The 144,179-nt window shown below is 39.2% G+C and overlaps 1 protein-coding gene and 2 non-coding genes across 5 annotated transcripts; 2 read left to right on the top strand and 1 right to left on the bottom strand.

Moving 5' to 3' along the window:
- The first annotated feature begins 41,019 nt into the window (after positions 1-41,019).
- LOC122121968 lies at positions 41,020-41,121 on the top strand. Its single transcript, XR_006150067.1, has one exon. It is a non-coding gene; the product is annotated as a U6 spliceosomal RNA (small nuclear RNA).
- Positions 41,122-42,625: 1,504 nt separating this feature from the next.
- Rb1cc1 (RB1 inducible coiled-coil 1) lies at positions 42,626-127,151 on the bottom strand. 3 transcript variants are annotated; one of them, XM_042696118.1, is made up of 24 exons: positions 126,756-127,151; positions 99,261-99,372; positions 97,639-97,764; positions 97,135-97,261; positions 96,470-96,640; positions 84,673-84,875; positions 81,021-81,447; positions 78,795-78,965; positions 76,876-77,060; positions 76,480-76,666; positions 76,318-76,399; positions 75,516-75,577; positions 74,515-74,618; positions 73,585-73,711; positions 71,592-73,492; positions 59,775-59,940; positions 57,862-57,970; positions 57,528-57,768; positions 57,113-57,167; positions 53,895-53,942; positions 49,584-49,642; positions 47,262-47,398; positions 45,914-45,984; positions 42,626-44,310 (listed from the first exon to the last, which is right to left on the bottom strand). In XM_042696118.1, exons 3-24 carry the CDS (start codon positions 97,707-97,709, stop codon positions 44,233-44,235), a joined length of 4,782 nt encoding a protein of 1,593 aa, XP_042552052.1. In that variant the 5' UTR covers positions 97,710-97,764; positions 99,261-99,372; positions 126,756-127,151; the 3' UTR covers positions 42,626-44,232. The 3 variants fall into 3 exon arrangements, with proteins under 3 accessions (XP_042552052.1, XP_042552054.1, XP_042552053.1); XM_042696120.1 differs by having other exon boundaries at positions 47,271-47,398; XM_042696119.1 differs by lacking the exon at positions 126,756-127,151 and having other exon boundaries at positions 99,260-99,272.
- Trnaa-ugc lies at positions 110,598-110,662 on the top strand. The gene has a single exon. It is a non-coding gene; the product is annotated as a tRNA-Ala (tRNA).
- Positions 127,152-144,179: the final 17,028 nt, after the last annotated feature.

Here is a 144,179-nt window from a genome sequence, read left to right as displayed (position 1 = left end):
CAGAGGTTCAGCCCAACAATAGCTCACCAGCTAACAGGGTAGTTGGTGTCATTCACACATGCTAGCCACTCTCTTCTTTGCAGCTGTCCATGGAGTAGTGAATATAAGGTCATTGCTATTTTACTCTACACGTAAAGAAACTAAATCATGGGGCATTAATTCAAGGTCAGAGCTGGTAAGTGGCAAAGATAGGATCTAGATTTGGCAATCTACTCTTAACTACATTAAGCAGCCTATTTGTTCCTCATTCTTCGTTTACTTATTCACTTAATATCATCATCCAAATCAAATCTAATTCTACCACCTCTGTGTATCTGGTGGTCTTTTTTTCTCTGACCTGTGGTAGGATGGTACTTGAGAGATTTTTTTATTCACTTGGCTTTCCTTGTCTACAGATAGCACATTTGCATCTCTATAAAATTAGCAATTAGCAAGTTAGCTTGGCTGTGAACATTTTAACATAACTGCTAAGATAATAAACAATTCCTACTTTTTAGCAAACAGTTATCTGTTAAGAGACAACAGCCATAAAAGCATCAACATTGCAAATGACCGGTGACCATCTAAAACTCTGTACTCTGCTAACATTCCTACAATATTCATGTAGACACTGTTGTCATGTGCACCTTTCCCATGACACCAAGGAACATCAAATTCCTTCTAATTAGCCTGGTACTGGTGGCTCATGCCATGAGCAAAAAAAGTCAAGTGAGAATACAAGGCCCTGAGTTTAAGCCCCGGTATAAGCATGCGCATGGGCATGTGCATGTGCACACACACCCACATGCTATGTCTTAAACATGTTAACTTTGTAATGGTCCACAAACTATATAAGATACATATAAGGTGGACATTCCATCAATATGTTCAGTAGTGGCAGTGTCACTTGAAATAACACAGAAGCAACTAGCCCTGGCTTGCAGACTCCTGCATCTGAGTCTGAGCTACCTGAGGTCTTTCCTCACGGCCACTACGAGCTGGACTCCATAGTGATGGATGACAGAGCCCTTTGGCTTTCCAGATCTTTCTTTCACAAAGGTAGCAGTGAATTTTGTACGTGGATTTAGTAAGACAAGCAAGAAGGAGGGGTTGAGCATAAAATTTCCCTAGGTAGAAAGGAAGGAGGCAGGCTGGAGATGTCACCGGACAGAAGTGAGGATTAGTGAAGCTTCCCTTTTAAATATAGGAACTCTTCACTTAGAATTCTTGACCTCGATCGCAGACTAAGAATTTCTGGACAAGTCACAATGGTAAGAAAACTCGGCAGAGCTTTATTAAGTAAACAAGCAAGGAAACAGACAGACAAAAAAGCAGACACACAGAAGGGCAGGGGCACACTCTAGCAGAGTGTGGGTGCTCTCATAGGGACACAAAGACACAGACACACACACAGACAAACTTTACAACTTGGGGTGGTGGGGGAGGGAGGAATTGAGGATGTGGGGAGGGAAGGGATGGTAGAGGAAAAACAAAGGAGGGAATAACAATGCTCAATAGGAAATGTACTCATTACCTTACTCATGTAACTGTAACCCCTCTATACAGTATCTCTACAATAAAAAAAAATTAAGAAAAAAAGAATTTACTCTTGAGCTCCTAATTGAAAAAAAGATAGGACTTCCTATCCTATTTGAGATGAACTCTATTCTGTGCCTCTGCTCTGCGTCTGTGCATGAGCTCAGTCTTTAGAGGCTCTATTCCGTGCCTCTGCTCTGTGTCTGTGCATGGGGCTCAGTCTTTAGAGGCTCTATTCCGTGCCTCTGCTCTGCGTCTGTGCATGAGCTCAGTCTTTAGAGGCTCTATTCTGTGCCTCTGCTCTGTGTCTGTGCATGAGCTCAGTCTTTAGAGGCTCTATTCCGTGCCTCTGCTCTGTGTCTGTGCATGGGGCTCAGTCTTTAGAGGCTCTATTCTATGCCTCTGCTCTGTGTCTGTGCATGGGGCTCAGTCTTTAGAGGCTCTATTCTGTGCCTCTGCTCTGCGTCTGTGCATGGGGCTCAGTCTTTAGAGGCACTCCCTCATGTTGCGCTCATACTGTCTTTCTGTGGCATTTGGTTTAAGGACTGGTTTGGCAAGTGGAGATTTTAGTGTATTTTTCACTTGTCTCATTGGCCAACATCAGTGAATATTCATTTTTGAAGGACAGTTCTAGGGAGGGAGACATTTTGGGGAGCAGAGGAAAACTGTTGATGCTTAGTCTTGGCAAAAATCAGTTATTTTGAGCTTCATAGGCAGTCATCACTCTATTACATCACTCTATTACATGGAGGCCCCCCTCCTCCCCTGCCAAGACTATAGGTTCCATCACCTCCTGTCCATCTCACCAGCACCCCAGGGCCTTCCAAAGTAGTTGACATACTTCCAAACCTCTAGAACCATTTACATTCCCAACAACCAGCCTTTCTACTGTGAACATCTAGAATAGAGGCTCCTTGATTGGAGCACTGAGTTGCAAAGAAACCCAGAAGGCCCACTATTGCTCTAGAAGGAAATCAGAGGTAGTCACTGCCAACTTTTTTTTTTGCCAGTCCTGGGGCTTGAACTCAGGGCCTAGGCACTGTCCTTGAGCCCCTTTTGCTCAAGCCTCATGCTCTACCACTTGAGTCACAGGACCACTTCCAGTTTTTTCTGTTTCTATGGTAATAAGGAATTGAATGCAGGGTTTATACATGCTAGGCAAGCACTGAAGGATTGACCCCCGTCCTATTGTCCCAGGCCCATACAGACACCAGGCAAAATCCCAGGTGTGTGAACTTGTTTGAAATGCAGGCAGGGCAAGCCACCTAAGCCCAGCTGTAAACATCCCCTTGTGGGCCCAACTGAAAGGCCCCCACCTTCCCTGACCTAGTGGCTTTTTCATTAACCTCTGCCTCCTTCCTCATTTTTTTAAGATAATTTTTTGGTATCTTTTAAAATAATTTGTCTTACCCATTGAGCTTAGTAGTTGCCCTGTACATTTACATGTATTTTTACTGTACTAAGTAGTAAGCTTATGTCATATTCCTTTGTGGATTTTTGACCATTTGTATTGGTTATTATATTCACCATATTCTTTACTCCATGTGGACAAATCTATACTTTTAGCAGTATTTAACACTATTTAATTCTAATGTTCTTTACTTTTTACTGTTGTCTTCAACATTATTTTCAGTTGCTTTTCATATATTATGAGGTATGAATGGAGCAAAGGTCCTTCCTTTTTTCCTTCCTTCCTTCCTTTCCATTTTTCCTTCTTTCCTTTCTGTTTTCCTTCCTTCTCTCTTTCCTTCTTCTCTTTCTGTGATGCTGAGTTGGCTTGGCTAAAGAGGCTCTTCCCTGTGGTGGCTTATGAAGGACTCAGTAGTTTCAGGCCTAAGTAATATATCACCCAGAGTAGATACAGCTACTGTTGGTCCAGTGGTCAATCTACTGGAGGATGCTTGTGTTGGAGTTAGTCCCTCCAGCTGGTGAGTAATGTGTTTGTTGGGAAAATAGTAAAGAAGCTGATTTTAAGAGTATAAAATAAACCATCTTCTTACCATACTGTTATGGACTCCTTTATGAACTCCTTCTAGGATATAAACTACATTTAATTGATTTAATTTGGAACTTTTTAAAAGAAAAATTCATAGGCTGGGAATGTGGCTTAGTGGTAGAGTGCTAGGCTTGATCAAAGAGGCTCAGGGACAGTGCTCAGGTCCCGAGTTCAAACCCCAGGATATATGAGAGACAGAGACAGAGACAGAGACAGAGACAGAGAGAAACAAAGCAGAGAGAGTGTGTGTGTGTTAGAGAGATTCATTATTGTGAAAAATGGAATGTAGTACTGGGGTTTAAGCGCAGGTCTCTTACTTATTAGGCATGTTCTCTACTATCTACACTCTCAAAGCTTTTTGCATTAGTTATTTTTAAAATAGAGTTTTATGTTTTTGTCTGGGATTGCCTAGATTATGATTTTATTTCTGCTTTCTGTATAGCTGGGGTGACAGTCATGTGCTACAGTGACACATTTCTGGGTTGAGATGGGAGTCTAGAAACTTTTTTCTCCAGGCTGGCCTAGAATTTTGAGCCGCTCAATCTCTGACTCTCAAGTAGCTGGGGTTACAGACATGAGTCACTATGCCAAGAATCTTTTGTAGTGTTGTTAGCCATCATAGTAATGCACACCCTTTTAAAGGTATCCAATTTTTTCTTTGAATTCCCATTTCGAACTGTATTCTTTTTTTTTCTTTTTCCAGGGCTGAGAACCGAACCCAGGGCCTTGCGTGCGCTGGGAGAGCACCCTTTCGCTGGGCTAAACCCCCAGCCCCACGAACTGTATTTATTCTGTGGGCCGTCAAAGACAAAGTGTTCTTTTGTCTGCAGCTAAACATGAAGAACTTCTTTGGAATAAAATAAAGGGCTTTCATTTGGGTATCTTTGCCAGCCATCGTTCTTTTCTGGAAATCCAAGCCGAAGGTGACAGGAAGACAGGACGATAAGTGCAAGATTAACAGTAAATGTGAACAACAAATTCAATAGGGCTATTGAACACCTTCAAGCAGTGGTCCAATTTGATGCTTAAAATGCTTAAATCATGGAGACAAAAGAGAAGGCGATGGCCCCACTGGAATGAGAAGATTCCATCTCTGTGTAGCGGAGCACTGAAGCCTGTGGTTCCAACTACAGAGCCTTCACTTATGCTCAGAACAGCTGAATGAGGCACAGATTTCATATCTAAGCTAAAGGGAGCTTTGTGTTGGCCAGTGTAGAAAATGGGAAGCTAAGAGCAGGAGAAGGGTTGAAGGCATTTTCTTTTGTTTTTAATAGTTTAATTGCTGTGAAATGAACAGAATTCTTGATCCTGACCTTTGGCTTATACTAACTCCTTTTAGCCTTCAGTGTCCTTATATGGAAAAACACAGAAAGGGGTTTTATGTCCACATGGGAAAAGATGGCAAACCTGGGTCTTGAGTCAGCTAGGTCCCTGACATGTTACAAAAGAGGTGGGTGGTCAAAATAATCCAGGAAAAAACTCTGGAAAACACTAATGTGAACAATGTACAAAGAAACGAAAGAGATTCATAAGTTTGTTGGGACTTTACTGAGTGGGAAGTATAGACAGAGATAAAGTTAAAGACATGGGAAAATACTTCATAATGGGTCTTGGTAAAGTAGAGATAGCATCAGAAAAATATTCAAGTATAAATTTACATAAATAGAAATTTATAATAAAGCAAAATAAAATTAGTCAGTATTAGGTAGAAGAATGATATCAAAATAACAATATTTGAAGTGTTTTAGGAAGCATCCCTTAGCCAGACACTGGTGGCTCATGCTTATAATCTTGGCTACTCAGAAGGCTGAGAGCTAAGGATTGTAGTTCTAAGCCAGTCTAGGCAGGAAAGTCCGTGAGGTTCTTCTCTGCAATTAATTACACACAAACAAAAGAAAAAACAGCTTAAAGTAGAACTGTGGCTTAAGTGGTAGAGTGCCCACCATGAGTAAAAAAGATAAGGGACAGTTTCCAGGCCTGAGTTCAAGCCCCAGTACTGGTATACATATATACATGAATTAATATATTTTCTACAAGAGATAGTTTCTGTGAGAGAAATAAGAATCAAGAGATGAAAAAAGGAGCTAAAGCAGGCAGATCTAAACAGAAAGCAAACAGGATATTAATTAAATACAAAACAATTTTTTGTCTTTTGTTGTTGTTGTTGGTCATGGGGCTTGAACTTGGGGCCTAAGCATTATCCCTGAACCATTTTGCTCAAGGCTAGAACTTTACCACTTTGAGCCACAGAGCCACTTCTGGTTCTTTGAACTTCCGGTTAATTGAAGATGAGAGTCTCATGGACTTTTCTGCCTGGGCTGACTTTGAACTGTAATCCTCAAATCTCAGCCTCCTGAGTAGCTAGTATTATAGGCATGAGCCGCCAGCTTCAGGCCCACATAAAAGTAAATTTTACAACTATAAGTATTACATAAAATCAATGAAATGCTGTGTAGAAGTAGTAAATATTACAAAGATGAAACAATTATGAATATAGATTCACCAAATAAAGTCTAAAACACACAGAGCTTTAGGCATAATTGTGATGTGAAATATGTAAAATATTTTTGTGAAATCCAATCTGTCAGTCTTTTATATTAATTGATTTTTATAATCTAACAAAGAATTTTTATCTTTTTCAAAGAAAAGGTGCCGTTTATGTTTTTTCCAAAAGTTTTCTGTTTCACTTTTAGTTATATGATCCTTTTCATATACATTTATATGTCTTTCAAGTAAACTTTGTATCCACAAATGTTCACTTACTTTCCATTTAATATGTTTTCATAATCATCCTTTCCCTGCTGGATTAAGCATTGCTTCCTAGTAAACCAGATGACCAGGTATATGTGGGGCTATTTATGGCCTTTGTTTTTCATCTTCCTTGTGAGCACAAACTAGGATTGGATTTGAAAGACCAGAAATGGTAATTTCCCAAGGGACTATTTTTAGGTTGCTTCATGAAATGTTTTGTCTTGGTAGAGTTCCTTTGATTCTTCTCTCTGACTTGCTTTTCATCCTTTTATAAGAATAAAAATGGCCACGATGGATGCACACCAGCCTGGGGAATGATTATGAACACTCCTAGTTTTTTTTTTTTGATGTGATAAAAATGTCCTCCCATTGATGTTGCTGGTGGCTGTATAGCTCTGTGACTACTCAGAACCACTGGCTGGTACATTTTAAATGGACAAATTGTGTGATATACAATTAATATCTCAATATATTAAGCTGATTTTTAAATTTTCTCTTAGGTTATTAATTTGGCAAAAACCTGTGCAGTGCTTGGTTCTAAAGGAAAACAGAAGCTATACACTCTTTGGCTGTGCTTTTTCATGAACTGACAAATAATGGGTCATATCAGTATGAAAACACAGGTCTCATGATGTCTTTAGGAAAACCAGCATGCATAAAACAATCCTAGAGAAGCTTTGGCTTCTGAAATCCTGAAGTCCATCTAAAGACAAAGACAAAGATGTTACACAAGGTGTGCCTCTTTACTCTGAAACTTAGGTGTTTCTTTTCTTCCTAGGTTTACCTTTGTATCCTCAAAACTGGCAACAAACTGGTAAGGAACATCTGAAAGAGTGACAGTTATTTGAACCATAGAGGTAAGGAAGGATTTGTTAAGAAAATAAACTCAGAAGATGAGTATGGTGAGGTACACTTGTAATCTCAGCATTTGGGAAACTCAGAAAGGAGAGTCCTGAGTTCCAGGCCATCCTGGGCTGTATAGCAAAACTGTATAGACTCATTAAAAACAAACAAAAACCCTAAAACAAAGTAAGATTAGAATAACTTAACACTGTTCAACAGAAGCCAGTTAGGAGATAATGGTTACTAAAGAAATTCTCAGTTTGGAATTTTTTATCATGACAGAGAAATTCAACTTTAGTGTTATAGTACCTGTACAATGTTTGTATTTATTATTTGTATTAAATGATTCATATTCATTGAAACAAATAAAATTTAGAATCCTTTCCCCTTTGGGGACTTGGGATCAGAGTATTTTGAATAGAAAATTAAAAACAAAAAAGAAATTCTTAGTTTGTCTTCACAGTTAATGGAAAGGACCAAAAAAGCATTATGTTTTCATCTGAGATCTTTCAAAAGATAATGTGCAATATAAACGATCTATTTCTTATTTTACTTGTTTTTGATACTAATCCAGTTAAGAAACATTTAAGGGGCATTTTTGTAATTGCCCTGAAAGGGCTCATTTTAATTTCAGAAGAGTTCATGAGTTTCTTTCAATTATAAAGAAAAAAATAAGTTTTCATTTATACCTTAATCCTCTGTGTAATGATTAGTTCTTTAAAATCTTTACTTCCTATAGTTACCGCATATATTTCATATGTCATTTTTCTTGAAAACTATAGAGAAATGAAACAGGGAGGACAATGGAAAGGGTGGTACTGTTCAAGATTCATTATACAAGCTGAGCACTAGTGACTGATGCCTGTAATCCTAGGTACTCTAAAGGTGAGATCTGAGCCTGAGCATAAAAGCCTGTAAGACTCCTATCTCCAATTAACCACCCCAAAAACCTGGAAGTGAAGCTGTGGCTTAAGAGTTCAAGTGCTAGCCTTGAGTGAAAAAGCCAAGCAAGAGTGTGTGGCTCTGAATTCAAGTCCTAGTACCAACACATTGAGAAAAACTTACACACCTAAATGGATATGATAAGATAAAACCACCTTGTACAACTATATGAAGATAATAAAAATAAAGAATAAGGAAACTATGGCAAAAAATGAAATTGAATTGTAAAAATAAAAAAGGTAATTCTTACTGGGCATCATTGGTTCATACCTATAGTACTAGCTACTCAGGAAGCTGTGATCTGAGAATTGCAGTTCAAAGCCAGCCTGGGCAGGAAAGTCCATGAAACTCTTATCTCCAATTAACCACACACACAAAAAAAAGAAAGTAGAATTAAGAGTTAAGTGGTAGTGCAAGCCTTGAGCAAAAAAAGCCCAGGAGGACTGGCAAAAAAAAAAAAAAAAACAGCTGGGAAGGTGGCTCAATGGTAGAGTGCTTGCCTCACATGCCTGAGGCCCTGGGTTCGATTCCTCAGCACCACATAAGCAGCAAAAAGAAGCCAGAAGTGGCACTGTGACTCAAGTGGTAGAGCGCTAGCCTTGAGGTGAAGAGCTGAGGGACAGCGCCCAGGCCCAGAGTTCAGACTGTACCCCCACCCAAAGAAAAAAAAAAAGGCCGAGTGCGGGTGACTTACACCTGTACTCCTAGCTACTCAGGAAGCTGAGATCTGAGGATTTCGGTTCAAAGCCAGCCTGGGCAAGGACAGTCTGTGAGACTCTTTATCTCCAATTAACCACCAGAAAAACAAAAGTAGTGGCTCAAGTGGTAGAGTGCTCACCTTGAGCTGAAGACAGCTCAAGCTCGCCTTGAGCTCTGGGACAGTGCCCAGGCCTAGAATTCAAGCCCCATGACCAACAACAACAAAAGATAATCTTTAATGAACAAGTTAAAATATAGATCAAAATAGTTAAAAATAACTGCAAATCTATTTAAAATACACAGTGTGGACCATATCACCATTAATTTTGAGATGGGAATTATTTATAAATGACTGCATTTTTGAAAGATGAATTCAACTTTTGCTTCCCAGTGACTCTGTGCACACTTGCATCAAAGATGCTACCTGTCACTATGGCTGTGAGCTGGGAATTGTTAGTAGAGTTTAGTGATGGGCTCACATTTTTTTTTTTTTTTTTTGTCAGTCATGGGGGGCTTGAACTCTGGGCCTGAGCTCTGTCCCTCAGCTCTTCAGCTCACGGCTAGTGCTCTACCACTTGAGCCACAGCACCACTTCTGGTTTTCTGGTGGTTTATTGGAGATAAGAGTTTCATGGCCTTTTCTGCCCAGGTTGGCTTTGAACTGAGATCCTCAGATCTCAGCCTCCTGAGTAGCTAGGATTACAGCCATGAGCCACTGGTACCCAGCTTTCATGGATGTACTCTTATGTGACACTGGTGCACTATTATTGCTTAATTAGAAGAGAAAGTGGAAGGCTGGGGATGTGGCTTAGAGGTAGAGTGCTTGCCTAGCATACATGAAGCCCTGGGTTCAATTCCTCAGTATCACATAAAAGAAAAGGCCAGAATGGTGCTGTGGCTCAAGTGGTAGAGTGCTAGCCTTGAGCAAAGAAGTTTAAGTGCCCAGGCCCTGAGTTCAAGCCCCCAGGTCTAGCAAGAGAGAGAGAGACAGAGACAGAGAGAGAGAGAAAAAGAGAGAGAGAGAGTGGTAGAGTGCTTGCCTTGAACTGAAGAGCTGAAGGATAACACCCAGGCCCAGAGTTCAAGCCCCACAACCAACCAAAAAAAAAAAAAATCACTGAAGATTGAGGCTTAAAGCCAGTCCAGGTAGAAAACTCTATGATACTCTTATCTCCAATAAACCAGCAAAAAGAGAGATGTAGAGTTGTAGCTTAAGGGGTCAAGTGCCAGCCTTGAGGGAAAAGCCCTTAGTTTAAGCCCCAGTACCAGCACACATACATATACACAAAATGTCTATAAGATTTTTAATACAGATATTTAGCATTATTTATAAAGCTTTATTTAAATCTTAAAAGGTAACAGTTATTTTAGAACTATATTAAGAAAAACAAGTGGCTTTCAAAAGAATAACTTGTTTTTTTCAGTTACTCCAACAGAGAGAACCTGGGTTAAATTGTCACTCAATTTACCCAGTGTTATGACTCTCAAGACTCTGACATCCAATGACATTCTTTTTCAGAATATTTCTATGTTAATGTAAGAAATACTGTTATTATAGGAGTTTAAAAAGGAATCACTAAGCCAGGCACCACTGGTTCATGCCTGTAATCCTAGCTACTCAGGAGGCTGAGATCTGAGGGTTGCAGTGTGAAGTCACCTTGGGCAGAAATCTTCATGAAACTCTTTTTTTCTTTTTTCTGTCGGTCATGGGGCTTGAACTCTGGGCCTGGGCACTGTCCCTCAGCTCTTCAGCTCAAGGCTAGTGCTCTACACTTGAGCCACATTGCCACTTCTGGTTTTCTGAGTGGTTTATTGGAGATAAGAGTCTCACAGCCTTTCCTGCCTAGGCTGGCTTTGAACTGTGATCCTCAGATCTCAGTCTCCTGAGTAGCTAAGATTACAGGCGTGAACCACACACCCGTCCAGCTTTCATGAGATTTTTAAAAAAAAATTTTTAGGTGACCTAGTAGCTGCTTCGCTCTTCACCTTCCCTCTCCTCCCCTACCCATAGCCCAAAGCTAATCCTCATCCCCCAAGTCTCCAAGTTCAATGCCTTTCAGCAATGTCCAAGACATTCATGAGATTCTTATCTCCAATAAACTACTCAGAAAAAGCCAGAAGTGGTGCTGTGGTTCAAGTGATAGAGCTCTAGCCTTGAGCACAAAGAGGTTCAGGGACAGCATCCAAGCCCTAAGTTCAAGCCCCAGGACTGGCAAAGAAACAAAATCACTATCCCAACCCAAACTGTGACAACATGATGCTGAGAGGACATTATGACGTGACAGAGGGGACTATCACATGTTACGGGTGTCACGGTGCCACTGAAGGCACTACAGCCTCAGAGACGGCACTGTGACACAAGTAAAGGCACTGTAATTGACTGAGAATTATGGCATCATCAGTGAGAATATTATGAAAATACTGATGGTATTATGATCTCCATAAGGACACTCTCACAGAAATGGGGACATTGTGACATGAAGGAGAATAGCATGAGTGATGTCACTATGACACAGGTGACAGCACTTGGAAATGAGTGAGGGATTATTTGAGAGTGGGCACTATGATATGATAAGAGAACTATGACATATGTGTGGCAACGATGACATTAATGAAGGCGCTACAATATAAAGGAGGGCACTATGACATCAGTGCAGGCACTATAACATGAGTGGGGAGGGGCTCGAACGCTAGTGATGACAGTATAACATGAGTAAGGTCACTATGACATGAGTTAGATCAGTATGACATAGGTCAGAGTATCATGACATATGTGAGGGCATTATGCGATCATTAAGGACATTATGACATTACAGAGCAGTGTGTCATGAGAGAGTACTTTGCCCCAAGTAGGGGCAATCGTAACATGATTAAAGATATTATTACAACAGTAAAGACATGATGGCATGAGTAAGGTACTGTGAAATAAGTGAAGGTATTATGACATAAGCGAGTGCACTATTTTGTCAGTAAGGGCCTTCTTACAGTAATGAAGGCATTATGAGGTGAGTGGGGTTGTATGGCATTACTAAGGTTATTATGACATGTTGCAGTGTATTATGGCAGGAGCGAAGGCACTATGACATCGGTGGGGGCACTGTGACGTGGGTGAGGGTGCAATGATATGGATGATATGAGCGAAGACCTGTGATATCAGTGAAGGCTCTGTGGGAACAATGAAGGCACTATGATATAAGGGAAGACAGTGATGGCACATTGACATACAGGAAAGAGCTATGACTTGAGTAAAATATTATGACATGAGTGAGGACTTTATGACAAGGGCACGATCACTGGGGGCACTGTGACATGTGAAGGCATTATGATGTGACATTGGCATTATGATAAAAGTGAGGCCACTATGAGTAGAGGGCATTAATAGATGCGTGCGGTCATTACGAAATAGACAAGGATACTACAAAATTAGTGAATGTGTTGTACATGAGTGAGGATACTCCAATATTAGAGTACTATGACAAGGGGCAGGCCACTACGATATGAGTGAGGCCATTATATCTGTATGGAAACCATGGTTAGTGAGGACATTATGACATGGAGGAGGAAATGTGAATGAGGGGAATATGACATCAGTAAAGGTACTACGAAATGAGTGAGGTTAGTAGGACATCAATGAGAGAATTATGATGTTAGTGAGGAAACAATGATATTAGGGAGGGTACTATGTTATATTTTAGGACATTATGACATCATCGAGGGAATTATGCAAGGAATAAGGGCATTCTGACATTATTGAGGGAGGGTACTATGGCATGACTCGGGGTCCTGTAGCTTGAGTAAGGGGGTTATGATATCTGCGGGGGTGCTGTTATGACTGTGGGCACTAGGACATAGGTGTGGGTACTATGACATAATTCAGGGCACTATGACATAGAGGAAAGGACATATGACATCAGTGATTGAGTACAGGCATTAATAAATAGAGTAAGGGCACTCTGACAATAGTGAGGAGCAAGAACATTTTGACATGGGTGAGGGCACTATAATTTGAGTAAGAACTTTATGACATCAATGAGGACATTACAGAACTGATGTCACTGTGACTTGAGTATTACAAGAGGTTATTATTACATGAATGAGGGTATTAAGATGTACAGTTGGGCAATATGACATTAGTGAAAGAATTTATGTCTGGGGTGAGGGAACCATGACATGAGGTCACTAATACATGAATGTGGTCACTGTGACACCGATGAAGGTATCGCATCAGTAAAAACACTATGACATGAGTGTGAGCACTATCAGAGTGAGGGTATCATGATATGAATATGAGGCCGTTATGATATTGTGAGAGCATTATGACATGAGTTGAAACACTATGACATCAGTGGCAGCTCTCAGATCAGTGTGTGATCATATTAGTTAGGATATGAGTAAGGGAGCTCTGATATCAGTGCAGAAACTAAGACATGTATCAGGGCTCAATGACATGAGTTAGGGTATATAATCTGTGTATTATGTGACAGGTACTATGAAACAGTGATATGAGTGTAGACACTATGACATGAATAAGGACACTATAATACCAGCGAAGGTACTATGACATCAGTGAGGGCACTGTGACATCAGTGCAGGCACTATGACATCAGTGAGGACAGTATGACCTAAGTGGGAACATTGTGGACATCACTGGAAGCATTATGATGTGAGTTAGAGAGGGCAGTATGACATGAATGATAGCACTAGGAAATGAGTGAGAGCATGATGACATGTGTGAACGCATTACAAGATGAGCAAAGACATTCCCACACCGATGTGGGGATTATGATATAATTGTGGGGATTATGGCATGAATGAGGAAACATCACCTGGGTGAGGGCAGCATGACATCAGGGAGAACCGAGGTATTAGTGAGAGCATTATGATCTCAGTGAGGACTCTGCGACCTGAGTGTGGGTACAATGACATGACATTTTATTGTGGACATTATGAAATGAGTGAGGACAGGATGACAACTGTGAATGCATTAGGACACGAGTCAAGAAACTATGTCATGAGAGGTCACTGTGATATCAGAAGGGCACTATTATGCCATAATATCATAATGAAGGCATTATGAAAAGTCATAAGGACATTATAACATGAGCAAAAGCATTATAAGCTCAGTGAGGGCATTGCAATATGACTAAAAGAATTATGTTATCATTGAAAGCATAATGAAATCAGTGTGGCCACGGATATGTGTGAAGACTTCATGACTTTACTGCAGACTTTATAACATGATTGAAAGTGACATAATATGAATAAGGCATTAGTACTTGAGGGAATTAGGACCTCAGTGAGGTCATCATGATGTGTCTAAGAGAATTTTGACATCTATGAGAGCATTATGACATCAGTTAGGGCACTCAGCCATGTGTAAGAGCATTGTGACAATAGTGATAACACTATGACATCAATGAAAGCTGATATCAGTGAGGACAATAGGACATGAGTAAGGACAAGAGGACTTCAGAGTGAGTACTCTAACATGAGAGACGACATGATGACAAGGGACCACTCTATGATATCAATGGTAGCAGAATGACATCAGATAAGGCACTATGATATCAGAGAGGGCACAAAGTCATGCCTGAGAGCAGTGGATATATGTGTGAGGGCTTTATAATGACAGTGCAGGTGTTCTGAAATTAAGTAAGGTACTATGACCTCAGTTATGGTGCTCTGATATTAATTGGGGCATTATGACAAGACATAGAGCCTTCTGACATGAGGGTGTTATGATGTGATTTAGAGAATCATGATATCAGGGAGGGCCTTAGGTCATTATTGAAGGCATGATGACATGAGTGTGGGCATTTTGACATTAGTGAGGGCCCTATGAACATGTGTCAGGGCACTGTGGCTTCAGTGACAACTACATTGATAATTGTAAAAAGCTTTCAGTGAGAACATTGACATCAATGAGGCACAATGACATGAGTGAAAGGTAATTAGAATGGTGCATCCTGACCTCAGTTAGGGCACCACTACATTGTTTGCTCCATGACATGAGTGAGGACATTATGGCATGACCAAACACAGTATGATATCAATGAAGACAGTATGACAGGAGTGGGAGAGCCCGAAAGGCTTAGAGTTTGGACTGCCTTCTCCCAACATACTCTCAGAACACAGTGTTTCCTGGAAAGGCCAGTCAGTCCTGGCTTAATGGGAATTCAGATTTCTATCCTGGGTGTGGGCTAACTACTCTAAGCCATGTGGGAGCCTGAGGGTAGACTTAGATTGAATCAAATTGTAGGCTATTTACTATTTAGCTGTCCTTCCCAGAATAAGAAAGTCACCTACCATTTGTATACAAAATATTGTCATGTGTTGAAGTTTGTACCTTACTTCCTTGCACAAAACTAATAAAAACTTCAGTTAATGGAATCTTGGGATCTGTTGCTGGCAGAAGGCTATAGTCCCATGGTACCCCAAACCTCAGTTCCACAGTCTGGTCTCTATTACTGCCTTGCTCCCAGTCATGGCGGGTTAAGGGGCACCTGATAGTCATAATATATTCACAGGAGTGAATATATATATTATGAATATATTCATAGGAATGATAATATATTCACTCCTGTGAATATATTATGACATGAGATGACTCCATGACATCATTGAAGCAGAAAGACATCAGTGACAACACTACAATGTCACTCAGGAAATTATGACATGAGGGAGGTCATCATAAGAGGAGGAAGGGATTATGACATCAGTAGGGCACAATGACATCAGTTAAGGCATTGTGACATTAGTGAAGCCATTATGACTTCAGTAAAGGCAATATGGCATGGCTAACAGCATTATGACATCAATGAAGGTAGTATGCATGTGTGAAAGCAATATGATATGGGTGATAGGAGCAATATTATGACATAAGTGAGGGCAGTATGAATTCAGTGAGGTTATTATGGAAACACGACATATGAAATCACTGTGGGTGCTATGATATGGGTGATGGTTTCTTGACATCACTGCAGTAACATGAGTGACAGCATTATGACTTCAGTGGGACACTATGACATGTGAAGGTACTATCACATGAATGATAACCCTATGACATCAATGAAGTCAGAATGACCTCAGTGATAACAGGTGACATCAATGAAGAAAAGATGATGACTTTAGTGTGAGTACTAGGAAATGAGGACATTATGACATGTGCAACCACACAATGATATCAGTGATAAAAAAAATGATTTCGATGAAGATACTATGACATCAGTGAGGGTATTATGACCTCCATGACAGCAGTATGACAACTCACCAATTAACTCAAATCCAATATACTAAATAGCTATCTGATATTTTACAAGTGAGCCAAAAATGTATTTTGGGAGAAAGACTGCCTCATCAATAAATAGTGAATATTCAATATGCAGAAGACTGAAAGTGGATGGCTGTCACCTTGTACTAATATCAACTCAAAATGGACCAAAGACCTCAACACCAGACTTGAAAATTTATTTTTTGCCAGTCCTGGGGCTTGAACTCAGGTCCTGGGCACTGCCCCTGGGCTTCTTTTGCTCAAAGCAAGCACTCTTCCACGAAGCCACATTCCCAGGCCCAGACTTGAAGCCTTTAAATATAGGAGTAGTAGAATTTATTGGCACAGACAGGAAATTTCTAGTAGAGTCTTAGGGGTTCAGCAAGTTAAAGGGAATTATCAAATGGGATTACATTAAACTAAAAAGTTCCTGCACATCTAAAGGACATAAGTTGCTAAGCTAAAAAGATAGCCTAAAGAGTGGAAGAAAATCTTAACAGCTATACATCTGACAAGGGCCTAATATCCAGAATATATAAGGAACTCAAGAAATTAAATTCCCCCCAAATCAGTAACCCAACTAATAGATGGGCAAATGAGCAAGAGACTTCTCAGAAGAAGAATTGCCAATTAATGTGTGATGAAAATTCTCAGCATTGGGGCTGGGAAGGTGGCTCAGTGGTACAGTGCTTGCCTTGCATGCATGAGGCCCTGGGTTCAATTCCTCAGCACCACATAAGCAAAAAAAAGAAACAAAGCCAAAAGTGGCGCTGTGGCTCAAGTGGTAGAGCGCTAGCCTTGAGCTGAAGAGCTGAGGGACAGCGCCCAGGCCCAGAGTTCAGGCCCCACAACCGGACCCAAAAACAAAACAAAAAAAGAAAATTCTCAGCATTCCTGGCTAAAAAGGAAATGCAAATCAAAGCAACTCTGAGGTTCCATCCCACCCCAATAAGTTTGGCCATCATCGAGCATACAAACAATAACAAATGCTGGCAGCGATGTGGAGAAAAGGGAACCCTATCTCACTGTTGCTGGGAATGTAAACTAGGGCAACCACTTTGGAAGGCAATTTCAAGATTCCTCGTGAAACTAAACATGGAGCCTCCCTATGATGCATTGATAGCACACTTGGACACCTACCCAGATTCCTACAGGTCAGGATACAATAAAGATAGTTGCACATCCAGGTTCATTGCTGTAGTATTCATGATAGCCAGATTACAGAAACAGCCCATATGTCCTACAACAGATGAGTGGATTAAGAAAATGTGGAGCCAGGCACCAGTGGCTCACACCTGTAATCCTAGCTACTCAGTAGGCTGAGATCTGAGGATTGCGGTACAAAGCCAGCCTAGGCAGGAAAGTCCATGAAACTCCAATAAACCACTCAGAAAACTGGAAGTGGCGCTGTAGCTCAAGTAGTAGAGTGCTAGCCTTGAGCTGAAGTGCTGAGGGACAGTGCTCAGGCCCAGAGTTCAAGCCCCACGACTGATCAAAAAAAAAGAAAAGAAAAGAAAAAGAAAATGTGGTACATATATACAAGGGGATTTTATTTTTTAGAAAGAATATTATGCCATTTTCAGGAAAATGGATAGACATAGAAAAATTATGTTAAGTAATTCTGGCTCAGAGAAACAAATGGTACACATTTTTTCTCATATGTGGAAGTTAGATCTAAAATACAAACAGGGCTGGGAATGCCTGCCTAACATACATGAAGCCCTGAGTTCGATTTCTCAGTACCACATAAACAGAAAAAGCTGAAAATGGCATTGTGGTTCAAGTGGTAGAGTGCTAGTTTTGAGCACAGAGAGACTCAGGACAATGCCCAGGCCCTGAGTTCAAGCCAGGACTGACAAAAGAATACAAACACACATGATGATAGGTTTTATGCATATAGACACAAACTGAGTAAAGTATGATATACTTAGGAGTCCAAAGGCATAACTCCTCTAAAGAACTAATGAACTGTTTATCAAAGTAAATGCCATGAAGGGGACATATTTGGGCTGCCATGAAGAGGTACACCCAATGGAGGAAGGAATGATGAAAAATGTAGTTGTTGGGGCTGGGAAGATGGCTCAGTGGTAGAGCGCTTGCCTTGCATGCCTGAGGCCCTGAGTTCGATTCCTCAGCACCACATAAGCAAAAAGAAAAAAGCTGGAAGTGGTGCTGTGGCTAAAGTAGTAGAGCGCTAGCATTGAGCTGAAGTGCTGAGGAACAGCGCCCAGGCCCAGAATTCAGGCCCCATGACTGGACTCCCCCCCCCAAAAAAAAGAAAAAAAGAAAAATGTAGTTGTTATATTTAATGTACATTATGTAAAAATGAAATAAGTAATGAGGGTAGAGATGGGGGAATGGGGAAAAACGTTGCTATGATCAACATGCATCATACTCATAACGTGACTTATGTAATTGTAACCTCTTTGTACAGCTACTTAAAAAATTAAAAAAGTTTTGTTATGTACATTATGATGTTCATGAAGAAGTTGTGATGTGGGTGAAGGCGTTCTGACAGTGAGGAAAGTGTTATGATGTTCATGAAGATGTTATTAAGTGATCATATTAGGACACGAGTGAGAGAGAGCATGATGATGTAGTTGAAGTCTATGACATTAGTAAGGGTGTTATGATGTGAGGGTATCATGATGTGAGGATATGATAATGTAAATAAAGGCCTTGACATGTGAGTTGTTAGGATGTGAGTGCCTTGTGATATGAGGCTATTTTTTCTTATATTTTCATTAGCATCAATTAATTGTACAAAGAGGTCTCATTCTGATATATCCACATATACCCAAAGTGTACCTTGATCAGACTGGATCACTCTCTCTCTCTCTCTCTCATCCTCTCCTCTGCATTTTCTTTTCTTTTCTTTTTTTTAATTTTATTTTATTTTATTTGAGAACATACTGTACAGAGGGGTTACAATTACATGGGCAGGATAATGCACACATTTCTTACCAAGCATTGCAGCCTCCTCCTTTGTTTACCCTTCACCTCCCTTCCCAGCCTCCCCCCTCCCCCCCACCTAATCCTTCCCTCCCTCCGCCCCACCGACATTGTAAAGCTCGTTTATGACATGACATTTTGTACTTCTCATTGTTCCAACAGGTCCACCTGAATCCTTAAACGACTTGTTTGTCCCCATCTCCTCCACAAGTTATACTGACATCAAATATAGTGAAAGCGGGGGTTACACTGTGGGGGAGGGACATACAAAGCCACAAAGAAATAATCTTATGAATTCGTTAGAAACACATGCATGAAAGAAACAAAAACATTAAAATACATATTTGAGGGTTCGTTTTCCTAACATCACATTATCTGACTTTTTCCGCTTGACTCATACCTATACTAGATATTGCAAATAAGGGAAACCATGGGACCTATGTTTCTTTGGGCCTGGCTTACTTCACTTAATATAATTTTTTCCAAGCCTTTCCATTTCCTAACAAATGGGGCAATGTCATTCTTTCTGATGGAGACATAGAATTCCATTGTGTATATATACCACATTTTCTTGATCCATTCATCTACTGAGGGGCATCTGGGTTGGTTCCATATCTTAGCTATGGTAAATAATGCTGCTATAAACATAGTTGTGCTGGTAGCTTTAGTGTGGTCTTGTTTGTAAACATTTGGGTAATTGCCCAAAAGTGGGATTGCTGGGTCATAGGGGAGTTCTATGTGAAGTCTTTTGAGGAACCTCCATACTGCTTTCCAAAGTGGTTGAACAAGTTTACATTCTCACCAACAATGCAGTAAGGTTCCTTTCTGTCCACATCCCCTCCAGCATCTATTGTTGTTAGAGTTCTTGATTTTTGCCGTTCTAACTGGAGTGAGGTGATATCTCAATGTTGTTTTGATTTGCATTTCTTTTATGGCTAGGGATGTTGAACATTTCTTCATGTGTCTATTCTATTGGCCATCCTTCTTCTTCAGAGAAGTTTCTCTTTAAGTCTTTCGCCCACTTATTTATTGGGCAGTTGTTTCTTTGAGGATTTGTTGTTGGGGGGTTTAATTTTTTGAGTTCCAAGTATATTTTGGATATGAGACCCTTGTCCGTTGTATGGCTAGTAAAGATCTTCTCCCAATCCGTGGGCTTTCTATTGATCTTGCTAGCTATGTCATTTGCCCTGCAGAAGCTCTGCAACTTTATGCAATCCCATTTGTCCAACCTTTCTTTGATTTGTTGTGCTTCCGGGTCTCTATTCAGAAAATTTCGGCCTGAGCCAAGGAGACCTAGGGTTTCTCCTATTCCATCCTGTAATGTTTTCAGAGTGTCTGCTTTGACTTCAAGGTCTTTGATCCATTTGGAGTTGATTCTGGTGCAGGGTGATATATAAGGATCTAGCTTTAGTTTTCTACATGTAGTTAATCAATTTTGCCAGCACCATTTACTGAAGAGGCTGTCTTTCTTCCGTTGTATTGTTTTAGCTCCCTTATTGAAGATTAGATGGCTATAGGTCTGTAGGTTCATTTCTGGGTTTTCAATTCTATTCCATTGGTCCTGAGGTCTGTTCTTATGCCAATACCAAGCTGTTTTGATTACTATGGCTTTATAGTAGAGTTTGAAATTTGGTATTGATATTCCTCCAGCAGTGTTCTTTCTGTTGAGGAGCGTTTTTGCTATTCGGGGTCTTTTATTGTTCCATATGAATTTTTGGATTGTCTCTTCTATTTCCTTGAAGAATGAGGGTGGAATTTTGATAGGTATTGCACTGAATTTGTAGATAGCCTTGGGAAGTATTGCCATTTTTACGATGTTAATCTTTCCAATCCAGGAGCATGGGAGGCTTTGCCATTTTTTAAGTTCTGTGTTGATTTCCTTTTTCAAGATTTTAAAGTTTTCATCATAGAGGTACTTCACTTCTTTAGTTAAGTTAATTCCTAGGTATTTTATTTTTTGTGGGGCTATTACAAATGGAGTTGCTTTCCTAATTTCAGCCACACTTTTCTCATTGTTGGCATACAGAAAAGCCATTGATTTTTGGGGGTTAATTTTATAACCTGCTACTTTGCCAAAGTTTTGAATCAGCTTGAGTAATTTGGGAGTGGAGTCTATGGGATTCTTTAAGTACAAGATCATGTCATCTGCAAAGAGGGAGAGTTTTATTTCTTCTTTCCCTATTTGGATCCCCTTTATGTCTGCATCTTGTCTTATTGCTGTAGCTAGGCATTCTAATACTAGATTGAAGAGAAGTGGAGAGAGTGGGCATCCTTGTCTTGTTCCTGAGTTAAGAGGAAATGGCTTTAGTTTTTCACCATTGAGTATAATGCTGGCTGTAGGTTTGTCATATACAGCCTTTATTGTATTGAGGAATGTTCCATGGATTCCTAATTTTTCCAAAACCTTCATCATAAAGGGGTGTTGGATCTTGTCGAATGCTTTTTCTGCGTCTATTGAGATAACCATGTGGTTCTTATTCTTGCTTCTGTTGATGTGATGAATAATATTAATTGATTTGCGTATATTGAACCAGCTTTGCATCCCTGAAATGAATCCTGTTTGATCGTGGTGTATGATTTTTTTTTGATGAATTGTTGAAGTCGATTGGCCAAAATTTTGTTGAGAAGTTTTGCATCAATGTTCATCAACGAAATGGGTCTATAGTTCTCTTTCTTTGATGAGTCCCTGCCTGGTTTTGGGATGAGGGTTATGATGGCTTCATAGAATGTGTTCGGTAGTGAGCTTTCTCTTTCAATTTCATTGAAGAGTTGGAGGAGAATTGGTGTGAGCTCTGCTTTGAAGGCCTTGTAAAATTCCGCTGTAAAACCATCTGGTCCTGGACTTTTCTTAGCTGGGAGGTCTCTTATTGCTGTTTCTATTTCAATGCTTGATATGGGCCTATTAAGATAGTTTAACTCATCTTGGTTTAGTTTTGGCATGTCAGTATTTGCTAGGAAGAGGTCCATTTCTGTCAAGTTCTCAAACTTATTAGCATAAAGTTTTGAGAAATATTCCCTTATAATGTTCTGAATCTTGGTTGTTTCCGTGGTGATACTTCCATTCTCATCTCTGAGTTTGTTAATTTGGGTGTGTTCTCTTCTTTTTCTGATAAGATTAGCTAAGGGTCTGTCAATTTTGTTAAGTTTTTCGAAGAACCAACTCTTTGTTTTGTTGATTCTTTCTATAGTTTTTTTGGATTCTAATTCATTTAATTCTGATTTAATTTTGATTATTTCTTTCCGTCTACTGGATTGGGGCTTATCTTGCTGCTCTTTTTCAAGGAGGTTTAGATGTGTCATTAAATTGTTAGTTTCAGATCTCTCCAATTTGTTGATGTAGGAGCTCAGAGCTATAAACTTGCCTCTGAGTACTGCCTTTGCTGTGTCCCAGAGGAGCTGGTAATTTGTGTGTTCATTTTCATTGAATAGCATGAACATTTGAATTTCCTTTCTAATCTCTTCCATGACCCACTCATGATTCAGCAGTGTGTTGTTCAGCCTCCATGTGATACCGGACTTTCTTTGGTGGCTTTTGGTGTTGAGTTCTAATTTTATTCCCTTGTGGTCAGAGAGAATGCAAGGTATAACTTCAATGTTTCTGAATTTAGACAAGTTTGCTTTGTGGCCTAAAATGTGGTCTATTTTAGAAAACGTTCCATGTGCTGCTGAGAAAAACGTGTATTCTGGTGCTGCTGGGTGAAATGTTCAGTAGATGTCTGTTAAGTCTAGTTGATCTATGCAGCTGTTTAGATCTGCGGTTTCTCTGTTGAGTTTTTGCCGAGTTGATCTATCTAGTGGGGAGAGTGGTGTGTTAAAATCCCCAACAATTAATGTCTTTGGATCTATATGGGATTTGAGGGAAAGTAGTGTTTCTTTGATAAATTTGGGTGCTCCATTGTTTGGCGAATAGATATTTAGAATTGTAATATCCTCCTGAAGGAGAGATCCTTTAACTAGTATGTAGCGACCTTCTTTATCTCTTCTCACGAATTTTAATTTGAAGTCTATTTTATCCGATATTAGGATTGCAACTCCTGCCTGTTTATGGGGGCCGTTTGCTTGGTAGATTTTGTTCCAGCCTTTAACATTGAAAATGTGTTTGTTTTTACGGGCAAGATGTGACTCTTGCAGGCAGCAGATAGAAGGGTCTTGTTTTTTAATCCAACTAGACAGTCTATGTTGCTTAATTGGAGAGTTCAGTCCGTTAACATTAAGAGATAGGACTGAGAGGTATTTGGGAGTTCCTGCCATGTTATCCACCTTCTTGGGGGCTGCAAAAACTGGGTTCTTACTATGGTTCTTGGCTTCTCAGTTTGGGTGCAGTTTCTTGTCCTTTATTGCGGTCTTGTTTGTTTTCTATGTGTAGGACATCTTTAAGAATCTTTTGTAGGGCTGGTTTTGTGGAGATGTATTGTTTCAATTTTTCTTTGCTATGGAAGGTTTTTATTTGGCCTTCAGTTATAAAGGAGAGTTTAGCTGGGTACAGTATTCTTGGTTGATAGTTGTTTGTTTTTAGGGCATGGCATACATCATTCCAGGCTCTTCTTGCTTTGATTGTCTCTGCTGAGAAATCTGAGGTGATTCTAATTGGTTTCCCTTTATAGGTGATTAACCTTTTCTCCTTGACAGCTTTAAGGATCTTTTCCTTGGTCTGAGTTGATCCTGTGTGGATTATAATGTGGCGGTGGGATGTCCTATTCTGGTCTGGTCTATTTGGGGTTCTAAAGGCTTCTTGTATCTGAATAGGCCTATCTTTTTGCATGTTTGGGAAGTTCTCTGCTAGGATCCTGTTAAACAAATTTCCTAGACCATTAACTTCTGTTTCTAGGTGCTCCTCTACACCCATTATCCTTAGATTAGGCCTTCTGATGGTGTCTTCCAGGTGTTGGATAGATCTATCATATTTCTTGGACTTGTCTTGGATGGTTGTATGTTCTTTCTCTATAATATCTAGGCTGTCTTCAATCCCTGAGATTCAATCTTCTGCATGGTCTAACCTGCTGTCAAGACTCTCTACTTTGTTTTTTATCTCTTTTCTTTCTAATTGGTCGGCTTTGATGGCTTCAAGTTCTTTGTTGAAGCTCTGTTTTAGGTCTTGTATGAGTTTCTTTACTTCCTTAATTTGGTGTTCAGTGTTTGTTCTCAAATCACTTAGTTGATTGGTTATGGTTTCTTTGGACCCCCATTCCTTCTGTTGGGTTTCATTCAGCATTCCCTTTGTGGTCTCCCTGACTTCCTTCAGCTCTTTGTTAATGGGTTCCATGAATGCCTTTAGTGATCTTTGTGTGTTCTCTATCTGGTCTCTCAATTCCTGTATTACTCTTTGATTAGCTTCCTCCCGTTGGTGGGATTCCTGCAGTTCTCTTTCCTGCCGTTTGTGGGATTCCTGCAGTTCTCTTTGAGTGTTCTCAGCCTGCTCACGCCATTCCTCCCTTTCTCTTTGAGTAATCTCAAATTGTTCACACAAATCCTGTATCAGTTTTTGAGTAGCTTCCTCACGCTTATGATATTCCTGTATAAACTTCTGGGATGCCTCCTCTCTCTCCCTATCACGCTCATACAGAGTCCTTTGTAAGTTGTCAAACTTCTCATTTATCATGTTTGCCAGTAGTGTTTGTAGAGCTATTTGGGAACTCTCCTCTGGATTATTCATTATCTGTTCTGACCCCTGATTATCAAGATTGGGAATTGAGATACCCGAATTTGCCATTTTTCTTGTGTTTTTCTGGCTTACTCTGCCCATTTGAGATGAAGATAGCACCAGTTTTGTGCTAGAACACTATCTTAAGGCAACCATCAACCAAAGTTTGCATTTGTACAGTCAATAGTCTACAGATACAATCTAGTTCAACAGATACATCTATTCAACATCAAACAACTATATGTTAATGGGCTTCGAACCGCAGAGAAGAATTTGGAAAACCAGAAATTATTAGGGTTAGGGGGAGATGTGGGTAAAAAATAGGGATAGATTGGTGTGGGTAGGCACAGGGAGAGTTAACTATGTCCTATGTCCTAATCACAATGCACGAAATAGGTTGGGTAGGATGCAAGCAGAGAGAGAGAGGAAAAGAAGAAAGGGAAAGGAGAATGAAAAGAGACCAGAAAAAAAAATAGAAACATAAAAATTAATGTTTATTATAGAGATTAAAAGACCATCTATTTAGAGAGGAATGTGAATATATTGAGAGATGGGGAGGGACATAGAGGAGATATGAAAAACTTAAAAAAATGCTTAAAATATTATATAGGTATACAGAGGTAGTACTGCTATTAAGGAATTTAAGTCTCAGAGGGTTTGAATTGAGTAATAAATTTGTGGATTAAGTGTGTACACAATGGGGGATAGGGTCTACTAGTTAACTACGGGTTTATCTGAGGATGTGCAGGACAAGAGTTAAGTCACATAAAGAAGAACAAAAGAGAGGAAAAGGTGAAACGGATAGGAAAGGGAGAAGAAAAGATCAGAAGTTCAGTAGAGCTAGACAAAAAACAAAAAGATAATTAAGAAAGAAAGAAAAAGAGAAAGAAGACAAGAAAAGAAAGGAAAACGCACATTCACGTTTTCCTAAGATAAAAATTGTAAGAGGAGAAAAAAAAAAGTTACTGGAAAACAATTATTTTTTCAAAAGAGGCAAAAATTAAAGATTAATAAAAGTTTTAGAAAAGGAAAAAAAATTTATATATATATATAATGTACCAAAAAAAAGAAAAAAAGAAAAAAAAAAGAGGAAGAAAAAAAAAAAAAGTTCTTTGATTTTTTTTTTTTTTTTTTTTTGGGGGGAGGGGTGGGAAGAATCCTGTATCTCCCTTTTGTCTGTAACCAGAGTCTTGTTGGAGTCTCTGGTCAGCTTGAGGTCCTGTGGCTTGATTGGTTTCTTAAGTCAATTTGTTCAAACAGGCAGAAAAATGCTCTGCTTTACCCAAGATTTTGAGATCCCCCTCCCAGGTTAGTTTACTGGGAGGGTGATCTGCTTTGAGAATCACAAAAGAGGGGGATGCAGTGATGAGGCTAGGTTCTGGGTAGAGTTGAGGCCTTTCAACAAACAGTAGCTTTTCCCTGGGGCTATTTTGTGAAAGAACTCACAGAGCCTAGCCTGGAGCCATTCTCAGGGTTTCTGTTTTTCAATAGATTGTGGAGGCTGCTAGAGGGAGGGGCAGCCTCTGGCTCTGGTTACCCAGTGAGGAGAGCCACTCCAATGGCTGGCGCCCGAGCTGGGTGACTTTTCCCTGGATGGAACTGAGTCTGTGAGGTCACTTCGCCGTTAAGTTCTTGTGACCTGCTAAGTGACTCATTTTATTCCAAGGCCTGAGCTGGAGCTAGCAGCTCCTCCGAGCTTTGTCTGTATCCAAGATGGAGATCACCGGTGGTGCTGGGGGGGGGAGGGATGGCCTTCCCTCCTCTGCTCCCTGAGAAGGAGTGAGGATGTCGGGCTTCTACTCACGCCGGGTCTTGGATCCTGGGTCGTCTCTGGTCTGCAAACTGCAGGATGAAGATGTCCGCTCCTTGTCGGTTCTTGCTAGTGTTGAGTAGAATCTGCTCGTCCGCTGTGTCTGGTTTCTTCGTCTCGGACTCTCCTCTGCATTTTCATACACACATTCATTGTAGCACTATTCATGATAGCCACACTATAGGAATACCTGAAATTCCCCAAACTGATCTATGGATCAAAAAAATATGATACATATACACAGTGAATTACTACTCAACCATAAGGAATAATGCAATTATGTTTGTTCATTCATCTGTTAGTTTGCAGTAAAATGTATGGATCTGGTGATCATCACACTAGGTTAAGTAACCCATATTCAGAAAAACAAAGTAAGGCCATTAATTTTAAGAGCATTATGAGGTGAGACATGAGGGCATTAGAATATGAGTGAGGGTGTTATGATATGCATGAGGCTATTATGATCTAAGTGAAAGCATTGCATTGTCAGTGCTTTATGATGTGAGGGCATTGCAAAATGAGGGCATTAGCCTTTAGTGATGGCATTATGATGTGTGCAAGGGTGTTATGATGTCAAGGCACAAGACATGAATGTGGGTGTTGTGATGTGAGTACCTTAGGAAGTGAGGACATTATGACATGAAGCTTTTATGATGAGAATGATATTGATGAGTGGGTGAAATTATCCAAGTGAAGTTTTTTATGTGTTTTGATGTGAGTAAATATTATGATTAGAGGAGTTATCATGTGACTTATGATGGTAGGATGTGAGGGTGTTATGTGTGAGGCTGACACATTGTGGAGGGCATCAGGATGTGAAGACGTGATATAAGTGCATGTGCTATGAGTAAACACTTGATCTTATCATTTGAGTTGAGGGCACTGTGACTGATATTAGTATATGAGTGGGGCATTATGACATGAGGGAGTTATGATGTGAGGGTTAATTTGTATATGAAAATATGATTCTAGAGTTTTATGATGTGGAGGCATCATGATTTTTTTTTTTTTTTTGGTCGGTCGTGGGGCTTGGGCGATGTCCTTGCGCTCTTCAGCTCAAGGGGAGCTCTCTACCATTTGAGCCACAGTGCCACTTCTGGTTTTCTAGAAGTGGTTTATTGGAGACAAGTCTCACGGACTTTCCTGCCCAAGCTGGCTTTGAACCGCGATCCTCAGATCTCAGCCTCCTGAATAGCTAGGATTACATGTGTGAGCCACTGGCACCCGGCTAGGCATCATGATTTGAGTGAGGGTATTAGAATGGGAATAAGGATCTTACAATGTGAATGAAGACATTATGATGTAAGTAAAGGTTTTATAATGTGAGGGCCTTAAGGCCTGATGTGGGCATGAGAATTGTGATGTTAAGGCAGTGTGGTATGGTTTAGGGCTCTGTGTGAGGGAGAGAATTATAATGTGAGGATGTAAGTCAGGGTTTTATAATGTGACACCAAGCACTGGTGTTAAGATGTGAGTCCAAGCTGGACCTTGGTGGCTGATGCTTGTAATCCTAGGATCATGATTCAAAGTCAGCCTGGGAAGGAAAGTCCATGAGACTTATCTCCAACTAGCTACCACAGCCCAAAGTGAAGGTTGGCTTAAGTGGTAGGGCGCGAGCCATGAGCACAAAAGCTCAGAGACAGCACTCAGGCCCTGAGTTCACCTAGAACTGGCATCCCCCACAAAAAAGGTGAAGATATTAGTATTTGTGACAGGTTATGGCCTGAGTAAGGGTGTTAGGATTTGAATGACGTAAGTAACAGTGCTAAGACAAGTGTTACAAAGGATGGCACTATGACTTGAGGACTTGATGTGAACTTTATGAGTGTTATGATTTGTGTGAAGGAGTTACAAAAACACTAGGATGCAAAGAAGAGTGTTATATTAAAGCACCAATACAAATGAGGTTATGTAAGCCACTATCACATGTCATGGTGTGAGTGCAGGTGATACGATGTAGCAATGACTTAAGTGGAAGTCTTGATATGAGTTTGGGCATCATGATGTAAAGATATGTCAATGAGACATCATGATACAAGTGAAAATATGATTTGATTATAGGTGTTATTATGTGAGGGCAATAGGACATTAGTGAAGCCTTTGAGAGCATTATAACGTGAGAGGTTATGATATAAAAGAAGGCTTTATGATGTAAGGGCACTATGACCCAAGTAATGACTTTATGTGAATGTAGTTTTTAAGCGATATGATTACAATGTGGTGAAGTGTTACAATGTGAAGGTACTATGTTGTAAGTGAAGATGTTTTGATGTGAGGGTGTTATGCAATTGAGGGTGTTATTATAAGGCATTGTGTTTGAAGATTTTATGTGTGTATGCCTTTACTGAGGCTTGAACTCAGGACCTCTCATCCTTGTCTGAAGGCTGGCACTCTACCAGCTGAGCCATACCTCCACTTCTGGCTTTTTGCTGGTTAACTGGAGATCTCATGGATTTTTTTGCCCTAACCTGGTTTTGAACCATGATTTTCAGATCTCAGTTTTCTGAGTAACTAGGATTACAGGTGTCAGCCATTAGCAACAAACAGAAATTTTTGTGTACTGGTCTTGGCACTTAAATTCAAGGCCTTGTGCTCTCAGTTGGCTTTTTACACTTAGTTAGCTGGAGATCTTCCACTTAAGCCACACTTCTGGTTCTTAAAGGGTATTGTGTTATGAGGGTGTTATCTTAACTGAGGATATTTTGATGTGACAGCATTATGATATGAGAGAAGATGCTAGGTAAAGGTGTCCTGATGTGCAGGAATTATGATGCAAAAATGTTGATGTGAGAACATTTTGAGCTTAATAAACAGATGAGAGTCAAATGATCCAATGAATAGTTTTAGGACATTTAATGTTAAAATGTTATACTATATGCACCTGACAGAAAAGGTGTTATGCTCCAGTAAGATTCTGTTGTAACAAATACCCAGAACACACGACACTACCTGCTGAAGGCTGGAATACTGAGTTAACTCAGTACAAGTTGAGAAATTTAAGAAAATTCTATTGGAAGCTAGAAAGATGGAGACCTACATCTCATAGTAGCAAAAACAGTTAGGCAAACTAACCACCTTATGATTCTGGCTCAGGAAATTGCCAGGCTGTTCTAACCTGTCAGACTGTGAGAATGAGTAGACAAAGATAAAGAAAGGGGAAGTTCAGGAGCTGTTGAGTTGGATCCAGTTTTTCAAACTTCACATTTTCACAGTAACAAAGTTTCAGGCTATGATCAATGGCTGACATTTGTTAAGACTTCACTCTTAAAATAAAAATAAAAAATAAAAATAAATAAAAATAAAAGCTCAAAAAAAAAAAAAGACTTCACTCAAGTCAGCACAGAGTAGACTCTGCTCAGCTAGTCACTTCTAAATATTTTTACCATGTTTTCCCAGAGCACTCTAGCATTCTAGAGATGTCTGTTAATTATGATTTAGCTAATATCGTAATGGTGACAAAAATCTTTTGATCATAAACAAGGATGCCCTCTTTCAGCACATCTACTGGGCATGTAAAGAAATTTTAGCCAGAGAAACTTAAAAAAAACATTAAAATTGGAAAGTAAGTAGTAGAACCCTATATTATCTACCTTTCTCCTCAGCGTGTTAAGAAAATAATTCTATTTCTCATCAGAAAGAACAACATAACTTTTAAGAACTTGATCAAGGTACAAAAATATGCATGCTGAAAACCATAAAAAATGTTGAAAAATTAAGACATAGATGGAAAAATGTACTTGTACTAAATTAGAATATTAAGATAGCAATATTCCCAAGTGTGCCAGATTCAATATAATCATTATCAAAATCCCAATGGCCTTTTTTTTTTTCTAAAATGGAAAAAACAACCTTAAAATTTATATGGTACCTGACAGGACACTTAAAAACAATCATGGAAAAGATGGAAGATAGAAGACTAACATTTATAGATTTTAAAGTTTAGTAGCTGGGTGTCAGTGTAAATCCTACTCAGGAGACTGAAGCTTGGAATGGGGTATCACAATTCAAAGGCAGTCTGGACAGAAAATGCTGAGACTCTTCTTTAAAATAATCAATAATAGGTAGATCTGGAGGCATAGCTCAAGTGGAAGAGTGCTAGCAGAGCAACAGGCAGACCAAGTATAAGACTCTTGAGTTCAAATCTCAGTTTAACCAAAAAAGTAGGTTCAGTAGAGGACTAGCCCAGATGATTTCTAAGATTCCATTGTCTCAAAATGACAGTTCTACAATCAATATTTATTTATAAGTTAAAAGCACAATTAAAATAGTTATAAAGTTTAAAAGTCATAAAGTTAGAATATATAAAGTCAAAATATAGTTCACAGATTATTACTTTTGATATGAGAGAACAAAAAAGGGTTATATTTGACATTTAAGGAACACTTGATACATGAATAAAAAGGCCTTGAGAAATAAAAAAGGATATGAGACCTTTGAGAACAATGTGACTTCAGAGATCTGAAAAAAATTATTAGATTATAAGAAGTGTGAGCTAAATCAGCACTCTTGGAAATTAAAACTCTAACTGCCAACATGAAAAATTCATTAAGGGGTTTAAAAAGGAGCAGTGGGGACACACTACCCTAAAGTAGCAATGAGAGAGAAACTAGAAGTTAGTTTAAAGGCAATTTAAAAGCCTTAACATCCAAGATGAACTGGGATAAAGAAAACAAGAAATTTTACAAACTTCCTTAATGCTTTAGAATATGTACTACCACATTGAGGGGACAATGAATGCTTACAAAGAGGAGGAACATTATCATGCCATTTTTTCATCTCAGGACTAAAAAGAAGTTCCTAGAAATTTCTAGTATCAGCCGGGTGTCAGTGGCTCACACCTGTAATCCTAGCTACTCAGGAGGCTGAGATCTGAGGATTGCAGTTCAAAGACAGCCCGGGCATGAAAGTCCATGAGACTCTTACCTCCAATTAACCACCAGAAAAAAACAGAAGTGGCGTTGTGCTCAAGTGGTAGAGCACTCTCCTTGAGCTGAAGAGCTCAGGGACAGCTACCAGGCCCAGAGTTCAAGCCCCACAACTGACCAAAAAAAAGAAAACTGACCCCTAGTATCTAGGGGTAGGGTAGAAAGCATAGTCTACAAGAACACAACTGAAGTGTTCTCAGATTTTGAAAGATATAATGGAGCAATGGCTGCATCTATTTCATCTACTTAAACTATGCATCAATCTGAAGCACATTCTGACAATTCCTTTTACTGACTCTTTCCTAAGAGATTAGTGCATCAAAAGCTCTAGAAAGAGGTGAAAGCCCACAAAAAGTGACTTTCTAACAAAAATATAGAGAAAAGTGTCCTAGAATATGAACTAGTCTTGAAGAGTAATTAGATGTTTGTAGCAGACCTCATGATTATAAAATGAAATTCTGTGAAGTGTCTTTATAGAATAAAATATGAAGCATCGGAAGAGTATAACTCTAAAAATTAATTGCAAAATAATAGCACAAAACGGAAAAAGAAAAAACATTTTCAATATAAATTTACAGTTGTTTTAAGAAAGATAATGCACTGGGTGCTAGTGGCTCATGCCTGTAATCCTAGCTAGTCAGGAGGCTGAGATATGAAGATCACAGTTCAAAGCAGGAAAGGCTGTGAAACTGTTATCTCCAATAAACCAGCAGAAAACCAGAAGTGGTGTGGTGGCCCAAGTGGTAGAGTGCTAGCCTTGAGCTGAGGAGTTGAGAGACAGTGCTCAGGCCTAGAATTCAAGTACCATAACTGACCAAAAAAAGAAAAAAGAAAATGCCATGTTAGTTGGTTTAGCAGAGAAAAGTTATCATATGTAAATACTAGTGAACTGGAAAATAATGTTATACACAAAAGATGAGAATGAAGATAATGGAAGAACTCTATTTTCATTTAAGAAAATAGGCAAAAAATGTATATTAAATTGACTTGTCAAGACATACTGGTACATCCAATGATGGCTCATACTTGTAATCATAGATACTTGGAGGCTGACAAAGAGGAGGATCTTGGTTCCAGGACAGCCCAGGCAAAAAAGATCGCTTCAGAAAAGATTCCTTCTTGGGCTGGAAAGGTGGCTCAGTGGTAGAGTGCTTGCCTTGCATGCCTGAGGCCCTGGGTTCGATTCCTCAGCACCATATAAGCAAAAAGAAAAAAGCTGGAACTGGAGCTGTGGCTCAAGTGGTAAAGTGCTAGCTTTGAGCTGAAGAGCTGAGGGACAGCACCCAGGCCCGGAGTTCAGGCCCCACGACCAGACCTCCCCCCCCCCAAAAAAAAAAGAAAAGAAAAGATTCCTTCTCAACCTATAAGTAGGCATGGTGATACATAACTAACATGGGCAGAAAAGTTTGAGATCCTGTATCAATCAGAGCAGATGGCCATGATAGTGCATGTCTGTTATTTAGCTATGAAGAGAAGGCAAAATTCGGCAGATCTTAGTCCAGGTTCATGCATGGAACCAGGACCAGTACCAAATAACCAGTGTTTAAAAAAAAAAAAAAAGAATGAGTCTGGAGGAAGACTACAGAGGAGAAGCTGGAGGCTAAACAAGCTCTCACATAGAAAGTAGTTTCAGTGTTCCAGTGAACAGTCCTAGGGTAGAAAATCACACCAAGTGTTCCATCACAGTACAGAGTTTGGCCAGAGAGGAAAAATCTAGGCAGCTTGGTCAAGAAGACAAATCTGAGCACTTGCCAGTGTCTGCCATGCTGGCAGCAGCAGCAGCGACTGCTGCTGTAGCTGCCATATCAACACAGAGAAAGCTGGGACAAAGGCACCAGAGCAGTGTGCGAGCGGATTCTACTCACCACAAGCAAGAACTGACAAGGAGCAGAAATCTTCATCCTGTTGATCACAGACCATGGACAGCCCAGAAACCAAGAGGCTAGTGTGAGGACCCCCAAGACATCCTCACTCCTTCTCAAGGAGCAGTGGTGGGAAGGTAGTCCCTCCCCCACCACCAGAGAACTCCATCTTTGATACTGACAAAGGCCTGGCTGGAGCAGCTAGCTCTAACTCAGGCCTTGGAAGAAAACAAAAGAAGCCATTCAACAGGTTACAGGAATCTGACTGACCTGCTGGGCTCAGCTCTACCCAGGGGAAAGTAGCCCTCCCCAGGCAGGGGCATCTCCTCCTCCTGAGGAGTGACTTTCTTCACTGGGTAAACAGGGCCAGAGACTGCCTCTTCCCACTGCAGCCTAGACAGCATGCCCAGCAGCAGAAGGGGTAAAAGACAAAAGGTGAAACTCAGTAAACATAAATCTTGAGAATGGCTCCAGGCTGGGATCTGTGAATGTCTCAGGAACTAGCCCCTCAAGGAAAAGCTAGTGATTGCTGATAGGCCTCAACCCTACCCAGACTCTAGCCTCATCATAGCAACTCCAAGCCAGAGGAAACAGCCATCTCCCTCTTTTGTGATACTCAGAGTGGATCTCCCTCCCACTGAAGTAGCCTGAGAGGAGGATCACAAGTACTGGGTAAGGCAGAGGTTTTTTCTGGCTGCTTAAACAAACTGACTTAAGAAACCAATCAAGCCACAGGAAAGCCAAACACCACAAGGAAACCAGAGACTCCACCAAGAGACTGGTTACAGACACAGGAGAGATACCAGATGTCCCTCCCCCCCTCCAAAAAGAATCAAAGAACTCTTTTTCCTAATCTTTTTAATTAAAATGTTTTTCTATTATTTTTTTCATAATTTTTATTTTAGGGGTGTGTGTGTGTGTGTGTGTGTGTGTGTGTGTGTGTGTGTGTGTGTGTGTTAATCTCTGCTCATCCCCAGACATATACCCATTGTCAACTATTAGAACTTATCCTTCATTGTGGACGTACTTAATTCAGAAATCAATTATTCAATTCACAATCTCTTAGGCTTAACTTCTTTAATAGTAGTATTATTTCTTTATACCAATGTAATTTTTAAGTATTCCATTAATTTTTTTCCCTTTTATCTCTCTGCTCCTCTCATTCTATCCTTTCTTTCTATCAGTATTCTTTATACTTACATAATTTTTAAGTTTTATTTTATAAATTTAAATTTTTTTTACATTATTTATTTTGGTTGGTTGTGAGGATTGAACTCTGGGCTTTGGCACTGTCCTTGCACTCTTCAGCTCAATGTCAATGCTCTACCGCTTGAGCCACAGCTCTACTTCCGGTTTTCTAGTGGTTTATGGGAGATAGGAGTCTCAAGGACTTTCCTGCTGGGGCTGGCTTTGAACTGTGATCCTCAGATCTCAGCGTCCTGAGTAGCTAGGATTACAGGTGTGAGCCACTGGTTCTATCCATTTCCTTTCTGAGATTAGGACTTGGTTAAATTCTCTTTCCTTTTACCTTTCCACATGGCTCTAATCCTATTTTTCCCCACAATTCTCCCTTAACCTATTAATTTCTGGTCTGCTGAATCCCTCTTTGATGTTCTAGCCCACATAATCCATAGTTGTTTGATGTGGAATAGATTCTATCTGTTGAATTAATTGTATCTGCAGCAATTTTGACTGTGCAACCAAAGGACTCTGGTTGATGCTTGCCTTAAAACAGTGTTCTAGCACAAAATTAGTGTTACTTTCATACCAAATGGGCAGAACAAGCCGGAGAAACACAAGAAAAAAAATGGCAAGTCCAGGTATCTCAACTCCCACTCATGATAATCAGGTGACAGAACAGTTAATGAATAATCCAGAGGAGAGTTCTCAAAAAGCTCTACAAACACTACTGGTAAACAGGGTGAATGAAAAGATTGAAAGCCTGCAAAGGACTCCATGTGAGTGTGATAGGGAGCAAGGTGAGGCTAAACAAAGATTAATACAGGAACTTCCCAAGCATGAAGAGGCTAACCAAAAATTAATACAGGAATCTCATGAGCGTGAGGAAGCTAATAAAAGATTAATACAGGAATTGCGTGAGCAGGCTGAGAACAGTCAAAGAGTAATACAGGAATTGCATGAGTGTGAGGAAGCTAATCAAAGAGTAATACAGGAATTGTATGAGCGGGATGAGAAAAGACAAAGATTAATAGAGGCATTCATGGAATCCATGAACAGACAGCTGAAAGAATGCAGGGAGACTACAAAGGAATTGCTGAATGGAGCCCATCAGAAGGAAAGGGAGTTCAATGAAACCATAACCAATCAGCTAAAGGATTTGAGAATAAACACTGAACACCAAATTAAGGAATTAAAGAAGTCCATACAAGATCTAAAACAAAGCTCCAACAAAGAATTCAAAGCCATCAAAACTGACCAATTAGAAGGAAAGGAATAAAAAACAAAGTAGAAAGTCTAGACAGTAGGTTAGACCATGCAGAAGATCGAATATCTGAGATTGAAGACAGTCTAGATATTATAGAGAAAGAACATAGAACTATCCAAGACAAATCCAAGAAATATGATAGATCTATTCAACATTTGGAAGACACCATCAGAAGGCCTAATCTTAGGATAATGGGTGGAGAGGAGCTCTTAGAGACAGAAGTTAATGGTCTAGGAAATTGATTTAACAGGATCCTAGCAGAGAATTTCCCAAACATGCAAAAAGATAGGCCTATTCAGATACAAGAAGCTTTTAAAACCCCAGATAGACCAAACTAGAACAGGACATCCACTGTCACATTATAATACACACAGGATCAATTCAGACTAAGAAAAGGATCCTTAAAGTTGTCCAGAAGAAAAGATCAATCACCTATAAAGGGAAACCAATTAGAATAACCTCACATTTCTCAGCAGAGAAAATTAAAGCCAGAAGAGCCTGGAATGATGTATGCCACGTGCTAAACACTAACAACTATCAACCAAGAATACTATACCCACCTAAACTCTCCTTCATAATGGAAGGTCAAATAAAAACCTTCCATAGCAAAGAAAAGCTGAAACAATATATCTCAACCAAACCAGCCCTACAAAAGATACTTAAAGATGTCCTACACATAGAAAACCAACAAGAAAACAATAAAGGCCAAGAAACCACTCTGAAACAGAACTCTTTCTATGAAGCCATCGTAACCCTCATCCCCAAACTAGGCAGGGACCCATCAAAGAAAGAACTATAGTCCCATTTCTTTGATGAACATTGACACAAAACTTCTCAACAAAATTTTGGCCAATCAACTTCAACAATTCATCAAAAAAAAATCATACACCACAAACAAGATTCATTTCAGAGATGCAAAGCTAGTTCAACATATGCAAATCAATTACTATAGTTCATGACATCAACCTGGCACTGGTGGCTAACCCCTATAATCCTAGCTACTCAGAAGGCTGAGATCTAAGGATCGCAGTTCAAAGCCAGCCCAGACAGGAAAGTCTGTGAGACTCTTATCTCCAATAAACCACTCAGAAAACCAGAATGGCACAGTGGCTCAAGTGGTAGAGCCTAGCCTTGAGCTACAGAGCTGAGGGACAGTGTTCAGGCCCAGAGGTGAAGCCCTATGACTGACCAAAAAAAAAAAAAAAAAAATCATCACATCAACAAGAGCAATGATAAGAACCTCATGGTTATCTCAATAGATGCAGAAAAAGCATTTGACAAGATCCAACTCCCCTTTATGATGAAGGCTCTGGAAAAACTAGGAATCCATGAAACATTCCTCAATACAATAAAGGCTGTATATGACAAACCTACAGCCAGCACTATACCTAATGGTGAAAAACTAAAACCATTTCCTCTAAACTCAGGAATGAAACAAGGATGTCTACTCTCTCCACTTCTTTTTGATCTAGTATTAGAATGCCTAACTACAGCAATAAGATACAAACATAAAGGGGATACAGACAGGGAATTATGAAGTAAAACTCCCTCTTTGCAGATGACATGATCTTGTATTTAAAGAATCCCACGGACTCCACTCCCAAATTACTAGAGCTGATTTGAAACTTTGGCAAAGTAGCAGGGTATAAAATTAACCCTCAAAAATCAATGGCTTTTCTGTATGCCAACAATGAGAAGAGTGCTGCTGAAATCAGGAAAGCAACTCAATCCCTTTTGTAATAGCCCCACAAAAAATAAAATACCTAGGAATTAACTAAAGAAGGACCTCTATGATGAAAACTTTAAAAACCTGAAAAAGGAAATCAAAGTAGAACTTAGTGGAAAAATCTCCCATGCTCCTGGACTGGAAGGATCAACATCGTGAAAATGGCAATACTTCCCAAGGCTATCTACAAATTCAATGCGATGCCTATCAATATTCCAACCTCATTCTTCAATGAAATAGAAGCGATCCAAAAATTCATATGGAACAATAAAAGACCCCAAATAGCAAAAACAATCCTTAACAGAACAGTGCTGGAGGAATATCAATACCAAATTTCAAACTCTACTACAAAGCCATAGTAATTAAAACAGCTTGCTACTGGCACAAAAACAGACCTGAGGCCCAATGGAACAGAATTAAAAACTCAGAAATGAACCCACAGACCTATAGCACCCAATCTTTGATGAGGGAGCTAAAAAAAAAATAGCATGGAAGAAAGACAGCCTCTTCAGTAAATAGTGCTGGCAAAATTGGTTAATCACCTGTAGAAAACTAAAGCTAGATCCTAATATATCACCCTGCACCAGAATCCACTCTGAATGGATCAAAGACCTCAGAGTCAAAGCAGATACTCTGAAAACATTACAGGATGGAATAGGAGAAATCTTAAGGCTCCTTGGCACAGGCTGAACTTTTTTTTTTTGTATCTTTTTTTTTTTTATTGTAAAGATACTATACAGAGGGTTACAGTTACATGAGTGAGGTAATGAGTACACTTCCTCTTGAACATTGTTATCCCCTCCATTGTTTTCCCCCTACCATCCACTCCCTCCCTCCCTCCCTTCCCCAAGGTTTTTTTTTTTTTTGATTGTGATTGAGTGATTACATAATTTCTGGAATTTCACAGTATTGTGGAATAATGATGCTCATTTAAAGTCACAAGTTCATTCTAACTTTCCTGGAGCAAATTGTCTATCACAGTCCGTAATATATAACGGTGTTCACATGTTATATACCATATATGTGATCAGCAGCATGGGGATACTTAGTAGTGGTTCAACCAGATGAGTGGGAGTTCTTTGTTTCTGAAGTCCTGTTAGTTTTGTCATATCGCCTAACATTTTGGATTTAGCATCCACTTATCAGGGAGACCATGTACCGTTTGTCTCTTCGTCCTTGGCTTACCTCGCTCAACATGATTCCTTCTAGCTCCATCCATTTCCCTGCAAATGCCATTATTTTGTCATTTCTAATGGCTGCATAATATTCCATTGTGTATAGATACAATTTTTGGATCCATTCATCTGTGGTGGGACATCTGGGTTGTTTCCATATCCTAGCTATTGTGAACAGTGCTGCAATAAACATGGAGGTGCACGTGTCCTTGTATATTGGTTCCTGTTGTTCAGGGTAGATGCCTAGAAGTGGTATGACTGGGTCGTAAGGGAGGTCAATCTTTAGCTTTCTAAGGACCCTCCAGACTACTTTCCACAGTGGTTGTATAAGTGTACATTCCCACCAGCAGTGTAATAGGGTTCCTCTTTCTCCACATCCCCTCCAGCATTTGTCATTGGCTGATTTGTGGATGTGGGACATTCTGACTGGGGTAAGGTGGTATCTCAGGGTTGTCTTTATTTGCATTTCCTTCACCACCAGGGATGATGAACATTTCCTCATGTGTTTCTTTGCCATTTTTATTTCTTCATTTGAGAAGTCCCTCTTTAGCTCCCTTGCCCATTTAGTAATTGGTTTGTTAGGTTTGGGAGGGAGTTCCCTGTATATACAGGATGTTAACCCCTTGTCTGATATATTGCTGGTAAATATTTATTCCCAATTAGTTGGTTGTCTTTCTAGCTTAGTTGCAATAGATTTAGCTGTGCAGAAGCTTTTTATTTTAAGGTAGTCCCATTTGTCGAGTCTCTCTCCAACTTGTTGTGACCCTGGGACTCTGTTCAGGAATGAACTTTTCTTAATAAAGACCCAGAAACACAACAAATCAAAGAAAGGTTGGACAAATGGGATTGCATGAAGCCACAGAGCTTCTGCATGGCAAAGGACATAACTAGCAAGATCAATAGAAAGCCCATGGATTGGGAGATCTTCATTAGCCATACAACAGATAAGGATCTCATATCTAAAATATACCTGGAACTCAAAAAATTAAATCCCCCAACAACAAATCCTCAAACAACTGCCCAATAAATAAGTGGGCTAAAGACTTAAAAGAGAAACTTCTCTGAAAAGGAAAGAAGGCTGGCCAATAGACACATGAAGAAATGCTCAACCTCCCTAGCCATAAAAAAAAGCAAATCAAAACAACATTGAGATACCACCTCAACCCCAGTTAGAATGGCTATAATCAAGAACTCTAATAACAACACTTGCTGGAGGGGATGTGGCCAGAAGGGAACCCTACCGTATTGTTGGTGGGAGTGTAAACTTGTTCAACCACTTTGGAAACTAGTATGGAGTTTCCTCAAAAGACTCCACATAGAGCTCCCCTATGACCCAGCAATCCCACTTTTAGGCATTTACCCGAATAATCACAAACAAGACCATACGAAAGATACCAGCACAACTATGTTTATTGCAGCATTATTTACTATAGCTAAGATATGGAACCAACTTAGATGTCCCTCAGTAGATGAATGGATCGAGAAAATGTGGTATATATATATACACACAATGGGATTCTATGCCTCCATCAGAAAAAATGACATCGCCCCATTTGTTAGGAAATGGAAAGACTTGGAAAAGATTGTATTAAGCAAGCCAGGCCCAAAGAAACATAGGTTCCGTGGTTTCCCTTATTTGCAGTAACTAGTGTATATCTGGGACAAGTAGTAAAGGTCAAAAGCTATGTACATATGACCAGATAAGACGATGTTACGTGAAATGAAGCCCATAGGGACACAAGTGTTTTTCTTTCTTGATATTGTTTCTAAGTATTTATAATGTACCATGTGATGTTTTTGTTGCTTTGTATGTTCCTCACCCAGGGTATAACCCCTGTTTTCATTGTATTTGATGTTGGTGACCTGTATCTTTTATATACAATTCTCTAATTTGGGGAGGGGAAGTGAAAAAAGAAAATGTTTAAATAGGGATAAAGGTTAACCTTTATCCCTATTAATGTACAAGACATTATGTTGGAAACAAACTTTACAATTTAGGCTGGGGTGGGGATGGAAGGTGGGAGGGAATGTAGTTGTGGAAGTGGGAGGGAAGGGATGGTAGAGGAAAAACAGAGGAGGCAACAATGCTTGATAGGAAACATACTCATTACCTTGCTCATGTAACTGTAACTCCCCCATACAGTTTTACAATAAAAAAAAGTATTTTAAAAAGAGCTAGAGATGTAGCTCAACAGCACAGTATCTGCCTAGCAAGCTATAAGACCTAAATTCAGAATCCCAATACTTAAAAAATAAAGTATAGCTATATAATTTAGCTATAGCTATATAATTTAGCTTACTACATAAAAATGGCTAAAACAATTACTTTTTGATGGTAAACTATGAAATAGGACATGGATTCTGTAAGTTACTTTTGAAAGACTTGTACCTGATTATTTTAATAAAAATGTTTATAATTTTTACATTAACTTTAGTGTATGAAATCTTTGCCTATGTAAACCAATGTGTGCTTGCTTTAGCAACACATATACTAAAATTGGAATGAAAGAGGTTAGCATGGCCTCTGCGCAAGGATGACAAATTTGTGAAATGTTCTATACACTTTTTTGGTATCCTGTGTCTTGTATATATGATTATCTGACTTAGGGAAGAATGAGACAAAAGACAATGGGTAAACCAATGCATCAACAATATAAGGCACTATGTTGGAAATGAACTTTACAATATGGGGGGAGAGGGGAGTGGGAGAAAATGGAGGGGGTAACAATGTTCCATAAGAAATGTACTCATTACCTTACTTATGTAACTGTGACCACTCTGTACATCACTCTTACAATAAAATTTTTAAAAATCAATTGTATAAATCATGTCTGCTTAAAGCTCACTTGGAATGAAATGTAATTTAAATTTCCTATTAAATAGCTAACTTTGGCCAGTGGGCTCATGCCTGTACTCCTTGCTATTCAGGAGGTTGAGACCTGTTCGAAGCCAGCCTGGGCAGGAAAAGTCCATGAGACTATCTCCAATAAACTACCCCTTAGAGCTAGAGCACTAGCACTGAGCACAAAGAGATTCAGGGACAGTGCCTGGGCCCAAGCCCCATGACAGGCAAGCAAACAAACAAACAAAACTACCTCTTTCCTCACCTCTTTTGTGAGACAAGTAGACAAGGTCTCCCAGGCTCACTTTAACTTCTCTAGTTGGCCCATTTCAGGGGATAACAAATGTGTACAATGGTGCTTAGCTTCCTACAAAGCTACATTTCTGGAACCTCTTCTAGCTGACATGCTGAGTGCTTATTTGTACATGCCAGATATATTTCAAACCACTTAAAATTTGAGATCTCAGGGGCTGGGAAGGTGGCTCAGTGGTAGAGTGCCTTGCATGCATGAGGCCCTGGGTTCGATTCCTCAGCACCACATAAGCAAAAAAGGAAAAAAACCGGAAGTGGCAATGTGGCTCAAGTGGCAGAGCGCTAGCCTTGAGCTGAAGAGCTGAGGGACAGCACCCAGGCCCAGCGGTTCAGGCCCCACGACCGGACCCAAAAAAAATTTTTTTTTAGATCTCAAACAACAACCAAAACAAAAAACCCAAGAACCCAAAAACCTGTAATCTTGGCTGGGAATGTGGCTTAGTGGTAGAATGCTTGCCTAGCATGAATAAAACCCTGCGGTCAATTTCTCAGTACCATATAAACAGAAAAATCTGAAAGTGGCCCGTGTATCAAAAGCAGCAAAAGCAGCTCAGTTTCAGTTACCAGGCCTTAGTTCAAGCCCCAGGACTGGCCAAAAAAACAAAAAACAAAACAACAACAACAAATTGTAATTCTCAGATTGTGTAAAAATAACCCCACTGAGGATGTACTACCTACTATTATGTTGTGTTATGAGACAATATAGAATTCATCTAAAGTTAGGACATTAACTATAAGCCAGGCATTTTGGTACCAAAACTTACAGTGCATTTCTTTAATTACTGAAAGTTACAAACCCAATTGATAGGAATTTAGATTTCCATATGACATTTCCTATTCTTTCAGACTAATAAAAATCACTTCAGCTGTTTTGTTTGCTTATGAAAAATACAGGTGACCATTGGCATGATAAGATAAATATAAAGCAACAGATGTCCATTATTAAAGATCATTAAGTTGTTAATGAGATGGTGGACTTGATAACACATACTATCACACTCAATGATTCCACAGCACAATGATCATAACACATACTATCACACTCAATGATTCCACAGCACAATGATCACATATAATGTGAACCCACCAATTATGACAGTCTGCTTAACAGATCCATTTAAACCCAGGCAAATCTACTTAACAAAACCACAATATTCAAAATCATTTTCTATACTGGTATTCTTTGCATAAAGATGTCATGGAAGGATTCATTAGAAACATATGAAATCATTTATTCCTTTATTCATTAATCAAATTCAGTAATCTATACACTATGATGTTTATTCCATTTTTATAGTATTAGATATACATATTTAAAAAAATATTCAACTTATTTATGAAGAAATTAAATATTTTTTGAAAAATCATTGTTACTGTTCTCCAGCAACAAATCTGAAACAACTCTTATATGACCTCACTTAAATACCCTTGCTCAATGACAAATTCTCTAAAGGCCTATTTTACATAACGCTATTCTACATAACACTGTTTTTACTCCATTACATAGAATATAAACAACATTTTTGTAATAAACATGGTTCTCTCTGATATGATACAGAACAATTTTTTCACACTTCGCAGCAATCACTCAAATATATTAAAAATGTATCCTTTAAAAGGCACACACATTTACAGGTTCAAATCTTTATTGTTTTTAAAATTGTACAGGTCTTTTACAATACAATATTTTGTTATTTAAATGGTTAATGTACAGTGAGTATCTTTTTCTGAAACTCAACCATGAATTGAGATTTTACCAGTATGATTATTCTAAATAGAGTCATAAAGATGTGGAAAAGGTTTGAGTCTTGCATGTGAAAACATCAGTGGCACAGACTCTTCCCTATAGAACCCAGGTGGCCTATTTGTTCAAAGTGCTTTTGAAGACTGCTGATCATTTATGGCTGATCTTAAAGTCAGTCAGTCAAAAAATTATAGGTGTTTTTTCCCTTCATAACATCAAAAGGGCATTTAAAGAAATGAAAGAATTTGCTTTAGCAATCTATTGAGGCAAACTTAAATTATGATTATCGGCATGCAGTAACACTCTAACTATTTTTGAAGAATTTATACATTTAATAAAGAACGTATTGAAGAGTGCAAGTATTCTGATACTGATTTTCACAAAAGGACAAATGCTGGTAATAGGTAACATTTACATCTAAAGTTCAAGCTAATGAATATTTAACAGGCAATGAATATGGCTAACCATGAGCCACAATGCACAGGGTCTGCCCTTTGAGAAAATGAAATAATTTGGTCCGCATTTCTAGAGTTATCTGGGTAAAAGTAAAACAAACCAAAAAAAAAAAAAAAAAAAAAAAAAACCAAAGCCATTTTAATTCAGCCAAGGGTTTTGATGAATTTATTGTTCCTAATAATAGCCAGTTAAAAAGTAAGTGTTGTACACCAATGAAGTATACTATGTTGATTTCATATAAAAAGATGGACTGTTTTTGAAGTGATTCATGAGCACTGGAGGACAAATCAGAAAATGAAATAAAATGTAGTAACTTCTTCCAGATGCTATACTTTCTTATTCCATGACACAGCTTTCACTCTGTAAAATTTTGTCCCTAAAGGAACTTTAAATCTGTTTTGTGCCTAAGAGGGAGAGAAAAAAGGGAAAGAGTTGAAAGATCAAACCAAAGTAAGTTCTCATCTACCACAAACTGCTAAAGAATTGGGGGATGGGAGGGAAAAAGTGAGTCTACATAAGACATACTTCTATTTTTTTTTTTTTTTTTGGGGGGGGGGGTCCAGTCGTGGGGCCTGAACCACTGGGCCTGGGCGCTGTCCCTCAGCTCTTCAGCTCAAGGCTAGCGTTCTACCACTTGAGCCACAGCGCCACTTCCGGCTTTTTTTCTTTTTGCTTATGTGGTGCTGAGGAATTGAACCCAGGGCCTCAGGCATGCAAGGCAAGTGCTCTACCACTGAGCCATCTTCCCAACCCCAAGACATACTTCTAATTAAATAAGATTATACTGAGTTATTAACACTGGTAGAAGTCAAAAGTTTGTATCTACTTGTAAAGAGTATACTAAAGTGAGCCATCTATCACTGAATTAAGAAACTGAAAAGCATTCAGTTTAAATTCTATTAGTGTTTTATAACCTTGAGGCCCAAAATTAGTCAGGAAGGAAAAAGTTTCACCAATTTTATAGCGTGGATAATGCTAACATTATAATCTGATCCACTTTTTTTTTTTTTTTTTTTTTCGGGTCCGGTCGTGGGGCCTGAACTCTGGGCCTGGGCACTGTCCCTCAGCTCTTCAGCTCAAGGCTAGTGCTCTACCACTTGAGTCACAGCGCCACTTCAGGCTTTTTTTCTTTTTGCTTATGTGGTGCTGAGAATCGAACCCAGGGCCTCATGCATACAAGGCAAGTGTTCTACCACTGAGCCACCTTCCCAGCCCAATCTGATCCACTTTTAAGCCACCAAATACCTTACACCATTTTATTTCATTTTATTTCAATAAAGGTGGAATATAAAAATAAGTAAATATCAATCCTATGTTTAAATATAATTCACTGCTGCTTCTAGTTATGGAGGGATGTTTTCTGCACACTAGTAACATTAGTAATTAGTAATAGCCATAAAAGAAAAATATTACTGTAACTTTTTTTTTTTTTTTGCCAGTCCTGGGGCTCAAACTCAGGGTCTGGGCACTGTCCCTGAGCTTCTTTTTGCTCAAGGCTAGCACTCTACCACTTGAGCCATAGCTCCACTTCTGGATTTTTCTGTGTATGTGGTACTGAGGAATCCAACCCAGGGCTTCATGTATGCGAGGAAGCACTCTACCACTAAGCTATATTCATAGCTCTCTTTGAATTCCTTTTGATGAGACTCCCTTGAGAATGCTCTTTTTCCTCTTGCCCTTCCTCATCCCTACTGAGGATCCCACTTTTGATTTTAGATATATATGGCCCCAGCTTCTGCTTATGTGGTGCTGAGGAATTGAACCCAGGGCCTCATGCATGCGAAGCAAGCACTCTACCGCTGAGCCACCTTCCCAGCCCTACAGTAACGTTCTTTATAGGTTGACAGACTGCTGCTTATGTACCTTTACAATCTAAAGGCAAATAATATGAACGTATATAAAACTGGTGGTTTAAACTTTTTTACTTCAAAGTCAAACTCAAGTGGGCTAAAGTGACCTGACAATTTCTATAATTTGTAGGCTTAAATTACAGGGTATATTTTTTACCTTTTTAGCTTGACAATATTCCTTTTCCATTACTTTTCCAAGTACCCAAGGTCTTCTAGATGTACCTGAAGCTAAGAAATCAAATTGTTAGTTTCCTTTATAATTACTCAGGAAAACAGAACTGTCAGATTTAAAACACTCAAAGGTTCGATAAAAGCTTATTAATTTATGTAAGAAAACTGAATTCAGGTTGTTTTTGAACAAATATGTACATATGATTTTTTACTCATTTACTAAGTATGCATATATCAGGAAATTCTAGGTTAACTCAACAATGCCACCTACTGGAAGAACTTTCACATTTCTAAAAGTAGCAAATCACTTCAGGATAGGCAGCTCATACCTGCAGCCACAGTGCCTGTCATGGACGTGTGAACAGGTATGTATTAAATAAACAAGTAATAATTGTTAAAAATCAAATTTAGTGTAGAAGGAGAGTTCTTATATAAGGAAGATTAAAATGAGTTATCAGCTTAATAAAACTAAACTAAGAGATAAATATGTACTGTCTTTAGTTTCTTTCAAACAGCTATGTGGATTTATCTGTAAAATGTGGCATATCTAGAGAATGCAAATAGGGAAAACGTTAATAAGTAAAATCGTGGTTAACTATTAATTTTAACTTGGTATATTTCTTTCCACAACCATTCGCAAATAAAATGTTTGAAGAACTGAGCAGTAGAGTAGTGCTATACAGTATGTAGAGCATTTGTATGCATTGCCTAGCTAGAATGTGCCAGTGGTCCTGAATTCCATCCCAACACCACACACTGAGATATACAAATTTAAATAAGCCAGGTGGGTAGAAACGAGTGGAAAAGGGGGAGAAATCAAGTTCCTTGACCTATTTTTTTTTTTTAGGAAATTAAGTTATAAATGTATATTCTCATTTTTCCTAGTTACCTAAGACTATTGTACCACAAACACACGATTAACAATTCACTACCAAAGGCCTTAATAGAGCACTCATGACACAAGTCCAATCCAAGACAGAAACACTGGATAATGAGACAGAAAAGACAGCTTTGGGGTGGGGGTGGGGGGTAATTTCTTCATAAACAAATGAATATGAGCTTAAATAAGATGAGCATTCTGGCAATATAACTTTAATTATTAATACATGGGATGTTTGGATCCTATAATAGTCCGGCCAAGTGATCCATTACATATATCAACACAGTTAATTTTGAATTGTCAATAAAATTCAAGAACACCTGCATGTGGCTTTTATTTTTAAAAAATAGTTTAAGAAGAGCTCCCATCTAATGGCTTGATTTTTATGTAATGGTGAAGGAGAATATAGTTCCTCCAATTATGTTAATATTTTAGTCCTGGATTTGACACTTACCTCCCTCACCTGGTTTGAGATCGAGAGCGGGCAGAGACTCTGAATGCAGAAAATACAAAGTAGGGCTAACAGTAAACAAAACATAATTGTCGTGGCGCTCGTCTAGGATAATGAGCACCAAATCTCCCACCTGAAAACTAAGAAAAGGAAAGCAATGTTACTGATGTACAGTTACTATCATCACCCTGTCCGGAAACACATACATCCGGAAACACATACATCCAACTAGCCCTCTGTTTCTTTGGACTTTGTGTCCACTGGATTCAACTGAACATGGATAAATACCATCTGTACTGAGTATATGTGGACTTTTCTTATCCTTATCCTATAAATAGTATGACAAAATTACAACATATTTATATTTTATATTATAGGCAATCTACAGATAATTGAACCTACAGATAATTGAATTGTATTCAGGAGGATGTGAGTGATATACAAACAATACGTGACATTAAGGGATGAGTATATATGGATTTTGCTATTTGCATGCAGTACTGGAACCAATTTCCAAGGACACTCCAAGGGATAACTATACTCCAAAAAGCTTTACAATATTATGGTAATATTTGACCTGACATATACATAATGGTCTTTTTATCTTCTGCCCAACTCCAATTCATCATATTCATGTCTTCAAAACATAAAGACAGGTTTCACTGTATACTGTAGGCTGGCCTGAAACTATCAATGTATAATTAATTAATTAATTTAGTACCAGTTCTTAGGCTCAAATTCAAGGCCTGGGTATTGTCCCTGAGCTTTTTTTACTCAAGGCTAGTGCTCTACCACTTGAATCACAACTCCACATCTAGTTTTTTATGGGAGGGGTGGGAGGAGGTGCTTATTTGGAGGTAAGAGTCTCACAAACTTTCCTACCCAGGCTGGCTTCCTGCAGATCTCAGTCTCTGGAGTACCTAGGTTCAAAAGTATGAGCCACTAGTGCCTGGCTTGCTTAGATGAGTGTAGAAAAAGAACAAACAAACAAAAAAACCCCACCCACTCATTATATTTCAACCTTTCTCAGAAAGATTTTTTTTTTTTTTTTTTTTGGCCAGATTCTCAGCCTCCTGAGTAGCTAGTATTGTAAGTGTGAGCCATCAGCCTGCCTCCACATTTCTTATCTTTAAGGATGATCATTTAATTCACTCCCTCAGATAAATCGTCAGCTAGTGGTCTTTTATTCATTAATTGATTATTCTACAAATACTTGTTGCCACAACCATGCTGCAAGTACTGTTTTGGCTAAACACCTATAGCAAAACCACAAAGGTGGGAATGAGGCTCTTTGAGGCAATGATTTTTATGGCTCATTTCTCTGTAATCTTCAGAAGATCATAAATTAATTACCCATTGATTTGACATGTGGTTGGAAAAGAGAAGATACAATACTGTTCTTTCAAATCACCCAGAGAAGATAAAACTTTAAAACAGAGATCTTAAAAACATTTAGTTCAGGGGCTGGGAAGGTGGCTCAGTGGTAGAGCGCTTGCCTTGTATGCATGAGGTCCTGGGTTCCATTCCTCAGCACCACATAAGCAAAAAGAAAAAAAGCCTGAAGTGGTGCTGGGCTCAAGTGGTAGAGCGCTAGCCTTGAGCTGAAGAGCTGAGGGACAGTGCCCAGGCCCAGAGTTCAGGCCCCACGACCGGACCCCAAAAAAAAAAAAAAAAATTTAGTTCAGTAATTTTGGCCTTGGCACTGGTTCTGTCAGCTATAAAAGAGCCTATTATCTGTTGAGTTACTAGTAATGTTTTTCTTCATTCCATAGATCCTTTATTACCATAGGGTAACCTGGAACAAATTATTCCCTTGATAAATTTCTAAGCTTATTATAAACCTGTATCATGTCAACAAACTAAAAAGTAAAAATCAAGAAATACCATCTTGGAAGTGGCACTGTGGCTCAAGCAGTAGAGTGCTTGCCTTGCGCTGAATAGCTAAGGGACAGCACCCAGGCTCAGAGTTCAAGCCCCACGACCGACCAAAAAAAAAAAAAAAAAAGAAACACCATCTTAAAATCAAGACTCTAACTTAAAATGGACTAAGAAGAGAAATAGGAATTTAAGAGGTGACATTAGCTGAAATGTTTGTTAGAACCTAAAAAGCTTGAAGGACATTTGTAAAAATGATAAAGCTAAAACAAGGATTTGGAATGTAAGCCGAACCGTTCCAGGATAGCAATTTAGAATAACCAAGGTTTGCAATATATTTTTATTACCACTAAGTACAAAGTACTCAGCTGCCTGAACAATTTCTGAGACTAAAAACACATTTTCTGGAACTATTCAAGTATCCACAGAATAAAAGAGATAGATACTTACTCTCTAATAGCTATCTTTTCAGAATGCCTTGAAGATACTGAAGACATGCTCTGAGACATCTAGGACAAAAAAAGAACACGGTGTGAACCTCATAAACAATATTATGTGCACTTTGTACAATCATTTCTTCGGTGTCACACATCCAAGTCTCTGTTCCAAACTAACAAAAGTCCACAGTTCTGTATTATATATGTTCACTAGCATAATTATTTTAACAACTAGTTCGGGTAAAGAAATTTATGTACTTTTTTGTAGAATTTCTTTGGATTAAATTGATGTTATAACCACATTTTATTTACGTTATCAAAAAAAAAAAAAAAAAAACGATAAATAGCCAGGCAACAGTGGCTCACTGGGTAACATCTGTAATCCAAGCTACTCAGGAGGCTAGAGCGGAGAACTGTGGTTTAAAACCAGCAGGGAGTGAAGTCTGTAAGAATCTTTTCTCCAATAAACTACTCATAAAAAGCCAAAAGTGGCACTGTGGCTCAAGTGGTAAAGGTAGCCTTGAGTACAAAGATGCTCAGGGAGACAGATAGCCTTTTCAGTAAATGGTGCTGGGAAAATGGTGCTGTAGAAAACTAACGCTAGATCCTAATATATCACCACCCTGCACCAGAATCCACTCCAAATGGATCAAAGACCTTGTTTTCAGACACCCTGAAAACATTACAGGATGGAATAGGAGAAACCCTAGGGCTCCTTGGCACAGTCCCAAGTTTTCTTAATAGAGACTCAGAAACACAACAGATCAAAGAAAGGTTGGACACATGGGATTACATGAAGCTGCAGAGCTTCTGCATGGCAAAGGACATAGCTAGCAAGATCAATAGAAAGCCCACAGATTGGGAGAAGGTGTTCACTAGCCACACAACAGATAAGGGTCTCATATCTAAAATATACTTGGGACTCAAAAAATTAAATTCCCCAACAACAAATCCTCAAACAAACAACTGCCCGATAAGTAAGTGGGCTAAAGACTTACAGAAAAACTTTTCTGAAGAGTAAATAAGAATGGCCAATAGACACATGAAGAAATGTTCAACCTCTCTAGCCATAAAAAAAATGCAAATCAAACCAACACTGAGATTCCACCTCACCCCAGTTAGAATGGCTATAATCAAGAACTCTAATAACAACAGATGCTGGAGGGGATGTGGACAGAAGGGAACCCTACTGCATTGTTGGTGGGAGTGTAAACTTGTTCAACCACTTTGGAAAGCAGTATAGAGATTCCTCGAAAGACTTTACAGAGCTCCCCTATGATCCAGCAATCCCACTTTTGGGCATTTACCCAAATGATCACAAACAAGACCATACTAAAGCTACTAGCACACCTATGTTTACTGCAGCATTATTTACCATAGCTAAGATATGGAACCAACCCAGATGCCCCTCAGTGATGAATGGATCAAGAAAATGTGCTATACATATACAATGAAATTCTATGCCTCCATCAGGAAGATGGAGCTCTATTCGTTAGGAAACAGAAAGATGAAAAAAATTATATTAAGTAAGCCAGGTCCAAGGAAACAAGTTCCATGGTTTTCCTTATTTGCAGTAACTAGTATATGTCTGGGACAAGTAGAAAAGGTCAAAAGCTATGTACACATGACCAGATAAGATGATGTTAAGTGAAATGAAGCCCAAGGTAGGGACACAAGTGTTTTTTTTTTTCTTTCTTTCTTTCTTGCTATTGTTTCTAACATATCTAAAATGTTCCATGTGATTTTTTTGTTGCTTTGTATGTTCCTCCCCCAGGGGAAAACCCCTATTTTCACTGTATTTGATGTCAGTATAATTTAGGGAGGGGAAGTGAAAAAACAAAATGTTTAAATAGGGATACAGGTTGACCCATTGTAACAATGAGATGTACAAGACACTATGTTGAAAAACGAACTTTACAATTTAGGTGGGGGGACAAAGTGGGGGCGAGAGAGTGTAGTTGTGGAGGTGGGAGGTAAGAGATGGTAGGGGAAAAATAAAGGAGGGGACAACAATGCTTGATAGGAAATGTACTCATTACCTTGCTCGTGTAACTGTAACCGGTCTGTACAGAATTTTCACAACAAAAAACTTATTAAAAAAGAAAAGATGCTCAGGGATAATGCCCAGGCCATGAGTTCAAGTTCCAGGACTCGCAGGAAAAAAAAGACAAAAAAATGGTTTCTTTTGGGAACACTAAAAAATCAAATATCTTAATATACTTAAAAATATCTTCATGGACCTTAAGCCAGGCATGGTAACACACATCAGAAATCCTACCTACTTGTGAGGCTGACATTAGAATGATGACTGTGAGGTTGCTCAAAGGCAAAAACTTAGCAAGACCCTATCTCATCAAATAAGCAAGGCATGACCTTGAGAGTCTATAATTCCAGTTGTGTAGGAGGCATAAATAGGAAGAAAATGGTCTCAGGCAAAAAGTAATAGCCTGTTTTAAAAAATGATCTAAGTCAAAAAGGAGATTGAGAATGACTTCTCTCATCTTAAAGGAACTTTCTTTGATGCCTCAGTTTATTAAAACATCAACATAAGCATTCGTTGTGTGTCAGTCCTAGAGCTTGAACTCAGGGCCTGGGAATTATCGCTGAGCTTCCTTTTGCTCAAGGCTAGCACTCTACACTTGAGCCACAGCACCATTTCTGCTTTTTCTGTGTATGTGGTACTGAGTAATGGAACCCAGGGCTTCATGCATGCTACACAAGCACTCTACCACTAAGCCACATTCCCAGCCCTAACCATTCTTTCTTGGTGACCAACAGAATAGTATTAAGGTTTTCAATCTACCTGTTATATCTTTTTCTGACACCTGGAGTGAGTTCATTCATAGGGCCACAATAGGTAGCAAGGGCCACCTTACCTAAGCAAAGTAGACCTAACACAGAGCTGCACAAACTAAGGACTTCTCTGTGTTTATACAACTAATTTTGTTCCTTTTCTCTTTTTTTATGGGGAGAAAGAGGTTTGAGACATGTCTATGTAGTCCAAGCAGGCCTTGAATTCATGGTTATCTTACCTCGCCTGAGGGACAGTATTATAGCCATGCTGTTATAAATATGCTTTCCAAAGACCATGGAGTCACAATGATAGACATAAAAATAATAAAGAATTGTCTCAGCGATGCAAAATTTACTTCTGCAGATATGGGTACCATCAGCCCCAAAATCTGGCAAACACAGAACAGGAAGGCTGTTCCCCAATTTAACTTTAATGCAGCAGACCCTATCCCTCTGTTCAGATTTGTAAGCTCAGGTTCTCATTCTGCTCATGATTGGCTTGTTTGAATAAAATATTGACATAAAGTGACTGAAATAAAATTAACAGTATGCCAAAAATCTCAAACTGAACTATTTTAGCTTTTTCTGGAATAATAGGTATGTCTTTATTCCATCTTGAAAAAAAACCAATTTAAGACAAAACCTTACATTTAAAATTTCCTTCCTGGTGTTTGGGAATGTGGCTCAGAGATAGAGTGCTTGCCTTGCATGCATGAAGCCTGGGTTCGATTCCTCAGCACCACATAAGCTCAAAAAGCTGGAAGTGGTGCTGTGGCTCAGGGTGTAGAGCACTAGCCTTGAGCTGAAGAGCTGAGGGCCAGTGCCCAGGCCGAGTTCAGGCCCCACTACGGACCAAAAAAAAAGTGTATATTGAAGGCTAGGAATGAGGCTTAGTGTTAGAGTACTTGCCTAGCATACATGAAGTCCTGGGTTCGATTCCTCAGTACCACATACACAGTAAAAGCTAGAAGTGGTGCTGTGGCTCAAGTGGCAGAGTGCCAGCCTTGAGCAAAAGCAGCTGCTCAGGGACATTGTCTAGGCCCTGAATTCAAGTCCCAGGACTGACAAAAAATAAAAAGTATATTCAATCCAAATCAGAAGACCACAAAGGGTCTTTTTCTTTCAGATATCACTTAAGGAGAAGACAAGACTTATGAGATTTATGAGAGGATATGATATATTGAATATGTACACCTTTAAGTGAACATGTGTCTTCAAACAGCTTATGAAGGGTAACTCTAATTTGAACTTAGTTTGATTTAAATTCAACACTAAGATTGCAAACCCTAATTATGGACTCCCAAGCCAGTTTTCTTAAGAATCAAACATTATATAAGCATGAACCTAAAGTCACACATGACAACTCTGACATAACTTCACTTTTGAGAATCAATACTAGTAAGTGAACAATATGGCTTAACAAGCAACACTAGAATTCCACAGCACACATCCTTCAGATGGTAGATTTCTATAATGAAATAAAATGTAAATAATTATAAAATGTTAACTACTGCCCAAAAAAACAACTTACCAGTCTTTGGTTTAACCGCTTATTTTCTTCTTCTTTCAACTGTAATGTCTATAGGTAGAAAAAAAAAAAAGAGACCTGTAGTTTACCCTTGTACCTACACAAATAAATCTAAACAGAATAACTGTTCATCAACATAATGTACAGTTCTGAAATAACATGTTAATGAGATTATTTTTTACTTGCTTCCAAGTGCTTTAGCTATTACTTTCATGAAAATGAGAACAATTTTAGATATATATATCTAAGTTAATGGTTGTTACATTTTACTATGCACTGCCTGTTAAATTTGTAAATAAGCATTAAATATGTGAGCTCTATCCCAACTGACTTACCTAGTAGATCTCATGTAAAAGAAGGAATGTACATTTACAAAACATGTCACAGGTGATTCCGAGGGAGTAATCACTTAACTTTTTAATAACCAAAGAACAGTTGCCATACTTGTAGAATTTTGACTTTGGAATTTTTTTTCAGGTCATGTGTACTGTCCCTGAGTTTTTGTGCTCAAGGGCAGTGTGCTTAATCACTTGAGCCACAGCTTCCTGTACAGCATTTTTGGTGATTAATTGGAGACAAGAGTCTCACAGGCTTCCTGTGTAAGCAAGCTTTGAAATAGGATCTTCAGCTCTCAACCTCCTGAGTAGCTAGGATTGATTACAAGTGTAAGCTACTGGTACCTAACTTGACTTTGGATTTTTAAATCATAAGCTTTTAAAGCATAAAGATGCTGCTGAAATCTCAGTAGGCTAAGAGATGAAACTGGTTATTGAGGAGCTAGCGAATTCAATGGCTTTAGCCATGCTAGACAAGTGCTCTACCACTGAATTTTATGACTAGCCCTTCAAACTGGATACTGAATAAAGATTTGTCAAATGTATACAACTTTGTACCAACTGGAAGGAGGCTCATTATTGCAAAAATTTTCTCCACTCATTTCAATATTCTTTTTTAAAAGTTTTATTTTTATTGTAAAGATGATGTACAGAGGGGTTATAGTCACACGAGGTAATGAAAACATTTGTTTTTCAACAGTGTTACCCCTGCCTCCTTTTCTCCCATTATCCCTCCCCTACAAGTTGTAAAGCTCATTTCCAACATACTGTTTAGTAAGTATTGCTGTTGATTGGTTCACCTTTATCCCACTGTTCCCGTGATTTCCCTTCCCTAAATCAGATAAAACTAATATACTTATATACAAGACCAACGGTACCAAAATCAGAAAGTGACTATGGGGAATAAACCAAGAGGAGAAAAAATTTAAAACAAAGGAAATAACTGCAAGCAGTACACTTAAAAAAAAAAGAGAGAGAAACGGAGCTGGGAAGGTGGCTCAGTGGTAGAGCGCTTGCCTTGCATGCATGAGGCCCTGGGTTCCATTCCTCAGTACCACAGAAGCAAAAAGAAAAAAAGCCAGAGGTGGCACTGTGGCTCAAGTGGTAGAGCGCTAGCCTTGAGCTGAAGAGCTGAGGGACAGCGTTCAGGCCCCATGACTGGACCCCCCTCCCTCCCCAAAAAAGAGAGTTTCCATATCGTGGGAATTATTTCCACTAGCATAATTTTAAATGGTCATATGTATATAGCTATTGAATATTGTGAACCTCTGCTAGGACTATTCTAGGCATACACCAATGAGAAATGAGGAAAACATGGAGCCTATGTTTCTTTGGATATGGCTTACTTCACTAAATATGATGTTTTCCAAGTCTTTGAATTTCCTTATGAATGGGGCAATGCCATTCTTTCTGAAGGAAGCATAGATTTCCATTATATACACACACACACACACACACACACACACACACACACACACACACACACACAGAGAGAGAGAGAGAGAGAGAGAAAGAGCGAGAGCGAGTGTACTTTCTTGATCCATTCATCTACTGAGGGTCATCTGGGTCAATTCCATATCTTAGCTATAGTAAATAATGCTGCAATGAACATAGTTGTGCTGGTAGCTATTGTGTGGACTTATCTGTGGTGATTTGGGTAAATATGCAGAGATTTCTGGGACATAGGGGAGCTCTATGTTTAGTCTTTTGAGGAATCTCCATACTGCTTTTCATAGTGGTTGAACAACTTTACATTCCCACAGTGTTCAATTACTCTTTATCACAAACATATCTTGTTTCTTCTTCAACTTGTCTTATATTTTTGCTCACTTCTAACATATAATTTGTTTTTAAAATAAACATGCAGGGGCTGGGAATGTGGCTCAGTGGTAGAGTGCTTGCCTTGCATGCCTGAGGCCCTGGGTTCGATTCCTCAGCACCACATAAACAAAAAAGCCGGAAGTGACACTGTGGCTCAAGTGGTAGAGAGCTAGCCTTGAGCTGAAGAGCTGAGAGACAGAGCCCAGGTCCAGACTTAGGCCCCACGACTGGACCCCCCCCCCAAAAAAAATTAAAATTAAAAAATTAAAAAAATATGCAAAAAAAGGAACAAAACCTCAACGAAAATGTGTAAAAATTCTTATTATTTATTTTTCTGAACTATCATTAACTAAAACCATTATTTCATAAAAATTTATTCATTTTCTACTTTATGAGTGTACACCAGGGGCTTTAACACAGGGCCTCTCTCTATCTTAATTTTTTCACTCAAGCCTGACATTTTAACAGTTGAGCCACACTCTCCACTTCTTCATCCATTATGCACTGGTTAATTGAATAGTAGAGTCTTGAAATTTTCTGGGTCCCTTTGAACCTTGATCTGTCTCACCCTCCAGAATAGATAAGATTACAGGTGTTAGCTACCAATGTCTAACAAACAAAATGTTTTCTCTTATTTAGATGCCAATCATTGGAAAGTTATTTTAAGCCTAATACTACTGCCAGCTGTTAAAGTCATAAGAATTGAACTCAAAACATTATAAAAATAAATTTACCATAACAAAGATGTAAATCAGGCTGAAAGGTGGCTCAGTGGTAGAGTGCTTGCCTTGCATGCCTGAGGCCCTGGGTTCGATTCCTCAGCACCACATAAGCAAAAAAAGAAAAAAGCCAGAAGTGGTGCTGTGGCTCAAGTGGTAGAGCGCTAGCCTTGAGCTGAAGAGCTGAGGGACAGTGCCCAGGCCCAGTGTTCAGGCCCCATGACCGGACCAAAAAAAAAAAAAAAAATGTAACTCACAGATGCAAATAGTCTATTATATATTACCAGAATAAGGCTCATTTAAATACTTTCCCAAAGTGAAAATATTAAGAAGAGAATTTACTTACTCGTTCTAACAGCATTATTCTCTGCTTTTCTTCAGATAGCATATGGAGATTTTCTCTAAAAGAAAATTATTTTTATTAAAGTTTCAGTCTTTTAAAATTCTAAAATATATGCAAATTATATGTTGATATAGATATGCATCTATATATATAGATACATATCTATATCCTTTTTGAGGGTGGGAGTCAGTTGTGAGCTTTATAAAACCTTTTGGTTTTGAATTGCTTTTCTTCTTTATAGTATTTTGCTCTAACTGCCTCTTTTATATGTAGGATGTCCCTTTCTTCCCAAGGTTCTGTTTTGATTGAATGATACACTATATATAAGCTCTCGATAATGAGTCATGTAAGGAGCATCCTTTCTTGAGAATTCTTTAACTTGGAGAACTGTTCTGATGGTCTAAACATAGATACTTACTGCACAGACATCATGCTTGTCTCCATTGCTGAATCCACTCTTCCTTCCTCTGCTGTTTCCATGGCTTGTCTTTCTGTTTCACCTGGGAGTTCAGGTGCACAAGCTCCATAAAGCTCTGGGGCAGTAGTTATATGTGGAAGAGGGATAAAACTGCTACTACGTAACTTACTGACTTCTTCTTCAAGCTTCTTCTTTTCCTCAAGCAACCGAGCTCTATCTTCAGAAAGAGATTCTATCAAATCTAAAGGACACCACATTGAAATAGACATTACTTACTGAAAAGTGTTTTTACATTTATAAAAGAGATTAAAAACCTTATCAAAATAGTACTGACCTTTATCTCTCTCTTGTTGCTGCATTGTACTTTTCAATTTATCACTAAGATCATTGATTATATTTTCTTTCCTCATTTTCTCCCTTGTTAAAACAGTGTTGAAATTGGTCTGAAACAAAGAGTAACTAAATTATCTGAATACAATTAACAGCTAGTTCTAAGAATAAACTTACAATTCTGTTGTACATTTCTGCATGGAGAAACAGTGTGATTCAAAATATTATACACTCAAAAAAGGTTGTATTTTCTTGATTTTGATTTACTATCTTAAAAACAAATACTACTTCCAGATTATCAACCATATATTATCAAAGAAAAAACATTAGCAAATGATTTTGAAATTTCCGGGAAAATATAGCAATAAACAATCCAAACACAATTGTTACACACTTGTTCTTTTCCTGCCTCTAAAAACTTTTGTTCTTAAGCCTAGATTACTACAATAACAGGAATTAACTCTGTTTTGTTTCTAGACACTATATTTCTATTAGTTACAGGTTTACTCTCCGACTTACAAACTTTCTTCCTATAAAGCTCATATATCTAACTCCCAGCAGAGATATCATTAGATTCAGAGATATCAATCAGAAATTTTAACTACACAAAGCTGTTTTCATAGAGACTGAATTGTTAAAAATGTCACTGAATCTTCTTGAAGCGTAAAATAATCAACGAATGGTGAAATGATCAAAATGGTCACTTGAACATGATTTCTTTCTATCTGCCTAGCGTTTCTTTTCTTTTTGGATACTGGTATTATGGCTTGAACTTAAGATCTGGGCACTGACCCTTGCTTTTTCACTCTAGTCTACAACAGTTTTACTTCTGGGTTCTTGGTGGTTAATTGGAGATAAGTTTCATGGCTTTCTTGCCTAAGGCTGGCATCAAATCTCCATCCTGTCTCCTGAGTAGTTAGGATCACAGGTGTAAGCCACTTGTGCCAGGCTTCTGGCTGTTTGAATCCCAAAAGTTCACTGATTCTTGGACCAATGAATAACAGCAATAATGCTAGCAGCAACAGGATAGTTTAAGAATAAAATAATTGCTTTGACATAAAAATTTCAATTCATTAAATGTTAAGTATACTTTAGCTAATGGGCATACAGAAAGAACCTTCAAAAGAGAGCTATAATTTATAACTTGCTTTGTACTAAATTGTTTCTGTATTATTTATACAGAAAAATTTAAAGTATTTGTCAAGGCACTCTTTTTTTTTTTTGCCAGTCCTGGAATTGAAATAAGGGTCTGGACACTGTTCCTGAGCTTCTTTTGTTCAAGGCTAACATTCTACCAGTTGAGCCACAGTGCCGCTTTCAGCTTCTTCTGTTTATGTGGTACTGAGGAATTGAACCCAGGGCTTCATGCATGCTAGGCAAGCACTCTACCACTGAGCCACATTTCTAGCCCCATCAAGGCACATTTTTAATCATTTGGTTCTTTTCATGATGTTTGCTGTTTATATAATGAGATGAATTTTTTGACATGCTTATCACAATTGATAAGTATATTAGAAAGACTAGGTTGTTTCTAGTAATTTCATTATATAACAATTAACAGAGGTTTTAAAACTACAAAGACCTTAATTAGATAGCTATCAGTTTAAAACTCGGTGTTAGTCTGGCTCATTTTGGAAATTAAAAACTATTATTTGTGCTTACAAAAGAGCACACAAGGAGAAAGCAAGAAAAAGAGATTAATTAATGTAGAATAAATCATGTAATGAATTGTCATTTCTTCATTAACTGACAAGTCTTGCTCAAGAGTTACTGTCCTTGGTTAACACTTTTGTGGCTGTCATTTTTTAATACATAACTTTATTATGAATACATATTAACAGAATCAGGGAAATCAAGAAATCTTCATCAGATTTCTTCATTTGTATTAACCTTTCTCAAGTAAGGATAGGGTCATACCTGTTGCTCAGCAATCAAAGATGTTCGAACATTTTGCATTTCTTCATTCTTCCTTTTTTCTTGCTCTTCAAGTTGTTCTAGAAACTTAGCTTTTTCTTCCTGAAGTTTTTCTTGAAGCTCGGCAACTAAACTTGAAGAATCTTCTCTGGTGGATTCAATGGTAGGACTTAAAACCAGAATATCATATTAATTTAATAATTATAGATGCAATTACAAATGCACCAAGTATTACATTTAGGCTATTTGTCTTTCATTAACCTAATATAGTGAGAAAGCTGTTTGTACTTGAACCCTTTTGCCTTTTATCACTTGAGGAAAAGTTTAGTAACAATGATATACTGGTTGACTGTATCAGGTAAACTTACCACAAAATGCTACTTTTATTGATATGTATAACAATCAGTATACCTCTCCATTAGCTTTAAATTTCAGTTTTGCTATCCCTGTAAGCAGTTTTACATGACTGGTGAAAAAACAAAAATATCCAAAGATTTCTTATGCTAAAAGGTCTTAATTTTCATAAAATAGATTTCAGCTAATTTTGCCAGGTAATAAATATGAAGCTAAAAAGGAACCTAACACTTCACATTATAAAAATTTACATATTTCTAAACTAGTATTCCTTGTCAAAAACTTGTCTCATTTCTTAAAGATTGATTGCTCACCTGCATTAAATATGAGAAGACAAGAGAAGAACAAATAAAAAAGAAGAAACACCAAGCAATGCTTATTTTTACTTTTTGTACACACTAATTATTAATCTTATTTACTTTCAATCTTTAGCCAATTCTGAAAATAAATCTATGCAGTAAGTTTGAAAAGTGAATAAATCCCTTTAAAAGTATTAAAACACACTGCCAAAAGAGGATGTAGTGTGGCTAAAATTTTTCAGTCTACCTTCATTACCAAGTAGCTTATATTTTTAATATGCATTTACTTGATTTTTAAATACTTTAATGTTTTTAGAATCAGCATGCACTTCAATGTTAAGTTAAAATGTTTGCCCTTCTCCTATGTAATTGCCTAATTACATGACAAGGATGTATAATACTAACAAGTGATAATCATTCATTAGTCAAATTTCTAAAATTACAGCCAAAATCTACTAATTTCACCAGGTGCCAGTGGCTCACTACTGTAATCCTAGCTACTTGGGAAGCTGAGATCTGAGGATCATTCCAAGTCAGCCTGGACAAGAAAGCACAGGAGACACTTATTTCCAATTAACCATCAAAAAGCCCAAAACAGAGCTGTGGCACAAGCCCTAGAGTACTTGTTTTGAGCAATAAAGCTTACGGACAGCAAATAGGTCCTGAGTGTAAGCCCCAGAACTCGCTCAAAAACAAAAAAGCAACAATAAACAAAACAAACTCCTAATTAAAGCATGATGATGAGACAAATCTTCCTTGAAGGAGATAAACAGCTTTTAAGAGCCAAGTCTGAGATTTTTTCGTAATTACAGGATGGGTGGGAGTCAGACTCCCTCTTCTGTAACAAAATTAATCTAAAAGTTAAGGCAAATTGTTTTCAAACTTTCATGTGTAGTGTTGGGAGAGAGGGAATGTATAAGTGAAACACAACAGCAGGTATAAAAATCTGACAGAGTGGGCTGGGAATGTGGCTTAGTGGTAGAGTGATTGTCTAGCAGGCATGAAGCCCTGGGTTTGATTCCTCAGTACCACATAGACAGAACAAGCTGGAAGTGGCACTGTGACTTTGGAAGTGGCACTGTGACTTAAGTGGTAGAGTGCTAGCCTTGAGCACAGAGAGGCTCAAGGACAAAGCCCAAGACCTGAATTCAAGCCCCAGGACCAGCCAAAATAATAATAAATAAATAATAAAATCTTACAGGCTGCAGAAATGAAAGTGTTAACAAAGAGACTTAACAAAGGGCATGCTATTATCATTTAAACGTGCAGAGTAAAACTAGATACAGTCAAGGATTAAACTATCAATTACCCAAAAAACAAAAAAAAAATCAATTACAGCTGTGTCTTTGTGAAGAATGATCTCTACAATTCAAAGTAAATGACCTACCATGATTCAGATAAACATGAATGCCAGATTCAGATAAACAAAGAATTATTGGAATGACATAGGAAATGCAGGGCAAGACAGATCTTGAATAGCTAACAGTAATAGCAAGCTTAACTATAAACACAATGTAAAGTCAATGAAGTTTAATCTAGACAGTGACAAAGTACAAATTTAGGCTTGTTTTAAAAAGCCTATCGTGAAAACGAATACCATTAGGAAATCAGAACATAGTATAGTAAACAAGGCTGAAGGAGTTTATATTAATGAGAACAAAATAGTAATTTAAGGAGTAAACAGTAATTTAAGTAGTGAATGAGTATAAGGATGGAATGTAGGGGGTGGAAGTACCTATAATTTCTAAGTATCTTGCCTCTTCAGATTGCCTGGTAGATAATATTGCTGGATTAATGTGCTGAAAAGACAGCTGACATGGGCTAGGAAGGTGGCCCGGTGGTAGAACGCTTGCCTTGCATGCCTGAGGCCCTGGATTCGATTCCTCAGCACCACATAAACAAAAAGAAAAAAGCCGGAAGCGGCGCTATGGCTCAAGTGGTAGAGTGCTAGCCTTGAGCTGAAGAGCTGAGGGACGGCACTCAGGCCCAGAGTTCAGGCCCCATGACCGGACCCCCTCCCCCCCAAAAAAGACAGCTGAGAGATGGTTCCAGAAGCATAAATGCATACAGACACAATTGTCACTTTGAAGACTTAAGATAGTACTATCATTATGGCAGTATCATTAAGAAAATAAAAGAAGCCGGGCACTGATGGCTCAGGCTTATAAGCCTAGCTCCTGAGGAGGCTGAGATCTGAGGATCACAGTTCAAAGCCAGCCTAGGCAGGAAAGTCTGTGACACTTTTATCTCCAATAAACTACCTGTAAACCAGAAGTAGTGCTGTGGCACAAATGGTAGAGCTCTTGTCTTGAGCTGAAGAGCTGAGGAACAGTGCCTAGGCCCAGAGTTCAAGCCCCACAACCATGAGAGGAGAGGAGAGAGGAAAGGGGACAGGGGCGAGGGGAGAGAAGAGAGAGGATAGAGGAGAGGAGAGAAGAGGGGAGGGGAGGGGAGGGGAGGGGAGGGGAGGGGAGGGGAGGGGAGGGGAGGGGAGAGGATGCCAAGTATATAACCTGTTCTATTTTAAATAACCATAGACTTGAAATGACCCTAACATCATGAGGATTAACCTTAGTGATGAGGCCATAACAGTTGAAATAGGTTTTATTTTTCTAATACCACTGCTTGGCTCTGTAAAAATGCAAGGAGCTGTATATAATTTGTGGGTAAGGAAGGATAGGCAGAAAAGATTACACAGTATATTATACAATCCAATTAAAATTTTAACCCAAAAAAACCACCACAAAAATCTAAGAAAAAAATTATCTATGAAAATTGTGCTGTTCTTATAGTCAACCAAAACTCATATAAAACTATCTTTGCACACATGAATAGCACAGACTTTGAAATCAGAGTTCAAGTAAGCAGATACATTTACTACGTCAGAATCTGTTAATATCACAATCTAAAACTTGACAGTGAGTAGGATACTCCCTCATCTCACTAAGAAAGTAGTTCCACCAAAAATTTCTCACACTGGGCACTGGTGGCTCATATAATTCTAGCTACTCAAGAGGCTGAGATCTGAGGATTGAGGTTCAAAGCCAGCCTAGGCAGGAAAGTCAGTGAGACTCTTATCTCCAATTAACCACTGGAAAACCAAAAGTGGCTCTGTAGCTCAAATGGCAGAACTCTCTTGAGCTGAAGAGCTCAGGGAGAGCACCCAGGAACAGAGTTCAATCCTCATGACCAACAACAACAACAAAAAAATCTTTCATTTCATGGAAATTCCTCGAAAAAATCTAAAAATAGATATGCTTTATGACATTAGTGTATATATTTCTAAAAAAATGTAACTTACTATGCAAAAAAGGTGTACTATGCAATAAAGAAAAGATGCAATGATTATTGCACTTTATTCAGGAGGACCAAATAATCAGCAGAGGTGCCTTAGCAACCAATAAGTGGATAAACTATGGCATGAGTGTACCAAGAATATTACTCAAGAAAAAGAGAAATCACATTATTTATAGGAAAATGGACAGAACTAGAGATCATCACATTAAGCAAGATAAGCTAAACATAAAAGTGAAATATGTTTCACTCATATATGGAAGCTAGACCTAAAAGACATGAGTATGTACATATATGTATATTATATATAATATATATGGTATATAATGTACATCATATACTGTATATAAATATATACATATAAAAGGTTGGTGGAAAAAGAAGCAATAGTGAGGGTATTTCTTAAAATATAATATATGAGCATTTGAATTACATGATGAAAACATTGGTGCAAAAAAAGAAAAAAGAAAGGAATGACAGGAAAGTAGGAGAGCGTCTGTTGAGGAGCACCAAGGCACTAGAAGGAGTGGGAGGGCTGTGGGAAACAGAGCCTGTACAGGTGGTTTTGGGAGAAAGACTGGGGTTGATCAGGATATACTAATAAGCATGCATGGAAATGTCACAATGAAACCGTGCTTGTACAACTAGTGTATGCTAATTTTAAAACTCGGAGATTAAAAGGAGATTGAAATTTTTAAAATATCCTCACCCATAGTCATCAAAAGACACAACATTACTTGCTAAAAGCAAGGCAATGAACTGTATAGTAGGCAGACTTCACTGAACCTGAGTATACCAACTTTATGCACATTTACACTCATTTGTCTGCACACAGGTATGTAAGACATCACTTCACCCTATGTAAACAATGTAAACAATGTAAACTATATAAAAATATAAACTACTATATAAACAATTGATTTAGCAGTTCTTGATTTTTTTACCTTTCCTTAATCCCAAACAGAATGATTAGCCATCTTCAATTTCTTTTTTCAAACCCTTTTCCCATTTTCCTGTGTGCATTTCCTTTCTGACTGAGGATTTTTGACACTACAGATAAGAGTTAATAGTCTTTTATTTACATCTTGCAAATGTACCTCCATGTTTGTTGTGCACTCCATGTTAATTCTGGCATAAGAGTAATCAATCAAGTTTCGAAACATTGACAAAAGTAGACTGTCCTTAAATCAATTTCATTTCAAAGGTTTCTTCTGCATGGCAGAGAATCTGAGCTTATCCAAAATCCCCTTTTCAGGAATGTCGTGGTTCAAATTATCCAGTGAGAAATACACATACATAATATGGAATGGTCTAGTATTATCCACAGATGGTTGTTGCTAGATGTGTGAGCAATGTGACATTCATGGCATTTCCAAATAAGCTACCTGCTTGAGGAGAAAACTGGCATATGAAATTAAAGAGCCACTGTGCAGAAGTGGCTCATCCCTGGAATCCTAACTACTCAGAAGGCTTAGTAAGATCTGAGGATGACAGTTCAAAGGCAGCCAGGGCAGGAAAGTCTTTGAGACTCTTGTCTCCAAATAAGCTGCAAAAAAAGCTGAAAGGGGAGGTATAGCTTGTTAAAATAAATCCATTAACTCTAGTATCTATTTCAGATTAAATCTAAATCCAAAAGGAAATATTAAGTCAAAAGAATCATATTCTGTACCCAGATCCAAGATCTGAACCAGTAATCAACCACATTGTCAAAGAATCTATGGCCTCCAGAAGTCTGAAAGACTATGATGCATTGCTTCATCTTGAACACTTGGTGGCCTACTAGGGTAGCATTTTTATTATTTGAATATTAAGAATCCACTGAGTCTCTCCATTAAGACCTGTTAGAAATGTCCAAAATCAGTACTGGAACAGCTTATACTACAGGTAAGTTCTCTTACTCATGGAATGAGAACTGTTAGGGCAGAAAAGGAAAGGTGAAATTTCCCATCTCATTACACAGATTTTTAATATATGCTTAATCTACAAATATGTCCTATATAGAAGACAGAGATTAGCAATCAATTATCATAAAATCAGGGGCTATCTAACAACCATTGGTGATTCATCTTCTTGATGGATCAAATCAGTAAGGCCTTTACTATTTGACATGTAGTTATTAGCCTGGTGACATTCCTTCCCCACCCCAATTCCTATTAGTTGAAAGCAGGAGTTGAAAATTTCTGTTGCAAATGAGTAGCAATATGTATCTAATGATCTCCATTGAAACTATTCAACTCTTGACAAAGAGGGTTACAGGCAACATATAAATGAATGAGGATGGCAGTTGTTCTATTAAAGTTGTAACACAGCTTGCCTTGTCTGTAGAATATGAATTTCAAATTCCTCCAAGAAATACATGAAATTAGCACAAACCTTTAATATACTATGTATTTTCCTATACATATTTAGTTTCAAAATCTTTATAATTAATTAAAATTAGGCATAGTAAAATGACAATAAAACAGAACACTTAAATATACTCAAGTTATATGTGATCTCTGAAAATATCCTAATTTACTATACTCACCCTTCTTGTGATGATGAGAGATGATAATGTCTACATGTTGAGATGAAGAGAGGTAAATGTGGTAGCCTCTTTTACATAGCAACAGGCTACCACTGACCTACATCAGAAGGATGATCAAAGCATAATGGTGCTGGCTGACTACTGGTAAATGAAACCATATATAAGGGCTAGTTAAAGGGGGACATGGGAGAGTAATGATACTCCATTGTATTCATAAAATTTAAGTGATAGATCTCACAAACTCAGTTTGTTAATCTTTGATTCAGATTACAGGCAAGTTTGCTTTTATCTACATTGATAGCAGTGCATTTTTACTGTCAGAATTAATTGAGATATTAACTCTCCAGTCCTAATAAAAACTGGTTGGTTGGATTTTGTTTTAAGAGAAAACCTGGCTCAAGTGGCACTGTGGCTCAAAGTAGTAGAGCACTACTACTACAAAATAGTAGAGCCTTGAGCAAATGAGCTCAGGGATAGCGCCCAGACTTGGAGTTCAAGCTCCATAACTGAGGAAGGAAGGAAGGGAGGGAGGGAGGGAGGGAGGGAGGGAGGGAGGGAGGGAGGGAGGGAGGGAGGAAGAGAAAGAAAGAGAAAAAGAGTGACAGAAAGAGGGAGATAAAGAGAGGAGACAGAAAGGAGAGGGAGGGAGGGAGAGAGAGAGAGAGGGAGGGAGGCAGGGACGCAGGCAGGCAGGCAAGAAAGAAAGGATTAAGTTAGAAATGCAACCCCAATGACCAATAAATAAGCATTTATTTTGGAGCCAATTCCACCTCATTTGGACATACCATCCTGAGCCAAAAAGTTGGAAGTCTGTGTAGGGCTGAGTAAAACTGTTCTCTGATAGATCTATACTGATACACATGCTGTTTTTACCAAGTGGGTCATCTTTTCTAGCAGATGCTTAGTGTCTGTAGCAGAAATGGACGGTGCATGGAACCTGTGACAGGTTCTAATTTAGGGTAATCACAATTAAGACCCTTAGGAATCTGGGGTAGAAAACTATTAGCCTTTTGCAAAATAGCTTTGGCTCAATACCTGGTCCCTATATAGAGAGTGAAATATTGATAATGCCCCCATAAGATACTGAGAAAAGTAGCTTCCTGTTATAAAACTAAATCCTGTATAACCTATTAAATCACAGTGAAATGTGTGCATACAATAGTTTCATCAAGTGGCATATATAGCATTGAGCTCAAACACTAAAGGTACAAGGAAGGTACAACAGCTTCAGTTTCCTGCTGCACAGTCTCTTTCCTGCAGAACTGGCATGCACACTGTGTAGAAAAAAACCTGGCAAGGCTGGAACCTAGTGATTCTACACAATATGCTAACATTCTTCAAAAGCATAGGTGAAGCATCAGAGCCACGCTAATGGAACCTAGAAGAATGTTAGTGAAATCTTCACATTGGCAATATATCACACAGTGCACTTCAAAAGAAATAATGGTGGCCAGGTCCCAGTGACTCACACCTATATTACTCACAAGGCTTAGATATAATGATTGCAGTTCAAAGCCATCTTGGGAAGTAAAGTCCTGTGACACTCTTATCTCTAATTTAACCACCAAAAAGCCAGAAGTGGAACTGTGATTCAAATGGCACTAGCTTTGAGCAGAAAAGCAAAGAGACAAGCGCCCTAACTTCAAGCCCTAGGACTGGCACGAAAGAGAGAGAGAGAGAGAGAGAGAGAGAGAGAGAGAAATGGCAAAGTGTAAACAGCTACAATGACCCATGTAATGGCTTATGGAGACTGCATAAACAGTGTTGCCCAGCTGGTGAAGGAGTTGAAAGTTTGTAATAAATGTGTGTAATTTTAAGTTATAGATCTTAAAACAGGAATGGAATGAGGACCCTGAGAATATTAAAGTCCTCTTGAGATTTTGTGTCTACCTGTAAGGAACCTGATTTCAAGCAACAAGTTCAATTCTTTGATGGATATCAATAATTTTTCTCTGTGTTCCAGTTTTACGTTTCCCTGGCAGCACAAGTAAGGTCAGAAGTGGGCTTAGTAACATGGACTTCTACACAACAAGCCCGAGCACCTCCTGGTGCTTCAGTGTTCCCGAAAGAGTCCAGCAGGCATCTGATGGCAGGCTGATGACACTAGATCACAACCATCATGAAAGGAATACCAATCTGTCTTCACAAGATTAGATGTTCTCCAAATAGTCAAGCCTTCCATGCTTACAGTATTTCTGACAAAACCATTATTTCTTTTAAAAACACTGTAGTCACTAAAATAACTTCTTTTTTTTTTTTTTGGTCGGTCATGGGGCTTGAACTCTGGGCTTGGGCGCTGTCCCTGAGCTCTTCAGCTCAAGGCGAGCGCTCTACCACTTGAGATACAGCGCCACTTAGTGGTTTATTGGAGATAGGAGTCTCGCGGTCTTTCCTGCCCGGGCTGGCTTTGAACCGCGATCCTCAGATCTCAGGCTCCTGAGTAGCTAGGATTACAGGCGTGAGCCACCAGCGCCCGGCTATCACTAAAATCACTTCTAAACAAGGATACTTAGTGAACACTGGGTAGCCATGACCTCAGGATCATGTAAGTCACTGGTCTTGCTATATGAAACAGTTCTGATAAAAAGGTTGACCAATCAATGCGTGATATTTTATATGGCCAAGGTAATATCTAAATGTAATATGGGCTCTGAACCAGAAACCACACATTATGTGATAATTCTCCAATAGTCAGGATACATTGGGAAAAAACAGAACTGATAACTGAAATATTACTCCAAGAAGTATAAGTAAAAATTAACAAGTTGGGATAGTACTGATTTAGAGAAGTAATTTTATTCCATAAAAATCAATTCTACAATAAAAAAAAAAACACACCCAATGTCTCCCTAACTTAAAGGAACCGTTATTCTGCCACTGGGACAATAAGGGCTCCTTGATATTAAACCAAGAATCTATCATTAAAGCTGCTATGTATAGATGTTCCACTGAGAAATAGGTTGCTTCTATACAATAAGTGTAGACAGGAATGCCAATGAAATCCAGGGGTTTTTGGGGGGCAACACTTTATAATTATATTACTATGTCTGATGATGAAAAATACAATGAAAAACTACAGCAACTGTATTAAAGGAAGTATCACAAGTGGTGCTCTCTTTAGAAACACATTTGAGGGGCTGGGAAGGTGGCTCAGTGGTAGAGTGCTTGCCTTGCATACATGAGGCTCTGGGTTTGATTCTTCAGCACCACATAAGCAGAAAAAGCAGGAAGTGGCGCTGTGGCTCAAGTAGTACAGCGCTAGCCTTGAGCTGAAGAGCTGAGAGACAGTGCCCAGGCCCAGAGTTCACGCCCCATGACCGAACAAAAACAAACAAACAAACAACAACAACAACAACAAAAACCCCACCACATTTGATCAGGAAAAGAACTAAAATCAGTTGAAACAATTGCTATGCCAGTGGTATAAGGCTGGCTACACAAATTAACATTAGTACTTAAGCCTACATGTATCATTTTTTTTTAGCCTCTCTCCAAGTACCTAAGTTATAAAATACGGTATAGTAATGGTAGTTACCCCTTATTTCAGCTATTAACCTCTCCAAGAAATTATGATAGCAGAAAGGAAAGTGAAAATCAACTATTTACCTTTGGAGAGCTAGAGTGACCTGAGTTGGGAGAACATAAGTTGCATCACATCAAACAAATAGGATATTGAAGTGTCTTTATTAAAATTTCAATATGGGAAAAAAGACTGCTGAGTTTAAAATATAGTTTACAGTGTTGGACAGTCTGCTTTCACCTCAGCATTGCCCTTACGCTTTCACACTTCAATGCAAATATGCTACATTGCCCAGAATCCTTTGTTCATTTTCAAGTTTAACAATGAAAAGTACACCTGCAAGGTTTGGAAGGTAGAAGAGAAGCACAGGCTGATCCTCCCAAGCTGCTTGGAGCCAAATGCAGTTTCACAGGAGCTTCTTGGAAAGCCAACTGAGAGCTACCTATTTTATGCTGCAGGTTAAACCAGAACATTGCTGCTTTGAAGAGATTCTTGAATGTTGCAGCAGCGTGCCCGGGAGACAGAAAACATTCGGCTTCCATAAGTGCTTCAGTGTCTGTCTTCCTGATAGATCACTTTTAGATGAACAGACTCTCTGGCTAAATATTAGTTGGATTTTCTAGGTGCTCTAGGCTCCCATGTTGGCATCTGTTCTTGTTGGATCTGTATTACCCAGTTGTAGCAAGAAGCTCTGTAAGTCAATCTGGAGAGAACTGACTCTGGCCCTCAATATCTGATCAAATTCACTCTCTCTTCTCTTGGGTATCACTTCAGCATACTTTCAGCAAGAATCTATAAATGGGGCAATTTGGCTACAATTCCCTTTATCTTAGTATTCATTCCCTAACCTCCTCCCTTTTTCCTGAAGTAAACTTCTAATAGTCCATGTTATGAACAGATTGAGACCAGTTCTATACAGTTGTCTCTTTTTTTCCTATTGCAATAGTTCTCACCCTTTTAACTACCATTCAGTTATGGTTCTTTGATATGCTTTTCTTAGCAATGACTTTAGGGACCATTGTTCGCTCAGGTTTGTAAACATGCATTCAAGTACATTCTACTAAATTGTGCCCTTTAGAATACAGATTAGGAGGGGAGAGTATAGTAAATAAACGTTCACTTTTACAAATAATGATACAATTAATTGATGCCAATTATATGCTGTAAACTATTTATTGGGTCACAAAATCTCATGACAAATTTTAAAAAGCATAAGCACTAAAAACTATCCTCTGTGACCAAATAACATGACACATATTTTTTTAAACAACAAAAACCCCACAAACTACTACCACAAGAGCACACCTGGATTTTAAAAACTCTCTAACCACACAAAAAATTAATGAAATTATACTATCAGGAAATAACAAAAACACCCTGTATGGTCCCCATTTATGATTTAGTGGTTCCTAAACAATGTTCAGGTTTTAATACATACATACATACTAATAATAAAACCAAATACTTTAGTAAAAACTGTGAAAAAATGGATTGAAAGAGCTTAAAAAGATCCTCAAAACATTTCAAAATTTCAAAACAGCATTGTTTAAATATCTAAAAATATTCATTTTTAAAGCCCCTAAACGATTTACAGTCTCTTACTTTTAAGAAATAATGACAAGTGGCCGAGTGCCAGCTAAGCAAATGCGAGTTCAAATCCCAGTACCACCAAAAAAAGAAAAAATTGAAAATATTACTAAAAAGTAAAACTTTTTATTTATAAAAAATATTCCAATTAGCAGTTCCCCTAAAGAATAGAGGTACTGTGATTATTCACACATTTGAATCATCAGTATTTAATTTTGCATTACAGACTAAATTCTTACCTTTTTGCTATTTGATTCTCAAGATGTTTAATTTTTTCTAATAATTCTTTCTCCACAACTTCTCTCTCCAATTTAAATTCTTTCAGTGCAGTCTGAATAGCTTCATCTTTTTCACAATTAAGCTTTTGGATTAACTGTTCTTTGTCTTGTTCATGGCTTGTGAGCAATGTCTCTTTGTCTTTCTCAAGGCTCTGGATAACAGCTTTGTATTTTTCTTCTTGTTGGGTGAATTTTTCATCTTTTTGTTTTTCAAGAATGCTCAATTCTGAGTTCAATTTAATCTGTAATTCAACTATTTGTTCTTTTAAGTTTTTTTCTATTTCAAATGCTTGGTTATGCAAAGATGTTACTTTGTCTAATTCAGTTTTAAGTAGATTAGATTCTTCTTCATGTCTACTAATTAACTCTGAAATGCACTGATCTTTTTCAATAGTCATTAAAGCTCTTAGCTCTGCTAGACCCACCTGATAATTTTCATTATTATCTTGAATTTTTTGGTTTAGTTTATTTATTTCTATTCTCAAAGCCTCTGTTTCTTGTTCAAGAAGTGATTTTAAAGTCTCTTTCTGCTGTGTTTTGCTTTCCTCCAACAAAATTTTTATTTCATCAGTTTCTGCTTCCTTCAATGCAAGTTCAACCTCTAACTTGCATCTCATGTCTGACAAATCAGAAACCTTGAGTTTCAACTCCTGTAGTTGTTGCTCTTTTTCATGCACAGTTGTGGCATGAAACTCTTGTATTTGATCGATTCTTTCTTGATTTTCCTGTTTCAATTTTTCCAAGGAAACTTGGTGGTCTGTCATAACTTTCTCAAACTCTTGTGTGTGCCTGACATGCAGTGTGTCCTCCAATTCCTTTAGGTGGCTTTGCTCTAAGCACTGAAGTTCTGCCCTCAATAATTCTATTTTCTCATCATTTTCAGCATGGAGCTTTTTCAAGTCTTCTAACACTATCTCTTGTGAGTGTTTCAGTTCTTTAATTTCACAATCTTGAGTGTGCATAATATTTTCCATCTCCAACAGTTTCTGATCCTTCTCATTCTGCATACAAATGACAGCTTCTTTTTCATGCTTAATCAGAGCAAATTCATTATCTTTATTTTGTAATACCTCCTCAAGGCATATTAAGTCTCCTTTCAGTTTTTTAATTTTCTTTTCATTTTCTTCGCTCTCCTTTACTAGTGCTTCAAGTTTCCCTTCATATTCACTTTTTAGAGTCTGTAGTTCTTTTTGATGCTTTTCTTTTAGTGTTATTTCCAAGGAGCATTTTACTTTGTCAATAATGTTTTTTATTTCAATTGCTGTACATTTTAAAGAATTTGAGAAGTCACACTGCTCTTTTTGTACAAATGTTCTGAAGTGGCAAAGATCTTCCTTGATAGTCTGTATAGTGAAGTTAGATTCTTGGGCAACGACTCTACATTTTTCCAATTGTACATTCAGAGAAGAATGATCTGCAAAGTCCTCTGTACCACATGTATTTGTATCCTGCATTCGTCTACTATCTATTGCATTGATGACTGATGAATAAAGTGATTCCACCATCATTTCTGGACTCTGTGGATCACTTATAGGATTAGGAGATGATAAGTTTTCTTCTATCACAAACTCATTCACAGCAGACATAAAATCTGACTCAGGACTCTCTGCTAATGAATCCAAGTCTAAAGAAGCCTGGTGAATAGTTTGTTCTATGTTTGGATGGGGGATAGTTTCAAAATCAAATGTATGTGCATCAATGCTATCTGGAGATAATTCTTCTAAGGGGCATACTGCAGGACATAAGGGATCCTGAACAGTGAGTGGAGGAGGAGTTCTTGGTGAGGTAGTAGTTGTAATTCCTGTTGCACTTTCTATCCTTGGGGAAGAAGCCGATTGTGGGGATGACTGACTGACAGACACCTAGAAGACAGAGGAAAAAGGCTTAAAGAGCTATACCAATAAAACACCATACACTAATGAAGTAAATTGTCTGGAAAAAAAACTTCGTTTGCCTTTTGTTCATTCAGCAGATCTGTAATGGTCTGTGACATTTCATCTAAACTTTGTGCTGCTTTTACCAAATTGTGTAGGGCAAGTACATGCTGGTGAAGAGGTTCAAAGTCACAAAGTAAAGGAATCCTGGAAAAAAAAAACCACAAAAGTAAATTAATTTCTGGTTTCGTAAGCAGAAGATAGACAACTATAAATTATTCATTACATCGAAAATAATCATAGCATAAGCAGTCCTTTCTAATCATTATCAGGAAAACTTGAAGAAGTCCCAGTCATAATCAGTAAGGTGTTAAGAAAGATGTTTTCCATCAGTATGCCACATCACAGTAACTGTTAGTAAAGAGTTCAGGGTGCTGATGGCTCAAGCCTGTAATCCTAGCTACTCAGGAGGCTGAGATCTGAGGGTCAGGGCTCAAAGCCAGCCTGGACAGTAAACACTGTAAGATTCTTATTTCCAATAAACCACTAGAAAATCGGAAGTGGCCCTGTGGCTCAAGCACTAGCCTTGAGCTGAAGAGCACAGGGACAGTGCCCAAGCCCAGAGTTCAAGCCCCACAATGGGGGGTGGGGGCGGGAAGGGCAACCCTGGGCAGGAAAGTCTGTGAGACACTTATCTCCAATTAACCACCAGAAAACAGGAAGTGGTGGTGTGGCTCAAGTGGTAGAACTCTGGCTTTAAGCTGAAGAGCTCACAGAAAGGGCCAGGTCCAGAGTTTAAGCCCACGATCACCAAAAATAAAGAATAAATAGCATTATCATTTTCTGAATGTCAACATTACCCAAAAACTTCCCAAACCAGTCACATCACAAGAGCCAGGCCATTGTAAAATATTTGTCAATCCTCGTAACTCTTAATACTAGTGCTACTTTCTATACAATGAAAAAATTAAAATTTTATAAATGAAGTTAAAAATACTAAGGGCATTTACCTGAGGAATGGCTGAACTTCTGAAGGACAAAATGATTGCAGAAACTGTAAATCTTTTAACGAAATATCCGGAAGTTCACAATCAAACTTTCTAGGCTTCTGAGTCTGTATAGAGCAAAAAATATATAAAAGACTTATTTATTATATATAGTTAAATACAAAGAACGGGAAAAATGTGTCAAATTATCTAATCATGATTACAAGAGAAAATAACTAGGAAATAAAATTTTAAAAAGACATTTAACAGACTGGAATGAGTTTTTGGTGGCCAATTAACATGCTTGGTCCTCCCTGTTTTATAGTAAAGAAAGTCATCAAAATATTTCCTCTCAATTGATTTAAAAAAAAAATGTAATCAGATAAAGCTAGTTTATAAATACATTAAACTCATTTTCCACTATTTAATTCCAATGAAGACTTATTGAAGAGTCATCCCATTCTGATTTGCCAAGCCAGTAAGGTACAGGAGACAAAATGGTATAGAAGAGGTAAAGCTTGGGAAGAAAGAATGAAGAAAGAGAAGATGGAAAGTAGGTGGGCAAAAAAGGTCAACTAATCCTACCAATCTTAATAGAACATACAATAGGAGCTATTAATATAAAATTGTGATTGAAAAAATTAGAAATACATCTTAAAACTCATTCCTGCTAACTTCTGAAGTCAAAAAACATCTCTCCACTGATTTAATAAAGTTGCAAGTAATTCTGTTTCTGCTATGTGCCTCTACTTTTTTTTTTTTTTTGGCCAATCCTGGGGCTTAACTCAGGGCATGAGCACTGTCCCTGAGCTTCTTTTGCTCAAGGCTAGCACTCTACCACTTGAGCCATAGCACCACTTTAAGCTTTTCCTAAACAGGAAAAGTTTATATGGTACAGAGGAATCATACCGAGGGCTTCATGCATGCTAGGCAAGCACTCTACCACTAAGCCGCATTCCCCACCTATGCCTCTACTTCTAAAAAAAAAAATTATACAAATTTAGCCACAGATAGAATATACATACACAAAAGGAAGGGGGCCAGGAGTCCAGTCCCCTAAACAGACGGTTTCTTAAAAAAGACTTCCCTGTGTAAAGAAATTAACAACAGTTATTTTAGAACTTGAAAATAAACAATTTTCTCAGGGTTGACAAACTACTACAAAACACAACACATTCCATAATTAAAACTGAACATCTCTACAGGTTTTAAAACAAATGTTTCTCTAAATTTCAATGCTAGTTACTATCGCATACATATAGTGCAATTCTGTAAGTAATTCACATTTATGCAATAAAAATTGTTTCATTAAAAATTGTGAACAAGCCGGGTGCTAGTGGCTCACGCCTGTAATCCTAGCTACTCAAGAGGCTGAGATCTGAGGATCGCAGTTCAAAGCCAGCCCGGGCAGGAGAGACCTTGAGACTCCTATCTCCAATAAACCACCAGAAAACCGGAAGTGGCGCTGTAGCTCAAGTGGTAGAGCGCTCGCCTTGAGCTGAAGAGCTGAGGGTCAGCACCTAGGCCCAGAGTTCAATCCCCGCAAAGGACCAAAAAAAAATTGTAAACAAAGTCTGGTGTTGGTGGCTCACACATGTAATCCTATTCAGAAGGATTCGTTGTTAAGGATCATGGTTCAAAGTCAATCCAGGCAGGTACACAAAGCTTTTATTTCAGTTAACCACTTAAAAAGTAGACTGTACCTCAAAGTGGTAGAGTTCTAGCCATGAGTAAAAAAAGCCCAGGGGCAGCACCCATACCTCAAGTTCAAGCCCCACAACAAATAAATAGATAAATAATGAATAGATATTACTGGAAAAGACTTACTAAATAATTTCCCAAAGGATTCCCTTTTGGACTTTTCAGCTTCATACAACTGCTTTCCATCTTTAACTAAAGCACCAGCCCACTAAGAGCAGAAAAGTGTATATTAATAGCAATACAAATCATTAATGTACATAGTGAGTTAAAACAATTCATACTGCATACCTCTCTGTAGTGTTTAATGAACATTTTTCTCCTTACAACTTCAACAACAGCTAGGCAATACATTTGAGGAACTGTACTAAGAGCTTCAACAATTTTGACTCTTTCTAACAGTTCTATTACAAGGCGGAGCAATGCTTGCAATTTCTCTCCATCCTGATCAGCATGAAGCATCACAAAGCAACACCACCTACAGAACAAAATTCATTATTTTCAGCAGACTCAAAAGTTTGTGAAAAATAATTTATTAGTTAAGCTATGGAAAGTAAGATGTAAAAGTTCTATGGCTTTTTACCCCCAGGTAATCAAAATTTTAATACTGTAGTAGGGAAAAAATAATACTACTGAAAAATAAGCAGTAACTATAAAGATCCTAAATTATATGACAGGATCACTTACTTTAGTCTGACATGCAGATTATTTGCTAGTTCTTGTTTGGCAGTGGTACACTTCTGTTTAATGTCCAACAATTTTCTATGATTCTGCAACATAATCATCAACTGATTTGCATGACTCAGGCACAAATCAGGTAATACAGATGCATCCTTCAAATTTTCAGCTCTCATCTGATTAGCTAAAAATCCCTTCAGAAAAAAATTTTAACATGTAATTGTCTTTCATGAATGACATGGACATATAGTTATGAGAAAATTATTGGTTAAATGAATTATTCTACTTTCAAATAAGATTTTTAAATTCCCCTTATAACTAAACATGTAGCTCAGTGGTAGAGCACTTATCTATCATGATTCCTAACAATGCCAAACAAACAAACAAAAAAATTCCTTGAACCCACAATAGCGAAGTTATGAAAACAACACAGAAGACCTACAATAGATTAGTGGGTACAAAAAAATGTGGAACCTATACACAATGGAATTTTACACAGCCAATAGAAAGAATATTATGTCAATCAATTGCAGGGAAATGATAGACCTAGAAGAATTAAGTGAGGTAAGCCTAGCTCAGAGACACAAATGGCATGTGTTTTCTCTCATATTCAGAGGCTAAAATACACAGGGACAAGATAAATTATACTGAACTCTAAGCATTCAAAGAACCAAAAGAGGATACTTTAGAGGGGGGGAATACAAATGTGAAATGCCGCCTCTGTCCCTCTGTCCCTCTAACAATATAAAATTAACATTTATCAAAATGAGTTTCAGAAGCCTGGCACTGGTGGCTCGTAAGTGTAATCCTATCTACTCAGGAGACTGAGATCTTAGAATCACAGTTCAAAGCTAGCCTGGGCAGGAAAGTCCCTGAGACTCTCTCTCTCTCTCTTTTTTTTTGTCAGTCATGGGGCTTGAACTCTGGGCTTGAGTGCTATCCCTCAGCTCTTCAGCTCAAGGTGAGTGCACTACCGCTTGAGCCACTGTGCCACTTCTGCTTTTCTGGTGGTTTATTGGAGATAAGAGTCTCACAGACTTTCCTGCCCAGGCTGGCTTTGAACTGTGATGCTCAGATCTCAGCTTCCTGAGTAGCTAGGACTACAGGTGTAAGCCACCAGCACCTGGACCTGAGACTCTTATCTCCAATTAAACACCAGAAAATTAGAAGTTGCACTGTGCCTCAAGTGGTAGAGCGCTAGCCTTAAGCTGAAGAGCTGAGGGACAGTGCCAAGACCCAGGGTTCAAACACTACAACCAATTAAAAAAAAAAAAAATTGAACAACAACAAAAAAATCAGGTGTATGACAAGCCAGGGAAAGTATATTACAATAAAGAGAAAATTGTTCTTCTCACTATTTACTGGTGTTCCTAATCAAATACTGGTCTACATATGTAAAGAAAGATGCATCAACCCAAATAACCACAAAAAGAAATATAGTTATTTACATAAACATGTTTAATTCACTCCATTTAAGGTTAGAAGGATTCCCAGTAAACACATTCATGATTTATATTTCAACGTTTATCTAAAATATTCTAAGCTCACTATACCTCATCAAATTCAACCAGGAAGAACAAGTATTTTGGGGCTGGGAAGTTGGCTCAGTGGCAGAGTGCTTGCCTCGCATGCATGAGGCCCAAGGTTTGATTCCTCAGTACCACATAAACAGAAAAAAGCCAGAAGTGGTGCTGTAGCTTAAGTGGTAGGGCACTAGCCTTGAGCTGAAGGGCTGAGGGACAGACAGCATCCAGGCCCAGAGTTCAGCCCCCACAACTAACCCCCCCCCAAAAAAAAAGAGAGAGAGAAAAGAACAAGTATTTATTCATTAAAACATGGAACATAACAAATGGACATAGTAAATTCAGTACTTATAAAGGCAAATACAAGTATTTAAAGTTTTATTGAAAGAGATCAGAAATAGGTACCTGAGCAAGCTCTTTCTGTTCATTCACCAGCCGGCCACAGCTAGCAATCATCTGGTCTAAGGCATACAGTCGATCTTCAAGCCCTTTAATAGCTTTCATACTCTGATTATCAAGTTTGACAATAGTTTGACGGCATTCCTTTATAAAAGGTTGAATAATCTTTGGATCAAGCTAAACGACAAGCAAATACATATAAACAAAAATTTCAGGAAAGAGTTTAAGTTATATTTCATATTATTTTGATATGAAAACTCAGATACAGAAGTGATAAAGACCTAAAAGAAAAATACATGAGGGCTGGGAAGGTGGCTCAGTGGTAAAGTGGTTGCCTTGCATGCATAAGGCCCTGGGTTCGATTCCTCAGCACCACATATGCAAAAAGAAAAAAGCCGGAAGTGGCGCTGTGGCTCAAGTGGTAGAGCGCTAGCCTTGAGCTGAAGAACTGAAGGACAGCGCCCAGGCCCAGAGTTCAGGCCCCAGGACTGGACCCCCCCCCCAAAAAAAAAAAGAAAAAAAGAAAAGAAAAATACATGAAATACCTAAGTTATACTTTAAAGGAAAAATCAAGAGTATGGTAAATATGCTAATAAAGAAAACACTAGAGAATTGCACAAAATTTAAGAATATACATTGGGTGCTGGTGGCTCACAGTTCAAAACCAGCTCATCACCAGACACTGGTGGCTCACACCTGTAATCCTAGCTACTCAGAAGGCTAAGGTCTAAGGATCCTGGTTCAAAGCCAACCCCGGCAGGAGAGACTGTGAGACTCCTATCTCCAATAAACCACCAGAAAACCGGAAGTGGCTCAAGTGGTAGAGTGCTCGCCTTGAACTGAAGAGCTGAGGGACAGCACCCAGGCCTAGAGTTCAAGCCCCACGACCGACCAAAAAAAAAAAAAATACTTAGTTGAAACAGTTTAGCTAACTTTTGTTTTCAATAGGTATAATTGGTTTTAAATATTCATCATGAAACCAAAAGAGGATTATTTTTTTTTCCTTCCTCCTGTCATATAAAAGCAAAGTAAGGGCTGGGAAGGTGGCTCAGTGGTAGAGCACTTGCCTTGCATGCATGAGGCCCTGGGTTCAATTCCTCAGTACCACATAAGCAGAAAAAAAAAAGCCGCAAGTGGCTCAAGTGGTAGAGCGCTAGCCTTGAGCTGAAGTGCTGAGGGACAGCACCCAGGCCCAGAGTTCAGGCCCCACAACTGGAACACCCCTCCCCGCCAAAAAAAAATAAGCAAAATAAAACCAATGATTTTTGCTAGATTTTCACTTTAAATATGAAAACTCAAAGCCAATTTCATGTTTGGAGTGAAGGTGTCTGAACTCAGGGCCACTTGCTTGCTTAGTAGCAGGAACTCTTCCTACCACTTGAGCCATACCACAGTTATGCTGGTCTCACTGATACAGCTGATTATCCAGAACCAGAAATGGAATATTTAGGTTATTCAAGTGGTAATATTAGCCTACCTTTCACCAATTTGGCAATAATATTTCTCTAATATATTCCATGCCCTTCCAACCATCTTAGTACAATGAAATACCTTCCCTTTTTTGGATGTCATCAGTAAGTAGATACTAAAAAGAAACTTTTATCTTGCCCATGTAAGTGTAACCCCTCTGTATAGTATTTTCACAATTAAAAAAATAAATAAAAAGAAACATATTTTTAAAGATTTTACATCTGTGTCTTATAAACTTAAATCAAGTATGTGCTTTTTCTAGCTATTCTAGACAATGAGTTTGCTTTCTCTAAATAATGATTAAAGAATAATGAATTAAATTAAAAAAAAAAGAATAATGAATTAAAGATAAACCTCTTATCTATCACTCAATAAAAGTCAAACTATTTTAGCCATTATATTCTGACAAGAGAAATCTTCAAGATATTAATATTACATAGCATTAAAACATATACCGTCATCAATTTCCTTTCTGACTTCATTTTGTACCTACTTATGGAGCTGATTTAATTATAAAATTGAATAAGATCAAAGTGCCTTACCTTTTAAATGATACGGAGTATTTAAAAGTACTTCACTGCAATTTACTACGTAAATCCTCATTGCAATAAAAATTAGGCTTATATCTCAAATAATCTTCAATAATTTTCGTTACTGAATTGGGTTAATAGTTAAATAAATCTAATTGAACCTATAAAGTCCCAATGCAAAGAACAGTTTTCATTAAATAAATGCTAGCATTAATATATTAGTATTACTTACCCTGCTCATGGAATCAAAGCATTTCCTAACCAAAGATTCTACATCATTAGGTCTATCTTGAACATTTATCCAATCTAACAAAGAAACATTAAAAAAGGGCAAATCACTGTCTTTAGCAGCTACTGAAGGTTCATCTTGCTGGATCGTACTTTGACAAGATTCCTTAATTTCTCTATCACTTTCAGCATCTGTGGCATCTGAAGCTACATGTTCCAATGACTTGTGAAATGAGGTTAACAAGGATGTGTTAGTTGTTCTAGGCATATCAGGAGAGAGCACCAATTCAGCAGATCTTTTCATCTCAGCCTTTTCTGAGCCTTCATGTTCATTTAAAGAATCCAGTCTTCCCAAACATTCCCTGTAACTATGTCTGGTTAGACACTCCAACAGTGGAATCTTGGCCATTACTGAAACTGCAGTTCCTAAACTTAAAATATAAAAGATCTGTCAGTAAAACAGTAAGACCTCTCTGGTCATCTTTGAATGAACTCTCATTATTACACACACAAACCTTAGCACATTTATTATCATACTTAAACCAATTCATGAGCTAGCTGCTAAGTGGACAGGTTATCACTACCAAATTGAAACACTCATTAGTAATAAGCTAGCTATTTTATGCCAGACTAGGATAATATGCATTAATCAAACATTTGCAGGATGGAATTGTGCGCTTAGTGGTAAAGGACTTGCCAACCATGCATGAAGCCCTAGGATTCCTCAGTACCATATAAACAGAAAAAGCTGAAGTGGTGCTATGGCTCAAGTGGTAGAGTGATAAACTTGAGTAAAATCAGTTCAAAGGACAGTGCCCAAGCTAGGCCCTAAGTTCAAGCCCCAAGACTAGCAAAAACCAAACAAGCCAGCAACAACAACAACAACAGCAAAAAAAAAAAAAACCACTGCAGAAAAAACCCTTTAGTGGGGGCTGGAAGGTGGCTCAATGGTAGAGCGCTTGCCTTGCATGCATGAGGCTCTGGGTTCGATTCCCCAGCACCACATAAGCAAAAAGAAAAAAGCCGGAAGTGGTGCTGTGGCTCCAGTGGTAGAGCGCTAGCCTTGAGCTGAAGAGCTGAGGGACAGCGCCCAGGCCTGGAGTTCAGGCCCACAACTGACCAAAAATACCTTTCTCGTGCGTGCGTGCGTGCGTGCGTGCGTGCGTGTGTGTGTGTGTGTGTGTATAGAGAGGTAGAGAGAGAGAGAGAGTGTCCTAGTGCTTAAACCCCTCGGTAACATACCTGAGCTTTTGTGCTTAAGGATAACGTGCTCTATCACTTGAGCTACAGCTCTACTTCCAGCTTTTTTGGTAGTTATTAACAGTCTCATATTTACAATAAAAAAAAAAAAAGAGTCTCATAGACCTTTCTGAACACACTGGCTTCAAACCACAATCCTTAGTGCTTGGCCTCTGAGGAGACAGAATTACAGGTATAAGCCCCTAGCACCCAGCTTATAAAATATTTTATCAAAATAAATTCAAGCTGGGTACCAGGGGCTCATGCCTGCAATCCTAGGTACTCAGAAGGGTAATACTTCAGGATTCTGGTTCGAAACCAGCCTGGGCAGGAAAGTCTATAAGACTTTCATATCAAATTAACCACTAAAGAACCAGAAGTGGAGGTGTGGTTTAAGTGTCAGGGTTAGACTTGAGCAAGAAAGTTCAGGGACAGCACTTAGTCCCTAAATTTTGTGCCTCAGAATGGGCACAAAAATACAGAAAAATTCAAATTTAGCCAAGCACTAATGGCTCACGCCTGTAATCCGAGCTACTCAGGAGGCTCAGATGTAAGAATCAAGGTTCAAAGCCAGCACGGGCAAGAAAGTCCATGAGATTCTTATCTCCAATAAACCACTCAGAAAACCAGAAGTGGTGCTATGGCTCAAGTGGTAGAGTGCTAGCCTTGAGCTGAAGAGCTGAGGGACAGTGTCCAGGCCCAGAGTTCAAGCCCCACGAACAACCGGGGGGGAAAAAAAGTAAGAAAAAAAGAAAAATTCACATTTATAAACATTTACCATAGTAGTCACTCAGATAAGATTTTTTTTCTAAGTTTTTCATAAGCTATACCAATTATTGTTTAGGATTTCATGCTTGGTACCATTTAAACTACAACAGATCCCCAAAATTAGTGATTATTATGTTAAGGTAATTCTTAGATTCATTACATCTCAAACATAGTTTTAAAAAAAGACATAGTAGGACTTTTATGAAATCATACATAAAACAGTACAAATTAGCATAATTAGTAACTACAAAAAACCACTACTTGAAAAGGTTATTATAATAAACTTAAAAAGATCCTTCTAGTCTTAATTATTCATTATCTTTCCTCTCAATGTCTTTCATTGACACCTTAAGGCCAAAATCTATCTAAATAGTTACATGACAAAGGAGAGAAAATTCAAAGGGAGGGAGGAACAAAATGAAGAGAAGGAGAGGGAGAGGGAAGTGGAGAGAGAGGTACTGAGGGAAGGAGTATAGTTCAGAGGTTCAGTGCTTGCCTAGTAGCATGCATGAAATCCCAGGTTTGACCTTTAGCAGTACAAATAATAACAAGAATACCAAAAATGGAAAAATTTTAATAAAACCTAGGGAAGGATATTATTGCTGTGTTTTTACATTACAATCCTTTTTTCTACAAATGTGACATTACATTTACTACTATATAATAAATCCTGAGCTTGAAAAACAGCTCTGCTAATAGTGTCTGCCTAGCAATCCATAAGGCTTTCTGTTCAAACCTTAATACCACAAAAACAAACAAACAAACAAAAACCAAAACAAAAAGCTACCATAAGGGAAAGCTAAAGTCATTCCATTTTCTTTACTAGATTGACAATATTTTAAAAATCACTTTCTTTTGGGAAGTGGGGAAGAAGGAAAGAGAGAAAGATATATAGGGTAAGACTGATTGGAATATACTGTAAACCTATATGCGAATGTAAAAATGAAGTGCCATTCTGTGTAACTAATGTAAGCTAATAAAAAAAATTACATCTTTTTTTGCTTGCTGTCTGATAATTTTGCCACTCTGATTAGATGTCTTATTTTTATGTTTACCTTTTCTATATTAAGTGAGAAACAAAAAGTTTTATAAATGAGTTCAGGGCTAGGTAGATAGCTTAGTGATCCAGTATTTTGCCTAGCAATGTACAAGACTCTGAGTTTGATCCTCTAAAAGTACAATGAATATTGTTCATAAAATAACTCAAATATAGGAATATAGACATAATATATGTTAAAATGAAGCTATAAATTATAAATGAAGCGTATAAATTATAAATGTACAAACATGTATTTTTTTTTTGTCATTCCTGGGGCTTGAACTCAGGCCCTGGGCACTGTCCCTGAGCTTCTTTTGCTCAAGGCTAGCACTCTACCACTTGAGCCACAATGGTACTTCTGACTTTCTGTGTACATGGTACTGAGGAACTGAACCCAGGGTTTCAAGCATGCTAGGCAAGCACCCTACCACTAAGCCACATTTCTAGCCCAACAATCATGTACTTTTAATAACTACAACCAATAAAGCATGATCCTAAGACTCAAAAAAGGTGACTTAAGCAAATATATAATCTCTAAGAAACTAACATTTAAGGATATAAGGACCAAAACTATTTCAAACAAAGATTATCCATTTAATGAGAAACATACTGAGTAAGTTTTAGCTTGATGTCTTCTATGGATTGCAAATAATCTGAATAAATACTTTCAAACTTGAAAAGTAGCTTCTGGTATGAATTTGAGCAGTCTTCCAGATTGGCCATGATTGCTGCCCAGCCTTGATGTTGAAGATGTTCATCATGGACAAGACCTTCACAAAAAGAACAAAGTTTCTTGGCAACTTCATACATTTCCTATATTGAAAAAAGAAAAACAAACAAAAGCAATGGCTTTTATGCACATGTGCATAAGTATACATAAAATCTATTGTCAGCATGAATTCTAAGCACATTTTAAATAAAGTGTTGCTTTTGGTATTTTTGCAGTACTGGAGAGCAATGCATGCTAATCAAGCAAGCACTCTACTCCTAAGTTATAGCTCAGTAAGAGTTTCATTTTTATTGTTAAAAAAAGCCTAAAGATAGCCAGTGTCAGTGGCTCACACATAAATCCTGATTACTCATGAGGCTGAGATCTGAGGATCACAATTGGACGCCATCCCAGGAAAGAAAGCCTGTGAGACTATAATCTCCAATTAAGCACAAAATAAAATGTCAAAGTAGAGTTGTTCTTGTGCTAGAGTGCTAGCCTTGAGCACTAAAACACCAGGATAGCACCCAAGCCCTTAGTTCAAGCCCCATGACCAACTTAAAAAAAAAAAGAAAAGCCTAAAATATAAATATAACAGATTTAAACACTGATAAGTCCGAACAGGTATCTTATGGAAAGATCAATAGAAGGATACTAGCTGTTACTTGTGGAAAACAGTAGATGATGTCAATAATTTGAATAATAACTATTATATGCTGTACTAAAGGCTACCATCCTACACAGAAATACCTTAAGGTAGACATAGTTATTAAAAACAATCTTACACACACGTGCGCACACACACACACACACACACACACACACAATCTTTAGAGATGGGCTTCAGTGAATCACACCTGTAATGCCAGCACAAGGAAGGCGAAGACAAGAGGATTCTGAGTCAGAAGATAGCCTAAGACCCTGTCTCACAAAAAACAATGAACACCAGAGCAACAAAAACGTATTTTAACAAGAGGTGACCCCATGTAATTGTAACCCCTCTGTACAGTATTTTTACAATAAAAATTAAAATTAAAAAAATAAAAATCAAGAGGTGAAAACTAAGAACTTAAAACATTATCAATTATTAAAACATATTATCCCAGAAACTATGAATTCCTAGAAACTATCAAATTCTTGAAAATATTTTATGTAAACTGCAATATCTTCAGAAGAGATGTTTGAAATTCACTCCAAAGAATAAAGTATTTATGAAGCATAAACTATTAGAAAGCAATGTAGACACTATTTGAAAACACATACATGAAAAAAGAAACAATAGATAAGGCTGATGAGGTACATTGTATGCTTGTATGGAAATACCTTAAAATCCCCTAATATAATTAATGTACGCTAATTTTTAAAAAAATTAAATATTCAAATGACAGGAAATTTAAATGGTAATATTATTAACTAACTTGAGATTTTCAACTCCATTCTATGACAAGTAAGAATTAAACCACTGACAAATTTGCTTATTAAAGGGAAGTTACTAAGATTGTTACAGAGTTTCTAACATTACAATAATCCTTCTTTAAACCAGGGCAGGGAGAGAGAAGATCTAGCCTGTTTTGGCCACAAACTCAAGAATCTCCTTGAGTGCTAAGATTGCAGACCTGTGCCACCAAATGCAGTCTAACTTCAATATTACAGCATCTCCCTCCGCTAAAAGCACAACAGGCCCCAAACAATCAAGAGGTTTCAAAAGAAAAACTCTATCCTAAATAAGAATACTAGGTGAGCAGGACAAGATGGTAGTAGACATATTCTTATAAGTCTTCCATGCAAAAACCCACATAAAATTTCCCTTGACTATTTAGCCCATTTTACATCATTTGTCTCCCAAAACAAGCCCAATTCTTCTTTCCAGAGCAGCAACGCTGTACCTGAAATTTTCATGCTACCAAAACTTTACCAAAATATAATTATAGATAATGCAAAGGTTCAGAACATGTACTTTTCATTTAAAAAAGCAAAAATTAGGCCAGGTGAACAGTGGCCTGTAACCATAGCTATTTATGATGCTGAGATCTGAGGGTCACAATTGGAAGCCAGCCCAGGCAGCAAAGTCCAGGAGACTATTTTCCAATAAACCACAAAAAAGCCACAGTGGAGGTGTGACTCAAGTGACAGAATGATAATAGCCTTGAGCTTTTAAAGCCACTCAGCCCTGAATTTGAGGCCCAGGTCTGGTTAAAATAAAAAAAGAATGAGTATACATATGTATAAATGTACAAGTCAACAGTTTTCCTATATATAAAGTTAAAAACACAAGAATGGGCTGGGAATGCAGCTTAGTGGTAGAGTGCTTGCCTAGCACGCATGAAGCCCTAGGTTCAATACCTCAGTACCACATAAACAGAAAAGGCTGGAAATGGTCCTGTGACTCAAGTGCTAGAGTGCTAAGCAGCTCACACATGTAATCCTTCTTATTCAAGAAGCTGAGATCTGAGGATTCAAACAATAAAAAGCTGGAAGTGGAGGTGTGGTTCAAGTGGGAAAAGCCAGCCTGAAGCAGCAAAGGCCTAGCAAGAGCTGGAGACCCTGAGTTCAAGTCCCTGTACCAGTACATTAAACAAACAAACAAAAATAACAGCTTCAATTTAAAAAAGTAATTTCAGATGGAGGAGAATGATAGAAGATGTAACACTGATCAAACTGCATTAACCTGACTTCTAGAATTGGAACTCCTTTGTTATTAACAAAATTTGGTTAATGACAAAATTTTGAAAACTTAAAAAAATGAAGTGTCATACTTTTAAATGGAAAATAAATGTAGAGAACCTAAAATGTCAAAATACCATGAAATGAAGATAAATTGTTTTAACAGTACAACAAACACTGAAGTGGCAAAACAGTTTGCTACTGAAGACACAAATATGATACTATATACATACTGAAATTTACTACAGGATATGTTAGTATTTTGGGTAGAAAAAAGATACATTATTTAATAAGTGGTTATCAATTAAGTGGTAAATATAAGATTATGGCAAGCTGAATAAAAATAGAGGTATCAAAATTTAAGTTATATAAAAACTATAACAACAGTGCATAAATGAAGGGGGACATTTTTGATTTTTAAGAAGTCTAAGTTTGAGATAAAACATAAGGAGGGAAAAAATGGGTTAATGAGCTGCAGGGGTGGGGGTGGGGGTGGGGGGACCTGGTGGCTTACACCTGTAATCCCAGCTACACAGGAAACTGAGATCTGGGAATTGACTAGAAAACAGGTCCGGCAGAAGCCTGTGAGACTCATCTCCAAGAAAACACCAAAAAGTTGGAAGTAGAGATGTGCCTCAAGTGGTAAAGAGCTAGCTTTGAGTAAAAAAGCTAAGAGACAGTGACTAGGAGATGAATGCAAACCCTAGAACTACCGCAAAAAAGAGGCAGGGGAGGAGGGAGCTGCATGTACTAGAATATTTGAATCATTTTAATAGGTCCTTAGTTCAATCTTTGGCACCACAAGAAAAGAAGTTTGAGAAATAGAAAATAAAAAATATATTCCCACATGAACAAAACACAACACAAATGGAAATGGTCAAGGAAATTGATGAATACAGGGTCTTAGCTTCCTCTGGAATATGAAATTTCTACAAATCAGACAGGGAAAATGCAGAACATTTTTAATAAAAGAAAACTAAGAATAGGAAAAGACAGACTGACAACAACTAGAAATATAATGTGAATAAGCCTCTGAGAAGATATCAAGCAAAAATAAATTACAATAAACTATCACTGAGTTTGTTAGTATCCTCTGTGGGAGAGTAGGAAGACAAATATTTATTCATTGCATGTGGGAAGTATATGATGATAGAACTATTTGTAGAGGGCAACTCAGAATTAACTACCTTTTATATCATTTGGTATAATGATTCCTCTTTTGGAATTTATCGTAAGTATGCTTAAAACAAATAAAACATACTAGAAATGAAACAGTGGTACTCAAGAAAATGAACTACACAACTTGAGGGTGGGGATGTGAGAAAAGACTGGGAGAGCCCAAGGGATGGGGCAACACTGTCTAAAGGGAATGTGCCTAGCCAGGTGGCTGGTGGCTCATGCCTGTAATCCTAGCTCTCAGGAGGCTGAGGTCTTAGGATTGTGGTTCAAAGCAAGGCACTGCAGAAAATTCCCTGAGATTCTTATCTACAATTAAACACCAGAAAACCAGAAGCTGCACTGTGTCAAGTGGTTCACGTTGAGCTGAAATGCTCAGGGACAGACAGTACCCAGGGCCAGAGTTCAACAACAACAAAAAAGAAATGTACCTAACTTATCTGACTTATGTAAACGCAACCCTTTTGTACATCACTTTTATAATAACAATAAATATAAATACATTTTTAAATAGCAAAAAAAAAAAAAAAACCACTAGAAGGTTCTTGTATAAAACAAAGTAGAGGGCTGGGAAGGTGGCTCAGTGGTAGAGTGTTTGCCTTGCATGCCTGAGGCCCTGAGTTCGATTCCTCAGCACCATATAAGCAGAAAAAAAAAAAGCCGGAAGTGGCACTGTGGTTCAAGGTAGAGCGCTAGCCTTGAGCTGAAGAGCTGAGGGACAGCACCCAGGCCCAGAGTTAAGGCCCGCGACTGGACCCAATAAACAAAAACAAAAACGAAGTAGAAATAACCTCAAGCCTCTGTATAAATTAATAATACAAAAAAGAGAGGGGAAAGAGGAGGGAAAGGGAGCTGGAGGCATGGATCAAATGAGACATAAAACTAATCAAGAGACTGAGTTCCAGCCCTGGTTAGAGAGTAGGGAAGTTTCCAAATATAGATAACTTTATAGGTATAAAAGTGTAAAAGACAAGGCAGCTATAGGAAATAACAAACTAGATACACTATATATTCTACTTTCTTTACAGTGACTATTCCATGCATGGCTTCAGGATAAGTTAAGACCCCAGAAAGCAATACTAATGGACATTAAATACTAATTGGACATTAAATTTGGGATTTCTATTAATCACAGAACATCATTAGTCAAGTAGAGAAGTATGAAATGATACAATATTCTCAATATATATAACCAAGGATTATATAAGTGTATATAAAACAGTTAGAAAATGATTAATCCAAATGATAAGTTGAGAAACCTGACAATAAGCTCACAAAAAGGATATCCAACAGGTGGAAAAAAAAAAAAAGAAAAAAAAAAAAAGGATATCCAAAGGATTCATATATTAAAAAAAATTCTCATGCTCAGTAACCTAGAAATGAACTAGTGGCTCAGTGGTAGAGTGCTTGCTTTGCATGCATGAGGCCCTGGGTTCGATTCCTCAGCACCACATATGCAGAAAAAGCCAGAAGTGGGGTTGAGGCTCAAGTGGTAGAGCACTAGCCTTCAGCTGAAGAGCTAAGGGACAGTGCCCAGGCCCAGAGTTCAGGCCCCGGGACCAACACACATACAAAAAAAGAAATGAACTAGACTAAAATAATAGATCACTCCCTACATATCCAGCAGAATAGCTAAAATTAAAAGTATCAAATAAACCAATTATCAGTGAGTCTGTTGAGCAAGTAGAAAACACATTGTTGATGGAAGTAGAATTAAATACAACCACATTAAAACTACAACAAAAACAGAAGCAGGGGCTGGAAAGTTGGCTCAGTGGTAGAGCGCTTGCCTTGCATGCCTGAGGCCCTGGGTTCGATTCCTCAGCACCATATATAGCAAAAAGAAAAAAGCCGGAAGTGGTGCTGTGGCTCAAGTGGTAGAGCGCTAGCCTTGAACTGAAGAGCTGAGGGACAGTGCCCAGACCCAGAGTTCAGGCCCCATGACTGGACCAAAAAAAAAAAAAAAAACAGAAGCAGAAGGCAAAGTTAAAACTGAGGCACAAGCCTGGCTTTTTCCCTTGTCACCTTGAACTACCAGATGTCAGGATATTTCTTTATTATTTCTTAGAATTTGCAATGTCACTTCTTACAAAGTATCATGTTATCCACATTATAGTATATAGTGTTTCCCTGGAGCATGAATTCATTAGACAATTGATATTTTCATCATTTTGGGGTACAAGAAATTTTGCAGGCAGACAGATGGCTCTTTTAAAATTCTGTCATCTCAAAACTTTAGGGCTGGATGCAGTTGCTCAAACCTCTAATGCTAGCTAGCTGGGCAGCAGAGACTCCAGAACCGTGGTTTCAGGACTGATGGGGAAGAAAAGTTCAAGAGACTCCATCTCAACCAACCATGGGCACAACAGTGTATAACTGTTAAGCCAGCTATTTATGGGCTCATTTGAAAAAGCAAAAATAGAAGAAATACAGCCAAGGACTGCCTGGGCATAAATCAAGACCCTACCTTGAAAATAATGTAAATGGGGGCTAGAAGAATAACTCAAGTCATAGATCACTGGCCTAGCATGTCCAAGGCCCTAAATTCAATCCCTAGGACTTCAAAAAAAATACCAAAACTACCAACAAAAAGGCACTTTAAGATTGTTTTTAAGGTTTATTAAATGCATTTTTAGGAAGTTATTTACCTTCCATGTTGTTTGATTAACAGGACTTTCACAAATTACTCTCATAAACTCAAGCACTGAGTATCAGTTTTTAGTCCTCATCCTAAGGCCCAGACTAAATTATGAGAAAAGATTTAAGATGATAATGTCAGCAACAGGAGGAACTCAACAGTTTTTGGCTAGAGCCTTAAAATAAGTTCGTTATCTAGGATTATGATATCAGCAACAGGATCAATTTATGGGTTAAGTCACTACCTTCTATTTGACCAACAAGGATAAAATACTTAACACATAGGAAAGAAAACATCTTCTGAAAGTGTGCCCATGATTGGTAGACAATTACCAAATTTTGGCCCATCACAAGAAAGTCAAACAAAAGCCTACTGCTTCCTCAGTTAAGCTAAGGTGCCCGATCACCTCTTGCATCCATGTTAATACCCTCTTCTGCTCACAACGAAGAACATCTTTTTCATCCTGTTCCAATTAAGTAATGTGATCTCATTTCCATTATTTGAATGCATAGATCCCATCATATACATAAAACAAAGTCCTAAGGATTTTACTAATCAAAACCAGCGTTTATTAAGTTACGTTTTTATTTAATATAAATACTATTAATTCACTGGTTTCTAGGACATTTTTTACGTAGATAATGCAAATGAAAGCTTACTACTATTAAAAGACTTAGAATTAATAATATTAAAGGTAAATGGCAATTCAAGAATCTGGGTGTGGTGACCCCCAACAGGTAATCCATCTCTACAGAGGGGAACAAAGGAATACAGCAAATTTGAAGCTAGCTACTCTGTTAAGACCCTGTCTCAGAAAAGTTTCCTATTGGGCTGGGAATGTGGCTTAGTGGTAAAGTAATTGCCTAGCATGCATGAAGCCCTAAGTTCAATTCCTCAGTACTGCATAAACAGAAAAGGCCAGAAGTGGCATTGAAGTGGCATTGTAGTTCAAGTGGTAGAGTTTTAGCCTTGAGCAAAAGAAGCCCAAGGACCTTGAGTTCAAGCCCCAGGACTGGCCAAAAAAATAAAAGTTTGATATGGAGGTCAGTCTGGAATGTATATGAGAAACCATCAAAAACAGTAAGAAGCGGGGGCTGGAAAGGCTCAGTGGTAGAGCGCTTGCCTTGCATGCCTGAGGCCCTGGGTTCGATTCCTCAGCACCACATAAGCAAAAATAAAAAATCCAGAAGTGGTGCTGTAGCTCAAGTGGTAGAGCACTAGCCTTCAGCTGAAGAGCTGAGGGACAGTGCCCAGGCCCAGAGTTCAGGCCCCATGACTGGACCCCCCAAAACAACAACAAAACAAAACAAAACAGTAAGAAGCAAACAACAAAAAAAGACCAAATAAACTGAACAGCAGATAATCTGTGGAGGTAAGTGTCAGTGTATAATATATATAGTAGGAAAAATATTCATTCCTTCTCCGGGAACTAAACACAGAAAAGGGGAGAAGATTATGTCTACAGTAATGTGAGAACTATATCAACCAAAACCTTTTTAGGGCTGGGCACCAGTGGCTCACACCTGTAATCCTAGCTATTCCGGAGACTGAGATCTGGGGAATGCTGGTTCTTCAGTACCACATAAATAGAAAAGGCCACAAGTGGCACTGTGACTCAACTGTAGAGTGCTAGCCTTGAGCAAAAAAGCTCAGGGATAGCACCCAGACTCTTGAGTTCAAACCTTATAAGAGGCTTAAAAAAAAAAAAAAAGAGGGCTAGGAATATGGCTGAGTGGTAGAGTATTTGCCTAGCATGCATGAAGCCCTGAGTTTGATTCCTCAATACCACATAAACAGAAAAAGGCAGCTCTGTGGCTCAAGTGGTAGAGTGCTAGCCTTGAGTAAACAAGCAGGCAAGCAAGCAAGCAAGCAAGCAAGCCTTTGTAATTATTTGTATTATTATCCTTTCCCAAAATGCAGTAATGGTTTTAAGTATGGGCCTGAAATTTAAAAGATAGATATATTAAGAAAAATAATATTTTTCTCATTTGAACCCTATTGGTACAACTACATAGAGATATTTCTTTTAAAAATAAAAATGTTTTTTTCCTGTGAAGTTTAACTGGGGGGAGGGGATGGATGGAGAGAGACAGAAGGGACAAGTTTGATGAAACTGTTTTGTATATACCTTTGGAAATGTCTCAATAACCCCCATCCTGTACAGAAAATCTTTTTAAAAATAGGTTTAGGCCATGCACTGGTGGCTCATGCCTGTAATCCTAGCTACTCAAGAACATAAGATCTTAAAATCATGGCTCAAAGGCACAGGAAGGCTCAAGACTCAGGCCTTGAGTTCAAGGCCCGCCCACCCCACCCGGGGGTGGGGGGGGGGGGGAGGGGGGGGGAAGAAGAGGAGGCCTAGTCTTCAAAAACAAATGTTTGACCATAAAAGAAATGCAAATCAAAACATTAAGATTCCACCTCACCCCAGTTAGAATGGCTAAAATCAAGAAATCTAGTAATGACAGATGCTAGAGGAGATGTGGTCAAAAAAGAAACCCTACTGCACTGTTGGTGGGAGTGTAATCAACCACTGTGGAAAGCAGTATGGTGGCTCCTAAAGACTCCACATAGAGCTCTCCTATGATCCCACAATCCTACTTCTGGGCATTTACCCAAATGACCACAAACAAGGCCATACTAAAGGACAAGCACAACTATCTTATCACAGCACTATTCACCATAGCTAAGATATAGAACCAACTCACATGGCCCCTCAGTAGATGAATGGATCAAGAACATGTGGTAAATACATACAATGGAATTCTATGCTTCCATCAGAAAGAATGACAGTGCCTATTTTGAAATGGAATAACTTCGAAAAAATCATATTAAGTGAAGCAATCAGACTCAAAGAAATATAAGACTCATGGTTTCCCTCATTTGCAACAATCAGTATATGTCTAGGACAATTTTATCAGATGAGAAAAACCCAAAAAGTATGTACATAGACCACATAAGATGAAGTTAAGTGAAATGAACCCCAAGATATGGACATGAGGTCTTTCTTTGTTGTGTTGTTTTTAAATCTACTATGTAATTTTATTTTGTTTTCTTTGTATGATCTTCCCTCTATGGTATATCCCTTGTTGTGTCTGTACTTGTTTTTGGTACCCTGCATCTTGTATATACATTTGTTTGATTTGGATAGGCAGAATTTATAAACTGAAAATGGCCATACTGCCAAAAATGATATACAAATTCAATGCAATTCTCATAAAAATCCCAAAGACATACTTTACTAAAATAGAGAAAACAATACAAAAACTCGTATGGAACAACAAAAGATCTAGAACAGCCAAAGTAATTCTAGGCAAAAGAAAAAACACAGGAGGGATCACGAATCCAGATTTCAAGCTCTACTATAGAGCCATAATAACAAAGACAGCTTGGTATTGGCACAAAAACAGAAACAAAGACCAATGGAACAGATTAGAAGATCCAGAAATAAAATCCCATACCTATAGTCAGCTGATATTTGACAAAGGAGCCAAAGACATACAGTTGAAGAAGTATATAGCCTCTTCAACTGTTGGTATTAGGAAAACTGGGTGGCCGCATGCAGAAAACTAAAAGTGGACCCCAGCCTGTCACCATGCACTAACATCAACTCAAAATAGATTAAAGACCTTAACATCAAACCTGAAACTCTGAAACTACTGCAGTACAGAGTAAGAGAGACACTTGAACTTATAGGCACAGGCAGGAACTTCCTGAACACAATCCCAGGGTCACAAAAAATTGGAGAGAGACTCCACAAATGAGACTACCTTAAAATAAAAAGTTTCTGCACAGCTAAAGAAATAGCCGCCCAATTAGAAAGACAGCCAACTAGTTGGGAAAACATATTTACTGGCAATATATCAGACAAAGGTCTAATATCTATTATATACAGGAAACTCAAAAAACTAATCTCTCCCAAATCTAACAACCCAATCATTAAATGGGCAAGGGAACTAAAGAGAGACTTCTCAGAGGAGATAAAAATGGCAAAGAAACACATGAGGAAATGTTCTTCATCTCTGGCCATAAAGGAAATGCAAATAAAAATAAGAGATCCTACCTTATCCCATTCAGAATGACCCATATCCTAAATTCAGCCAATGACAAATGCGCATTTGGTGTGGATGTGGAGAAAGTGTACATTCCTGCCAGCAGGAATGCACACTAGCAGGAATGTACACTAATACAACCACTTTGGAAAACAGTCTGGAGATGCCTCAGAAAGTTAAATACAGACCTCCCCTATGACCCAGCCATACCACTCCTGGGCATCTACCCTGAGCAACAGGAACCAGGATACAATGACACATGCACCTCCAAGTTCATTGCAGCACTGTTCACAATAGCCAAATATGGAAACAACCCAGATGCCCCACTGCACATGAATGGATCCAAAAATTGTGGTACCTATATACAATACAATATTATATAGTCATTAGAAAAGACAAAATAATGGCATTCACACAAGGAAATGGATGGAGCTGGAACATTTTGAGGGAGGTAAGCCAAGATCAGAGAGATAACCGGCACATGGTCTCCCTGATATGTGGATGTTAAATCCAAAATGCAAGGAGATATGACAAAGTAAACAGGATACGAGAAACAAAGTATCTCCACTCAATTTGTTTGTATTATTTCTAAATGACTCCATGTTCTTGACCAGATATCTGGTATAAATATGTGCACATCTGAGGGAAGCTAGAAGGAGGGTACACAATCAGAGGGAAATGGGAAAATATACATCAGAAGGGCCCATCAGCTGCACTGGACATTGATGAAAATGAACTAAGCAACTCAAGGGCAGTGATGGGAGGGAGGGAATGAGAGGGATAGAGGGAAACTGCTAACACTAAGCAAAAAGAAAGCAATTTACATATCTCCTAATGACAATTTGCCTGTTAAGATTAAAATGTGTTTGTGACCTTTACCTAAGTATCACTATCTCATAGTACTGTGTAATTTGTGAAATTTATGTAATCACTTAATCTCAATTTAAAAAAAAAATGGTTTAACTTGAACATAATTGTGCTTTGTAGAAAATCATATTCTCACTGGGCACCAGTGGCTCATACCTGTAATCCTAACTACTCAGGAGGCTCAGATCTGAAGATTTTTTTTTTACATGTTTCATATGTAATTTTTAGATTATTGTGTTATTTAGACTTGAATCCTTTCTAGAAGAGTTAATTAGTAAATTAAGGAAAGTTTCTATCTTACCACTGCAAGTTGTGTTCTTGAAGCAACAGTGTGAAAAACTGCAGGCATCATAAGAGACTCTTCAACTTTTATTTCCATGTCATTTTCTGTTGAAAACGTAGTTTTAGGAATAGCAGGTGCACGTTCACATAAGATCATTTCTTTGTTAAAAAGAAAAATTGGATTTGTGTCCTATATAAAAAAATGCAGAATATAAATACAAATGTTACAAATACTGAACATGCACATTTCCCTCAATATATGAAGTAGATTAAGGTAACTTTTGAATATGTACATTGCCCTCAATACATGAAACAGATAAAAATAACTTTTGAATACTTACTCCCAGCTCCCTCTTTAAGGTAACTTTTGAATACTTACTCCCAGCTCCCTCTTTAAGGTAAAGTGGAAAATAGGGTTAAAAAAAAAAGTATGCCCACTGGGCACCAGTGGCTCATGCCTATAATTCTAGCTACTCAGGAGGCTGAGAGCTGAGGATCATGCCAGCCCAGCCAGGAACATCCATGAGACTGCTATCTCCAATAAACCACCAGAAAACCAGAAGTGGCCCTGTGGCTCAAGTGCTAGAGTACTCGCCTTGAGCTGAAGAGCTCAGGGACAGCACCCAGGCCCAGAGTTCAAGGACCACAACTGCCAAAAAAAAAAAGTAGGCTTTTGATACTTACTGTCCCAGCGCTGTAGGTACATACTCTTCGATCTGCAGCCATGCACTCTCCTCCATTGACCACCAGCACCTGGTGCTGAATAGCAATCTTGTATTTGCTTTGAATAGCATACTTAAGGTCTGCCACACTTTTCATGAATTAAAAAAAAAAAAAAACTTGTTTGCAATTGCCACTGATTAGAAAGAGGTACTTTGTATATTCATGCATTCATTCATTTTTGCCTTCCTCTAAAAGTTAAAAACTAAGTATAGGTAGGCATTGGTTAAATATTTGAAATCCCTGAAAAGTTAGAAGATGGTTAGACATATGAAACTCATAATCATTTTCCCATTAACAGGCTGAAGACTTTAATCAAATAAGCAAATAAAAACAAATGACCAAAAAGCAGAATGGATATGTATGTTGAGATAAAAGATTTAAAATTTGCCATAGTTTTTTCAAATTTCTTTAACTCTTCCCATATACACAGATCTAAAAAGTGAAAGTAAATGGAATACAACTCACGTCTGCACTGTAAGTTCAGTATCAAATGTCAGAGTTGTTCCAGTGTTGACCAAAAACACATATAACTTCATGATGGTTTCTCTGGATTCTGTGAGTTTATACCTCACCCTCTGCTCAGATACAGTTCTTAAATGAAACATGAGAAGTAGTCAGTATTGCAAACAAGTTCAAAAAGGGTCATTAAGGCATAGCAGGCTGGGCATCAATGGCTCATGCCTGTAATCCTAGCAAATCAAGAGGCTGATAACTGAGGATTGTGGTTCAAAGCCAGCCTAGGCAGGAAAGACAAAGACTCTTTTCTCCAATAAACCACCAGAAAACCTAATGGTGCTGTGGCTCAAGTGGTAGAATACCCTTGAGCTGAAGAGCTGAGGGACAGGGCCCAGGCCCAGAGTTCAAGCTTCATGACCGGCAAAAAAAAAAAAAAACAGGTAAATAACAACAGGTTCCAATGTTTAAGATAATTAGCCAGGAAATTTTGTAAACTTTTTTTGGTTTTTTTGGGTTTTTTTTGGGGTCCGGTCATAGGGCCTGAACTCTGGGCCTGGGCGCTGTCCCTCAGCTCTTCAGCTTAAGGCTAGCGCTCTACCACTTGAGCCACAGCGCCACTGCCGGCTTTTTTCTTTTCTCTGCTTATGTGGTGCTAAGGAATCGAACCCAGGGCCTCATGCATGCAAGGCAAGAGCTCTACCACTGAGCCACCTTCCCAGCCCCAAATTTTGTAAACTTTATGCTAAAAAAGTAAATAGTAATGAGATAAGTAAAAGGGGAAAAACTTGAAAAAAGTGTTTGTTTTCAGGCAGGTGTTTGCCTAGCATAAGTGAGGCTGGATTCCATATTCAGCATCCACCAATTAAATAAATAAGTATTTTCTTATTCCTAAAAGCACCCCCCCAAAAAAAACTAAAAACAGATTCGTGCTAAACAGCAAATAAGTCATCACTTTCAAATTGTGTGAAATAATTAATGGCAATTCCTTCCATTCAGGGTCCTCTCTTAACCTGTGTTCCTACCTCCACATGGAGCTAGAATTCTTTGCAAGAATCGCTGAAACTTGGGGCTGGGAAGGTTGCTCAGTGGTAGAGCGCTTGCCTTGCATGCCTGAGTCCCTGGGTTTGATTACTCAGCACCACATAAGCAAAAAGAAAAAAGCCGGAAGTGGCGCTGTGGCTCAAGTGGTAGAGCGCTAGCCTTGAGCTGAAAAGCTAAGGGACAGCGCCCAGGCCCGGAGTACAGGCCCCACGACTGGACCCAAAAAAAAAAAAAAAAAGAATCGCTGAAACTTGTGCCTTCAAAAAGCAACCTCTAGTCCTAATAGAAATATTACTTTATTTAAATAGATAAAAGTGGACAAGTCTAGAGCTGAAAACATTTTAAATTCTTTAATTTAAACGTTTATAAAACTACACTTCAGCTATAAAAGACATGGGAACATTTAAAAAGAATGAATTTAAAGGTTTAGAATTTTTAACCAATACATAAAAATGACAGAGACAAATGAAAATTATAACACCAATCTGAGAAACTGCTACTTATGTTTCCTTATGTTCTTTCCATATGACTATTAGAGAATAAGTTAACAGAAGGAAAGGACAAAAGAGGAAGGTTGAACTGTGACTTACCGTCAGGCACTATGAAAAAGCACTACCACTTTTCTTAAAAGACTAAAACTGGCTTATGTTTGCTGTGCTTGATATTGGCAACTGGATGGCATTATTGGTTAAACTCAGAGAACTAGAAAAGAAAAATTTCTGAATTATTATACAAAGAAATAATAACATATGCAGTAACAGTACAGTCATTTTCATTATCTTTCCCCATTTTTGGTCATTGGTACCAGGATTTGGGCTTAGTGCCTTGCTCTTGCTCAGATGATACTATCCCTGGTACTTAAGCCATCTTCCAGCACAGATTTTTGCTATTTTGAAGATGGAGTCTTGGAGACTTTTCTGTCTGAGCTGGCTTCAAGCCTCAATCATCCAAATCTTAGCTTTTTCAGTACCTAGGATTAAAGGCATGAGAAACTGCCTCTGGGTGCCAAGCCATTTTCTCTTTTTCCCTCTAAAATTATCATCTTTAAATGATGACTATCAATGTGAAGATTAAAAGGTGTTTGCGACCTTAAAAATTAAAATTATCATCTCTAAGAATAGTTTTTCCTTTTCCTACCTGCACATACACTCACAGCACTCAGGCCTACTGTACTAAAAGACCAAAGGGCTGTTTCTAAGTCCTTAAAATGTAACTTTTGGTGATACAACAATCTGTAATCCCAACAGTCAGGAGGCTGAGGCAGAAGGATAGCAAGTTCCAGGCCAACCTGAACTATAGCCCAGGGTATAAAGTCAGACCATCTGGGGGGTGTCCTGGCCTCATTAACTATATAATCTTTGACAAGTTATTCATTGATTTTAGTTTACTCTCCTAATAAACAGGAATAAAAACTGTACCTTATATGTGATACCAGATATCTGTACTATCTCTACTTAAATGTGAAATGTGCTTACCACTTCTACCCACAGTATACTTAAGGCTGGAAATGTATCTAATCAATAAAATACAGCAAAAGTGATGGGATGTTATATGATTGTTATTCAGTATTATATAACTTCCATCTTGACAGCTGATTCCGTCCTTGCCTATATTTGACAAGTAAGTAGCCACCTCAAGTTATACTTAATAAGAAATTTAAGATGGTCCCTAACCAAATCCAGTAAGATAAAAAAAAAAAAAAACTCATTACTGATGAAGTATTATTATCCCACATCTTGTGGCAACTCCTAAACAATTACATGCTCGCTATCTACCCCAAGATTTTCCAACATCATCTCCATGAATTTATGGCTCTAGCTCACCCAACTCCAACCCACTCACCTCAAGCATTACCATTTACAAGGGATGCAACAGAACCTCCATAGTGTGGCCCAAAATAAACAGCTCTCTATTCATCTAACAAAAACTAAAATATTTCCTGTTATGTTACAGTACCAAGTCTATAAATAGATGACAGAATAGATTAAAGTGATAAACAAGCAGGAAAAAAACTACACAGCTAATTTTTTACTAAGAAGTAAAAAAAACTTTTCATACAGTGTGAAAAAAGCCTCTTCAACCAAAGTGCTGAGAAACTGGCCATCTCTCAGACAAAGACTGAAAGAACTGTAACTTAGGCTGGGAAGGTGGCTCAGTGGTAGAGTGCTTGCCTTACACGCATGAGGCCTTAGGTTTGATTCTTCAGCACCACATAAGGAGAAAAAGCCAGAAGTGGCGCTGTGGCTCAAGTGGTAGAGCACTAGCCTTGAGCTGAAGAACTGGGGGACAGCGCCCAAGCCAAGAGTTCAGGCACCACCACTGACAACAAACAAACAAAACTATTCCATTTGGATCAAAATCTCAAAGATCTGAAAGTTTAAATGTACTATAGCACAACATACAAAAACTTTTAAGATATACACACAGGTATTATTTTTCTGAATAATTCTCCAAATGCTCAGAGGGTGGGAGCAAGAATTGACAAATGAGACTACATCAAATAGAACAGACATCAAGAACATGCCAGACACATTTCTCTTGGTGGTAACCTCACTACCTTTTCTTCTCTAAGGCCACTTAGTGGAGAATAACCAGGAAAATCAGTCCAATCTTTTCCTTCCTGATATTGATGCAGTGACACGTTCTTAGACTATGTATTAGTTCATCTTATTCAGTCCATTTGCATAATGTCAGTGTCTTAATATTCAGTGTTCATCAAAGTGTGTTCTAGATATTATACTATTTCTCAAGGGAAGTAGGGATATTTTTTATTTTAACCATATAAAATAAAAAGGTATACTTTGTCTTGGGAAAAAAAGGCTCTCTGCATCTTGTATATACACTTCTACTAATTTGGGGAAGGGAAGTTAAAAAAAACAAAATGCTTAAATAAGGATACAGGTTGACCCATTGTAACACTGAGATGTACAAAACACTATTGAAAATGAACTTTACAACCTTGGGGGGGTGGTAGGGATGGTAGGGGGAAAACAAAGGAGGAGGCAACAATGCTCAATAGGAAATGTAACTTGCTTATGTAACTGTAACTCCTCTGAACATTTTCACAATAAAAAACATACAAAAGGGCTGGGAAGGTGGCTCAGTGGTAGAGCGCTTGCCTTGCAATGCATGAGGCCCTGGGTTCGATTCCCCAGCACCACATAAGCAAAAAGAAAAAAGCCTGAAATGGCGCTGTGGCTCAAGTGGTAGAGCGCTAGCCTTGAGCTGAAGAGCTGAGGGACAGCACCCAGGCCCAGAGTTCAGACCCCACAACCGGACCCAAAAAAAAACATACAAAAAATAAGGTTATACACAGCAAAAACAGAAACAAAAAACAAAAGAACCAAGAGACAACTCAAAGAATGGGAGAAAATCACTGCAAGCATTCAACAGATAAAGAACTAATATACAGAATGTGAAAAGAACTTGCTCCAGGAAAAAGTAACAATCCAATTAATAAATAGGCAAGTGAACCAGACATGTTCTCACAAGAAATACAAATGGCTGACATATGTTCAACATTCTTAGTCATAAAGGAAATGAAAATAAAAACTACACTAAGGTTTCATTTCACCCTGGTCAGACTAGCAATGTCAGACATCAAGAATACAACAACAGGGCTGGGAAGGTGGCTCACTGTGCTTGCCTTGCATGTATGAGGCCCTAGGTTCGATTACTCAGCACTACATAAGCAGACACACACACACAGACACACACACACAGAAAACACAAATGCTTAAAGGGGAGGGGAACATCATATAATATTGGTGAGAATGTAAACTAGCATAACCATTGCAGAAATCAGTATGCAGATTCCTCATTGCAGAAATCAGTATGCAGATTCCTCAAAGACTAAAACTAGACATTCCTTATAACTCTCCACACCACTATTAGGCATATATCTGAGGAGAGTAAAGCAATATACCAGAAAGATACCTGCAAAACTGTGTTTATTGCTTCACTGTTCACAATAGCCAAAGGATGGAAATGACTGGAGGTGTTCAACACCAAATGAGCAGATAAAGAAAATGTGGGGATAGGAATGTGGCTTAATGGTAGAGTGACAGCCTAGCATGTATGATGCACTGGATTCAATTCCTCAGTACCACATAAACAGAAAAGGCCAGATGTGTTGCTGTGGCTCAAGTGGTAGAATGCTAGTCTGGAGCAAAATAAACTCAGGGGCAGTGCCCATGCCCTTAGTTCAAGCCCCAGGACTGACAAAAAAAAAAGAAGGGGTGTGGGGGGAGATGGGAAGGGGAAACAAAGGAGGAAGCAACAATGCTTGATAAGAAATGTACTCATTACCTTGCCCATGTAATTGTAACCCCTCTGTATGATATTTTCACAATAAAAAGAAAAAAAAAAGGGAGGGGGCAGCTGGGAAGTTAGCTCAAGTGCTTGCATAGCATGTATGAAGCCCCGGGCTCAATTCCTCAGCACCACATAAACAGAAAAATCCCAAGGTGTTACTGTGGCTCAAGTGGTAGAATGCTAGCCTTGTGCAAAAGAAGCTCAGGGACAGTGAAAAGGCCAAAAAAAAAAAGAGAGAGAGAAAAGAAAAGGTATATATGATAATGGCTTGACCTATTATATTTTCCTATATCTTAAATGTTATCATTTCTGTAATTTAAAAATATTCCTTTTAGAAAAATGAATGTATGTAAAAAACTATGTATACAGTTAAACATACACTGTGGCATATTACACAGCAATAAAGAAAAAAATGAAATCACATCATTTACAGGTAAATGAATGTAATTTTAGACCATTACACTAAGCAAGACAAGCTAAATCAAAAAATGAAATATTATGTCTTCAACTATATAAGGAAGCTACACCTAAAAGGTATAAATATCCAGACATACACACATATACATTCATATGCCTAACTACATATATGGAGAAACACAGAAAATGAAACTATAGACTACTTAGGAGATGGGAATGGGTGACTGGAAAAACAATAGTGAATAATTTTAAATTACATTTTGAAAGAAAATAAATATAATCAAGATAAAATACAAACAGGAAATGTTGAAATACTTTTGGGAGGGACAGTGAGACTGACTGGACATTTTATAAACATATATGGAAATATAACAAGAAAATCACCTCTATGTAATTAATGTAAACTACATTTTTAATAAATGATAAACAGCTGACAGAACTGTGAATTACAAAAATGTGTTCCTAAGTTAACAATAAGCAAGGTCCTCTAATAACTCCTATAAGCCAGGCCATCACATGAAAGAGAAGACATTAAAAGGTTAAAAGATGGGGGAGTTTATGCCATAGCAATATTAAGTCTACTATATAATTACTTTCCCTATACTACAAATTTTCATATCACGTGTCATAATCACTGTTAGTGGATAAAAAAGCATCCCAACTTGTGAATTTAATGTAATTTGTTTGCTTATTAACTCCCAGGCTTTAATCTCACAAGTATACATTTATTTAATGTGTTTGGGAGTTTTTTTCTTTCTTTTGTGGTACTGAGGTCTGAACTTGGCTTGCGCCTACTAGGCAAGTGCTCTACCATTAAAGCCACACCCCAATGCTTTTTTGCTTTAGTTATTTCCCAGAAAAAGTCTTACATTTTTTTTTTTTTTGAAGCATCAACTTTGGACCACAATCCTCCTACCTATACCTCCCAAATAACTGGAATCCCACAAGCACGTGTTACCATGTCTAGCTTTTGATTGAGATAGGGTCTGTCTTTTAGTCTGAGCTCGATTCAAACCACAATTCTCTCAATCCCATTTACTACTAAGATTATAGAAATGCATAGTCACTCTTGGCTTGAACCTGGATTGTTTTTCCTAAGAGAATCTCCGAAGTACAAACTGCTAGGCCAATATTCCTATTTTGGGGGTCTTTCCATGCAGTCATGCAAGCATGCTGGCTTTGAATTCCAGATCCTCCTGCTTCAATACCTTAGTATGGGAGGGTGCAATCATGCAACATCATACCTCCCTCAAAACATTCAAACATTTTAAAATAAGTATACTACAAAATTGTTTCTTTGTAAGTCCTTAGGCAATATACCATGTCAGCAAGAACACCATACTTATGTAAGTGTAATGTTTTTACTTGCCAGTAGTATTTCACTATTTTGTATTTATAGGTCAACTTTACTTACTAATGAGTTTGATTTTCATTCATAGATTGCCTATTAATGCCTCAGGCACTATGCTACAAATTGTAACAGTGAATAAAATAAATAGCCCAATCACTATATTCAAAAAAGAAAGAAAAGAGCTGGGTGCTGGTGGCTCACACCTGTAATCCTAGCTACTAGAGCTGTTGAGATCTGAGATCAACATTCAAAGACAGCTGGGGCAGGAAAGGCCATGAGACTCTTATCTCCAATAAACCACCAGAAAACCAGAAGTGGCACTGTGGCTCAAGTGGTAGAGCGCTTGCCTTGAGGTTTAGAGCTGTAGGACAGCGCCCAAGTCCAGAGTTCAAGCCACATGACCAACAAAAAAACAACAGGGGGGAGGAGGAGAAACAAGCTTACTTTGCATAATTAGCTTTAAGATTAGGCAGGTAAAGGTGTGTGTACACTCAAACACAATGCCTAGGAAAAAAGACTTGCAGCTTTAGTCAGAAGCTCCCTTCTGAATCTTCATTATCTACATCTTCATTAATTGCTAGCTACCACTTAAAATCTAGCCAAGAATATCATAAAGAAAAATCAGACAACACAGTACAATCAGGCATCATTCCCTGATGGTCTATGAACATTGGTAATCTGTAACTAAATGTCAGGTACATGGCTTTTATGGTCACAAATTTATTTATACTTCATATATCCAAACCTACCACACATAAAATTTATAATCATTGCTAACATATATTAAGTGATTCATTATAGAGCTAAACAGCTTTATGTATTACTTCATTTATCACATGTAACACAACACTACTGCTGCTTTCATTTGAAGATGGAAAATATTCACAAGTTATATAACCTGACTAAAGGAAGATACTTTATAAAATAAAAAAAATTAGGGATTTTCAGTTTGCAACATTGGGGGGGGGGGGGGGAAGCAACTGGGGGCTGGGCATAATGGTGTATCTCCGTAATCCTAGCACTTACAAGGCTATGTATCCCACTGTGGGATACATAGGGTCCAAGCTCAACCTAGACTACACAGCAAGACTTGGTCTCAAAAAGAGTAGAATTTAGGAACCTAGAGATACAGTAGGCATGTTCTTAGATTTATTAATAAAGCAGAAAGTAAAGCTGCCTGCTCTTGAAGTCTGTCTGAGTATAATGAAAGGTTCGTATATATTTACATAAATGATATCTACCTCGAGAAAAGGTTATTTAGAAGTATTTAATTTAGCCAGATATATGGTACACAAGACTGTAATCTAGTGTAATCATAGCACACAGGATTCAGAGGCAAGAAGACAGAGATTTTAGGTGATGTAGCACAATGATAGTTATACAGCAAAACCCTGTCTCAAAAAAAAAAAAAAAAAAAAGCAAACATTCAATCTGAAATAATCTCATTCACCCCCTCCCAAAAAAAAAAAAAAAACCCAAAACTTTACATTAAAAAAATCAGATTCAGCCAGTTGCTGATGGCTCACTCATAAATAACTATCATCATTTGGTACAGTGATTCCTCTTTTAGGAATTTATCCTAAGTATGCTTAAACAAATAAAACACACTAGAAATGAAGCAGTGGTACTCACCAGACACTACATATATATATTTTTATATATATATGGCTGGGAAGGTGGCTCAGTGGTAGAGCGCTTGCCTTGCATGCATGAGGCCCTGGGTTCCATTCCACAGCACCAAATAAGCAGGAAAAAAAAAAAGGCCGAAAGTGGCACTGTGGCTCAAGTGGTAGAGCGCTAGCCTTGAGCTGAAGAGCTGAGGGACAGCGCCCAGGCCCAGAGTTCAGGCCCCACAACGGGACCCAAAAAGAAAAAAAAAGAAAAAGAAAAAATGAATATACTACTTGAGGGTGGGAATGTGAGGGAAAGCTTGGGAGAACCCGAGGGGCAGGGCAACACTGTCTAAAAGGAATGTGTCTAACCTAGCACCTGTGGTTCACGCCTGTAAGTAATCCTAGCAACTCAGGAGACTGAGATCTGAGGATCTAGGTTCAAAGCCAGCCCAGGCAGGAGAGTCCATCTGACTTTTTTTTTTCCATCTGCCTCTTATCTCCAATTAAACACCAGCAAACCAGAAGTGGCACTGTGGCTCAAGTGGCAGAGCACTCACCTTGAGCTGAAGAGTTCAGGGACAGTGCCCAGGCCCAGAGTTCAAGACCCACAACCGGAAAAAAAAAAAAAATTAAAACACACATATACTGTAGATTACTCTTATCCCTTTTTTTTTTTTTTCCTGGGTCTGGTTGTGGGGCCTGATCTCTGGGTCTGGGCGCTGTCCCTCAGCTCTTCAGCTCAAGGCTAGCACTCTTCCACTTGAGCCACAGCACCACTTCCGGCTTTTTTCTTTTTGCTTATGTGGTGCTGAGGAATCAAACCCAGGGCTTCATGCATGCAAGGCAAACACTCTACCACTGAGCCACCTTCCCAGCCCTTATCCCTTTTTTCAAAGGACAAAAGAATGGCTCAAAGAACCCAAAGTCACATATCAAGAGAGTACTATACTAACTATTCACAACTAAATCAATGAGGAAAAAAAAAGAATATGAATGTCATATTCAAGAATATAAAGCTGGGGCTGTGAATATGGCTTATGATAAGCGTGCTTGCCTAACATATATAAAGCCCTGGGTTTGATTCCCCAGTACCACATAAACAAAAACGGCTGGAAGTGGTGCTGTGGCTCAAGTGGATGAGTACTAGCATTGAACAAGAGGTTTAGGGACAGGGCCCAGGCCTTAGAACTGGAAAAACCATATAGATATAAGCTGAAGTTCAGCGTCAGTAATTCATGCCTGTAACTCAGGAGGCTGGTGTACAAACCCAGTAGAGGCAGGAAAGTCTGCTTTATCTCCAATTAAATACTAAAGAGAAATACCTATTAGTATGGCTTTGGATCTGGTGTCTGGTTAAGAAAATAAAACAGTGGTGGTCATTGTATTGGGCCGCTTTCTATTACAACAATGCAATACTTAAGACTGGCTTTTTTTTTTTTGTGGGGGGGGGGCGGGGTCTTGGGGCCTGAACTCTGGGTCTGGGCGCGGTCCCTCAGCTCTTCAGCTCAAGGCTAGCGCTCTACCACTTGAGCCACAGCGCCACTTCCGGCTTTTTTCTTTTTGCTTATGCGGTGCTGAGGAATGGAACCCAGGGCCTCATGCATGCAAGGCAAGCGCTCTACCACTGAGCCACCTTCTCAGCCCAAGACTGGCTTTTTATTCAGGGAAAAAAAGGTTTATGTAGTTCATTACTTCTGGTGCATTAGGTGCCATTAGCTCAGCTCTAAAGTTTCATGGCACATGGTATCATATCAAATGAGCCATGGGACAGAGAAATTATATAGTAATGGTAAGAGTCAGAACAAAGAGAAAGACCCCAGCTTATTCTTTCCTGAAAGCCCTCTTGAGAGTTTAACCAGGGTTCCTATAAAGGCTACCTTAATTACTTCTGTGGCAAGTACTCTCAATGATCTCCCACTAGATTCTACCTCTTAAGGTTCTGCTACCTTAATGCCATTAAAAGGGACCAGGCATCGAACACGATAACCTAGGAAATAACCACTTACATCATATAGCATCTTTGACTCCCAGGCTTCCAGAATCATCTCCTTTAGATCAAAGTCTTAAGTACTGGCAAGAGACAGAGTATGCTGGCCTCAACGGGTGGTTCATCCAGACCAATAATAAGACCAGTCTCTTATACAAATTTCTACCTCAGAGTATGTTGGCCTCTTAGCAAAAACTAAAACGTTTACAGAGAAACAGGGCAATCCTAGTTTTAATGCCTTAGGAAAGTTGTGCAAAACAGTTATTACCAGGCATCTTATAATCAAAAGATGAAGGCCCCAGGTAACCACACCATCCGCAAAGTAACACAAAATATGTGACAGCAACAACAATGTAATCTCTTAGGGCACAGTACCATTTTCTTTTTGCTAGATAGGCTTATGAAGGAGGAGAAAGGGTAGCAAAAAAGAAAAAGGGGAAACGAAGTTTTTTCCCATTACCCAACCCCACTGTTTTATTTGGACATGCAACATTGTGACTTGACTTTCTCAAAACTGGTTGATAGACATTAATAGCTTTTTTAAAAAGTTCAAATGGCCGGGTGCCAGTGGCTCACGCCTGTAATCCTAGCAACTGAGGAGACTAAGATCTGAGGATCGTGGTTCAAAGCCAGCCCAGGCAGAAAAGTCCATGAGAGTCTTATCTCCAATTAACCACCAGCAAGCCGGAAGTGGGGCTGTGACTCAAGTGGCAGAGTGCTAGCCTTCAGCTGAATAGCTGAGGGACAGTGCCAAAGGCCCAGAGTTCAAGCCCCACAACCAACAAAAAAATAAATAAGGAAAAAATAAATATATATAGAGAGAGAAAGAGAAAGTTATAAAAACTAGAAAGAGGGGCTGGGAAGGTGGCTCAATGGTAGAGCGCTTGTCTTGCATGCCTGAGGCCCTGGGTTCGATTCCTCAGCACCACATAAGCAAAAAGAAAAAATCCAGAAGTGGTGCTGTAGCTCAAGTGGTAGAGCGCTAGCCTTGAGCTGAAGAGCTGAGGGACAGTGCCCAGGCCCAGAGTTCAGGCCCTACGACTGGACCCAAAAAATAAATAAATAAATAAAAACTAGAAAGAGGGAAAATATTAATCACCTGCCTTTCTTATAAAAAATGTACTTCAAGACATGCAAATAGTTGGTGAGGCACAGCGAATTCTATTGAAAAACTTTTGCTAAGAAAGCTGATGAAATACAAATTGGTCTGAACTGAAATAATGAAACTAAACACAAACTAAGTTAAAAAAACCAAAACCTTGAGCACTGTCACTCCCTCTAAGCAGGCAATGGTAAGTATCTCCTTCTGTGATTCAACTAGACACAGTCCAATTGTAATGCTTTCTTGTCAGTGTTCCAAAATTAATCAAGCTGCATGCAACTTGCAGTTTAAAGGAAAATTGGAGTACAGAGGAAAAAACTAATAATTGTAAGAAAAAAAAAACACTGCTAAATACAGAATGATGACCACTCCACAGAACTACGCCTACTTTAACAAATAATGGCTTCGAAAAGAACAGGGAATATGATTACCAAAGAAATATAAAAGAGGGGCTGGGAAGGTGGCTCAGTGGTAGAGAGCTTGCCTTGCATGTATGAGGCCCTGGGTTCGATTCCCCAGCACCACATAATCAAAAAAGAAAAAAAGCCAGAAGTGGCTCTATGGCAAAAGTGGTAGAGTGCTAGCCTTGAGCTGAAGAGCTGAGGGACAGCGCCCAGACCCAGAGTTCAGGCCCCACGACCGGACCCAAAAAAAAAGAAATATAAAAGATATAATAAGCAAATGCATATATGAACCTATATGGTAAAAACTCAAAACAACTATATTTTTAAAAAATACTTTTCAGATAAAAGTGAAAATTCACAAATGGACTGAGTGGAAGATTATATAGAGAATGACATGCTGTGAAGTGTGCTCCATCATATAGAGGACTTAGCATTAGCATGCACAAGGATACATCAGGCACCAACAACAAAAATAATCTCTTTAGCCAGGCGCTGGTGGCTCACGCCTGTAATCCTACCTATTCAGATGAGGCTGAAATCTGAGGAGCACAGTTTAAAGCCAGCCCGGGCAGGACAGGGGCCATGAAACTCTTATCTCCAATAAGCCACCAGAAAACTGGTGGTAGAGTGGCTCAAGTGGTAGAGTGCTAGCCTTGAGCTGTAGAGCAGAGGGACAGCGCTCAAACCCAGAGTTCAAGCCCCATGACCAATCAAAAAACAAAATTCCTGGGGCTGGGAAGGTGGCTCAGTGGTAGAGCGCTTGCCTTGCAAGCATGAGGCCCTGGGTTCGATTCCCCAGCACCACATAAGCAAAAAGACAAAAGCCGGAAGTGGCTCTGTGGCTCAAGTAGTAGAGCACTAGCCTTGAACTGAAAAGCTGAGGGACAGCGCCCAGGCCCAGAGTTCAGGCCCCACGACCGGAGCCAAAAAAAAAAAATTCCTTGTTTGAATCATAATCATATTGTAGTTATGACAAAATGAACTTAAAAAAACTAATGTATGGGCTGGGGAGGTGGCTCAGTGGTAGAGCGCTTGCCTTGCATGCCTGAGGCCCTTGGTTCGATTCCTCAGCACCACATAAGCAAAAAAAAAAAAAAAAACTAATGTATAAAATGATACTTGTTTTAAATTGGTCCAATGAAGACTGGCAAAAGCACTGAAATAACAAATTTGGCTGGGCAGTTGCTATATTCATCAAAATGTGTACCCTACAAGTAGGAAGAATAAATTAGGCTCACTATTGTTTGCAATTTTCCATAAAAGGCATAATAAAAATTATCACATTATTTTAATGATATTCAACTTCTCTATTATAGGTGGGAATGTACTATAGTATGAACTCTCTGGAAAGCAACTAGTAGTATTTGTTACGACAGGTAAACAAACAATTTATAAACTCTACTCTCTTAATCTAGTAGCTATACAAAAATGTCTTAATAGTGTAAAGCACATACAAGATATTTTATGACTTTTATGAATAATAGCTTTTGACCATTCTTTTATTCACAATTTGATCCATTATGGAACAATCTATAGTAAAGTTCACAATGTCACAGAAAAGCAATACATACTACCTGATGTAGAAATATGTAGAAAGAATGCAGACAACCAAAAAAGTTGGGGGGTGGAGGGGATACAGAAATGACAAGTACATACAGATACCTGATCAGTAATATTCAGAAAAACAGAGGTGCTGCTAGAAAACACCACCTCTCTGGTCATAATCTGACTTACGCAGAAAGAAAAACAATTAATCATAAAGAAAAAGATTAAAAGATGCGATTAAAATTCTCATCCTGCCACTTACAAACTGAATGATTTGAGAAGAGCTGATCTAAGAACCTTTTCATCTCAAAAGTAGAAATAACATCATCCCTGAAGGACCAAAGAAATTAATGAGAGAATGGGAGGTTGAGAAAATGTAGTTAAAACAAAGCAATTGGGCTGGAAAGATGGCTCAGTGGTAGAGTGCTTGCCTTGCATGCATGAGGCCCTGGGTTCAATTTCTCCAGCACCACATAAGCAGAAAAAGCCAGAAGTGGCGCTGTGGCTCAAGTGGTAGAGCGCTAGCCTTGAGCTGAAGAGCTGAGGGACAGCACCCAGGCCCAGAGTCCAGGCCTCATGACTGGCCAAAAAAAAAAATAAAAAATTAGAAAGGGGAAAAAAAAAAACAAAGCAATTGAGATAAAATTTATAAGACCCATGACTCATTCTATTAACTATTTTGTTTCAATTTCTGTAAGAAATAATTATAAAAATACAAAAACAGGGCTGGGAAGGTGGCTCAGTGGTAGAATGCTTGCCTTGCATGCATGAGGCTGTGGGTTCAATTCCTCAGCAGAAAAAGATGGAAGTGGCACTGTGGCTCATGCAGTAGAGCACTAGCCTTGAGGTGAAGAGCTAAGGTACAGTGTCCAGACCCAGAGTTCAGGCTGATAACCAACAAAAATTTTTTTAAAAATACAAAAACAAAACTTATAGAACAATTCGAGAGGTTCTCTACTACCTAGAATGAGATATAAATGATATAGGCAGGCTTTATTCTTTAGTGTTTGAATGTCAAGAGTTAGTTCACAAAAGCAAGTCCATTTTACAAAAAAAAAAAAAAAAAGACTGCTAGAAAGAACTGTGTCTACTCTGATACTACTTACTGGCACAGTGCCTAAACACGAGCTGAATAGAAACCAAATATTGTCTGTATAATCCCTTCTCATAATTTATACTAGATTAAAAAAACGTAATTAATTTTTCCCTGTAGCTACTGGATATCCTTTCTTTCTCATCCTGACATAAATAGAAGACTAAAAGCAATCTTTCTCGTCTCTAAGCTAAGAAATTTTCTTTCCCAGTATCTCAAAAGCGAAACAAAGATTTTCATATCTGGACTAAGCATATCATGTCAGTTCCTAGAATATTATCTGTACCAAACCATATATGTAATATACAAATAGCTCAGAGAAGTAACTGTCTACTACATAGGGGCTTTGTGACCACCTTGTATTCATGGCAAGATATAAGCAATAAATTCTTCACTAAATAGCAAACAGGAACAAGTGAAAATAAATTGAAAAAAAAATCAGTTTCACATAAGTACATACATAAGCAACCAGAATAAACTTCTCTTGTAAAACCAATCTCTAATCAACAAAGAATAGATAGATATTCTAGGTTTTGTTGACTACATACTATTGTTCAACAAAAACTACCATAGGCATGAAAAAAATAAAATGTTTACCATGTTTTCCTGGGTCTATTATTACATCAAGAGGACAACTAGCCAAAATGACATGTTGTTGTTGGTTGTGGGGCTTGAACTCTGGGCCTGGGCACTGTCCTTGAGCTCTTCAGCTCTCAATGCCAGTGCTCTACCAATTGAGCCACAGTGCCACTTCTGGTTTTCTGGTGGTTAATTGGAGATTAGTCTCACAGACTTTACTGGCCAGGGCTGGCTTTGAACCGCAACCCTAAGATCTCAGCCTCCTACATAGCTAGGATTACAGGCATGAGCCACTGGCGCCCAAGCTCTCCTTGAGATTTTATAAGGTAAATTTTACTAACAAGGCTCCTAAGATAGTTATTTAGGAAAATAGACAAAACTGGACCTGTATTTGCTTAAATTTTCATTCTGTGCCAGGCATGGTAGCGCAGATTTGCAATTCTAACTGAAGAGACTGAAATAAACCGGGTACTGGTGGCTCATGCCCGTAATCCTACCTACTCAGAAGGTTGTTCCCAGCCAGCCCAGGCTATGAGACTCTCATCTTCAATTAACCTCAGATAACCAAAAATGACATGGTGGCTCCAAGTGATAGAACACTACTAGCCTTGAGCAAAAGAGCTCAGGGACAGCACCCAGGCTCTGAGTTCAAGCCTCACAACTGACAAAGAGAGACTTGAGATAAAAGGATCCGAATGTCAAGACTAGTCTAGCCTACAATTGGGGTTCTAGACCATTTGATGCTACATAGCCCAAACTCTCAATCAATCTATCGATGCATCAGTAGATCGAAAGATAGATATAGTAAAAGCAAAAGGATAAATTTCCATTCCTTCATCTATAAATGGAGATGTATTAAAATACCCACTTCATTTGGGTGTTGCAGAAAACAAGTACAGGAATCCATGTCAAAGAGCTTTTTTAGCACAACACCAGCTTCAAAGTGAATATTCCAAAAATGTTATGCAAGGGCAGGAAGTAACTATGACATAACACAAAGTGCTCAAAAGCATCTGTTGAGGAACAGGCAACTGTAACACTCCAGAGGATACAACTAGCAGTCTCTACAAGGAGGAAAGTAAAGCTCAAAAATAAGAGACGTGGCGAAAAATTGTGATAAGAACATTTGTCTTGCCCAGTATACACTCGGCCCTGGTTTCAATGCCTACCATCATTAAAAAAAAAAAAAAAAAAATGAGAAAAAAAATCAAATCCCAGTAGCTAACTGTAGGCAGGTTTTGTCAGGATTTTCCCCCTAATGTATTTGAAACTATCATGTGATTAAATACACTGAAATCCCTCATCTTATAGTCACTAAGTCTGTGAACCATTCCTTCCACTTTATTACCAGGAAGCTATCTAATCTGCATTTACTACAACCTTATGCTCTAACAATTAAAAATAACACTGGAGGACAATTCCCACGAACCAATCTTAGGACCTTTTGTTGTTGTAATGGCCTGTATTGGGGACTTGAACTCAACACTAGGACACTTTCTGAAGCTTTTTCACTTAAGACTTGAGCCACACCTCCCTTTCCTTAGGCCTGCCTTTTACTGTGTCTTCTTCCAGAACTAAGAGCATTTTATAACATCTTTCCATTTCAAACTCCTTAGACTGACATTTCAGCCTCGTCCTTTTATGGTTTCCTACATGACAGTCAATGACAGCTGAACTGATACCTTGACATGAGATAAATAAACTTTGGTTCCTCAGGCCTTTTACTCATGTCACTTCAGGGCTTCCATTTGATAGACAAGAATTCACATATTTTCTGATAGTTATCTCCAACTTATTGACTGTCAATGATTTCTTAAACACAGTCCATTCTTTAATTCCATTTGTCGCCATAAAATATTAAACCAATTCTATACCTTTTTTTTCCACTTGCCAAATACCTTACAGTGCACAAATTGTACTGTAAATGACCAGAGAAACACTACAGTACCTAACATAGTACCAAGAGATAGGGAACAGTCAAGAAATCTCAGAGGGCTAGGTGCCACTGGCTCACGCATGTAATCCTAGCTACTCAGGAGGCTGGGATCTGAGGATCATGGTTCAAAGCCAGCTCGTGCAGGAAAGTCCATGAGACTCATCTCCAATAAAACCACCAGAAAATCGGAAGTGGCGCTGTGGCTCAAGTGGTAGAGCACTCACCTTGAGCTGAAGAGTGCAGGGACAGCGCCAGGCCCAGAGTTCAAGCCCCATGACCGACAAAAAAAAAAAAAGAAATCTCAGGGGTCAACACAACACGAACAAGGAAATACTGCTTTGTGTGTTAAAAAGAAATTAAAAACCTGAATGAGATTACTAAAGTTTGAATGCAGAGCCTTGTGCTTGCTAGGTAAGTGCTTAATCACTTGAGCCATGCCCTTACTCCCTTAGAACCATCATTATTTTGCCATAGAAGAGTGAGTATGGGGCTGGGAATGTAGCTTGGTGGTAGAGAGTACTTGCCTAGCACACATGAAGCCCTGGGTTCAATTCCTCAGTACCATAAACAGAAAAAGCAGAAAAAGCCATAAGTACCTCTGTGGTACTTGAGCACAGAGAAGCTCAAGGACAGTGCTCAGGCCCTGAGTTCAAGCTACAGGACCAGCAAATAAAAAATAAAAAAGAGTGGGTATGATCAAGAGACCAAGACAAAAATCCCCACCTCTTTCCTATTTCAGCCTCCTATTTGACAACCCAGTAGAGTTCTGCCCCATACCATTCTAAACAGTTTTCCCTATATAGAAAGAGGTGAAAGGAGAGAAAAAGGAGAGAGGGGAGGGGGGAAAAAAGAAAAAGAGAAAGAGAGAAAAAGAGACAGACAGAGTCTTGAACTCAGGGACAGAGCACTGTCCCTTACCTTTTCGTTCAAGGTTACTGTTCTACCACTTGAGCCATAGCTTTACTTCTGGAGTTTTGCTGATTAACTGCAGGTAAGAGTCTCATGGATTTTCCTGCCCAGCCTGGCATCCTAAGATCCCAGCCTCCTGAGTAGCTAGGACTACAGGTGTGAGCCTCTAGCACATGCTGGTCACTTATTCATATATTGCTCCAATTGTTACCTTCAGGTAAGAGGTAGAATGGAACTGTGAAATAACTGAAATGTATAATCAGAAGGCTTATATTAAAAGCCATATTCCCACTGACTCTGTAACTTAGACTGACTTCTTCTAACAATGTTTGTTTCATTTGATTACAAAATGTACTGGGTGTGGAAGTGGCGCTGTAGCTCAAGTAGGTAGAGCGCTAGCCTTCAGCTGAAGAGCTGAGGGACAGCGCCCAAGCCCAGATTTCAAGCCCCACAACGGACAAAAAAAAAAAATGTACTGGGTGCCGATAAGCCTGTAATCCTAACTCCTCAGGAGGCTGAGATCTGAGGTTCTTGGTTCTAAGTCCTTCGGGGCACAGAAGTCCTAGTGAGATTCCTATAACCAATTAACTATTCAAAAACCAGAAGTGGGGACTAGGAATGTGGCTTAGTGGTAGAGTGCTTGCCTAGGATGCACAAAGCCCTGGGGGTTCAATTACTCACAACCACATAAACAGAAAAAGCCAGAAGTGGCACTGTGGCTCAAGTGGTAACAAACAAACAAAAAAACAGGAAGTGGAACTGTGGCCTAAAGTGTAAAGTGCAAACCGTGATCAAAAGAACTCAGGGACAGTGCCCAAGTCCTTAGTTCAAAAGTCCCATAACTGCCCCTCCCACACACACACACATTAAAGGAAAGAAATGACCTAAGTTCTAGAGTGGTTTTAAGGATTTAAAGAATAATCATATATGAAAGAATTGTTCAGTTAATGTTATGAACCAACTCTGCCCTAAGGTGAGAACACTAGCTGATAACCGAATATTACTAATTCAAAATGTCACCTGTGGGGTGGAGGCTTGGGGATTGAAAGAGATAGGGTCTCAAAGTTTCTACCCAAGGAAAACCGTACACTGTGACCCTCCATACTTGACCTTCCACACAGTGGGAATTAAAACAGTTTGCTTTTAGGAAAGGGTCTCACCTGACTTTTCTAGGATTGCCAAGAACTGTGGCCCTCCTGAGTAGCTGTGATTATAGACATGTGCCACCACTATTATCCTAGTTATTTTCTTAGTGCCAACCTAGGTGGACTAAGCCAGGAATGGTGGTGCAAAAGTACAATTCCTGCATGAAAAGGATTAAACATAATTGCAACAAGGAAGTCAACCTGAGCTAGATAACAAGATTATCTGACAAGAGCACTACCACTGAGCTATACAATAGTGATTTTCCTTTTAAAACTGTTCCCTAAATTCACTGTAGCAAAACTATCATTCTCCTACTAGCCAAAACTTGTGTCTGTCCAAATCCTACTCATAGTATAACCCTTACTTTAGAACTTACAATTTCTGCTTTTTAAATATATCCTCTCCCTTCCCATCCCATATCTATCCTTTCCTTCTCTTCCCTTATTTCTCTTCCACTCCTACCTTCTCCTTTTCTGCAATACCCCAGTCTAAAGCTACATCCCAGCACTGCCTTTGCAATCTCTACTCTCATCCTCCATGAATTCTTCATAGGGCCCAGGCACTGTCCCAGAGCTCTTTTGCTCAAGGCTAGTGCTCTACCATTTTGAGCCACGGCAATACTTCTGGTTTTTGAGTGGTTAACTGTAGATTAGTCTGCTGAGGACTTTTCTGTCCAAGCTGGCTTCAAACCCTGATCCTCAGATGTCAACCTACTGCATAGACAGGATTGTAGGCACGACCCACTAGCGCCCAGCCTCCACAAACACTTTTACAAAAAATAGTTGAGGGCTGGGAAGGTGGTTCAGTGGTGGAATACTTGCCTTGATGCATGAGGTCCTGAGTTCGATTCCTCAGTACCACATAAGCAGAAAAAGCCAGAAGTGGTACTGTGGCTCAAGTGGTAGAGTGCTAGCCTTGAACTGAAGAGCTGAGGGACAGCGCCCAGGCTCAAGAGTTCAGGCCCCAAAACAAAACAAAACAAAATGAATATTTTACAAAAAATACCTGAACTTAGAGAGCTTTCCTCCTCAACTATCTTTGCTAGAGCCTACTGTTGCCTACTGAACGGAATAAACCAATAGTCCAACATTTTGTTGTTTCTTCACAGCTAGCTTTCACTTCTTTTGGTTAGCTGCCAACCCTCTTCAGTATATGAACCTGCCAAATCTAATTAACGTAAGTATAATTAATATAAAATTGGTAGTCTTTGGAACAAGATTTGCCTATATTTGAATCCCATCTATCTTGCAAAGGCTCAGATAAATACAACACAGTATATATGACCTGTAAACCGAAAGGATACCTTTTACAGAGAAGATGAGAAGCAAAGCAATAATGTACTTCAGATTTCTTTACAAGGATTTTAGTAAAACAAAAAAAAAGATGGCTATCATGTATGACTAAACTACAGCAGTCAAAGCTTCCTAATTAACTCTGGTTTACCCTCCTACAAGTTACAAGTATCACCAACTGATCCTCTACATGAAACCTATACCAACATTTTACATATCCTTACCATGACAACTTCCTCCCACCTCTGCTTATCTGAATTTGAAAATCTAAATGTGGTCTTCTTGAGAAATCTTCTCTAGCCACAGGCAACTCAAGTATTGTCAATAAGGTAATATAGACTATTTGTTATTGATAGGTCTTTCTCACATATATAGTCAGCTATAAATATGGTGAAAAGGGAATGTGTGTAAGGAGGAAAAGAAAAAGCTCTGTACACACGTACAGCTAACAATTGGATTTCCAGGACTATGCATAAAGGAACAGGAAAGAATCTAATTTAAAAAAAAAAAAAAAGGGCTGGGAAGGTAGCTCAGTGGTAGAGTGCTTGCATGAAGCCCTAGGTTCGATTCCTTGGCACCACATAAGCAGAAAAAGCCAGAAGTGGTGCTGAGGCTCAAGTGGTAGAGTGCTATTCTTGAGCTGAAGAGCTGAGGGACAGCACCCAGCCCAGAGTTCAAAACCCACAACCAAAACAAAAAAAACAACAACAACAACAACAAAAGCTGTATATTTAAGTTTACTAACCAGATATTAAGTTTTCCTCTGAAGAGATTACCATCAGAATGACTCAGACAGGTATTCCAACTTTACAGTTAACTATTCTAATATACTAAATATTAGCTCAGAATTAGCTTCATTATAAGAGAAACTCAACAAAGACAAGCTCTAAAACTATGCATACTAATTCACTATTCCCCCTAAAATTTACGAGACATCAAGCTAGATTCTATGTACTTGGCACTAGGAATATAAATCCTTTCAAGTTGCTTTCAAAGTTGATAGAACACATAAGATCTGGATAAGACTTGGTAAGACAAACTACTAGATGTTTCATGGAGAAAATACAGTTACGGATATTTTTTCCTGGCCTCTACACAGTAACTATAATTCTAATTCTACCTTATTGAGAACTGAATGGTTCCTGCAAAGAAAATTATTTCTGCCACAAATAATGTGTCACAGTTCACAGAGTGTGAATCTGAATGTTAGTTTCTACCAGTTGACAAAATCCTTATTCTTCCCAGAAGAAAAAAAGGCAAGAGGAAGCCAGGCACTGGTGGCTCACGCCTATAATCCTACCTACTCAGAAGGCTGAGATCTCAGCACAGCCATTGAAAGCCAGTCCCAGGTGAACGTCAGTGACACTCATCTTTAATTAACCTCCAGGAAACCAGAAGTAGTGCTGTTGCTCAAAGTGGTAGAGTGCTAGCCTCAAGCGAAAACACTCAGAGACAGTGTCCAGGCCCGGAGTTCATGCCCCATGAACAACAAAAAAGTAAAATAAAAACAATTAAAAAAAAAAAAAGGAAAAAGGAGTTGGGCATCATCCTCACACATTCCAGAAGAAAACCTTTTACAGAGGTCCAGAGTCCAGATATTATTACAATAGTAATAATATCTGAAAAACTAGTGCCCAAACACAGTGAACAAGATAAGAACAACAACAAAAAAAATGAACAAGTCTGAAATAGATCCTACAGATCTATTCTATAGTTATGAGATATATGTATATGTACAATCTTATTTTATAAAAATGAGGAGATATGCATATTACTATGTACCTTGATTAGATGATATAATGTAGAAATTTTCTTTAGTATATATAAACACATTAACCATTTATGTTGTAAACCTTAATAAAAAGAAAATCCATGAGCTTAAGGAATATATTCTAGCTTCATGTTTTAGTTTATAATGTATACTAATAAAAATACAAATGTCCTTTGTCCATAGAGCACCTCATCTTGTTTCTTAATGTTGTGACCTGATGATGCTAGGACAAGCAACATACCGAATCCACAAAAAGCTTTTGCATTTATATAGGAAGAACCCCAAAATAGGAAAGCACTTTCATCATGAATACTGGAATTTCAGTACTAAGATTATTGCATACCTATAGATTTTCACCCACATCCAATTTTCTGGCTATTGTACCCTTCAATCGTATCAGTCCATCTTCAGTAATCTTTTCTCCGATATACTATGAATCTCAAGAGTTACTGCTTCCTCTGCCAAAAATGTCCTTTTGTCAAACAGACAAGCTACACGCTCCTTTATTCAAAAATCACTTATTTGTGCTACACTAAAACCCCTTTTTGTATCTACTTAAAAAATTAATTTTTTAATAAAGATGAAAGTCAAAGTACTCTTTGTCAGGTAGCATAGTCTACTTTCCACTGATTTTTTGTGGGGGGGACAACGACGAACAACAAGACAGTAAATACAAACGTCTACATAGTTAAAAAAATGCATTCAACTCAACGTGACTGAAATGTGATTCTGTAAATAACATATTTTTGTAATATAACATATTTAGGTAAACTTGGATGAGGAGGACTGAGATAGAAGGGGAGTGATGGTAGAAGGTCTAACATTGATCAAGATGCAGTACGTTCATGTTAAATTGGAACCCCTCTGTACAACTATTTAAAGATAATAGAAAATTAAAAATGTAAAATCAATTTAGTTCATAAAATTAAACCAGACTATGTGCATAACACATATCAAATCAGCTTTATTCTATTAAACCAATATAAAGAATTTTAAACTATGTACAAATCTAACAGCTGCAATAAAACAACCACCAAAGGCCATGGATATGGCCACAACAGTATGGTACTGAATAGTTCAACATATACTGAACAGTAACTGACCAATAAGTGCAACAGGAAGGAAAAACTGATAGTAAGGGACCAGAAGACACTGTAGGAAAGGAAATGTACTTATTAGCTGCACATGTAAATGTAACGCCTCTGTATATCACCTCTATAATAAATTTTTAAAAACTGTTACACATAACTCCAAAACAGTTTAAAAAAAAGAAAATATAAAGTAAAACAAAATCCCTTATTTCCGTGCCACTCAGCATAATTACAAGCAGATAAGGTATGAGAATTCCAAAGAGCAATAGAGCAATGTCGTAAGTGTTCTTCCAGAATCTTTGGGGCACCCATAAACTATTATGAAAGCAAAACCAAGTCCAACAGCAAAAACAGTGCTTATACACACACTGAAGTCCTACTTATAAGTGCAAAATTAATTAGAACCTTAACTTTACAGAGAGATTAAAAGAAATGCCAGGAGCCTCAGTAGCTCACATCTATAATCCCTAGCTATTACTCAGGAGGTGGGGATCTGAGAATCTCTGTTTGAAGTCAACCCAGGGAAGACAAATCCAATGGACTTTTATTTTTATCTCCACTTACCGAGCAGAAAGCCAGAAAGGTATGGTTCAAGTGGCAGAGTAACAACAGCTTTTTGGGGGGTACTAAGCAAGAGAAAAAGAGCAACTAATCTCAAGCCCTAATATTGGTGCATGTACCCCTGTGCATGCACACACACACACACACACACACACACACACACACACACACACACACACACACACACACACACACACACACACACACACACACACACACACACACACACACCAATACCATACATTCAGGGCACTAATGAAAGCAGTTAAGAAAAAAGTGATTATTCCTTTTACCTAAGAAAACAAATTCATCAATCTAGAATTCCACAGCTGACTTCTCTAACCTACCTGTTCTTTTCAGTAGCACACTACTGAAGTTAACTGCACTGCAGGCTATTGGGGTGCAACTTCAACTAACATTTCAGAAAATTAATAAATTTTGCTCCAATTGCTTCTCAGATTTGCTAGATGAACTCTGACAAAAATGTCTTTCAAGCCGGGCGCTGGTGGCTCACGCCTGTAATCCTAGCTATTCAGGAGGCTGAGATCTGAGGATGGCGGTTCAAAGCCAGCCCGGGCAGGAAAGTCTGTGAGACTCTAAACCACTAGAAAACCGGAAGTGGCTCTGTGGCTCAAGTGGTAGAGCGTTCACCTTGAGCTGAAGAGTGCAGGGATAGAGCCCAAGCCCAGAGTTCAAGCCCCACCACCGACCCAAAAAAAAAAATTTCCTTTTGTCAGACAAGCCCAAGCTCTTTTCTTTCTCTTGGAACTTTATCCACAGTCATTCAAGTTCTGGGCCCAGGTGGCTCACGCTTGAATTCCTAGCTATTCAGGAGGCTGGGATCTCAGGATCGTGGTCCAAAGCCAGCGTGGGCAGAAAAGCCCTGAAAAGCCCTGAGACTCTTATCTACACTTAACCACCAGAAAACCAGAAGTATCTGAGGCTCAAGTTATAGAGGACTGGCCTTTAGCTCATGGACAGTGCCCAGGCCCACAGTTCAAGCCCCAACGACTAAAGACAACAACAATGACAACAACAAAAAGTCAATTGTGTTAATAAAAGCTAAGTTTTATATTTTCCTTAATTTTTTTCCTTAGCAATTAAGTTCTTCCTTTTTTTTTTCCTACTAGCTTGCTCACTCCTAAATTCCTAATTTATGGTATCTGGTAAGTACACAATAAATACCTATCAGAGGGCATTTTTATACAAGCAGTAACTTTTTCTTCTCCTCAAATTACCTTTTACATCCTGTAAAGATGCAAACCCTTCACATCAACTTGTGATAATGCCCACTTTGTTTGCACGACTCCAATTTTCCTTTAAACCAACTTGATAAGAAAAGGATCATTAATAAATATGGAAAGGGAATGCTAGATTTTCACTTGAGTTCCTTGGGCCATTAATTACTACAAGTGCAAAATGGGTAAGAGAATATCATTATCTGAATGAAGTAATTTTGGTTGCATTTCTTTAAAATAAAATAAAGCCAAACTGGGCGTTGGTGGCTCATGCCTGTAGTCTTAGCTACTCAGGAGGCTGAGAGCTGAGGATCTTGGTTCAAAATCAGCCTGGGCAGGACCATCCGTGAGACTCTTATCTCCAATTAACCATCAGAAAACCCAAGTGGAACTGTGGCTCAAGTAATAGAGAGCTAGCTTTGAGCTGAAGAGCTCAGGGACAGCGCCCAGGTCCAGAGTTCAAGCCTCATGACTGACAAACAAATTTTAAAAATGCAACTCCTGAGCTGATACCAGTGGCTTACACCTGTAACCCTACCTACACAGGAGGCTGAGATCTGGGGGTTATAGTTCGAAGCCAGCCCAGATTTCAGTTCAGACTCTGGGCCTGGGTGCTGTCCCTCGCTCTTAAGCTTAAGACTAGCCACTTTCGGCTTTTTCTGCTTATGTGGTGCTGAGGAATCGAACCCAGGGCCTCATGCATGCAAGGCAAGCACTCTACCACTGAGCCACCTTCCCAACCCATGAGACTCTTATCTGGAAATGGAGCTGTGGCTAAAAGTGGTAGAAAATGTGCATTCACTCACACACTTGTGACACACATCTCAAAGTGAAGCATATGGGCCCTTCTGTTGAATTGTTTAGGAAAAGGAAAGGAATAACAAACAATGATGAAAGGAGTAAGATATACTGGGATACATTATATACACGCACACAAATATCACTAAGAAACCCTCACCCCTTGGACAGCTACAAAAACATATATTAACCTGAATATTAACTAAATATGAGTAACAATTTAAAGATAATCTCAAATTAAGAGGACAAATAAAAGCCTTTTCAAGTTAAAATAAAATTTTAATTTTAACAGTGTGTGTTTCAGAAACAGATCCTTGGGCTGGGAAGGTGGCTCAGCAGTAGAGTGCTTGCCTCTCATGCATGAGGCCCTGGGATCAATTCTTCAGCACCACATAAACAGAAAAGGCCAAAGTGGCATTGTGGCTCAAGTGGTAGAGCACTAGCCTTGAACTAAAGAGCTCAGGAACAGCGCCCAGGCCTAGAGTTCATGCACCACGACCAACCAAAAAATTAAAAAAACAAAAAATAGATCCTTACACAAAGGCACAATGCCTATGTACCTCTAATCATCTAAAGTAATATTTACTGAAATGAACTCCTGGATATGGAAACAAGAGCTTTTTTCCTTGCTGTTGTTTCTTTGTTGTTTTTCTTTTCTGTCTTGTTTGTTCATTTTGTGTGTCTTTGTTCAGGCAAGGGTGAGCACAGAAATGGAGGGACAAAGGGGTGACCAAATACAGCAGTCGTAATCACCCAAAACTAGGCTGAAAATGAACTACGTAACCTGTGAGTGCACACAGGAGGGCAAAACTGGGAGAGCAGGAAGGGGTGACATCGTCCAAACAGAAACCACTCTACCAGAGTTATGTAACTGTAACCCTTCTGTACATCACCTTTATAATAACAATTTTAAAACAAGTTTTTAAAAATATACTTTCCCAGCATGTGCAAAGCTCTTGGTTTGATCCCCAGCACTGGAAAAACAAACAAACAAACAAACAACAACAAAAAAAAAAACAGGTCTTGTGTTCTCTGCCTTTTTGGCCTTAGTAACTAGTACTGAGGACCAGTGGCTAATGCCTGTAGTCCTACCTATTCAGGAGGCTATATTCTAAAGATTATGATTCCAAGGCAGAACAGGCAGGAAAGATTCTATCTTGCAAATTCAATCTGTTATGTATCCTGGTCCAGTAGTGCCAGGAAGGGCCAGATAGAACTTCTCATGGCCAAAACTACTCATTATCTTTTCTGAAGTCCAGTAACAGCATAGAAAGAATTAGGCCCGCTGGGCGCTGGTGGCTCACGCCTGTAATCCTAGCTACTCAGGAGGCTGAGATCTGAGGATCACGGTTCAAAGACAGCCCGGGCAAGAAAGACTGTGAGACTCCGATCTCCAATAAACCACCAGAAAACCGGAAGTGGCGCTGTAGCTCAAGTGGTAGAGTGCTCGCCTTGAGCTGAAGAGCTGAAGGACAGCGCCCAGGCCCAGAGTTCAAGCCCCACGACCGACCAAAAAAAAAAAAAAAAAAAAAAAGAACTAGGCCCATATATATATATTATAATTTGATTCAAATTACTTTTAAGACATGACATGAATTCATATACAACTTCCATCAACCGAGATTTACTGATGTAAGTATTAAGCACCCAAAATATCCATGACATATCTTTTAGGTTTTGAACACAACCATAAAGACAAGGAACAAGATAGGATTGTTAGTGAGGAAAATGTTAATTTAGGCCATATTTTAGAAAAAGTTTTGAATTAGCAATAATCGCACCTTGTATAAACCTCACTGGCTATGATACTTAGGTCATACTTTGTTACAAATACAAAAAGAAAACTTTCTCACAATCCTAGTAACTACTCACAGACGCAAAAATCCAAAATTAAATCACACATTTCCTTCAGAAGTCACCTTCCTTCTCACAGTAGTAGCTGATCTGAGATCTGTTATTATCTGTTGAGATACAATGACAACATTCTTCAGCCCAGTTTTCCAAATTGCCAATTTTCCAAACCTTCACGATACAAGTTTCATTTAACACAAACCCTTACACAAAAACGATTAGCAAACCAGCAATATCTTTATGGGTTATAGGGACGAGTTTGGCATCTACCTAAATATCTTGTACTAACTTTAAAAGCAATGCACACAATCATGTTCCTTAGCACCCAGGCTATGACCACGGTTTCAAGTCATCACGGAAAAGCCTCGATTACGAAACCATCAACACTAAACAGAGCACACACACATCCACTAGGCTGTGGACAGAGGTAGTCCTCTCAGAAGCTGCCATTTCTTCTGCTGGTTAGTGAATTTTTGTTCCTACCAAGTTAGTTGTGAAATCCGCGTGCACACCCCATACCAAATCTGTGGGGCGGTGGAGGCTGAGTCATTCCTCGGAGTAACTTTACACCGATTCTCGCCGTCTGGGGTCGGGACAAAGACATCATCTCTCTGTCCCTCCCACTCGGTAGGCGTTCGTCCGGCCTTGGCCCAATCCCTCTCTCCGGTTTCGGGAGCCCGACACTCCGTAAGGGCTGAACCCTGGCAGCCCTGACAGCCGGTGAGGACGCGTCCCGGTGGGCACGGGCGTCTCCCAAGCCCGGCCGCTCCCGCAATTCTGTCAGGTGCGGATCAGAGGCGAGCTCGGGGAAGAACCGCCGGGGCTGACCGCGGAAAGGAAGCCGCAGGCAGCGCCACCCGTCCCCCCGCCACCCCTCCCCAGCCCAGTGGGCCAAATACTCGAACCGCTTTTGTTCCCACCGGAGGCTGATGCTCAGGGAAAGCGGGCGCTGGCTAACACCTGCGGCGGGAGCAGCCACCTGCGCGCGGGCGGCCCGGGCCCCTGGGGCGCACGGACAGGTCGTGCCGGGCCGCGCGGCCGCCGAGCCCGAATGGGGGAAGGGGATGCGGGCGGCGGCTGCACTTACCCGGCAGCGCCTCCTCCTCCGCCGGCGGCAGCAGCAGAGCCGGTGACCCCCAGCACCATCTTCTGCCGCCGCCTCGTCCTCGGCGGCGGCTACCAACTGCCCATTCGGCGCCGCCAACCGACACAACCGTCGGCGTCCCGGGCGCCCGTCCGCCCGCGGCTGCCCCGAACCCCGAGCGCAAGGGAGGGGTCAAGGGAGAGAAGGACGCGGCCAGGCCCCTCGGCTCTGTCGGAGGGCCGGGAATCGGAGACTGCGGTGAGGACGGGGATCTTGGGCGGGCAGAGCCGAGGGGCCCGGGCGGCCGGGGGACCCCAACGCAGCTCCGAGGGCTTGGCAGGGCCGGGAGCACGGCCGCGGCTGGGTTTGTTATTGTCGACTCCGGCTCTCCCACCGCGAAGCACGCCGGGAAGCTGCCGGCGGGAGGGGGAAGGGCAGTGGAGAGGCTGGTGCGCAGGTCCGGAAGTCGGGGGGCCGCCGGGAAAGGGGCGGCTCCTCTTCTTGTGGCGCTGGGCCTGGCGGGTGACCGGGCTACCCTCCTCTGACCCAGCTACCTTCCGCTAGTGCTGGGGCTCGTCGCGTGCCCGGCGCGGACCTCCCAAAGGTGAGCTTGACCTTCCCAGCTACAGCTAGTCTGGCCTGCCTTAAGCTGACCCTGCCGGATGTTGACTGCTGCCCTCGGGCCGACAGCTCTCCCCTCGCAGCCCATCGCCGAAGAACTCGGGCCCACCGAGAATTGAGCCCTCCTCCCTGGTGTCTGGGGTCGACCGCCGGACAGACGGAGATCTGTGACGGGAGGAGACTGGAAGGCCGTGCCGGAGACCCCAGTCGTGCCGGCTGGGACGCGCATGCACAGGCTGCTAGGACTGCTGGCCCTGGTGGTGGTTTTCAGGGGTGCCACGGCGGCACAGGTAGTCAGACCAGGTAAAGCAAAGAAAGCATCCCAAAGAGAACTCAAGCAGCCCTGTTGCATTATTATGCGATCATCGCCATTTAAAAACCTGAATTCCATAGCGGGTTAACAGCGTGAACACTCATAAATAGGAGAGGGGTTGGGGGGGAATCCGCATTTATGAAGCCATCAGTTTCTGGCAGTGACTAGAAGCTAAAGTTCAGAGATACGTGAGGTTTTTGTTTTGGGGTTGTTTATTTTGTTTTTTGCAAAAGAGCAAAAGGACACCAAACTGAACCAAGTTTGCCATCGCTTTGTTTCAATGAGGACTGATAAACGTTTGACTAGTAAGCAACGATTTTCAGCTTCCATTTCTATCTTGTTTATGCCATTTTGTTTTCAAAACAGTATTAGGATACTGCATCTTGTCTGTTACTTTTGACTTGTCATGTTCAGTATTTTAACCAGTTTTGTTACAGGAAAAAAGCACTAAGTTTAATCTGACTTAAAAGGTATGAATTGGAAAGACTGGAGAAATAAGTGGGTTAGAAAACGCTCTCAGAATATACACTGTAAGGAGAGGTTTGCCTAGAAACTGACTATGAAAGACCACAGTATGAAATCCTTAAAGAACATAATAATGGCAAGGTGTTGTGGCTCGATCCTGTAATCTGAGAATCAGGGTTCATAAGCCAGACAGCCCAGGAAAGTCCATGAGACTGTTATCTCTAACCATTAAAAACGGCTGCAGCTGGACCCCCGATGTCTCACACCTGTAAATCCTAGCTTCAGGAGGCTGAGATCTAAGTATCGATGTTTGAATCTGTGCAGTTCAGGCAGAAAGCTCCATGAAATGTTCCAATAAACTCAAAAAAGCTGGAAGGGATGCTGGGCACAGTGCACTCACCTTGAGCAAAAGCACAGGGACAGTGCCCAGGCCCAGAGTTAAAGACGCAGGAGGGGGGCAGGGCCTGCAAGTGGAGCTTTGGCCCAAGTGGTAGAGCACCAGGCTTGAGTGAAGAAGCTAGGGTACAGGGCCCAGGCCGTGATTCAAACCCCAATATTGGCACACACAATATTGCTATCTGTCTTTACAGTTTAATGCCATGCAGCATTATAAATACATTCCAGTTTAGAATTAAAACATTTCATTTATGTGTGATATATCTACTAAATAAAATGTTTTACTGGTCTCTAACTTCTTTAAAAAAAATTCAGTCCTAGCCAGGCGCCAGTGACTTATGCCTCTAATCCTGGCTACTCAGGAGGCTAAGATCTGAGGATCGTGGTTCAAGGCCAGCCCAGGCAAGGAAAGTCAGTGAGACTCTTATCTCCAATTAACCACGAGAAAACCAGAAATGGTGCTGTGGCTCAAGTGGTTGAGCACTCCCCTTGTGCTAAAGAGGTCATGGATAGCGTCCAGACCCCAGAGTTCAAGCTCCACGACCACATTAAATAAAAATAAAAATTAAGTCCTAATCTCTCTCAGAAATCATAGGCTGGGGGAAAAAAAGGATTGATTCCCACCTTACATTCCAATGTAAATATTTGAGGTCTGCATCAATCTGAAATTCTTTCCTTAGAGCACTAAGTGAAAATGTTAACAGTTCTGTCAGATACATGCAAAAATCTGGTAGAAATAAAAGTTAAATTTGTACAAGTATCCATAGTAATAAATTTGTTGCAAGTTATTTCCTTTCATACCATTTGTATTGAATATCCTTGTACCCTCCATAGTAAAAACAAGTACAGCATCACCTCACCAAAATTGCTTCCTGATTACAAGTTCTTAATTCAATATCATTTTTAGCCTTCTAGCCTTTTCTCACTGAAACTAAATAGATTAACAAAGCCTTCCAAATCATTGTTAAGTGGGCAGTGCTGACACTTTCACTTTCTTTGAATTTTCAAAAGCCTTTGGGTGTATTTTTTCCCTTCTAATTGTCACTATATATATATATATATATATATATATATATATATATATAGTCCAGACTGGTCTGGAACTCACTGTGTCCTCCAGCTAGCCTAGAACCAAGATCCTCCTGCCTCAGCTTCCTGAGTGCTGGCACTCAATTATGTGCCACGATAGCTGGCAACCCTTGACATTTTAATATTTCTATCTTTTTTTCCATTCTCCTTTCTGGTTTTTTTTTGTTTTTTTTTTTTTGCCCTTTTAGATGTTTTCATAGATTTCCGTGACAGAAGAAGCAGAACAGTTACCCAGGAAACTACTGACAGTACTTTAAATCAGTAAAGGTCTGTAAAAGTGCTTTTCCTCTCAAGTTTCAACTTTACTGTCTCTTGAGAGTTTCCCTGACAATTCCCTGTATTTCTTCCAAATCTTCATGTTACTTATTTTTCTGTTTGTTTTTTAGCATTTCATCTAACCTTCCCTCTTTGTTCTACAGTATACATTCAGAAAACATTTGTTGTTGGTACCCTCAATTTTGGCTTGGATGAATTTCCTACAAGTCGCATTATTTACTCTTTCAAAGGCCAGTTTGGTCATGTTTCCTTCCCTTTAGTGGTTTTGTTTTTGTATACTAGATAAAATTTAAATATCAAGATAAAACAACAGCAGCAACAACAACCAAAAAAACCCTCTATGATTAGATGCCAAGCCATCTCTCACTTTTTTTTTTTTTTGGGTCCGGTTGTGGGGCCTGAACTCTGGGCCTGGGCGCTGTCTCTCAGCTCTTCAGCTCAAGGCTAGCACTCTATCACTTGAGCCACAGCGCCACTTCAGCTTTTTTTCTTTTTGCTTATGTGGTGCTGAGGAATCGAACCCAGGGCCTCATGCATGCAAGACAAGCGTTCTACCACTGAGCCACCTTCCCAGCCCCCCATCTCTCACTTTCTGAGGTAACACTTCCCTTTACCCCAACACTGTGTGTGTGTGAGACAGAGACAGACACAGAGACAGAGAGAGTGTGACTCCTGGCTTGATCTCAAGGCCAGGGAGCTGTCCTTTGCTGAAAGTTAGCTCTCTACCACTTGAACCATAGTCACACCCCCAGCATTTTGGTGGTTAATTGGAGATGAGTCTCATAGATATTCCTGCCCAGGCTTGCTTCAAACCAAGATCCTCAAACTTCAGCCTCCTGAGTAGCGAGGTAGGCATGATCCTTTGGTGCCTGAGTTATTTTTGTTTTTGGGTTTGAGACAAGATCTCATGTAACCCAGACGGGTCTTAAATTGGTCTTTTCATCCTCCACCTCCTAAGAATAAGATTATACATCTCACACAACACCTTCCACTATTATAAATGTATTTTGTGAGTTCTAACATTGGAGAATGCACCCAATTCAACTGTTCTAAAACTTTTAAAAGAAGTTTGGATGTTAGCAGTTTCCAGCTTAGAAACAGCCTGGAGGTCATAAACCCTTTGATCACTCACTGCTCCATATGCCAACTGTAAATTTATATCTAAGTCTATGAAACGAGTTTGAATAGCATGAATCATCTACAAAAATATACTTGAAATATTGGGAAATCATATCATCTTAGTTTTGCCCACTTTACCTGATGGGTCTTCATTCAGGACATACACTAGATACTTCTCAAGCAACTTAGTTTAATTAGCCTACATTTTTATTGTTTTTTGTTTTTGTTGGTCATGGGGCTTGAACTCTGGGCCTGGGCACTGTCCCTCAGCTCTTCAGCTGAAGGCTAGTGCTCTACCACTTCAGCCACGGCACCACTTCCAGTTTTCTGGTAGTTAATTGGAGATAAGAGTCTCATAGACTTTTCTGCCTGGGCTGGCTTTGAACCAGATCCTCAGATCTTAGCCTCCTGAGTAGCTAGGATTAGAGGTGTGAGCCACCACCGCCCAGCTTTGCCTAATTTTTTTAAACTTAAATGTTTAAGTAGCCAGCAATCATAGCATATATAAATGTGGGCTTTCACTTCCTGTGCAAAGTCTATTGCATGGAGAACACAAGCATCTTCCTGTAAAGGCACCTGCCACCAATTCATCATTGGAAGAATTAGGCAAGAAAGCCTCTCTCTGGAACATAGCCTCTGAGGGTGGGATTAGGCTTTACTTTTCCTGCAGAGTAAGTTGGGGCCATACACAATGCTTGCCTTACTTAAAAGTATTTGCCACAGTCTTATTAAATAGTGTGGAAGTCTTTTTGCAGTCTGGTGTGCATGCCATATGATCAGGACAGCTTTTCCACCTCCCCTGATTTCCTACAAGCAAGTAGGAAAATATAGTGAATTTCCCCTGAAATGTCCAATCTGTATTAATGTACCTTGTCAGTGTTTTGCTGTTGATTTTCTATAACAATCAGATCAATAAATCTCATCCAAATCTTAAAAAAAAATGTGGGCTTTCTTAAAAAATAAATTAGAATTGTCCATTTTTACAGGGTTATAAAATGCACTGTTGGGAACTTTGTTTTTAAAATCTTCACTAATTTGACATGTGTGGTCATACATTCTTTAGAGAATATAGGCACTGTGATTAATGTTCTCAGTACTATTAACATACCTAAAAGCTGTCCTGCAGTTAATGTGTTGGTACTCAGTATTAATGATAATGATGATAGTTAACTTATAAATGGCTGTCTGCAAAGCTAATGAACTTGAAGAGCTCATGAACAATGTTTCTAATGCTACAAAATGCGTGCAAAGAAGTGTTAGGCTGGTGCTGGTAGCTAAACAACAAAAAAGCCAAAAGTGGAGCTGTGGCTTAAGTACTAGAGCAATAAAGATCAAAGATAGTAAGTACCCAGTGCTAGAAAAAAAAAATACTGTCCGCACACTTTTTAATAAAATGAAATAAACATTTGTGATCAATTTTCATAATGAATGAGATAACAACTCTTTAGTATATTAGGCTCTTGTATTTAATTGTTTTGAAGATATCACCAAAATGTCCAAAAGTAGAGCTGAAACTATCCCTGGCATGCCCTAATTCATATAGATAGATCTAGTATTGACTCATGTCCAGTGGTAGTGGTCATTAAACTTCTTTAGTCCCCATTAAAATATACTTCAAAAAAAAAAAAAAAAGAATATGAAGAAAGGTGCAAGTGATTAAAGCTATAATACTAGGTACTGTGGAAGCTGAGATCTGAGGATCACAGTTCTAAATCAGCATAGGCAGGAAACTCCATGAAACTCTTTATCTCCAATTAACTACCAAAAAAGCCACAAGTGCAGCTGTGGTACAAATGATAAGAGTTCTATCCCTGAGCACAAAAGCTTATGGACAGTGTCCAGGCCCTGAGTTCAAGCCACAAGAGTATTAAAAGGCAGTGAGCCAGGCTCACGCCTGTAATCCTAGCTACTCAGGAGGCTGAGATCTGAGGATTGCGGTTCAAAGCCTGACAGGGCAGGAAAGTCCATGAGACTTATCTCCAATAAACTACTCAGAAAACCGGAAGTGGGAAGTGGTAGAGCACTAGCCTTGAGCTGAAGAGCTGAGAGGCAAAGTAACTCACTTATATGGCTCAAGCAGTAACCTGCCTACCAACTTCAGTCCCTGTGTTCAAACTCCAGTACTCCAAAAGGGATTTGAAACACACACACACACACACACACACACACACACACACACACACACACACACACACACACACACACACACACACACACGGCTGGGAATATGGGTTAGTGGTAGAGTGCTTGCCTAACATGCATGAAGTCCTGGGTTTGATTCCTCAGTACCACATAAAACAGAAAAATCCACGTGGCGTGTTGGCTTACGTGGTAGAATGCTACCTTTGAGAAGAAGCTCAGGGACAGTTCCCAGGCTTTGAGTTCAAGCCGCAGGAATGGCAAACATGCAAACACACACACACACACACACACACAAACTGCCTGTAATCCTAGCTACTCAGGAGGCTGAGATCTGAGGATTGCGGTTCAAAGCCTGACAGGGCAGGAAAGTCCATGAGACTTATCTCCAATAAACTACTCAGAAAACCGGAAGTGGGAAGTGGTAGAGCACTAGCCTTGAGCTGAAGAGCTGAGAGGCAAAGTAACTCACTTATATGGCTCAAGCAGTAACCTGCCTACCAACTTCAGTCCCTGTGTTCAAACTCCAGTACTCCAAAAGGGATTTGAAACACACACACACACACACACACACACACACACACACACACACACACACACACACACACACACACACACACACACACGGCTGGGAATATGGGTTAGTGGTAGAGTGCTTGCCTAACATGCATGAAGTCCTGGGTTTGATTCCTCAGTACCACATAAAACAGAAAAATCCACGTGGCGTGTTGGCTTACGTGGTAGAATGCTACCTTTGAGAAGAAGCTCAGGGACAGTTCCCAGGCTTTGAGTTCAAGCCGCAGGAATGGCAAACATGCAAACACACACACACACACACACACACACACAAACTGCGGCACTTGTCTGAAAGGACTACCATTGGAGTACTGCAAATAAATAATAAATACACCAGAGAGAGGTACTTCACACCTGTTATCCCAGCATATTTTCTTTCCTTTCTTCCTCAGTACTGACTTACTAATGATTTGATGGTTTTAAAGATATTTGATTCCATAACAGAATCCCATATCTTGAGATACTTTTCTTTGAATTTTGCTAGTAGTGTCTTGCTATATCAATAGTAAGTTTGAGCCGGGCGCTGGTGGCTCATGCCTATAATCCTAGCTACTCAGGAGGCTGAGATCTGAGGATCGCGGTTCAAAGCCAGCCCGGGCAGGAAAGACCGTGAGACTCCTATCTCCAATAAACCACTACAGAACTGGAAGTGGCACTGTAGCTCAAGTGGTAGAGCACTAGCCTTGAGCTGAAGAGCTGAGGGACAGTGCCCAGGCCCAGAGTTCAAGCCCCATGACCGACAAAAAAAAAAAAAAATAGTAAGTTTGAGATATTTTTTTAAATAACCAAGTTTGAGATCACAGAATGTGATCTCAGCTACTCAGGATCTGAGATCTGATCATCATAGTTGGAAAACAGCCTGGGCTGTGAAGTCCTTGTGACTCTTCAGCTACCTACCACAAAGCCAGACATGAAGCTGTGGCTAAAATGGTAGAATACTAGCTTTGAGCACAAAAGCTCAGAGATAGTGCCCCTCACCCTGAGTTCATGCCCTTGAACAAGCTCAAAAATGAACCTGCCAGGTACTAGTGACTCACACCTAAAATACTAGCTATTCAGAAAGCTAAGATCTAAGAAGTTCCTAGGGCTCTTTAATCAACCACAGAAATATGAAGTGGGTGGGGGGAAGGGAATAGAAATACGGCTGAAGTGGTAGTACACAAGGTCCTGAGTTCAAGCTCCAGTACTGGGACAAAATAACCTGACTTTTGGGTCTGTCTTACATGCCAGAAGTAAAATTTACATTTAGAAAACTATTTAGTTGCCTTACCTATCCTGTTTTTCAAAATTTTGTTTTAGAGGTAAGGAACTGATTTCTGAAGTATTTACACTGCTAAGTCAGTGTACTTTACTTCTGGAAATGTTCCTTAAATACTGTCAGGGCCAGATGTTATAGGGGATAATCTAATTCCTTAAACACTATGCTGGCCCTTAACTTAGTATCGGTTCAATTGAAATGGGTGAAAAGGTGAAGGCCTAAAGTTTAGCAGGTTTACAAAGTTTCTCAGTCTCTACACATTTGGCTTTGGGGCCGGTTAATTCTTGGGGTCTGCTCTAAGATTCTGGCTTCTATTCACAGGATGCCAGTTGCATCCCTAGTTATGACAACCAAAGCCATCTCTGAACATGTAATATCTCCAAAGAGACAAAGCTAATTCCTTTTCTAGAGTCACAACACTAATGTGTGGCACATCTGTATAATTAAATACATCCACTAAAATTCTGCTTTAAAAAAGCATGTATAAAGGAATTAAGCCCACTTGATTTAACAGTTTTTCAAATTTTGATGCCACTGGAATCTGAGCATGTTTTACCAGTGGTTCAGGAATATACCATCTTATACAATTGGCATTCATTTCTTTTACATGCAAGACATCAAAAGTGTAGCTTAGGGGGAACGGTCTAGAGATAATGATGAAGCATTCTTTGCCATCTAAAATGCCAAAGTTTGTGGAGAGCAGTGGGAGAGAATTGAATCATTAGTGAACACCATTCTCAATAGGAGACCAGCACCAAGGTTAGTTCTTTTTTGGGGGGGGGTGGGGGGGGTCCAGTCGTGGGGCCTGAATTCTGGGCCTGGGTGCTGTCCCTCAGCTCTTCAGCTCAAGGCTAACGCTCTACCACTTGAGCCACAGCGCCACTTCCGGCTTTTTTCTTTTTGCTTATGTGGTGCTGAGGAATCGAACCCAGGACCTTAAGCATGCAAGGCGAGCCCTCAGTGTTTTTAATGGTGCAATTTATAAGAAGAAACCCAGGCAACTTCTGAATCAAAACTTACTGAGGTAGTTGGGAATGTGGCTTACTGCTTGCTCGCCTGGCCTGCATGAAACCCTCTGTTAGATTCCTCAGTACCACATAAACAGAAAAAGCCTGAAGTGCTGCTGTGGCTTAACTCGTGGTAGGGTGCTAGCTTTGAGCAAAAGCTCAGGGACAGTGCCCAGGCCCTGAGTTCAAACCCCAAGACTGAGGGGGGCGGGAGGAAGAATTTAGGAATCCCTGCACCAGTGACTCATACCTGTAATAAGTTTGAAGCCAGCCCAAGTAGGAAAACCTGTGAGACTTATCTCCAGTTAACCACCAAAAAGCTGTAAATGGAACTGTAGCTCAAATGATTCGGCATTGAGCAAAAAAACTCAAACAGCACCCAAGCCCTGAGTTTAAGCCCCAGGACCAGCACACATGCACAAAATGCTAACCCAGAGCCTAGATACCCATAATTCCAGCACTAAGGAGACTGAATAGGAGGATAAACTCTTTTCTTTTTTCTTTTGTTGGTCCTGGGGCTTTAACTCTAGGCCTGGGCCCTGTCCCTGAGCTCTTCAGCTCACAGCTAGCACTCTACAGTGCACTTGAGCCACAATACCACTTGTGGCTTTTTCTGCTTATGTGGTGCTGAGGAATCGAACCCCAGGGCCTCATGCATGTGAGGCAAGCACTCTACTGCTGAGACAATCTTCCCAGCCCCTGGAGGATGGATTATAAAGCAAAGCCCTGCCTTAAAAAAAAGGGGAGGGCCGGCTGGGAAGGTGGCTCAGTGGTAGAGCGCTTGCCTTGAGCTGAAGAGCTGAGGGACAGTGTCCAGGCCCAGAGTTCAAGCCCCATGACCGGACCCAAAAAAGAAAAAAAAAGAAAATGCAAATACTTTTTAAAAAGGAGGGGAAGTGGGGAGGGGGAATGTAGCTTACTGGTGGAGGGCTTGCTTCACATGCATGAAGCTCTGGGTCCTCAATACCACATAAACAGAAAAAGCGGGCTCAATTGATAGAGTGCTAGCCCTAAACAAAAGAAGCTCAGAGACAGTGCCCAAGCCAAAAAGCCCCAGAACTGGCAGGAAAAAGAAAAAAAGGTGTACCAAAGGTTACAATTCCATAATCAGGAAATGAGTAAGATGTTTCTTGGACAATTTACCCTTTCTTTCTTTCTCCTATGTTCCCCTCTTATCCCTGCCCACAAATTGTGTAGTTCATTTTTTACATAGGATATACAATGTATACAAAATACATGACTGTGTTTTGCTCACCTTTCCCTCCATTCCTTTGCCAAATCCCACAAAAACATGTAGAAAAACATGTTGCCCCAAGTCACCAGTAGCTAAAGCCTGTAATCCTAGATACTCAGGAGGCTGAGAGCTGAGGTTTAATGTACAAAGCCAGCCTGGGCAGTAAAGTCCTCAAGACTCTTACCTCCACTTAACCACCAGAAAACTGGAAGTGGCACTGTGGCTCAAGTGGTAGAGGCACTAACTACCTTGAGCTCCAGAGCTTAGGGACAGTGTGCAGGCCCAGAGTTAAAGCCCCATGACTTAGGGACAGTGCGCATGCCCAGAGTTAAAGCCCCATGGCGCCGCCCCATGTTTCCATTTCCTGGAATTCATTTTAATAATGTTCAGGAGTTGCCACTCTAGGTTCCTCCCCTAAGGATATTCTCCTTTAATCAGTTTGTTTGTATATAAACAGAGCCCAGTTGTATTTAGATAGAGCTTCCAGCCCTAATTTTTAAAATTCCTAAATCTATTTTATGTTCTAACCCAAGGGAAAAAAGATTTTTAAAAAGATCCATTCCCCAGCCCACTTTCGTTTTCCCACAAGGGTCAGGCTTATGCCAAACTAGGCTGGGCTGAGCTGGGCTGAGCTGGGCTAAGCTGGCCTGGGATGCTCCTATTTGTACTTTCTGAGTATCAGACCAAACTTTTTTTTTTCTTGGCCAGTCCTGGGGCTTGAACTCAGGGCCTGAGAACTGTCCCTGAGCTTCTTTTGAACTGTCCCTGAGCTTCTTTTGCTCAAGGCTAGCACTCTACCACTTGAGACACAGCAACACTTCTGGCTTTTTCTGTTTATGTGGGACTGAGGAATCAAACCCAGGGCTTCATGCATGCTAGGCAAGCACTCTACCTCTAAGCCACATTCCCAGCCAGGCCCAACTTTTTATTGTCGTTTTGTGCTTGTCCTAGAAGTTGAACTCAGGATCTGAGAACATTCTTTGAGCTTCTTTTGCTCAAGGTCAGTGCTCTACCACTTGTGCCATACCACCATATCCAGCTTTTTCTGACAGTTTATTTAAGATAGAGTCTCAGAGTTATCTGTTGGCTGGCTTCAAACATGATTCTTAGATCATGGTTTACAGCTAGGATTACAGGCATCAGCCACCAGGGAGGCATGCCAAACTTTTTATTGATTAAATGGGCTCTTGCTAACTTTTCCCTACAACCATAATCTTTCCAGTCTCCACTTCCCAAGCAGTGGGATTACAGGTATGAGTCACAATACCCAATACCCAATATAAAGTTATACACCTATTTTCTTTGCATGTATGAAAAATGAATACTAAACCTGTTGAAATTCTTTCAAGAAGTAGGGAAGAAAGGAAAAATGACTTAGGGGTTGAAAATGCAAGAACAGAAATGTCACATTGAAACTTGTATAACTAATGTGTGCCAATAATAAAAATTACTAATCCCTCTTACAACAACTTAATGATAATAAAATTATTTGAAAAGAAAAGTTGGGCACTTCTGATAGTTTTCCATTAAGAATTCCTAGACAGGGCTGGGAAGGTGGCTCAGTGGTAGAGCACTTGCCTTGTATGCTCGAGGCCCTGGGTTCGATTCCTCAGCACCACATAAGAAAAAAGCCGGAATTGGCGCTGTGGCTCAAGTGGTAGAGTGCTAGCCTTGAGCTGAAGAGCTGAGGGACAGAGCCCAGGCCCAGAGTTCAGGTCCCACGACCGGACCCCCAAAAAGAAAAAAAGAATTCCTAGACAGATGTGGTGGTATACATTTGCAATCCTAGCACATAGGAGGCTAAGCCAGGAAGATCTCAGTTTCAGGCCATACTAGGCCACAGGTAAAGCCCCTGTAGAAGTGGCACTGTAGCTCAAGTGGTAGAGTGCTCACCTTGAGCTGAAGAGAGCAGGAACAGTGCCGAAGCCAAGAGTTCAAGCCCCACAACCACCACCAACAACAAAAAAGACCCTGGAGAAAGGATAAAGTATATGTGCACATATATATATAGATAGATATGTATATAAATTTTTATTTTATTTTTGCCAGTCATGAGGCTTGAATTCAAGGCCTGAGAACTATCCCTGAGCTGCTTTTTGCCCAAGGCTAGGACTCTACCACTTTGAGCCACAGCACCATTTCTGGCTATTTCTGTTTATGAGGTACTAAGGTATTGAACTCGGGGCTTCATATACTAGGAAAGCACTCTACTACTGAGTCACATTACTTCCTAGCCCATACGTGCACATAGGTTTTAAAGGATTCTCTTAGGACATAAGTATTTCCTCTCTCATAGTTTTTGTATATATACATCAGTAATATTTAATCTTATTGAATGCACAAAGTATTAAGTTTGTAGCTTACCTTGTCAGTATGGTGTGTTGTCTAAGAATAATTGTCTTGAAATAGCTCTATCAAATATAACTTAATAGCCAGGCGCCAGTGGCTTATGCCTATAATCCTAGCTACTGAGGAGGCTGAGATCTGAGGATCACGGTTCAAAGCCAACCAGAGCAGGAAAGTCTGTGAGGCTCTTATCTCTAATAAACCACTAGAAAACTGGAAGTGGCATTGTGGCTCAAGTGGTAGTGTGCTCACCTTGAGCTGAAATGTGCAGGGACAGTGTCCAAGCCCAGAGTTCAAGCCCCAGGACTACCATCACCACCACCAACAACAAAAAAGATTTATTGGGGGGAGGGGGGGAAGGATTGGGTGGGGGGGAGGGGGGAGGCTGGGAAGGGAGGTGAAGGGTAAACAAAGGAGGAGGCTGCAATGCTTAGTAAGAAATGTATGCATTATCCTGCCCATGTAATTGTAACCCCTCTGTACAGTATGTTCTCAAATAAAATAAAATAAAATTTAAAAAAAAAGATTTATTATACAATTTTACTTTGAAAGACTGATAGCAAGAGGAGATAAAGGCCTAATCAAAAATCGCAAGATGAGGGCTAAGAATGTGACTCAGTGGTAGAGTGATTGCCTAGCATGCATGAATCCCTGGGTTCCATTCCTCAGTACCACATAAACAGAAAAGGCTATGTACACTATCCAAGGAAAATCCAGCCTTCATGCAGAGTGACTAAGTGGAGTTTGATTGAAGCTGTTTCTTGGTGTTTTTTGTTCTTTTTTTGTTTGTTTACAAAAACAAAGAAAAAAGTTTAAGAGAAATGAAAATTTTTTTCTTCTCCACCCATATCATTTTACTCTTAGGTTTTGAAATACAACCACAGATGAGTTGACTTTCCCCTTGAACATTACCAAATCTTCCCTTAGTACAGTAAGGTATCAACCATAGTCTCTATAAAAGAGAGTCCTACCCCAGGGCTGAGAAGGTGGCTCAGTAGTAGAGTGCTTGCCTTGTATGCATGAGGCCCTGGATTCAATTCCTCAGTACCACATAAGCAGAAAAACCCGAAAGTGGTGCTTTGGCTCAAGTGCTAGAGCACTAGCCTTGAGCTGAAGAGCTCAAGGGACAGCACCCAGGCCCAGAGTTCAGGCCCCACGACCAGACCCTCCGCCCCCAAAAAAAGAAAATGTGGGGTGGTGTGTGTGTGTGTGTGTGTGTGTGTGTGTGTGTGTGTGTGTGTGTGTGTGTGTGTGTGTGTGTGTGTGTGTGTGTGTGTGTATTTTCAGTGAATTCTACTCATCCATAAGAAAGTGATATTGTGCCATGGAAAGACTTGGAAAAAATTATATGGGGCTGGGAAGGTGGCTCAGTGGTAGATCGCTTGCCTTGCATGCATGAGGCCCTGGGTTCGATTCCTCAGCACCACATAAGCAGAAAAAAGAAAAGCCGGAAGTGGCGCTGTGGCTCAAGTGGTAGAGCGCTAGCCTTCAGCTAAGGGACAGCGCCCCAGCCCAGAGTTCAGGCCCACGACCAGACCCAAAAAAAAACAAAAAACTATATTAAGTGAAGAAAGCTAGACCTAGAGAAATATGGGTTACATGGTTTCCCTCATTTGTGGGAATGTGCCTGTAAATCTATGAGCAAAACATTGGGTGGTATGTAAGTGGTTATAAGTGAATTGACTGAAGTACGACAGATTCTATGGATAGTGCAAATAGTATAATTCTTCAGAAAGACTAAGTCAAACCCAACAAAGTTAAGTACCAGGAAGTGGATGAAGGGGGAAACAAGGGAACAGGAGTAGAAGAATGAATGCAGGAAGGGAGTAGAATGCAGGCAAAAATGCATTGTATATACCATAGAATTGAGAAAAATAAGGGAAAAAATGAGTTGGGGGGGGTGAAGATATTGAGGAGATGACAGATGAAAATGCATTGTACACATAAGTTACTTTATTAATTGGCAAAAATGTCAATACATAACCTAATAATTAAGAAAAGGGAGTGAAGGGGGAGTGAGAATGTTGAAAGAGTTGACACTGGCACTGTATTCATAAACTGCATTGTTGAATGGCAGTTCCTTTGTATAACTACTTAAATTTTTAAAAAACAAAAAAATGTAAGACCCCAACATAAAAAACTAAAAATGAGTGCCAACTATTAATCTAAGTAAGTCAAGTTCATTGGCCCAGCCAATAATTCCTAGCTATTTAAGAGACTGAAATTGTGAGGTCACTGGGTCACAGTTCCAGGCCCACCCATGCAAAAGCTTTGAGACTCCTTTCTCAATCAGTAAAAAGCTGGGCATGGTGATATGTATGCCTGTCACCCTAGCAACATAGGAAGCATAAATATGCCCCAAAATAAAAAGGCCTGGGACCTAGCTCAAGTGATACTGCACTTGACTGGCAATCACAAGACCAAATTCAAACCTCTGTACAGCTAGGAAAGGGAAGTATTAGGATAATTGTTCATTAGTGAGTATGCAGATAAGAATATACACACATATCATATAACACATACAATAAATGTATAGTATACATACACATGCACAATATAATAGCACCTAGTAATTTTTGTGTGTGCCTGTCTTGGGGCTTGAACTTAGGGACTGGGTGCTCTCCCATATCTTTTCTGCTCAATTCATTCTTGAGTCACAGATCCGCTTCTGGCTTCTTGGTGGTTAATTAAAGATAAGTCTCACAGATTTTTCTGCCCAGTATGGCTTTGAACTTTGATCCTTACCTCTCAGCCTCCTGAATAGTTAAGATTAGCAGTGTGAGCCACTGATGCAGGGCAATACCTAATAAGTTTTTTGGTTTTTTGTTGTTTTTTGTCAGTCATGGGGCCTGAACTCTGGGCCTGGGCACTGTCCCTTAGCTCTTTAGCTCAAGGCTAGTGCTCCACCACTTGAGCCACAGCACCACTTCAGGCTTTTTCTGCTTATTGGTTCTGAAGAATCAAACCCAGGGACTCATGCATGCAAAGCAAGCACTCTACCACCAACCCACCTTAACCCCAACAATTAATAGTTTTAACAAAGCATAACTAGTGCCATGTGCATCAATGTAGATATCCCAAAAAGAAAGTAATCAAAAATTGAAAACATTGTAACGATAGATAATGTACAGTTTTAGGAAGCTGTGACCAAATAGGCACTCTATATGTAAATATGCTATATGTAACCAAGGGAGACTAATTTGATCATTGCTTAAATTATAATTAAAAGTATAGGTTTGCTGGGCACCAGTGGCTCACTCCAATAATCCTAGCTACTCAGGAGGCTAAGTTGTGAGGATCACAATTCAAAGCCAGCCTGAACAGAAAAATCCTGGGTTGGTTCCATCCCTCTTCAGCACCAACCAGAAAGGGAGGGCTTAAAACAAGCTGCATGCATGCTTTACACAGTAACACCAGAGGTCACTGTAAGCTAGAAATCTTCAACCACATTTGAAAATGATGACATATTTAAGTCAAGAATTATGGGAATACTTGTTTATTAATGAAATTTCTTGAAATGCTTGGTTTTGTAATTTCCCATATTGCCTTTAAGTGTCTTTAGTGAGGATTGTCTAATTAATTCCTGAAAAGGAAAACAAAGAATAAAAACCTTCCGTGAGGATTTTTAAATCAAACTGGTTTCTTTTCAGTCTGGTGAATCTTCGCTTCCAGCAAAAATTAGATACACCAGCCAACTCTACTATATCAAGCCATACTTGAAAGATGAATTGCTGCATTTACTACATGTAATATAATCTTTCAGCCTGAATTTTTTTATTAGGAAGACTAGATTAGATTATCTATGGTCCTGTTCTACCCAGGTCTTTGTGTCACACAATTATCTACTCCACCCCTATACCTCTTGGTATTAGGGTTTGAATTCAAGACCTAGTGCTCGTTGCTGTTAGCATTATCCCCACCTCTGGTCCTCAGTTCCACCCAGACCTGAGCTCCTTCCTGCCCTAGAGTTCCAGCCATATAGCTGTCCACTCCCTCTCTTCCCCCCAGACCTACCTGGGAATGCCACTTGCCCCACAGCTATCCACCTGGATAGGGACAGATACTATATTGTTCCCTCTCCAGGGGGATACATGACCTCTCTAATAAACCTTGTAATAACCTTTCTCCTGTGCCTGCCAGCCTCTGCGTGGTCCCCTGGGATGGTTGTGATGGATCCTAATAGTTACCTAAGACCTCTACTTTTGTTGTTGTTGTTAGTCATGGACTTGAATTCTGGGCATGGATACTGTCCCTGAGCATTTCAGCTCAAGGCTAGTGCTCTGCCACTTGAGCCACAGTGCCACTTCCAGTTTTTGGGTGATTAATTGGAAGTAAGAGTCTCATGGACTTCCTGGCTTTGAACCAAGATCCTCAGATCTCAGCCTCCTGAGTAGCTAGGATTATAGACATGAGCCACCAGTGCCCGGCTGACCTCTACTTCACAAGCCATATCTTCAACACTTGTTTGTAGTTATATTTTAGATAAGGTCTTGCAGGGTATCTTGGGGAAAGGGCTAGCCTTGGACTAGAAAACTTACTACCCTTACTTCTCTAGTACCTAGGATTACAGCTGTGAACCACCAAGCCT

Source organism: Dipodomys spectabilis, unplaced genomic scaffold (assembly GCF_019054845.1).
Source record: "Dipodomys spectabilis isolate Male_0828 unplaced genomic scaffold, ASM1905484v1 ptg000199l, whole genome shotgun sequence".
NCBI lineage: Eukaryota > Metazoa > Chordata > Mammalia > Rodentia > Heteromyidae > Dipodomys > Dipodomys spectabilis.
Note: the sequence above shows the minus strand (reverse complement) of the source record. Positions and strands in the feature narration are given on the sequence as shown.

Excerpts from the sequence above, each read along its gene's own strand:
- Rb1cc1 (XM_042696118.1), bottom strand. The coding sequence starts at position 97,709 with ATGAAGTTATATGTGTTTTTGGTCAACACTGGAACAACTCTGACATTT. Across the intron at positions 57,168-57,527 it reads ACAAGCATGATGTCTGTGCA|AGAAAATCTCCATATGCTAT; the intron begins GTAAGTATCTAT and ends ATTTTCTTTTAG. Across the intron at positions 47,399-49,583 it reads GAAAAGATAGCTATTAGAGA|TTTTCAGGTGGGAGATTTGG; the intron begins GTAAGTATCTAT and ends TCCTTTTCTTAG.